Source organism: Arachis hypogaea, chromosome 15, assembly GCF_003086295.3.
Source record: "Arachis hypogaea cultivar Tifrunner chromosome 15, arahy.Tifrunner.gnm2.J5K5, whole genome shotgun sequence".
Classification (NCBI taxonomy): domain Eukaryota; kingdom Viridiplantae; phylum Streptophyta; class Magnoliopsida; order Fabales; family Fabaceae; genus Arachis; species Arachis hypogaea.
Window position 1 is genome coordinate 6,694,897 of NC_092050.1, and position 142,670 is coordinate 6,837,566.

Sequence of the window (142,670 nt, forward strand, 5' to 3'; positions counted from 1 at the left end):
CGACCCAACAAGTAATGCCACCACTTTTGGACAGCGAAGACAATGGCCATCAACTCCCTCTCATATGCAGATTTTTGGCGGGCCCTTGGAGATAGTGCTTGGCTTAGGAATGCTATTGGCCTGCCTTGCTGGGACAGCACCGCACCCAACCCCTCACTCGATGCATCCGTTTCCAAAACAAAGTCTTGATTGAAATCCGGAACTGCTAGAGTCAGTAGGTATGCCATCAGCCTCTTCAATCTCTCGAAAGCCTCCTGTGCCTTGTCATTCCATTCAAACGCATTTCACTTTGTCAACTCTGTTAACGGCTTGGCGATTACCCCATATCCTTGCACAAACCGCCTATAATAGCCGATAAGGCCCAAGAATCCCCGTAAAGCTCGCTGGTCCGTAGGCACTGGCCACTCTAGCATCGCTGTGGTTTTGTTAGGATCCGCCGAGACCCCTTGTGCCGAGATAATGTGGCCCAAGTACTCCACCGAGCTCACTGCGAACGTGTATTTCTTCTCATTCAACACCAGTTGGTTCTCCACTAAAATCTGGAAAACTTGTTGGAGATGAAGGGCATGGCTATCCATATCCTGACTGTAGATGAGGATATCATCAAAAAAGACTAAGACAAATTTCCGCAATAGAGGCTTAAGAATGTCATTCATCAAGGCTTGGAAGGAGCTAGGGGCGTTGGTCAAGCCGAAGGGCATGACTAGAAACTCATAATGGCCCTCATGAGTGCGGAAGGCGGTCTTGTGGATGTCTTGATCTCTTATCCGAATTTGGTGGTACTCCGATTTTAAATCCAGCTTAGAGAAGACTGCAGCTCCAGCCAATTCATCGAGTAGCTCATCAATGATGGGAATAGGAAATTTATCCGGCACCGTAATACCATTTAATGCCTTATAATCGACACAAAATCTCCAGCTGCCGTCCTTTTTCTTCACCAGCAATATCGGACTCGCATAGGGGCTGAAGCTTGGTCGAATTATCCCTGAGGCCATCATTTCTCGTACCATTAGTTCAATTACTGCTTTCTGATGGTGCGGGTAACGATAAGGTCTTATATTCGGAACTGAAGCTCCTTCTATCAGTGGAATGGCATGATCATGGCAACGATGTGGTGGCAGCCCTGGTAGTGTCTGAAACACCTTAGCATGAGAAGCTAACACCGAATCGATTACCTGCGGCACCTGCGATACTGTAGCCGCTTGCAAAGTCATGGGCCACAGCTGGACCATAAATCCTTCTCCCCCTTCTTGAATGGACAAAACTGCAGATTGAAGGTGCATACCTCCATAGCACAACTCCGGGTCCCCCTGCAATGTAACCATGCTGTCCCCATTCTGAAATCGAAGGCGTGATTTTCTGAAGTTTGCGAGAACGTCTCCCAACTTATCTAGCCACGCCAGTCCCAGGACAAATTCTGCTTCGTCAGTTGGGAAGATGAAGAAGTCTTCCTTGATTGCCACTTCCTTGAATTGGAGCGTGACACCCAAACACCTTCCCTGTCCCCCTTTGTTGGTACTGTCCGCTACCCTGACCTGGAACTTAGGGGTGTTGTTAATTCTCAGGCCTAACTCGGCGATAATCTCTGGTGTCGCGAAGTTGTCCGAAGCTCCACAATCTATGAGAACGCGTACACGGCGGCCATTTACCTCTGCCCAGGCTTTGATTGACTTGTGATGTCCACTCAAGCTCATGAATTTGAGCTCCAATTGTCCCTGTTCCCCTGTTTCCGGAACTGCCTCATGCTGTAACCAATCCGCTTCAAAGTCTGTCTCCATGATTAAAAGCTTGAACTCTCTATTCTTGCAACTGTGATCTGCAGTGTATGGTTCGTCACAGAGGAAGCATTCCCCCTTGGCCGCTTAGCTCTATATTCCTCGTTGCTGAGATGTCTCAATCTGCGCCGTTGCAAGGGATCCGTCGTCGACTCCACACTGTTGTTTGCTGCAGAGTTGGACGCTATAGCAGGGTGCACCGCTTTGGTGGCAGTTGAATTGGCAACGGCGAAGTTAGGAGCCAGTGGTTTACCGCATCCCGATACCCCCCGCAAGGCAGCGTTGTGGTTTTCGACCTTCTGTGCCAGTTCCATTAACTCGTCCACTGACTGGTATGGGAACAGTTTACATTCTTCCCCCACCTCTGGTTTCAGCCCATTCAAGAAGAGATCCATCAGCAATTCTGGCGCAATTCCACGGAGGGGCCGCGCGTGAAGCACGAACTGGTCAACGTAGCCTTGCACTGAGTTCGTCTGTTTCAGCTTCAGCAGCGCTTGATAAGGGCTCTGTAGCTGTTCCGGTTGAAAATGGCGTAGCAGCGCCGCACTGAAAAACCGCCACTGCAGCACCGGCGCCGTCCTCCCACCACCTGAACCACGTGAATGTCCTTCCTTCCATTGCAAAGGTAGCGACTGTGAGCCATTCCTCCTCTGGCACTGTGCGCAGCAAGAAGAATTGCTCCATGCGTTCAACCCAAACCACCGCGTCGTCTCCGCGGAAGATCGGGAGTTCCAGCTTTCGCCATTGCTCCAACGTGCCTCGGCTTCCGGCCGATGAGCCTACTGCCAGGTGCGATCCCGGTGAACCCCGCTCATTCCGATTAGGTGCGCGATTTTCGAACGCATCTATTCGGGAATCGAAGCGCTATAGCGTCTCCTGCACCGATCGGAACATCTCCTCCATGCGCGATTCAATTGTGTCAAATCGTGACTCCAATTTCCTCGATCTCGATTGTACCATTTAGCGTTGGGATCCTCAAGCTCCTGATACCAGTTGATAGGACCAGCAATAGCAGAATGATCAAGCTTTATTGATACACCGGGATGGCCAATTAGCTCTCCCTAGAAGGTTCTACACAGCTGGAACTACCAACTCGGAGAGAGAGAGATTCTCTCCAACCTCTAACAGAATTCACAACAGAAAAACTATCCTCCCTCAACTAACTATAACCTAGCTATTTATAACAACCTATCAGCCAGCTGGATATCGTAACAACTCCTAAAACACTTCTACTTGACCTCTACTTACCTCTCCTTTTGTAACACAGTCCAAACCTATTAGTAGTGGGCGCCTCTCTATCAGAGTAATATATGACTTCATCATATATGACTCCTCCTTGGCAGATGGCACACACTCTGGTGATGTTTGTTGCCGAGGTAAACCAAATAGGCCTTTTTTATTCGGTATCAATGTATCATCTTTCAACAACACATGATTTCACAATTTAAAACCTTATTCACCAACTACAAGCTAATAATTACATTGGGTATGCTTTTGAAGTTAAACAAGTTGAAGTTCGATCTTGCATTCTTAAGCTGAGGAGTAATACAACCAGGAAAAGAAATGATTAGGAGTAATCTGCAGGATTATTATTACGGTGAAGAACTCGGTTATGAAGCTTTGAGACAATTCAAATTGCCAGGATACGAGAATGAGGCATGGCTCTTACATGGAGAGTGAAACAAAAATACTGGAATTTGTGGCTCCTGCTAAGCTGTATGGAATTGGTTCACAAAAACTATTCAATATTGTTGAGTGTTTGCTTTCCCAAGCTGTGTTCGAAGCACTTCTATTTTTGTTTTTTTATGTTATCTGATAAACAATGGGCACTTATGCTCCTGAATCCTGAGCTGTTGATTTCACAATATTTGTATCATTAAGAAGTATAACTAATTTATATGCTTTATATATTTTATTTTTACTTTATCTTTATCATCATCAAATACAAATTGGATTAGCTAATGGTCGTTTGTAACAAATGAATACAAGAAAAGGATCAAGTCTTTTGAGGTCTTGTAGCCAATAAAGAAACCATCATGAGTGCAAAAAATTATAGCAGCACCTAGGTTTCGATAGCATCTGATTAATTAATTGATCTGAATAGGCTTACTATCAATATAAAATCAAAAAAAGAAGAGAGAACAAGGAGGAGTCATATATGACTTCATGTAAGCATCATGATTGAATTCACTGGTTTGGGAACTAAATTGCCTGTATTTATTTTATGCGAAACATATAATAAATTTTACAATCATGCACATGGAAGATATCACAATAATCTCATATCATCTAAGCTAAACAGCTTTAAACACCAGGTAGAACACCTTCTATTTTGGCTCAGGTAAATGAATGTCCATGGTAGGTGTATCATGAATCAGAGATTCAAGTTGTTGGTGATAATTTCTCAAATGAGAAACATGTGAAGTTTGCCAGGGGCTAACCTTTACATCTTTGCTCTGTTCTAAAGCTTCTTTTGCTTTGATGTCTTCATGAAAGAATCTAAGGACATCTGCTGTTGACACAGAATGCACAGATTCATGCATCCCATGGAGTTCATTACGTTTTTCTAGCTTTTCAACTAGCTTCTCTTTTAACTCATCTGGAAGATGCGCAAATGCACTTCACAGTGTCCAAATAAGCAAAAGAAATATTTTAAAAAATAAATTAATGGGGAAGAAACATTATTGAACTCAATTTTACACATAATATAAATCATCTCATTCTGAAAGAACAGAACGCATACCTCGTAACACCTCTTACAGCACCCCAGCTATAACCAGCAAGGACTGATTGTTTAAAACCAATATTGAACCCCTCCTGAGATGAAGCTTCCTTTCCTGCTATAAGACCTTCCCGATACCCGGTCTATTAAAAGTAAGCCAGAGAATGAAAAAGGGCAGCTGATCACTTTATAGAGTTAAGAAAATAGGAACAAAATAAGCAGAGTTTACTCAAGTTGTCAAAATACCGTGTGGAATTCATCATGCCTCCTTTGCCACTCTCTGTCCAAATCTGATGATTTATCCAACTTGTCATCAGAATCACCCCAAAAATCATCATCATCACATTCTAAAAGCATAATAGATAATTAGTACAAAGCACCAGCACCATGAGTTTATGCACAAACAAAATAACTTCTATGCCATAGAAAACAGATAAGCCAATATCAATAATTTATATGATATCGACACTTCTATTGAAAAAAGCCATTGCCTATCGGACAATATCCTTCACTCATTACCATGATTGAGATGTGGAAGTTAGGATAATACAATGCACTGGCTAAACAAGAAATTCATACGAAATCATAGAATGGCATGAGTCATGGAGTGAAGTCAAGTCTAAAGCAAACTATTTTTTGCATTTAGTAATAGAGTTTCCATGTCAACTCATCCACACTAAACCTTACCATGTAACTTATTTTCTTGATCATGAGCACTAGTAGATTTTAGTTCTGATTTTGAAAGTTCTAAGCTTTCAGCATAAAGTTCTTCAGCAAATTTACCCTCCATCTGCAAATAGAGAACAAAAAATAAAAAAGTAAATAAATAATTAGATAAAGTTAACACCAGAATATGATGGTTCTCCATTATATATATCAAATCACCAAACAACCCTTAACATTAGAATTTTTTTCCAATTCAGTATATAATAAATATTAAGGAAATGAACCACTCCTAAAACTTAATCATGATCGGAACCATCGGCTACAACTCAACAAAGACCAAAAAAATAGTCCTGCTTTAGAACCATAATTTTGATGGCAAAAATTTTTTATTGGGATGTCCAAGGAAGAAAATATACCTATGACTGTAAAAGCATGGGACATCAAAGTTGGACAAACCAAAGAAATAACACTGAAATCAAGATGGTGTCAGTAAAAGAAAAACAGCAGACACATGAAACTGAAATGGCGGAAAGGAAATACTTAAAAATATGTTTTAAGCTGAAATACTTTTGTTTTAAATGTATTGATAACATATTATCCTAGGTTCTTTTGGATCTATCTCTATGTAGAGTCCTAGATTGATCACACAATAATACGCTTAAGCTTCACACTGCCACTGCATTAAATCTAACATGCTTGAAAAAGAAAACAGAATTCAAATTTCCCTCCTACTTTGCTTCGGATATTTACTATATATTTAGACCCTTCCTATAGCAGACCCTCACTTCATATTAACTCCTACCAGTTGCCTCTAAACCACTTCATTTTCAGAACCACTGCATTTTCCTTCCCTGTTCCTTTTTCCTCTCAAAAATAGCCGAGAAAATCAATTTCCTAGGAGTCAATGCAAAGAAGCTAGATTGATCTTTCAAGGTGTGGGTTGTGAAGGTTTGAGAGGTGCCTATGAAGGAGAAGTGAACAATAGTGGAATCAACACAATACTACAATAGAGATGGTCCTTCATGATTCCCAGGTATGTTTTGAGAGGTTTCTGAGTCTAAATTAACTCTCAATTAAATTATGCAATGTCAAGAACAAGACAATGTTCTGTATGCAATGTAACTAACGAAATGTATCATTTATGTATAAATGCAAGGTCATAGAATACATGAGTCAATCCGATAAAAACAGATTGACTAAGCAATTGAATTACTCCTAAGTTACCTATCCCTTTCTACATCAATATACCTTAATAGCTTATCAAATGTGACCCAGTCAATATCTAATCACACAAGGCAACTGCTGTGTACACAAACTCTACTTATTGCTTAGTATAAATTAATTGCTTTAAAGGACAAGGATTCATTTACACACCATAATTTATCTAATCACAGAAACAGCATCATGGACTCCAAGGTCTGAGCATCAGCTAAGTCTTGGAAATATAGTACAAGAACAGCTAACAACTTAGCAGACCTTAAAAAATATGGAACCCTGTTAAGAAATGCTAACCTGAGCAACTCCAGATTAATACCCAAAATCATGCTCATAAAATTAGATTACCAACTGCATAATATGAAGAATCTAGCCACCAAATAACTGGCAGTCATATTAAACACAAATGTTGGTACAATCTCAAATATATAACACAACAATTAAACAGCATGGTTGATTCTCAGACCAATTTATAACACTTTTGCAATCTAAACTTTGAAAAAATAACTTAAAGAGCAGTTCTTTTGCGGTGATGATTCAGGTTCTGGTGAATTCGTTCAGTACAAAAATTGGTAACAATATTATGGAAATTAAATAAAATTGGAGTGAAGTATGACACCAAATCATAAAATTGGATGGATAAAATAGAAAAATAGACAGAGAAGGGAAGAGAAAAAACTTGATTGGTGAGTGAAAGAGGATGGTATTGCATTCTTGGGCTGCGTCCAATGTCACCTAAAACCACCGCACATGCCCTCCCTCTTCTTCCGCCTTCTTCTCTTTGCTTCTCCCTTCAATTTTCATATCCCAAAGTTAAAATAAAAATTCAATTAAAAAAAAAAAGAAACAAAGGGCCAATTCAGAACAAATTCACATAAAACTCTATTTTCCCCAAGGAAAATTGAAGATGAGATGAAAGAAAATTTCACCTTCCATTGCTCCCTTCACTATGCGGAAAATGAAAAAATAAATCAAAATTTCACAATTGGTATTTTGATTAGGAGTCCACTGGAAGAATCGAAGATGAAGAAGCACCTCACAAGCAACTGAGCAAGGTTGTCAGAAACTAGTGCCTATACAGGCACAGAAGGTTAGTACAGGAACAGAAAAAATGTAAAAATGCATCACGAAACATAAGTGCCTACAAAAAATCTTATTACTGCAAGTAACGTAGAAACGTAGGCTCAAATAGATATACATGCTGTACTTTATAATGGCAAACAGGAAAAAGATAAACACCAATCTAATATAATAACCCAGAGAAAATAAGTACAAATACCATAATTATATTACGTCATAGTAGCTCAAAATGCATAACAATTTATAGCTTATTAACGATTTATACCTAAACAAATAATCCATCATACAATAATTTGAAGTTGGAACTAATTACAATAAAAAAGTTTGAGTCAAAAGTAGTAACAAATTTATGGATTATTAACAATCTTGCCATCACCTTCATTTCCAGCAACACCTCCTCCAAGTGAAGACATTTTACTCCTCAATACTTGTTAACAATCCATTAATCGCATAAACATCACTAAAAAATTAGAACAATACAACAACAATCCACAATTAAAATAAAAAGCTATTAAAAATCAGTAAATCACAAAAGAAAGCCCTATAGTTATTTTTGCTAATATTATATATAGTGTAAGGGACTAAGGGTACATGATTACAGGGGTAAAAAACAAACCTGAGGCTGAAAGCACAGCAGAGGCGTGGCGGTGGAGAGCTTCGGACAGAGGTGAAGGGAGAACAGCGACCAGACCAGTGGCGGACAGTAGCGCCCAGCGACAGGCGACCACTGAGAGACTGTGACCAGGGAGAGACCGCCACCGGAAGACAGCGAGAAAGGCAGAGGAACAGAGAGCAGAGTGTGCGAGTACGACTGCGTTGTACTTCACTGCTGCCACTGCTAGGGTTCAAATGAAATTGGGCGTGTCTGAGATTAATCAGAAGGACCATCAGAATTTTTTATGGTCTCCTAACATTTTTCATGTAGGAAATTGTTACTCTTTTTTTTTTTAGAAAAAACACTAAACTTCTTTCGATCTCAAAAGATATTGAGACCACAATTAAAAAAAAGAGATTCTGTTAAAGTGATTCTGTTAAATCTGACGAAAAAGTCTAACGTGGCACTGATCTGACCGTTACGAGAGTCCACATGGCATGTAGCTTTTAAAAACAATACATATTAGTCTTCCGACACTAAAACGATATCGTTTCACCAAGGACTCTTCAGACACACTTTAATCCCCTTATGCAATACCCATAACACCCATATCTGAGTTAAAGAATTGACTAGGTTATGGTGAAAAACCCAAACCCCTAAAATAGTAAAACCTGCTTCCGTTGTCTAGTGTCTCAACTAGTTTCATCCTCCGCCACTGATGGCCGAGCTCAGCACTGTTACACTCGGCGGCAAGGGCTCCTCTTTCTCCTCCTCCACCATTTCCACCGTCGCCGCCAGCCTCGCCCATGTCCGCATCGACACATCCGCCTTCGACAGGCTCTCCGCCTTATCGTCCTCGCAACGCCGTCGTTGAAGCACACCATCGCAATCCCCTAGCTTCCTCTCCCTCTCGGAAACCAGAGCCTTCCTCCTCATACTTCTCAACAAGCTCCTCCTCACTTTGTCCTCTTTCATTCGCGCCGACCTTCTTTTTCTCATTTCCGAATCCCTCAATTCCAATCCCAACACCTTCTTATTCGAAAACCTCCAAGTCACATAAGACAAGTTGCTCGTTCTCAACAACGCTTCTTCGGCATTGCTTGGAATTTCAGCTATTTTGGACCGCCAATCCGCCGCATTGACGTCCTTCTCCGATGTAGCCGCCGCACTGTCCTGTGAGGCCTCGAAAGTCAACGTGACCGCCTTCAATTTGATGGATTCCGGTGATGGTCATACCTCCAAGGATGAAGTCGGAGTCGCTAGTGATATGAGGGTTCTGCTTAGCGGATCCAACCTGGTGGGAAAGGATAAGATTAGATCGGTTGCCAAGGTTCCAAAGATTCATGGAACTTTGAGGGAGCAGGTTAATTGGGTGTTATGGGTATTGCATAAGGGGATTAAAGTGTGTTTGGAGGGTCCTTAGTGAAACAACATCATTTTGGTGTCAGAGGACTAATATGTCTTGTTTTCAAAAGCTACATGCCACGTGGCTCCCGTAACGGCCAGGTCAGCGCCATGGGAGCCACATCAGATTTTTTCGTCGGATCCAACAGAGTCACTTCAACGGAGGAGTAAATTTGTCCACGTTACATGAATGTATTTTTTAATCTTTAGGGACACAAATGTCTGCAGAAAAAAAGGTCAGGGACCTATTTATCCTTTTCTAAAAAAAATTATCATTTTCGATTTTTTATTTTTATTTTTATGAGGTTGATTCTTCCGTTTATATTTTGAGATCTGCTACACATACAAATCTTTTTAGTATATAAGTTCATACAAGTTGGCCCAAATCCAACAAAAACGACATTTAGTTTAGATTGCGTGTAAACACGCACTCCCCTAACTCTTGAATAACGCAAACGATTCTTTTTTCTCAATCAAAATCGCAACGCTCAAAATTCAAATAAGGATTAAAATCTCTCAAAAATCTCTTAAAATCATCGCGAAAAGTGAAGAAAGTTGCGAAGCTGAATTCGAAAAGAATTGTAACTCCTCTGATGGGGCAAGGCGCGACGGAGGTGGCTTTGTTGTATTGGAAAGTGAAGCCTTGCAGTCACTATTTATATTTGGGTGTGGCGTTCTTGGTCATAGGATTATTAAAAAAGACATTAATAATGGTTTTCATTGGATGAAAATTAATAGATCTCATTTATTAAATTATATATATAGATGGTGCATATAGAGATATGACCATTGAACTGACTCACTTTGAGAATTTCTAATGGTTATAATTACCGTATATTTGTCAATAGGATATTCTCAAGATGAACATAGTAATAGAGTTTTCTTTGACCTGCGACTGCCATAGTAATTAACAATGTATTTATTATATTTTGATTCCGGACACCTAATATCCTAGGGTGCTAGTTGAATGGATATTGGATATGATTTAAATACTTGTAGAATTAATGATTAGTCAATAAAAAATCCGTCAACTCTCGGTAAAGAATTTGAGCTCTATGATTATAATGACTAAGATGAATAAAACATTGGCCAAGGGGATTGAATGAATGAAGAAATGAGTTTCTTAGGTCATTCACAGTTTATTATAATAATGGTAACACGTTAGAGTTTGACAATTAAACCATACTCTAAGGGTTAACCAAGAGCTGGAAAAATGGAAGGAATTATACTTTGTTATTTTGAGGTTCTTAGTAAAAATATATTATTTCATACTATCGGGTCGTTGAGGAGTGTTGCTAGACGCCAACCTTGATTAGTAAATTTAGTATGACTAATTTACTACCCACTTAGTATTGAACCTATGGGGTCACACACTAACAAGTGTTCTAATCTTTGTTGTAGAATTATTTAATTATTATTTTAATTTGATCAAATAAATCATTATATTAATTCAAATGAAATATTATTATATTCTTTTCTAACACCAAGAATATAATAATAATATAATAATTGAGAATATTAAATGAGATTTGAGAATAATTAGTTATTCTATTTCTAAATTTGAATCCTAAATTTGGATAAGATCCTAACTGATTCTGTTTCAAAATGAGTTATGATATGATTCATAAATTTGAAAGATTCAAGTTTAAAATAATAAGATATGATTCAAATTTGAATTGAGATTCAAATTTAAAATCAGTAACAAATCTCATACTATATATATGTATGCCAAGAGTAGAGGAATAACATGAGAGAATAATAAAAGTTTTATTCCTTTACCTCTACACACATAAATGTATGTGAGCCTAATTTTTGGAGAAGAATTTATGGTGTGCAAAAAGTTGCCAAGAGGTTCTCAATTTAGATCAGATATCAGTTGATCAAAGTGTTGACAGCAAAGGTTGGTCTCAGTGTGGATACGTATAGCGCCTTCGTACTATCGAAGGAAAAAGTGATTTTTACTAAAGCGTCTAAAGGTATTTAGATCTGATCTATGTATTATTTCTAAAATAAAATTTAAACACAAAATAGATCTTTAGGATTACTTTTTTTTCTTCCACTGCATGTTATGAACACATGGTAATCCTTCAGTGGTGTTAGAGCTTTGACTTTTTTGTATTTAAATTTTATTCCTATTTTTTTAGATTTGTGAATTAATAGGATTAATTCAAATTTTTTTAAGCATGCGATGCAGTTATTTTCATTGAGATGATTTTTTAATAAATTAATAGTTAATTTATTTCAATGTTAATTATTTAAGTGTGATTAAATTATTATTTTTTATGGTTATGATTTAATCAAATTTTATTTGATTTTTTTATCATGACTTTGAAACATCACTTTAAAGGAATATAAATAATTGTTTTTATATATAAGTGTATATATTTCAAATTTGATTTGACAGTTCTATAAAGATAAACGTTAGTCTATTAAAAATCAAATTTTGATTTGATTAATGTGTTTTGAATACTATAATTTTAGAAATTAATTTTTTCTAATATTCTTGATTATAAAGAGCGGCATGACAACCAGAAGTTTTATTTTCAAAATAATAATCAATATATACATTTGATGTATTAAGGATTTAATTTTATATTTTTACCTAGACAACCTGGGTGTATAAAATTTAATCTATAAATACTGGTAGAAATTCTCTAATAATTGAGATAAATCTTAAAAGTTAGGAGTTTGCCAAAAATAAATTTATCTCTTGTTTACAAGGAGCAACCTTCACCAGGAGACTTGTATTCAAAGATAGAATTTATTTATGCATATGATGATGTATAAGGAGAATTAATTTTATACTTGAATCTAGACAATCTAGGGGTATAAAATATAATTCAGTTAAATAATTGTCTGACAACCAGATAATTATTTGAGATTATAATTTTATGTGATACAATTTAATCATATTTATTTGGAATAGGTATGAGTAACAACTTGACAACCAAGGTACTCATTCGTGATTTTAAATAACTTTTTTTCAGAAATATAGATTTCTTGATTTACTTTCGTATTTTAAATTTTTAAATATGTCCATATTTCGTATGACATATTTGAAAGTAATATATTGACATTTGAGAATTGTTCTCATGTATGAAAGGGTTATCATGAAGATGATAATTCTATTAAAATAATATCTTACAATAAAATTGTTTTTGAAATGGTCAGAACTTTTGAAATATTTATAATATTATTTTACATGGGTTGTTTGGACAGTCATAAATTCTAATTTTAAAGGCATCTCCCCACTATTTATTACTGAACATCTTGAGAAGATGTGGTGCCCAAAGTAAAATAGTATGACTATCAAAAATTTTATTTAAACTAGTGGGAGTATTGAGAAATATATTTTGAATTAAGCAACTTTAAAAGTTGAAATGCCATTAGGCAAATGGCTTTTGCGAGAATTGTTCTTACAAGCATTTTTGGAGATTTATTTTGTTACAAACAATTTATAATTAGTTTTAATATGATTAAAATTTGTGATCTTCTTGGCAAAACTCAATATAAGTACTGAGGATGCAAATCAAAATTGCTCTTAAGGGTTTGTTTGATCAATAATAAAGATATTGAGTATTTTTATTATAAGAGTTTAAAGTAAAATCTCTAATATCTAATTGATATTTTATTGAATAGAGAATGAGATTTTCTCAATGCATAAATACTAGTACTCTATGTACTTTAGTTGAGTATTATTGTTTGTTAAATATTTGGACTACATTTTAGAAATGTTGCTAAATTAACAAATTTCTCACTAAATCAATTTTTTACCCATATGAGATATGGAAAAGGAATAAGCTGAAACTCAAAAATATTAAAGTTTGGAGATGTCTTATTATGTGTTAAGAGATTGCACAACAATAAAATTGATATTAGGTCCAATAAATGAGATTTACCCTAAAAAAATAATGAGATTATTTTTATCACTCTTATGACAAAGTGTCTGTGATAAGAGGTTAAACTCTTTTTTAGAAAAGGAATTCCATCTTAAAGAAAGAGTGGGAGTACAATTACTTTTATTAGAATTGTATACCACTCAATAGAGGATATACTTTATCCTGAAAGTATAAAAGGTTTGATAGTCAAACTAACTCTTCGAAAAAGTAGCCTATTTGTATAATGATACAATTTTATAAAGATAGATCTAATAGTTACTTAGATTTTTTTTTATAATCATGTTCAATAAGGATTGTCTTTAAAATAAAATTATGCACTATTGTAGTGGGAGATTTCATGTTTTGAGAAAATGTGATATTTATTATGTACTAGGTATATTTTACAAAAGGTCAAGCAAACATGCTCAAGAGCAAATGTGTTTAAGGTCAAAAGAGTTTTGACAAACACAAATGTGGATTAAAAAATTATACACATGATTGATTGGCTCTAGTGCAAGTGAGAGATTATTGTGATAATAGTATGCCCAAAATCCAATCTATCATGATTGGCTCTTGTGCAAGTGGAAGATTGTTGGGAATAAGTAGTATGACCACAATCCAATCAATCATGTGTCAAATAATTTGTTATTGTTATTATTTTAAAATATTAATATAATAAGGTCCTTGATTAAATTTAGAGATTTATCATTGTAATAGTGATCATAATATTGAGAGATAAATCTTTTATAATTTAATCTAAATTGTTCTTGGTCATAGGATTATTAAAAAGGACATTAATAATTCGGAAAGACCAATATATATATATAATGGTCTTCATTGGATGAAGATTAATAGATATTGGGTATGATTTAAATACTTGTAGAATTAATGATTAGTCAATAAGAAATCCGTCAACTCTCGGTAAAGAGTTTGAGCTCTATGATTATAATGACTGAGATGAATAAAACCTTGACCAAGGGGATTGAATGAATAAAGAAATGAGTTTCTTAGGTCATTCACAGTTCATTATAATAATGGTAACAAGTTAGAGTTTGATAATTAAATCATACTCTAAGGGTTAACCAAGAGCTGAAAAGATGGAAGGAATTATACTTTGTTCTTCTGAGGTTCTTAGTAAAAATATATTACTTCATACTATTAGGTCGTTGAGGAGTGTTGCTAAACGCCAACCTTGATTAGTAAATTTAGTATGATTAATTTACTACCCGCTTAAAATTGAACCTATGGGGTCACACACTAACGAATGTTCTATTCTTTGTTATAGAATTATTTAATTATTATTTTGATTTGATCAAATAAATAATTATATTAATTCAAATGGAATATTATTATATTCTTTGCTAGCACCAAGAATATAATAATAAAATGATAATTGAGAATATTAAATGAGATTTGAGAATAATTAGTTATTCTATTTCTAAATTTGAATCCTAAATTTGGATGAGATCCTAACTGATTCTGTTTCAAATTGAGTTATGATATGATTTATAAATTTGAAAGATTCAAGTTTAAAATAGGGGTAAGTATTGTTTTGGTCCCTAACGTTGAGGGTCAGAATCAAAACCACCCCCAACGTAATTTTCGATTTAGAATCATCCTTAACATTTTTTTTTGTATTAAAATCATCTTTTTAATTTTTTCGGACAAAATTACCCTCACCCCTACCAGCACCTTTACCACCAGCACCACCACCACCAGCACCACCACCACCAACACCACTACCAACACCAACACCAATACCACCACCACCACCACCACCAACAACAACAACAACAACAACAAACCAAGAAGAAGAAACAGATGCAAAAACTCAAACACAACCAAGAAGCAGAAGCAAAAAGCAAGAAGAAGAAACAAGAAGCAAAATCAGGAAAGCAAGAAAGCAGAAGCAAGATGCAGAAGAAGAAATCGAGGTGCAAATGAAGCACCGAGGTGGCGAGGGGGCGAGGCGGCGAGGTTGCGAGGCGGCAGTGGCTTGCGTCTCCTCTCTCCCTCGCGATTCTCAACGGCGACGGCGGCTTCAAGCTTCGCCGCCGCCGTCCCCCTCCCCCTCTCCCCTTCCCCCCACCCTCTTGTCCTTTCCTCTTACCCCCCCAACACCGCCGCGTCCTTTCCCCTTCCCCCCAACACACCGCGTGTTTTATTTTATTTTTTAAAAATTTTATAATTTTTTATTAAAGTAGGGAGGAATAAAATTAAAAATTTTATTAAAAAGGACGATTTTAATGCGAAAAAAAACGTTAAGAATGATTCTAAATCGAAAATTACGTTGGGGACGATTTCGATTCTGACCCTCAACGTTAGGGACCAAAACAATACTTACCCCTTTAAAATAATAAGATATGATTCAAATTTGAATTGAGATTCAAATTTAAAACCAGTAACAAATCTCATATTATATATATGTATGCCAAGAGTAGAGGAATAACAGGAGAGAATAACAAGAGTTTTATTCCTTTACCTCTACACCCATAAATGTATGTGAGTCTAATTCTTGGAGAAGAATTTATGGTGTGCAAAAAGTTGCAAAGAGGTTCTCAATTTAGATCAGATATCCATTAGTCAAAGTGTTGACAGCAAATGTTGGTCTCGATGTGGATACGCATAGCGCCTTCGCACCATCGAAGGAGAAAGTAATTTTTACTAAAGCGTCTAAAGGTATTTAGATATGATCTATATTTTATTTTAGAGTAAAATTTAAGCACAAAATAGATTTTTAGGATTACTTTCTTTTCTTTCGTTGCATGTTATGAATACATGGTAATCCTTCATATTCACGTACAATAACAACTTTGTATAATTAATTTATAGAGTTAACTTATATTTTTTTTATCAAAGATAAAATATTTTATTCTAACAATAAAAAAATACAAATAATATAAATTTAGGACAAAAACAAAAAGAGTATACGAGGGTATCTCAAAAAAATTACATAAGTGATAGTTTATTAAACACAAACTTGCTAATAAGAAAATAAAAAAGTGCCAAAAAATTAGGATAGTGTGTTTGTTCCATTTTGTCTAAAAGAGTAGAAAAGCTTCAAGCTGCCTACAAGGTCTCTTCTAGTGCCACCTTCTGTTCAAATATCTAAAGATTTTTAGCCAACCAATTTTGCCAACAAATAATAGCCGCGAATCTGAGTTTGTTTTCTCTATCTCTTTGTTGCGCCACATTTTCCTTCCATCTCAACTATTATTGATGAAACTAAGTGCATGATTAAAAATGGAAGACTGAATAGAGAGCTTTTTTCTCACTTTCTTGCCTCTGAACAAGATATCAGATAATGATTGATTGATTCACAATCATTACAGCAGTGAAAACATTCTAGGTTTGTGGAAGAAAACCTTGCATTGAGATTGATCATTACCGGTAGAGCTCCATGGAACAATTTCCAGAAAAAAAGTGGGTTTTAGGGAGATTACAAATTTTCAAATGTGAGACCAGAGTTTGGAGTTTCTCATTACGTTTGGACAATAATCGTCTGCAACATGGTAGAAATGGTAAGAAATATTATATTTCGATGCTACATCATATTTGTTTGTCTTATTGAGAGACCATTGTAATTCATCTTCTCCACCTATAGGATTAATAGCCGGTATTCTATTTGTAATTTCAGGGAAAAAAGGCTATGAATCAAGTTCTGATGCCATGTTCGTGGACTAAGCATGAGGCCTTTCACCCAAAAGATTGAATGATTATGAGGCTGGATAGATTGAGTCCAATTAATTGGTGCGGTGTTTACAACCACAAACTAACCGGCAAGTGTACCGGGTCGTACCAAGTAATATCTCAGGTGAGTTAGGGTCGATCCCACGAGAATTGATGGATCAAGCAACAATGATTGATTGATTGGCTTAGTTAGACAAACAGAAAATAGTGTTTGAGAGTTTAAAAAAAAAGCATTAAACAGAAGACAGGGAAATGATTAATTTGGGAATAGAATATGGAGAAGGCAGTTAAGGTTTCAGAGGTATCTATTTTTCCGGATTAACTTTTCTTACTAACTATTTTAATCATGTAGGATTTAATTTATGGCAAACTATATGTGACTAAACCCTAATTCCTTAGACCTTTCTAGTTTCCTCTAATTTTCATCAACTGCCAATTCCTTGGACAATTAATTCCAATTAGAGGGTGATGATCAAATTCCAGTTTATATGCCACAAAAACTCTAATTACCCAAAAATAAAAGGATTATATGTCACGTATCCCGTTAAATCCAGATAATTAAAATTTAGGAGAATATATTTTCAAGCTATTGTTCAAATAAAGAGCTTTTCCAAGTTATACAAGAACACAATTAGAAAGAGGATCATACTTCCGTTCCACCCAAATTCATAAGATAAAGAATGAAAACAATTCTTAAATTATAAATCCATACATGAATTAAAATAGAAAAAGCAATAAAATCAATTCATACAAATAGACAGAGCTCCTAACCTTAACAGTGGAGGTTTAGTTGCTCATGGTAAAGAGAAAATAAGGATTGTCAATTGAATTGGAATAATGTTGTGTTGGAATCCCTCCAGGTTGAATGAAAAGTTAACTAATGTTCCCTTTTTATATCTAATCCTAATAAATTTAAAATATAATTTTAAAAACTAAATAATATCTTTTCCTATTTTAAAATAATATTTAAAATTAAATCAGAATTAATTATGGCAATCAGCAAGCCTTCAATTGATGGATGTGAACCACTTGATTCCTTCACTCTGCAGCCTCTGATCTGTGTTTTCTGGGCTGAAAACTAGGTCAAAACTCAGTCTGAAATCACTTCCAGCGTTTTCTGCAGATTCTGCATGTCGTGCATGTCACGCGTACGCGTCGATGGCCTTTTTCGCGTGTCACGCGTACGCGTCAGTTACGCGCATGCGTCGCTGAGCAACTTCGCTTTTCACGCGTACGCGTCAGGCACGCGCACACGTCGCTTCTTGCTGGTCAGCTCCTTGGTTTCTTCTCTTTCTCTGCAGAAACTCCATCAAATCCAACCAAATGCTACCTAAAATAAACAAAATTGCACAAGACTTAAAGTAGTATTCATAGTGGCTAAAAGATAATTAATTATTGATAAAAGTTAACAAATTAAATGCAAATTCACTAGGAAAAGGTAAGAAAGATGTTCACGCATCATTAATACAAAAAGGGAACGATGGAGGCAGCCAGAAATCCCCAAAAATTTTGATATCATAGCCAGCACCTACTTTTCAGTTCAAACCTTTCTCTACAACTCGACGGCCTTCCAGAATACTAAGCTATCCCCAAGAAGGTAAGCTTTCAACTTCAGCTGTTAGTGCATTTTCATACCTCAAGTATTTGCCCATTAACATTCCGGTCAGTAGAAAATTAGGTTGCATAACTAGTTTCTAAAACTATTTTTCCAATAGCGCTAGGTTCTGAGCACGTAGATCTTTCAAACCAAGTCCCCCTTCTTTTTTGCTTCGGATCATCTTATCCCAACTAACCCAGACTATACGTCTCTCCGTCTCCTACTGCTCCCACCAAAACTGAGTGAACATGCTATGAATTTCAGATAATAGAGTATCTAAAAGTTTAAAACAGAACAGTATATAAATAGGAACAACTTCGCCAACCGTTCTTATGAGAACATGTTTTTCTGCGTTAGATAGAATATTGTGTTTCCAGCCCATAAGATTCTTTTGTACCCTTTCTTTGATTGAGTTGAAAGTAGTTTTTTTTTTTGGATTTATTGACGATAGAAAGGAGGCCTAAGTACTTATCCTACGCGCCAATATGTGATATATTTAGTCGAGTTGCCAGTGAAGTCTTAACTGTGTTGGGAGTATTATTGCTAAAGAAGATTGCTGATTTTTCATGTTTAACTTTTAACCACTAAATCTTTCATATGTAGACAATAGGCTGAGAATTATGTAGCATGATTCACCAGAGACTTTGCAAAAAAGAATGGAGTCGTCAGCAAAAAGGAGGTGATTGATAGCAGAGCATCTTCTGTTAATCTGTAATTCTTGAATCTGCCTGTTTTATTCCGTCTTGTATAGCAAGAAGAAAAGACTTTTTGCACAAAAAATTAAAGGAAATATATGGAAATAGAGGGTCTCATTGTGTGATAGTTGGTTTGAAAAAACTATATGATTAACCTTCTACAACAATAAAATAAGATACCATTGTGACGAATTCTCGCATCCAGTTAATTCATCTAGTCCTAAAACCAAACTTCTCCAAAATGAAGCACATAACTTTCATTCTACTTGATCATAAATCTTGCTCATGTATAATTTATATAATACAAAAAAATATAAAAAAAATATAATATGCTGAAAAGAAAATAGAACATAATTCAAGAGAAAAATTATTTATATAATCAAAGAAATGTCCAAAAAAAAAAATATTGACTATATCTATCTATCTTCAATTTCCAAAATTTTAACAATGTCAATTTAAGTTTATCTTCAAGATCTTGTTCTTTGTTATGTCATGTTATGATAATCTGCCTCTTCATAAACATCTTTTCTTTTTCTCTTTTCAAGTAAACTATCGTCAAAAAAGACATATCTCCTTCCGGCTTCTTATGCACAAAACTCAAATTATGCAACTAAATGATTTAACAAACGAGAGCTAATGGAGCAATTCGTCTCTCTTTGAATAGAAGGAAATCAAAATTTATAAGGTAGGAATTAACATTAAAGAAGTGTATCTGTTCAAATTGCCCAATAATATAGAGAAACAAGTCAAATTGTTGGAGTGAAAAATCCTTATAAATACTCACTTCATATCTATCTATAAATACACTAAAAATAATGTACACGGTATCTAAATAGTAAGCATATAACCCATAGTCTCAAAGGTAAACATGCACCTTGCTTGTGTAGATATACATAACATGATGTATGTATAGCAAGTTAGCAACAATATAATGATTAAACACAACTTACTAAGCCTATAATCAAAGTAAGAAAAAAAAGGGGATATATTCTATGATGTTGGTGATATAAAAAAAAGTCAATAACCATTGTGTGACTTAAAAACTTTTTCAAATCTAATTTCATTTTAATATCAAACTATTTTATATTTAGTATTTTTTATCTGATATATTTGATCGGGTCGATTTAAAATAAACACGTAAATAAAATACACATAATTTTATTTTTTTATATATTTCATAATATGTACTGCAATAAATTGAATTGAGCTGATTTAATTTATTATGTGTATCTTATATAAGTGAATCGAATTAGGTTTATTAAATTTAGTAAAGGATTTAGTCAAAATTTTAGAAATCATACAATATCTCTCTGGATCAAGTATATTGAATTCAATTTATCTAAATGCCTACTAAATCGAATTGAATGAATTCGATTTACATATAAATATTTAAATCAATTTTATCTAATTCAATTTATATAAATTTATTGATGTGTAATTAATTTTTATTCAAGATATCTATGTAAAATTGATATCTAGTTAAATTATTGATTTCAATTATCCTAGTACAATACAATATAATGTAATATAATAATTTTTAATTCGACAAATTTGATGACATCATTGACATGCTCCTATATCGAACAATAAACTGAGTTTGCAACTAATTTCTTGTTTAATAATTGGGTTAGTTGTCTTTATGAAGTTTTCTTGATCAACTTATAGAATATTATTGACACTTATATTATTATAGGGTTAATGATAAAATTAGTTTTAAAAAATAATTTTTTTTAAATTTGTTTCTTAAAAATTTATAATCAAATTAATTTTTTAAAATTATAAATTAATATTTTTTATCCTTCCGTTATTCTATTAATAATTTACATCAACTATTAACTTATAATTTAAAAAAAATAATAAAATTTTTTAAATATAATTTAAAAAATTATTTATTTTAAAAAAAATTAATTTGACCCTTAACCCAATATTATATACTCTTGTAGACGTAGCCTAATTTCCTGTTAACCTATTATCATAAGTTTTTATTGAAAATGGCATTTAGTAATCATTAACAAGAGTCCGATATACCTAGCTACCTAAACATGTTCTTGACAGTAAGTAACATATGCTATATATACTTCATAATATAATGATTAGGAGTGTTTTAAAAAATTAATTTACTCCAAATTAAAGTATTAAACTGAAATTATATCAAATGACATAATTTTTTCATACTCACTTAAAAGTTGTGGATTCGAATTTTTTTATTTTTGATAAAAAAGAAAACTGAAATTACATCAAACCGATTTAAATAAATAATCAATCAATTGAACACTGCCTGACGAAGCCTAGGTCGACCAAGAGCTCCATCATTTCCAGTCTTGGAGACCTGGAAATAATGTAGGCCCAATCTACTCTTTTTGCGGATGATTTTTTTTAGACATTTGGATTTTTTTTTGTTGCAGCGGATGTTATTTTAAGTATTTAAATATTTTTTCTGTATTAGTAGATATTTCTTTTATGACTGTGGAGAAAAACAGTAACACAACGGAAGCTGCGGCGGTCTACAATGACGATGGGATGCATGAACTCCGGTCGGTGCTGCGATGGCGTGATGGAAGCGTGACGAAGCGGCGCGGCGTGTTTAGGAGCGACAGCGGAACTAGTAAAAAGGGATTAAGATTTGTATGGAGGTTATTTATCTAAGAGAAAAGGATAAATCGATTCTTGACTTTTTAGTCTGCAGATATTTAAGTTTTTGAAGATTTAAAAATATTTTAAGTCACTGACCTCTTCAAAATCTATACATATCGATTCATGAATCTAATTTGTTCAATTTTAAAAACTCTCTCACGTGTGCATCCGTATCAACCAGGTCAGTACAATGGAAGTCATGTTTGATTTTTCTGTTGAATCTGACATGCTCAAGTGAATATGAGAAATCAATATGTCTAGATTTTGAAAAAGTTAGGACTTAAATGTATTTTCAAATTTTCGAAGACTTAAATGCCTGCGAATAAAAAAAGTCAAAAACCTATTTATCTTTTTTTTTATCTAATTTTAATTATTCAAAACTTAAATAATTTTAATTATTTAAATTCTAAATTTTAAAAAATTTTAAAATTAATTATTAAATAAAGTTGTTTAAATAGTCACAAAAAAAAAATAAAGTTGTTTAAATCGGCTAATTTAGGTGTTGGCCCTTAAAAGTTAAAACAACTCCAACCATGCAAAAGAAGAAATATGAATTTGAGGCGAATTTGAGGCAAATTCATATGAATTTCTTCACGTGCACGAAGGAGGAGAGTCCTCTTCAGACCAACTTTCACATTCCAATAAATATTTGACAGGTGACAAATTCATTAAAAAATAAATTAAATATATATTAATATATTACATGTATTCGTATATGAATATGAATATGACAGTTGCATTTGTATGTTACATATATATTATATATTTGTTAATTAATTATATAAAAGAGACACTTGTTTTAAGGTCTAGAATATAGAATATGACGATTTCAAAAATGATTTATCACAGTTTCAATTGAAAGAGGACAATTTTGTATTATACTATCAATTTTTTTAAAAAAAATGTTCAACTTTTGAATAGACAGCAGCATCGACAATTGAAAGATAACTTGATTAAACACATATTGTTCACTATAGAGTTTAGTTATATTTTTTTTATGTTAAGTAATTTTATAAATTAGTTTAATTTTGAATTATATATTGTATATTATTGTTATTTATGAAGTTATTAATTTTTTTTCAAATATTAATATTTTTTTAATAGTAAATTATTTTTAAATTTATAGATTTTAATAATATTATTGTAAAAAAAATAGCAACATTAATTTAATTATTTAATTAAATAGAACCACAATAGAGACTAAATATAGTTCCTCCTAATGAAAAAGAGAGAGATGTTTTGAGTTTCTATTTACTATTTATGACGTAAAAACTGATATGTAGTTACTTTTTATGACAAAAGACAAATGAACCATAAATAGAAACTGAGATTAGGGGTGGCAATGGGTAGGTAGGGTAGGGTTTGGATCCAACCCTAACCCTACCCGCGGGTTGAGAATATCTCAACCCTAACCCTACCCGCTCTTAACCCGTGGGTACCCGACCCTACCCGCGGGTTATAGAAAATATACACTATTATTATATAACTTGATGATAATCCAAAATATAACTGACTTTTATGTAAAAAAAAAAATATTAAATTAGCAATTAATGATTTTTTTTAGTGGCTAAGGATCTTTTGCATTTAGTGAGAGGTCTTTGGTTCAACATCCACTTAAAACATATTTTTATATAAGTATATAATATATACATATATAGAGTGCGGGTTGGTCGGATAGAGTTGAGGCTCAACCCGCACCCTATCTTACCCGCACGAGAACCCTACCCGCACCCTACCTTACCCACTGCGGATCGGGTTGACAACCCTACCCAGTCGGGTAGGGGTCGGATTGGGTACCCGTAGGTAGGGTACATATTGCCACCCCTAACTGAGATGAGTTTTCTATCGAAGATACTCTTATATTTCCTCTGTAAAATTCGTGTAATTAGTAATTAATTAACTAATAAATTAATTATTATTTAAAAAAATTAGAAAATTAAATTTCACAGCTTAAATAAGTAGAACTAATTAAAATATGAATTTTGACACTAATTTTAAAGAATTTGGCCAAAAAGTATACCAAACAGATCAAATTGAACAAACCGAGCCCATATTGGCCCAAGGCCAGTATATATAACCTTGTCCGCCACTTCTTCCCCATTAAGCACAAGAAATCACGCTAGAAGTCACAAAATCTAACCCTTGTCCAACTTCAAATTTAATTATCTTTCAATCCGGAGCTCCGATCGCCGCACCGTTTGTGGCCACGCGTTTATCTCGACGAGCTCTACAAGACTCATCCAAAAATTTCATAGATAAGCCTCATTTTCACTCCATGCAGATCAGCCCTTATTTTCGAAAATTAATTGGATTTAGTGTTGAGAAATTGTGTAATTTCGGTGTTTTGGACCGAATTGGCTTCGTGGACTTGCTGGATCTTGTCCTAATTTCGCGTCGGTAAGGTGAGACCACCCTAACCCTTGTCAAATTACTGAATTTGTGAACCCTAAATAATCCTAGTGTTGTTGTATAAAATTTAGATTGAATTGTATGTGTACTTGGAAACAATTTGGTGATATTAGAGGCAAATTGGCAAAGTTGAGAGATTTAGCATGAACTTTGGGGATGTGGATAATTGTTAACGGTGGAATCTTGAGATTTTTGGGATTCACAAAAAATCGGCCAAGGTATGGTTTTGGTTTCTCGTATTCAATATAATATCTTGTGAAAACTTAGATTAGGTGACTATGTGATAGATGTGAGTGCATGAGTATGTCAATTGCTTAGTACCTTTGATGAAAGTTGTTGATTTAGATTGAGTATTTTTTTGTGATTATTGTTTATGATGGAAATAAAAGGATAAATGATGGTTTAATGATGATTGATAAGTTGATAATAATGATTATGTATAGATGATAAATTATTGATGATCTTGTTGGTTAATTGAGGAATTTATGTATGAGGTTATGTAAAATTGAGGTATGATTGATTATGATAGGGTGTGGGTCTGTGTTGTTATGATTTTGGTATGTTTTGGTGCAGGGTATTGTTGAGTGGATATGGTTAGTGATTTATGTTTTGTGAAAATAGAGGTTTGGAAGATTTTGTGAAAAACTAGTTTTTTGGTAAAATTTCAGCGAGCCATAATTCAATTTTCGGACCCCCCAAATTCTTTAAAATTTATTTCATATGAAAATTGGGTCCGTGAAGTTCATGCTGTTTGAAAAATAGATGAAAAATATTTTAAAACGAAAAAGTTATGCGCGTAGAAAGTTTGGAGTACAAAACTGAAATTCTACAGCATTTAAGCATTTTGGCCACTCTGCATATCTTGCGTACGCGACCACTACACGCGACGCGACCAACCCTTTCGGGTTGGGCATCTCGCGTATGCGAGCAAGGAAAAACTCACCCACATGTACGCGTGATCCCTGTTTTCAGCAAAGTGGATTTTATGTTTCAAAACCTAATTTTGAACTTCTAAAACCTATATTTTAATTCTTTTAGTCCCTAAACCTTAGTTGAATACTTAATGATGAGACGAAATTAGGAAGGAGTAGTAACTTGAGAGTGAAGCAAGTTGTGTGGTAATGAATTATGGGAAGTAGTGATTTTGAGCTTGAGAAGTGTTAAATGAACTGATATAATTATGAAGATGATAATAATGAATTTCAATGAGATAGAAATGGGTTGACGAGGATTATGACATTAAGGTATAATGGTGATTGAATTTGAATGAATTGAATGAGATAGAGGTGCCCGAATAAGAGGCAGTGACAATGACCACTCGCTCTGGGTATATGTTAAAGAAGTGTAGAGATGTTGAGAATTTATGGAAAATGAATTAATGAATTAATGATTATGACTGAATTGGAATAATAATGAAAATGAACTTGAATTTGATTGTGATATGCCTTCGGGGAAGATGCAGTGGTGTTATCCACTTGCTTCGGGTAAGAGGCGAGATTGTCGTGTAAGATGTAGTGGTGTTATCCACTTGTTCCGGTTAAGAGTTCAAAGCTCCGAGTATGAATTGAGAATGAATGGAGAGTTAAGCCCCATTTTGGCCCCTAGATTGGCGAGTTGCATTGATTTAGTCCTCCAGAGTACTAAATTAGTCCCCCAGATTCGAAAAAATGCACCACGTTAGTCCTTATCCTATTTTCTGTCACCGGAGCACTGACGCCGTTCGTGACGTGGCCAAATTTGCCACGTTGGACACTATGAAATGGCGTCGTTTCTGTTTTGGCGCTAAAAAATCCCTTTGAGCGACGTCATTTGTATGTGATGGAAAATAACACGTTTACATATCCCTCTTTTGTCTCCACTCTTCGTCTTCAACTTCTCCATGAGCGACAGAGTGAAAAAACGTTTCTCTTCTATGAGTGACGCAAAATAGGAATGGGTAACTGCAATAAGATTTCTGGAGACTGTTGGAACACGAGTGAACACTGTACGGTTGTCTGAAGAGTTGGTTTGCCGCTACAAGGAGCTTCTGTTCCGTCACCGAGGTTAGTGAAGAGGTTAAAATTTATTTTTTTCAAATTTTAGGGAATGCTTTGATGGTTGTTGATCATGGTTTATTGCTTTGTATATTGTTATTCCCTAAGGTTTGTAGTGGATTTTGTGCTAGGATTTTATTTCGATGTTGTGTGGGACTGTTTTTAGGGGTTTGTCTTCATGCTCTGTTTCGATGGTGGATAATTGTGTTTTATTTGGTATTTCTCTCTGCCATGTATGAATGTAGTTGATGAAAACTATCTTAAAGTGATCATTGTGTGGAACTGGTGATGAAAATAAATTTTTTTGAATCATGCAGATGGATGTGCAATTAGATATTATGTTCCACCATGGGAAAAAGTTTCAGAAAGATGAAAAAGGGATGACTGTATATTCTCCTGATAAGAAGGCATGCATTGGTGACATTAATGTAGATACTTTAGATGTATTTTAGGTGAGAAATTATTATAAAGAACTGATAAGCTAGGAGAATGTTGGTGGCATGTTCCCGGGAGGAGTTTAGACAGTGGTTTAAGAGCTCTGAATTCTGATGATGAGTTGAGAGAGATGTGTTTCATGGCTGAGAAGAATGATGGACTAGTTGATGTTTACTTTGAGCGTGCAGTTTCATCATCAGAAATTCTTGAAAGGAATGAGATTGTTGTTTATGTTGAGGGTGACCATGATGAGCTCAGAGTGGTTAGTGATGAACCCGACAATGAACCCTTACCAGACAAGTTCCCAAACCAAACTAATATACCCATTGTCCCTGCTGATGAGACTCCATTCTCCAACAACAATGAACCAATGCATAATACCTCACCACCCAAGAGTACAGAACCAACAGATCTTGGTGCTAATGACCCAACACCCCAAAAAAATAATCCCACTACCACATCCAACTCTAATCCTAGCCAAGCTACTATTGCTAAGCCTATTAGCAAGACTTCTCCAGTTACCCCAAAATCTAAACTCAATTCAAAGGCCAAACCAAATCCGAAATCCAATACTACATCCTCCTTCAAGCCCAAGGCCAACCCGAAGAATGCCTCCAAGCCCAAGCCCAACCCGAATTCTGTGTCCAAGTCCAAAGTAAATCCAAAGCCCAAAACCACTACTAAAGCCTATTGCACAATGTCTACTTCAAGAGTGAGTAAGGTACAACAACATCACAAGAAAAAACAAGTTTTGATATTGTCTTCTTTTGAAGATGAACACACCACGAAGGACAGTTCATATGAACTTGGGAGAGATGATAGCTCAAGTGATGATGATGTAGTTGGAAAAATGTGAAGCCAAGAAAAGAGACTCTAAGTTGAAGCATGCACCTGTTGAGGCACTTGCAAAGTCTAAGAGAAAGTTTATTAACAATGATGATGCATTGGTGGTGGATGATGAAGAGTGTGAGGTGGACTTAAGTTTCTTAGAAGTCCCTGTCACAGGAGATGAAGACATGGACAATGCTTTGGATCATGGAGCAGAGTCTGATGGAGCCAACTCTTGGCACTCCGAGAAAATGAAGACTCTTCCTCCTTCGGAAGATGAATTTTATGAAGAAGATCCAAATGATTTATTCCAGGTATTTAGAGATAGTATTCAGTTTGGTGATTTAAAACTTGAGGTGTGGATGAACTATTATGTATCATGACATATATTGTGTTCACATGCAGGGCCTGCTTTCTGCAGTCCAGGAGGTTATGCCTTATGTCCACCATAGTTTCTGTGTGTGGCACTTATGGAGGAACTTTAACAAGTAGTGAAAAGATTTAGAGTTAAGGGGGTTACTCTGGGAATGTGCAAGATCAACCACTTATCAAGATTTATCTGACAACATGAAGAAGATTAAGAAAATTAATGAAGATGTTTGGAATTACCTGAACAAGTGGCCTAGAGACTCGTGGACAAAGTCAGCATTTAGTCATGCTCCAAAACTTGATAATATCTGCAATAACACATGCGAGGTCTTTAATGCAAGAATTAAAGAAGCAAGGGCCAAGCCAATCATCACTCTACTTGAGGAGGTCAGAATGTTTGTCATGAGAACAATCGCTAAAAACAAAGTTAAGCTAGCCAACCATGTGGGGAAGCTACCACCAGTGGTTCAAAGTAGGTTGGACAAGATTAGGAAGGAGTCTAAAAGTTGGATGCCAATCTGGACTGGAGATAATGAGTATGAGAAGTTTGAAGTGCATGGTCATCCAACAAACATGGTAGTGGATTTGGGCAAGCGACTGTGCACATGTCAATTTTAGATGTTAACAGGTAATTAACCAGCCTTTAGATCCTCTTTATTTGCGAATAATTGAATACTTTAATAACACATTACTTTGTTAAGTACTTCAGGAATGCCCTGTGTGCATGCGTATGCGGCTCTCGCAAGGGTGAATAAGAGACCTAAAGATTTCTGCCATAAGTGGCTCACCATGGACGCATATGGAGACACTTATGCACATTATATAAATCCATTGCCTGGACAATCTCTGTGGGAGAAATCTGAGCAGAATAGGCCACAAGCTCCAAAGACCAAGAAGAAGACCGAACCACTCATAAAGAAAAGGAGAAAGGATGCAAATGAGAGCAATGGAAGAAGCAAGAAATCTAAGATGACTGGAACTCTAAAGAGACAACTTAAACCATTTACTTGCAGATACTGCCTAGAGAAGGGGCACACAAAGAGGGGTTGTCCAAAAAAGAGAGCAGCTGATGTTGCTCAAGCTCTTGCTGCTGCAGCTGCAGCTGTCGCTGCTGCTAAGACAAAACCCAATGCACAAGGAAATGTTGTTCATGCACCTACTCAAGCTCCTCCAGATGCACCTGCTTATGCTCCTCCAGAAGCACCTGCTCAAGCTCCTCCAGAAGCCCCTGCTCAGACACCTGCACCAATTGATGCCCAGGTGGTTGAGATCGACCTCTCCCAACCAAACTACTCGGATGCACAACAGTCACAACATAGTCAATAGTTAGTTGCATTTAGTTTCACAAACCATAGTTAATATTGATGTGCACATTTAACTAAATTTATGTCTTATTTAAATGAAACAGGATCCACCTGCGAGGCCATCAAGTTGCAGACCAGAAGGAGGTTATCACCACCACCATCAGGACCGGTCACTATGGATCCACTACAAGGAGCAAGCTCAACCACATCTTTCAGATTGGCCAACTTTCTGAAATTTGTCCCAACACCTGACTTCAAGCCACCAAGAAAGAAGAAATGAAGATGTACTTGATCTGTGCAGCCTATTTTGGATGATACTGTGAATCTTTTTGGGAATCATACTTTTTGTTTTGTGGCCTAAATTTATGGCAGTAGACTGTTTATATATTTGGATACAATATAACAATGATGGCACTCTCTATCCTTTAGCATGGGTGTATTTTGGATTTAGGACTAGTCTTTACTTTTCTGAGAGAATTGTCATTAATATGGCAGGGGTATTGTTACTTTTATTGAAACTTATATATATGGTAACATATTATTATTATTATGACAATTTGTTCCAGCTTTAATTATGCTACTTCAGATTTTTTTTTTGTAATTTTTTTCAACAATTTCATTGGATGACAGAAAACAACTTGCTTCACGTTTATGCAATGACTAACAACTTGAAAATTTGACAAGGATACTTTTTCTTTCTTCTACTATACATTAACCCTGACCACAATAAAATAAAATCATCTTCAAGCTTTAACTACCAACATGAAACCAGCAACAAACACTATAAACAAATCCAAAAATAAAATGTACACTTTTTGTATTCTAACTTCAGCCTCTAATTTTCCAATTCTCCAAGCCAAATTCACCCTAACTTGGTCACCATCCACATTAGAAATTACCATTTCTCTGAGGTCTTCTTCTCCAATGTCAGCCCAGACAAACAAATCACATGACTTCTTACCATTAACATTGTAGTTAGGACACCCAAAGAATGGTTTGTTAGGGTTAGCCTCTGATGTAGACCACCAAAGAACAGGGTGACACCCACACCCACACCACTGTGGAACATTCGATGCTCTACTTTGACTGGAACTCCTTGTGTTGGACCGCATGAAACTCTGGCTCCCAGTTGCAATCATGATGCTAAACTCGGAAGGGAGTAGGAGAAGAAGAACCAGAAAGAAATGGGAAGAAGAAGAAGATGATGAGGTCACATGATGAATTTAGGTTTTAAAAAGGGGATATGGACTAAATTGGAGCTAATCAAATTTTAAGCCATGTCATCTAACCGTTAGTGTGTCCAGCGTGGCAACATTTGGCTACGTCACTAACGGCGTCAGTCCTTCGGTGACGGAAAATAGGATAAGGACTAACGTGGTGCATTTTTTCGAATCTGGGGGACTAATTTAGTGCAATCAGGATCTGGAGGACTAAATCAGTGCAACTCGCCAATCTCAGGGACCAATTTGGGGCTTAACTCAATGAATGGATGAAAGAATGAATTGTAATAATAATAAAAATGTGTTTCTGTATGTGACTCCAGGTAAGAGTCAATAAGCCGAGTAAGATGCAGTGGTGTTATCCACTTGCTCCGGGAAGGTTCAAGGCTTCGGGTAAGACGCAAGGGCTGTATTCTGTCACCGCTTGCTTCGGGTCAAGAACTGTAACACCATCTGGGTAAGAGGCAGTGGTGAGGTTGTCCCCTGCTTCAGGTACGCAGGTAAGATGCAAGGGTTGCGGCGTTGTCCCACTTGCTCCGTGTTTGGTGTTCTGTCTAGGGTTAGCTACCAGACATGTCGAATTTGGCTTTTTAACCGACAGATGAGACTCATCAGCCATAGGACAGGCATGCATCATATGCATATGTTTGATTTTCTTGTTTGTGCATTAATTAGGAGTGGCTATGTGAATTAATATGTCTAATTATTATACTTGCTACTTGCATTACTTGCATTCTAATTGTGTTTGCCTTTGTTTATTTATTTGTCTGTGTGGTTCCACTAGATTTGGGAGGACTGGAGGAAGGTGAAGGATTAAGGATTTTGGTTAGAGTTTAGTTAAGTTTAAGAACCTTAGAGAACTATCCCCTGTTTATGGTTTCCGTCTTAAGTCTTTAAGTTTAATAATTTGAGTGTCAGAGTTCTAGGATTGCATCTGGCTTTTCCAGACCTTATATATTATGTATGTGGGCACCACTACCATGCTGAGAACCTCTGGTTCTTATTCCATACATGTTGTTATTTTTCAGATGCATGTTAAGAAGAACCACACTGTATATTCTGGAGATTCTGAGGAAGCGAAGAACTCTTGGGACTCAGAGTTGTATTTTATTTATATTTATATTTACATATGTATATAGATTCTCCACCTTGAATCCTATGTTTGTCCTTCTTAGAATTTGACTTGGAGAAACAGGTAGTTGATTTTTTGTTTTGGGTTATTTTGGAGTGTATACTCTGGTCGGTCTTTGCTTCGTAAGCCGAGCCCAGAGGTTGTTAATTGCATTTTGGAACTCTGATCTTATACATATATTATCATTTCTATTCAATCTTGTCTACCTTTCTACTTTTATTCGATCGTGAGTGTTGCGTTGTTCTACTTTTATTTCGTTTAATAACTTTTCTTCAAAAGGCTCTTAGATAAAAATATCCTTGTTATATTATATAAATATTTTTTTCTTTTAGAAGTTGTAGCGCATCGCCACCTCTGTTTTACATCTTAGGTGTAAAGCTCTGTATGGTAGAGTATTATATCCTCCTTATTTAATAATTGAATTAGTTGTCTTTATGAAGTTTTCATGATCTAACTTATATAGAATATCATTGACACTTATAATATTATAAGGGTTAATCTTAAATTATATATTATGTATTATTGTTATTTATAAAGTTATTACTTTTTTTTGAATATTTATAGAATGTTATTGACACTTATAATATTATATGGGTTAATGATAAAATTAGCCTTGAAGAATGAATATTTTTTAAATTTATTTTTGAAAAATTTTATCAATCAAATTAAAAATTTAATTTTGATATACTGTTAGTATAAAATAATTTTACACATACATCTAATTACGTAACACCACATCAGTAAAAATAATAATCTTTTACATTGACCCATAAATGGTCATCCAAAAGAACAGATGTGATTGCACGACAATATAAAATGCTTTACACTGTTAGTGCATCAAAATTAAACTCCCAAATTAATCCTTTAAAAATTATAAATTAATTATTTTTATCCTTTCGTGATTCCATGAACAATTTACATTAACAATTAATTTGTAATTTTTTAAAAAACGAATTTAGTTGATAAAAGTTTTTAGGTACGATTTTAAAAAATTACCTACTTTTAAAGGACTTGTTTCACTAGTATTAACTACTCTTGAAGAGGTAGCTTAATTTTCGGTTCTTAACATATTATCATGTTTTATTGGAAATGGCATTTAGCAATCATTAACAAGAGTCCGATATACCTAACTAGTAGCTACCTAAACATGTTTTTGACAGTAACATGGCCATAGATTAGATGGTCTCTGATGGTTTCAGTGGCTAAGAGAAGGGGGGTTGAATCTTAGCCCCCTTTTTGCTTGCTAATACTTGCTGGATTCAGAGGAGACTTTTCTGTTTTTAGCTCGTCCCTAGCCACGAGACATTTTCATTTTGTCTCGTCACTTGGCACGAGACATTTTTGGTTTTTGCTCCTGTGCAGTAGAAAACAGAGATGGAGTAGGAAAGGAAGAAAATTACACCAAGATATATCCTGGTTCGGCTGCTAAGTGCAGTGCAGCCTACATCCAGTCTCCATCACAACAATGATGGAATTTCACTATAATCAAACAGATTACAACTTGTAAAGTGCTAACCCAACTTACAAGGGGATTCCCACAGAATCATGAAACACAACATAGATGAACAAAGGAACTCTAAGACATCTATGGCTTTTTCTTTTAATTTTGCACTCTCTGCCTTTTTCCGCTCTATGGCTTTTTCATTACAAACCTCACTGTTTGCCTTTTTCCATGAGACTCAAGACATGACAAAATTAAACAGAAAAATACAAAACAGAATACATTGAAGGAGAAGAGAAAACTGTTAGCTCAGGTAGCTCTGAGAACACTGTGCCTTGCACTCTCAATTTTTCTCCTTGCTTCAAACAGTGGCTGTCCACCCTTAATATAGAAGAGGGGAGCCTCCACTTATTGAAGCCAAAACTGAACCAACTTCTTCCTCCTTCAACAAAACCGGTTCGGCCACATAGAGAGAGAAGAGATAACCATGCATTAACCAACATGCAATTACCTCTAGTCCTTTCTTGATCATCACCCTTCATCAATCCGAGCTCTCCATCCTTGGCTTGCTCTCCAAGATGAAATTCTGGCCCTTGATGCTTCATGATGATGATGACTTCATCTGCTTCAATCTCTGCCTTCAACCATCACTTCGCCACTCTAGCTACTTCCTGTGGTGGTTGAGCAGAATCGAAGACAAGCCATGCTTCAAGAATCTCCTCCAGCTGGCCGAATCTTCTTCTTCCTTTTTGAGCATGGAGAAGCCAAGATTACCTCACCAAATCTGTCCATAAATGGTGACAATCTCAGCCACAGCTCATTTTTATTTTAGTATGTTTTCTTGCCATCATTGTGATGGTCTTTAGGCTTGCTTTCTCTTCCTTTCGGTAGCTCATTTTTGCTTCCATGGCTACCAATGTTTCCTGTGTAATAACCGAAGAGAGAAAGAAGTGAGAGAGAAGAAAGAGTCTGAGAAAAGCAATAGTGGTTAAACTAATTAATTGAAGAATATCTTGCTTTTGCTTCCCTTAGTTGGCGTGTAGCAATGATGCCCTTTAGTCAAATCAATCTTCTCTCTCTTGCTTATATTCCCAATGTTTAAATTGGCTTTGAAATCCTTTCAGGAAGAGTAATGGAATCCGTTGGAAGCATTTGAGGATTTGTTATTCTTTGCTTCATGGATTCGGACAAAGCATGAGTAACACTCATGGAATTGGGCTTGTTTGCTATAATCAATTAAGTTTCTTGACCCATTGATAACATTTGCTTTCTTGATAAAATTTGGAACATGCATAAAGCAAATGGAGAGCATGTAACACACTTGGGCTTAGAGCAATAAAAATCATTTTGGCCCAAGTAACATAAAAATTAAATCAGCCATATTCAACATATATTTTTAAAACCAAAGGCTGAGAGTAGTTGGGCTTGCTCCAGAAATTTGTTTTCGGCCCAAACTGAACCTGCATTGCAAAAATTAATTTAATCAATTTAAGTTTAATATCAATAATTTTTGCAACTGGTTTTATTAATAATGTTTGATCATCACTTAATTGGAGGTAGAGTTTTCCAAACTCATCAGTCTCAGAACGTTTAAATGGTTCCATAATAAAATATGTTTTTTAAGTTTTTTAATAATTGTTAAATAGTATTTTTCTAATTTTAATTATAAATTAATTTTATATATTTTATTTAATTATAAAAACTATTTTTTATTTTATAAATTATTATTTTATCATTCATCTATTATGTTTATTAACAATAAAAAATAAAAATAATAACGAATTAGATTTTTCCATTGATCGTAATAACTTTTTGGCAATCCCAATTGATTAAAAGTTTATCTTTGATCCGTTACATTCGTCGAGGGTTGTGAAATCGTGTTTCTTAAAAAATCAATCGATTGGATTAACAAAACAATCGATTGAATTTCAGGTTTCTCAAAACTCAATCGATTGGACTTCAGGTTATCACAAAATAATCGATTGAAAATTACAAGGCAGTATGGTTCGCCCAAAAATCAATCGATTGGTCTTATTACCCAATCGATTGGTCTTATTACTTTCAAGTTACAACCTATTATGTTATTGATCCACGATACTTGATAGAAGTAAGTTACCGATCGGAATTTGGGAATAATCTAAAAATCTGAGTATATTAATATAAGATACATTCAGCAAAAGCAATTGATTTTTGTACATTACACAGTGTGTGATGGGATATTATATTTACATTTTACATTCTAAGAAAGTTCCTTACTTCAAACAAAGGAATCCTTGGTCAATCCTTATATATATCAACAAAATTCAATGGTAAATGTTAGCTGCATAACAAAACTGGAAGTATTTATCCAACATTAGGATTGGCTGCTCAAAGAATGACCACAAAACAGGATATCAGAATTGTTCGTTTTTGGCTGGCTGGCTGCAATGACACGAAAGTAATACACAAGAACACATCTAATTCAATTGTTCTCAAAATGCTTTTTACATTCGAAAGTACTTTACAAGAAACATGATTCAGACTCACCAGACCAAGGAAATCTTTGAGACGAGCTCCCTGAATACTATAGTTACATATTCACAGAGCACAATATTAAAGAGGATATCGCAGAGAGCAACAATCTATATGGTTACCTAGCATCTTTCAAAAATCTTGTACAGTTTTTCCAATGAAGCTACCTGCATAAAGTTTAAAGACACAAAATATCAATAAACGAAATAGATAATGGCAGTAGTCAAATTTCTTTTCTAAGATTGAATTGTACGTATCTTCACATCACAAAGATCATCTATCAATAATTAGTTCTTGGCTCATTCAACCGATAGGAAAATTAGGCCACACAACAACAATTATAACGTTATATTTTCAATTCTAAAACATGAATTTATCATTAAAAATAACAAAATTATTAATACTATACAAATCTGTTGTTCAGTTAATAAAAAATATCATCGTGTGGCTCTTTAAAATAAAAAAAAGGAAATACTTCTTGCAGTAGTGACCTATGGAGGATGAAATTTGCATGGCGTAAATGCTAACGATGATCAATAGATATCATTTATTGAATTATTAAATAAAAAAAGTATGTACATTACCCGAACAAAGGTTCCATCTGTAGCCTTAGAGACATGTGGTTTTAGAAAGAGTCTCATGGAAGGAAAAAGCACATGTTGTATTGATCATTCACGCTATGTCCATGCAGTCTCAGCTTCAGAAAGTAGTTTTTGCTCAACTTTATCATTAATAATATGTATGTAGTTTAGATTGGATGTTGGTGAGATTGGAAAAGAAAAAGAGAGAAGTTTTTTTGGATTTAGAGAGAGGAGAGAGGTTAGCAGAAATGGTGTTCTTATGTTTAAAAAGGGGAGGGAGGCTGAATACGCATGGTTACCAGGATTAATATATAGCGTGTTTCAAATTTCAATCGATTGGATGCAATAAAAATTTATTTACGTCACATTTCAATTGATTGAATTCTCATACCAATCGATTGAACTGGAATATAGCATTAGTCACGGACAAACTTCAAAACATAACCAATCGATTGAATTAATTAAACTCGGATTGCTTTGATGAGTTCAATCGATTAGGTAATATGACCAATCGATTGATTTTTGGACAAGCCATACTACTTTGCAACTTTCAATCGATTGTTTTGTGATAACCTAAAGTCCAATCGATTGAGTTATAGGAAACCTGAAATTCAATCAATTGTTTTGTTAATCCAATCGATTGATTTTCTAAGAAACACGATTTCACAACCCTCGACGGATGTAACGGATCAAAGATAAACTTTTAATCGATTGGGATTGCCAAAAAATTATTATGATCAATGGAAGATCTAATTCGTTATTGTTTTTATTTTTAATTGTTAATAAACATAATAGATGAATGATAAAATAATAATTTATAAAATAAAAAATAATTTTTATAATTAAATAAAATATATAAGGTTAATTTATAATTAAAATTAAAAAAAGACTATTTAACAGTTATTAAAAAACTTAAAAAACATGTTTTGTTATGGGACCATTTAATGGTCCAAACGTTCTGGGACCATCGAATCCGCCATATACTATATATGCTTCATAATATAATAATTAGGAGTGTTTTTAAAAATTAATTTACTCCAAATTAAACTGAAATTACATCAAACCAGTTTAAATAAATAAATCAATTAATTGAACACTGCCTGACGAAGCCTGGGTCGACCAAGAGCTCCATCATTTCCAGTCTTGGAGACCTGGAAATAATGTAGGCCCAATCTACTCTTATTCATCGGTGGAAATTGTATAAACCTCTTCCCCTGCCATGGACCATATTATAACTTTCTGCACCTCGTGATGAGCACATTCATTGGTATTTAGTAGGAAGCATAGAGAAAATGATGGCTAATGCACTTGGAGGCTTAGGTTAATTCGAGGCAAGTGATTTGTTATGATTATTGATGAAAACTGGAAGCATGATTCATGAATACTGCTAAAGTGATACATCATTCATTCAACTGAATTACTAGTGTAATTAAGAATCCTCACCCAAAGAAAGTAATTAGTAATTCTTTTTTCATATTCAAAAAAATATATAATATATGAGAGTAAATTAGAGTGTTTCAACTTCCAATTCAAAGCAAGTCACATGGGGTTTTATTTTCTGAGAGGCGTGTAGATCCAGCAAAGCAGGTAGTTATGCAGATCTATCCTGAAAGTAGATGGTTTCCACTTTCCACTCTCTCTAGTCCCTTCTATTCATTCATTCATTGATTCCATGTCCTTTCTCTGAGAGTACGTGAACATTACACTGTAACAATACTCGATTCAATTACATTTACCAACATCTCAGTCATCTTATTAGTTCCACTACTAAATTAGTTATTATTAATTCACTCACACAAGTCACAAACAATAGTATATATTCATTGGTTACCACTAACTGTGGTGTTTGTGACTCACACATATACATCTTGAATTCATACATGAGGAAGTAGAAGCACATACACTTGGCGTGCGTCAGTGAACTTAGAACATATATAGTTGGCTTTCATTTAAGAGAAAAACAACAAAAAGCCAAATCCACATCTCTTTCTCTCCATCGTCACATTGCGTCACCATCTCCACCTTCCAAATTCAATGTCAAAATACGCTCCTCAGATTGCGTCATCATCTCAATCCTCCGTATGATCCAAATCAAAACCTTATGAGTTATTACAACGTGAGGCTATAGCAACATCTAATAAGCTATAAGCCTTGCATTGTGGTGGTAGTTTCATAACAAGAATTTAGGATCGGATGGGAAACTGTCAGGCGGCAGAAGCAGCCACCGTGGTGATCCAGCATCCAGGGAACAAGATCGAGAGGATTTACTGGTCTGTTAGTGCTCGCCAGGTGATGGACTCCAACCCTGGTCACTACGTTGCGCATGTCATTCACTCTTCCAACCACTTCAAGCTTCTTCGTCCCAATGATACGTTGCTTATTGGCCAGCTTTACCGCTTAATCAGTTTTCAAGGTACCTACCTTATACCTATAATAGCTCACTACTATTATTCCGCTTAATCTTTTCTTGATGACAGATGTGTTAAAGGAGTTTGCTGCCAAGAAATCCGTTAAACTTGGCAAGCTGCTCAAGGACAGACCTGCTCTAGGGGTTGAAATGAAGCACAAAGATCTCACTAATCCCAATCCTTCTACTGCTAAGGTGAATAGTGCACATACATGCATACAATCTATTGCCATGAAGCAATGTTTGATTATTGATTGGGGAGTGTATAGCGAGCAGTGTGGCTTTTGGTTTTTACGTATTTCACTATTTGACCGCAAGAGGGAAAACAGAGGGACAAAGGAGAAAGAAGGAAATGGATCTTCCTTTCTCTGTCCGTTTCCATTTTGAGGCTATCAGATGCCTTTTTCTCCCTGGATCTGTTTGCATCGGTAAAGTTTAAAAGTTTATAGGACAAAAACCTCACGTTTTGACAATAAAAATCATGAGATGATTATTTAACTCTATCAATTTAGACAACTACACGTTAGTTTTTATCCTATTATGGATGGTTAGTGATTCAAGTTGGAATAGATTAGGCGCGTGCCTGTGCTAACTAATTTTCATATATACTAAAACACTGGGAGTAGTAGTTCACAGTTTTAAGCACGCATTGTTACTATGTGTCAGGTGGAACCGGGGGGAGAGGTTCATGGAATGAGAAGCAGCAGCAGCAGCAAGAAGAAGAAGAAAGGAAGTGGCGGTGGGGGTCAACAATGGAGGCCAGCCTTACAGAGCATTGCAGAATTTGGAACTTGAACAAAAAAGCAAGTACAAGTGTAGCACCAAGTCACCAAACCTAAATATCTTGTGTTTTCACTTTTCCTTGTTCCATCTTGTCCGTGTTCTCCAGTAATAGTATGTGTGCTGTTGGAAGAACTATACTAATGAAATCATGAGCTCATCATAATTAATAACCCTCTTATCCTTATCTTTATTCGTTGTATTTGGTGAAAACTAAGGTGCAGTCGACTTCACGTAAAGTTGATAGTCGAGAGCCCGTTTGATGAAAATTTAGTCAAATCAGTCAAATTATCTAACGGCTCTTAATTATCAACTTCACGTCTCCACCGTTGTATTTATGTCTTTTCTTTGTTGGCGTAATTTTGTCTTTTAACAGTTTTTGTTTCGGATATATATATTAGTTTTTAATTAAGAAAAATTAGTAAATAATCTATCATATTTTAGAAAGAAAACATTAATCTTTAATAAGATAAAAAATAAAGAATCCTTTTATTTCGTAAAAAGTTAGACAAATTAATTTTTAATTATATTATCTTTTAGAAAAATCAAGAATTAATTTGTCTAAGTTTAAATTTTTGCCGCTTAGAAAAATTAAGAATTACTTCTATTAGTTTGGTTTAACCAAGAGCTTTTGTTTCTATCTTTACTTTAGAGACAAATTTGATTCTTTCTATTGGTTTGGTTTAACCTGCATCTTTATTTTTCTCTTTTTCTTTCAATTAAATTTGCCTTTTTTTGTCCCGTCAAAGACAAATATATCTCTTCTATCACTGTTATTATTCAAGAATTTATTTAAGAGTAGAATTTTATAAAGACTGAAGATTTTTACTAAATTTAAAATGAACATGTATAATAGATTTTTATTGTTTAATTTTTTCTATTCTAAAAATAACAATTTTTCACTCGTCACCAAAACTTATTTTTCAGTTTAGTATTATCTTTATTATTCATGAATTTTTCAGTTTAGTATGACCTTTATTATTCATGCAATTAGGAGATACCAGTATACTACTTCACATTCACTAAATTAAGTCCTATGTCTATGTAACATCTGGTACGTAGAAAAAGAATTCACACACACAGAACCAAATAGAAAGAAAAACTACAGAAAAACAAGAATAATATAGAGGTGTTTGGCTGAGATTTAGAGAGCAGTCTCTCTCTTAAACCTTCCTATTCTCTCTTCTTAGTTCCTACCTCTCTCATTCATTCTCTCACTACTAAAGTACTAATAATATCTCCTACACCCACAAGTCCACAACCAATTCAGTTAGAAACTTCGGATCACTCCCTTGACATTATTTCACGCTCTTTTCACTATTAGTGCTAAGTGACAACACGTTAATTACAAGAATATATCTTTTTTATTATTCTCCTTTTTATCTTGTACGTTCCTCTTATTGCTGTAACGAAGAAGTAATGGCAGAATCTTCCCTCTCTTAGTCTTAGAAGAGTTTACTCTCATCCCTACAGCTATATTTGAGTATGCAGGGATGGAGCTAGATAAAATATTAGAAAAAAACCAAAAATATTTATACAATAAAATAAGACTAAAATAAAATTTTAAAGAGATTAAACTAAAATTTACATATAATTTACATATAAAAAATTAAAATTAGGGGGGTTATTAGTCATTACCCCCCTTTCCTACCATCTGGCTCCGCTCCTATGAATATGTAACGGTCTATTATAATATACCTAGACTAAATGTAATTACAATAATTACTACACCACAATATATACAAAGATTTTTCGTTCAAATAAGTTATCTAGACTGTAGAGTATTTAGTTTTCGAATGAAACTAAATGATAATTACAATTATTACTATACCACAATTATTACCACTATTTCTTCTGATAATTTGTTCTTCTAACAAGCTCTTTTCCTTTAGTATAAAAAATGTTTAAGAAAACTTTTAGGATACTATATCGTTACTTTAATTCTGGGAACAATTAGCAAGTCACTTGAGCTAAGCAAGTATTTTAAAGCATTATGTTATTTCAAAGATTTATTATGGTGTTTGTTGACCAAGCAAAAATTACATGCTGACTGTTGTATTAGCTAATATCACAGGATGTATTTTTTACTGATATTACTACACTATCATAATGATGAATTGGTCTGCATTCCAATCTTAAATGATAGCTTATTAACTCACCAAGGAGAAAAATAATGTTGTCATTGACTCCGGAATCTACAACAGAGCAGACAATCAAGATTTTGGAGTCAGAATAAACTAAAAATCCTCCACTAATGTTCACAATCCGACACTTATTTTCTGGTAGTGCTTGCTCCGTTGTGCACCATATTCTCCAATTCAATTTTGCACGTACCTATGGTTTTGCTTTAATTTGTTTTTGCTTGAATCGAGGGTCAATGATGCAATCACTTTATCCCCCGCTTTTAGGACATTCTTGTCTTTCCCATCAAAAGCTTGATGAAACATTTTCTATACCTATGTTTGTTCTGTTTTATGTTAGTTCTTTCGATGTACACATGCATGCCTTTCTTTTGCTGATTCAAAAGACGGGTATATATATGACCTCCAGCTAAGGAAAGTGATTTGATTTTCGATCTTCTTTTTCTTACCAAACAGAAAACCAAACAAGCATGTGAGTAATAAATATTGCAATCGGACAAGATCTTAAGTTGATAAATATACGTATTGTTTTAAGCATGTCACTAATACATGTTACAACATATTATAGATCTAAAATAAAAGTTATAGACTATGGGTGGATTTGGTATTATTGTTCCCTTTAAAACTTGTATATCGTTTTTAGTTTTTTTTTTTTTTTAAATGTAACAATTATATTTGATATAAATTAAAAGTTATATTCAATAAGTATAAGTTATAATAATCATATTTAATAAAATTGCTTCTAAAATTTAAAATAAATATAATAAATAATAGTTCTTAAACATGAATATACATTAATAATTTTAAAATACAAATTACTTTTGAAAAAAATTATCCTCTAAAATAAAAAAGTTGATAAAAAATTAAGATAGTAGGACATGCACTTTATAAAAATAATGGTGATTAATTTCTCACTTTATTATTTTACTGACTTTTTTTAATTTATTTTAGAGGATCTAAGATATTGTTTGTTTTGAGTGACTAAATTGGGAATCGAGACTATAATGACCAGAGATTGAAACTAAAATTTTAGTCTCAAAATATAAAATTTTAGTCTTTTCAATACCTTAAAACACAAAAAAATAAAATTTATACAGATAAAAACTGAAATTTTAATAATATTTTTTAATAACTAAAATATTTTAATAAATATTTTTATTTAATTTTTATATTTATTTTAAATTAAACAAAATATTAAAACATAAATCAGTTACCAAACATAATATTAAAACTTAATTAAACTCATATATTTAAGTTTTAGTCTCAATCTCTCAATGTAGTACTCAGCATCTTTAGTTTGGGTTAGTGTTAGACCGGTTTCAGCCCCAACAGAAATGGATATTGGACTGAAGACACTTGGTAGAGGCCCAAAAATTTTGGTTTTTGCAGAATTACCCTCAGCTTTTAGCGGATTTTGAACGCGCGCCTCTTCTTCCTCTTTCGGATTTCCAAGCTCAGCCATAGCGATGGCGGGTACTCGTGCTCAACATGCTGCTCCTTTTGCTTTCCTTCTTCTTCTGTTATGTCTTTGGGCTTCTGCGGTTCTGGTATTGGCTGATGAACATTCTTTATGTACGCATTCTTTATCCCTATCTCATCGTTCTTAAAATTTTTTAATCAAAATTTCAAGTATAGGGTTTTACTATATTTGCTGTTATTGTTGTATCTACCTATAAGCATGGTTATGTGCTTACTTGTTACATGATGCAGACAGAGATACCGTAAATTTCTTTAGTAATGTCCTTATTATAACATTTGTAGTGGTGGATGTGCTCTTAGTTATGTTGACATTCCTTTGTATAAATTGTTTCTTCAAGTGAATATCATATTGTTGGGATGTTTGGCTTAGTTATACATAAGTTTCTTGGCTCTAGTGGATAAGTGTGATTTATCAATTATCTATCACAGTATCACATGCAGATATGTAAATCTGGTGCTTTATGGAGGTTGAAATTTGGCTTATTCTTTTTGCAGGTCTTAACCAGAATTCGACACTGCAGCTATCACGTGGCTTTCCTGTGGGGAAATCTCCTGGTTCTAAGCCTGGTGTTAGTGTGGTTGTCGAAAGAGTTAGGATACGCGGACTGTCAAGGTTTAGAAACCTGAGTAAATTCGCGCACTCCATGAAAGTGAAGGTGTTGCCTGCAGATCCAAATGTTCGCATTCCACACATAGAGATCTGTTTCCATAGGTGTGTATTTGTGTAGCCTATCTGCTTTTGAAGAATCTTTTTGTGCTCGGTATGAATATGTATTTGATCAATGAGGTTGGTTCTAGTGATTTGTTGTCTTGGTGAGTGAACATGGTGAACACCATTTTCTCTAGGACTAGGCTTATACCTCAAGTCTCAATTTGATTATGCAATATTATTCCCTTTGTAACTCATAGTTTTCGTTTATTAAATTGAACTAGGATTTGTAAAATGGTATATCTAATTTATTAGGGCAATTTTGTGCATCTTGTTCAGGAATGCATCTCTTGCTGTAGGAATGTGCTCACAAGGCCAGTGGGAAAAAGTTACCAAGGGTTCTTGGGTTCGATCAATGTCTCCTTTTGACCACAAGCTCTTAGATATAAGGACTGCTAGCTCAACACTGGAAAATTTTGAGGTGTCTGTCGAAGAAGGTTAATGGTCTTAGTTGTGTTTGTCAAATTGATGTGTTATAGCTTCTTGTTGTGCTATTGATCCATCTTAAGAACACTGTCAACCGGCTCTAATGCTGTTCTCTCTATCTCTCTCTCTCTTGCAGAATTTTTTGCATATCGTGTTGTATTGTTAATATTGGGTATTACTCTAATGAGCTTGGCATCCTTCTTAAGCAAATCGTTAGCATTTTATTATAGCAGCGCAATGGCAGTTGGGGTCATTCTTGTGATACTTATGATTCTTTACCAGGTAACTTGTTACTGTTCCTCGATGTTTAGAACTTTAGATAGTTTGACTGTACTCTCATATGATGTTTAGGATGAGGAGTCTTGTTGAGAAATTGACCAAGACTTCATCAATTCTTCCTCTCAAGAAAATGTCAGCTCTTGTAGGCTTATCTTGTCTGATCCAAATTTTTCTTGCAATATCTTTGATGGTCTTGGTCATTAAGGCAAAAATGCAAAACAGTTACTATTCATGGCTGAAATTGTATCACATAATTCATTGGGCTGTAATTTATTTTATAGTTTAAATCAGTCCGGGTAGTTTGGAATGAATTTTTGTTGAATATGATGCTAGAGCATAGATTATAAAAGCTGATATATCTAACTTGTGTATAACATGGTTGCTAGATGTTGACACTAAAATCCAGTTTCCTCTAATTAATACTTTGTTGATCTTAGCATGGAATTTGTCTCTTCTAATTGACAGGGAATGAAACTGCTTCCAACTGGTCGGAAGAGTTCCCTTGGTATATTTATATATTCATCTGCTGTAAGTGTAACCTCAATACAATTCACTTCCATTTCACATAATATCTTTGATGAATGTGGATCTTATAATTCCAACCATCATTTTACAGATTGGTTTTGGGACCTTCCTCCTCCGCTATGTGCCAGGCTTAATTCGTGCAATGCTTACAGAGTTAGGAATTGATGAAGACATGTATAATCCTGTATGTAAGTTATCTAAGCTTTCTGAAAATTAGCTTTAGTATTTTCTAGAGTATTTCACTCTATTCATTTGTTTTCTGAATTATGATTGTGATGGTTAACTTCTTTCCTCTGTAAATTTAATTTGAACCATTGGCCATCAAAGGCCATATCTCTTTGAAGCAACAGCCTGTCAAAAAATGACACACATGAGCTTTCTAAGTTTCTGCAACTTTCTCGGTTAATATTCGAAACAAGAAGGTTTAACTTCTCTTAGCTGGTCCCAGGCTTTGGTTAGGTTGGAGAGTTGGCATTTGGTTAAAATCCATCTTCAAACCTGTTGCGATCTAATCCAGCAGTGTCCTATGAATTGGCGTGTTGGATTTCTGCATTACAAAGAAAACAAGGTTTGTTGTGTTCAAGGTCCATATGAGGATGTGCACTACATGGTCTGAGTGTAGTGAAAATGAGAGCTGCTATGTCTAGGTGGAGAGGTGGTGGCTGTTAAAATTGCAAGACATCACAGGTCTGAAAGGAGTAGGTAGGTGAGAAATGTAAGAATGTTAAAGATCAGAAATGGGAATTTGGAAATACTATATGTAACATCACAGGTCCTGAAGGAGTAGGGAGCAGGAGGGTGAGAAACGTAAGAATGCTAAGATCAGTGTTGGGAACTCAGACTATATTGTTTCCACAAGATGTGTGTGCGTGCGCTTTTGTGTATTTGACAAATCATCTATTATATTGTCATTTGTCATTTCATTTCTGGTTACTACAGAATGTACTATGGACTGCTTTGTTTATCTGCCTTTCTTTTTGTATCATGTGTGTATCAAATTACGTATGTCTTCGAGGATCTCTGAATGCTTTACTCATGAAATTTCAACTACAGTTGGCAATATTTTCGCTTGCCTTTGTCACGATACTTGGAGCCTGGTTGGGGTTCTGGGTGGTCCGCAAACTTGTCCTGACTGAAGATGGATCTGTGGACATAAGCACTGCTCAATTTGTTGTATGGGCCATTCGCATTTTGGCTGCTGTTATGATCCTTCAGGTTTTTCTTTCATTTATCCTTACTTTCCCATTATTTCACATATCATACATATGATCACAGCTTTGATAAGATTATGTTGCATGCAGAGTTCAATGGATCCTCTGTTGGGAGCATTGGCCTTGTTATGTGGATCACTGGTCAACGTGATGAAGAGAGTGCTTAGATCGAGATTCCTTCGTCGCTTGCGCAGGTTAGTCCACTTTCATGAACTCTGAATCCTACTTTGTAATCTTTTTCAGTACTGGGGTTCTACTTTTCAATATCATCAATAAATAGGAGACCACCTAATGTAAATCATATTATGTGGATTGTTTTTTATGATTTGCAATTTCCTAGTTTTGACGCTCAAGCTATTAAACTGTGGGCACTTTGTAGTCATGAGGGGTTTTCTGAAAACTATTTGTCCTGTATATTCTTATTGTGAAATAATTTTGCAGGAGTATGTTCAAATCACCTAAAAAGAACAGGAGGAGATCCCAGGATCCTGATTCATCACCTTTTGATAATTCAAATGATGGACATGTGTACAATATGCAAAGCAAAGAGGATTCTACATTTCTTCAACCTCCACTAAAAAGTTTCACCCTGTCACCTTGTAAATCTTCTGAACGAGGTTTGCTCATCTCAATATACTTATCTTTGCATTGGAAATGTCACCTCTTATCTAGTTCTCCTGATGATTAGGGGAGAAAGGAAAGCACTGAATAAGTTTTGCTTAACACACTAAGTTTGTTCCTGGTCAGTTTTCACTAGAACACCACCCAAGAAGCTAACAGAGGATTTATTCCCATCCATCATACACAACACACCTGAGAGAAGAAAATATTCAGCAGCAGAATGGGATGCGTTCACTAAGGAGTCCACTGAAAAAGCCTTGGAAGAACTTGTTTCATCTCCTGATTTCAGTAAATGGCTGTCCACTAATGCAGATAGGATAACTGTAACACCCAACTCCAGAAATGACGAGCAGCGTACGTGGCAGTTTTGGTCTTGAGCTCCCTCGGCATGGACTCTTCACAAACTCATGGTAGCTTGAAGTAGGTGACATAACCTAAGGTACGTGATTGTCAGATGTAATTGTTGATTCCACCTATACAGAAGCGAAAACAGAAGGGCAATGTTGTAGATTAGATATTAGAGGATTTTAAATGGTGTGAAATTTGTATGACAATTAATTTTCTAGGCTGTAGATATTTGTGCCCACTAGTAGTTTCATTTGTATGATCCGTCAGTTCATTATACTGTTGTTACTATCTTAGGAGTTAACCCCCCCTCCCCTTTCTTTTCCTTCCCGAAACCCCAAAAAAAGAAGGAAAAAAAAAACACTTTATTCATTTATTTTCAATAGACGAAGCATTTGCGTCTCTACAATTGTGTTAACACTTGAGTCTTATTTCTTAGTCTTGTAACTATGGTGATTGTTATCTGAGTTTAATTGTTGTTGAAGTACTATTTGCACTATCGTCACCACAACAGCACTGCTAAATTTATGAGTTTGTTTTCCTTGTGATTTTCTATGGAGTCTCGTGTTGATAAAATTATGTAGCGATTCTTGAGCTCTATTGTTGGTTCTGTAATTTTCCTTCTTTTTTTTTTTTTAAATCAGAAGTTAGAAACCCAATGGCCAGGTAGGTAGTTTTCAATCTTCAATCTTGATTTGATATTTTATTTTCAATCTTTTCAAGCTTCTAAGGAGGTTACCTATATATCTCGTTCTCTCGCGGCCGTTCGCTTTACTGGGTCCTCATTCGATCAATATCTATCTTTATCACATCAAGTTCTCGAACTCCACTAAGGCTTTGGCAAAAACTCCGAAAAAGACTAGAACATCGAGATGAAATATTACGTAAAATCACTACCAATTACCAACGGCATCCGTCTCGATCTTGTTCTCTTTTTTTCCATTGCGTCTCGCCTTTCTTCAAATCTTTGCCTATTGCTCTGAAAACACATCATAAATATTCGGATTCTTACGTGCAATTTTGTACCATATTTTAAGCTTTTGTTCAGTTTTCTTTTTCTGTTTGAAGTACTGATAAGATGACTGCATTATTGGGGGATATTTTAGCCCCTAATTTGTTGTATATTGCCTTGAGTCTCATCATTATTTGGGCACATCTCCATTGACGTAATTTTTTTTTTAAAAGAAAAAAAAAACACTGTTATCTTCTTTCGTTATTGCACTGCTGAATCTTAAACATGGTGCCAGCTGATATATTGTAGTTTTGACTATTTTTTATAGTATTTACACTTTAAAAAATTAACGGTAAAGTACTAAATTGGTACCCTGTGTTCGGGCATAATTCTCTTTTGATCCTTAATGTTTAAAATGTCCTATTTGAATACAAAAAAGTTTCATTTAGTTTCAATGTAGTCCTACCATGAGGTCAAAGTTAAATAATTAACGAAATGTCTTACATGACAGTAGTACAAGAACAAGGTCGTACAAGCTCCAGAGGCACAAAATTAACTATGGATGCATTAATACATTTTCTTACAATTTAAATGAAATATTTTCTATAGAACTAAGGAGAATGGTAAATAAATGTATTGATGCATCCACGGTTGATTTTGTGTCTCTGAAACTTGTACTTATTCTCTAGATTATCGACCTTGTTATTGTATTGTTGTCATGTAGCACATTTCGTTAATTATTTAACTTTGACCTCACGGTGGGACTACATTGAAGCTAAATGAAACTTTTTTGGATTCAAATATAACACTTTAAACTTTAAGGACCAAAACAAGATTACGCCCAAACCCAAGGGACCAATTTAGTACTTTACCCAAAAATTAATGTATCTAGATCTATTTTACATCTAAATACATTAAGCTTTTATTCTTTTAATATATCAAAAAAGATTACTATTTCAATTGTGACATCTTGGTGTGATGATGATATTATAAACTATTAAATAAGGCCAATTTTATGGTGTTTATAAATTTTTGTCTAAATTTTGCTTAACTTACTTTTTGTAGTAAGTTTTGATTTTTTAAAAATTATTTATTTTTATATCTTTTAAATTAAATAATAACTTTTAACCATTTTTAGTAAATAGATACTACTTTTTAGACACCATAATATTCACCATTAAATAATTTGAAATAGTTGGTTAAACATATTTGTATTTGCATGTAGATGTCATCATTGAAATTAAAAAAAAAAAAGAGTTATTTTGAAAACAAGAGAGTACACTGAAAACTGAAAAGTAATCTCAAGTTCAGTCCAGACCATCAGTTCAAGAATTGAAACTGTAGTTGTTAGATGTGATCATCTGAGACTATACTATAGTGGAGAACATGACATAGTTGCCTTAGTTTATTGGCCATGTCTCCGTCAAGTTTTAGGATCTACGGTCGGAGAGCACTGCGATGATGTATTGAGATATTGCACTAGAGCGTGGTACTGATTGTTTGGTAGTTGCTTATTTGAATCTTTAGTTACTGCAAGGACCGTGACAACCTAAGCATTTAGTTCCTCCTTTCATATCAATATAAGCATATACCAGTCGTGCCCTTTAGCTTGAGCTATTCTTTTTTTTTTTTTTTCTGTGGTCCTCTCTTAATTTTGGGAAAGTTGAGTGGACGTTCCCACCTATCAATATTCACGTCTGATTGCATTGACGATCCCACCTATCAATTTCTATGTTTGATTCCAATCCTATGCTCCAATAATGCTACAAATATCACGATTGTGTTGAAGCATGTCTCTAACTTGAACCGGTGGCTAACCATGCCTCAAACTTAGCCTATGACTCTTTTGAGGAATCCTTTTTCAAATAGGCAAAGAAATGAAAGAAGGATAAACCATTTTTTCGTTAAATACATTGTAGTTTGGCTTCTTCTAGTGATATCCTTTTCAAATAGAGTGAGTCCTCTTTACAAAAAAGTTATTTTATTATTCTTAGATTTTGATGTGATATACGTTTTCAAAAAATAACCTTTTTATCTAAATTTTTTACTCGTAGATTGTTTGAAGTATTCAAATAACACTCATTTTTAAATATATATAAATAAATAGTATATTTTTCGGTCTTCAATTTCTTAAATGAAAATAAAACGTTAAATTTTCTTTGAGAGAAAGGGTAAATAAGATCTTGACCTTTTGACTTATGGACATTTAAATACCTGAGGATTTGAAAATATATTTAAGTCATTAACCTTCTCAAAATTTGGATATATCGATCATTGGATCTAATTTGTCTAATTTTAAAAATTTTTCTACGTGTGCATCCGTATATCGGCCAGCTCAATACAACGGAAGCCATGTTTAATTTTTCCGTTGGGTTTGAGAGACCTAAGTAAACAAAATGATCGATTTGTCTAGATATTAAGAATGCCAGATACTTAAATGTATTTTTAAATTTTCAGAACTTAAATATTTGTAGACCAAAAAGTTAAAGACCTATTTATCATTTTTTTTTTAATTCTTACTAAATACCAAAACAAAAAAATATCATATGGCTCCTCTAGTTGTTTACATTTTTTTACTGTGTTCCTGCTTCTGTAGTTTCTCACCAACCACGGTAAGACACCACCCCCAGCAACTACCAAGTAGTGATTTCAAGAACGGGTTCCTATGACATGACTAGGATGCAGACAACACAGCAAAACAAGATAAAAGTACAACACAGAATCACGCAAATATACAACAAACGGACAAACGGTGCACTTTGGTGGCGCCCACCACTGCCACTGCTCCCGTTAAAAACATCAATTTTGCCATAGCGTTAAGCCTTAGTGTAACTTAATTTAAGACTGTTTTTGAGGGAGAGGTCGAGATTGAGACTGGATGGCAGAGATTAGGGTTATCGAATATAAATATTAAATACTAACAGGAAATATCAATGGAAAACTAAGGGATACATGGAGAAGACCTGTTACATATACTGAATTTCCATCTACCATACCATATAGATTATTACTATTATTATTATTATCTAGTAAGTGCAGGAAAAGAAAGTGGGCTAATTTGAAGTAATTTTTCCTACAGTTATTCCGCTTGTATTTGGTAGAAGCTTCTTCATATAATACTTAGAATTGCGAGATAGATTGATCATTTTCCTTCGCCTTTCGGGAATAGCATCGATTGAACACTCTGAAAATCCACGCCTCACAAACCTGTCAGTAAGTTGGGAATACTGTTATTAAAAAATATTACAACAATACCCTATTAATTTTTATAGGAATTGATATGTGATTATCTTCGTATAAAATTAATAATTAAATATTATTAAATAATTTAATATATTTAATTAAATTATTATCTAATATTTTTTAGTTATTAATTTTATGTAAAATAATTACATATGATTTTTTACAATTAATTTTGAGCCTAGATCAATTTATGTAGTATTTATATTTATGAATTCAATTTTTATGAATTATCAAAATAAATATTTCTATATTACTGTTTAATTTTTTTTTTAAATTACTATTTTTTTAATTTTTAAATTTATTAAAATATTAATGTATTTAGACTAAATACATTAATTTTTAATAAATTTTAATTTTTGTTGTAGAAAGAAGAGGTAAAATACTATATGACAAAAGAATATTTATTTTTTATTTATGTTGCTCTATTTATTTTTTATGTAATATCATATATGCATTGAACGACTCTGTTCTTATTATTAATTTCAAATTACTATGCTCATATAAAATATTAATTATGATATATTTGTAATTTTGTATATAAATATTTATATAATTTAGAAGAATGCTATAGGCGAGTAATTTTGATGTTTTGTAACCATCAATTAGTCATTAATAATATTTTTAATGATGTGAAATTACATCTAATAGTGGGAGATCACTCACTTTTGTTTTGATGATTAAGTGCTGGCTAAAAAATACAAAAATTGCTGGTCCCTAGACTTTTTCTATATTTTATATAGATTGTTGATTTTTTTTTAAAAGCTTGCCATTTGTTAGTAATATTATTTATATGTGAGGGCAATAAATAGTAATTATTAACGTCTACATCGAATGCTAGCGTTTCGCCGCGTAAGTGGTGAATTGCCGGCGGCATCCCTGGTCCTATAAAAGGCCTCCTCGTAGCTACAAATCTCAGTTTTATATATAAAATTACATATACATGCATATCGCTCCTAAAATCACCGTAGATATAGAGAGATCCGTTAAATAAGCCATTCACCTAACACATACATATATCTATGGCTGCGCCTAGAACTTCGAAACCACCCATCTCTGTTCGATTGTGGCAGCCACCGGAAACATGGTCGTCATCAGTGTCACGTGTCCCCACGTGCTACCGCTTCTGGAATCCGGGTTCAACAAGGTTGGGGTTGGGGTGCGGCTGTAGGTACATGCTGGAGAAGAGGAAAAAGAAGGCAGAGTGGTTTGTGAGAGGGTGCGGAAGAAGAAGAGAGGAGAAAGAAGAAGAAGTAGGAGACGAACAGTTCGTGAAGGTTCTCCGTGAAGCACAGCCTTACATATCTGTTCATAGGGACAGCGTCTTCGTTCTTGTCATCTCCGCAGAAATTGTTGATAGTCCATACTTGGACCCCATTCTCAAGGTACACACTACACTACACTCTCTGTTTTTCATTATTTTTTATTGTATTGTTTTCTAGAATATCTGGACTCTTCTTTCTTCCGCAAATTTAAATTTTAACCCAGAAATTTCAAGCTCCATTTTTGTGTGTGTGTTTTTTTAAAAAATAAAAAAAAAATTATGAAAGTAGAAGCCAGAATCGTGGGACTATTGGGACTTGGGAGTTGCGGACGGAGCATATTTCGATAGGAACATAGTAGATACCAAATGGTTTGATGTAGGTGAGTAGTTGAAGTTCCTAAAATACATATTTTAAGGGAAAAAAAAAATAATGAAGAACCAATTTGTTTGGAAAAACCTTATGCTTTTCCACTACCATAAAGAAAAATAAATAAATAAATAAGAAGATTGGTTTGATCTTACAATTATGGTGGTTACTGGAGTCCTGATGGGAAAAAAAGGAATGATTTGATGAAGGGAGGGGGAACCGGGGAAGGTTGTTTTTTGTGGAGGCCATTGGTAATGCCACCTGGGCAATGACTGTATTCGGATTATTCATTTGTATTGAATTGATGATTGATGAAGCCATGAGCCTCATCATCAATTCCTCATATAGTGACAGTCGCAGCCTATGATTTCTTCTTAATTTGATAGATGTCATATTATTTCATACTTTTAATTATAGTAGTTTATACTTTATTATAATGCTTATACTAATATTTTAAGTTTAGGTTTACCACGTTTCTTTCTTTGTTTAAAACTCACATTTTATAACAGTATTTGTGGGTTTTATAAATGTTACGTATCTCCATATCATAATTGTGGCTTCGTAAGTTTTCGAAATTGTCGCGTATTTGTGTTTGTATTATATAGCATTCGTGCTATGTGTATGGCTGGATTTCATAGTTCTAGTAAAATTTTAGGCCAATTGTGCTTAACTTATTTTTTTTATAGTAATTTTTAAATATTTTAAAAATTTTCACTTTTTTATATTTTAAAATTTAAAATCAATTATTTAATTTTTTAATAATTAGACAATAATTTTTAGAGACCACAGCAAACACCAAAATTTTATCTTCATAAATTAAAACCAATTTCTTTCCCAGCCATTTTTGTTTCTGACTCAGCTTACGCCGTTAAACTTTGCTCCACGATGATGATAAAGATGAGGGAAGAAATCAGAATTGACTAATTGAGGGAGACAGGGAAACATGTGTCGCTCGTAATTTCATGCTCTCATTAATATTTGTCTGTATGCGGGACGCACAAAAATTGTAGAGTTGCAAGAATTCGTAGTAGAAGGGAACAAGGGTCTATTTGGATTTATTTTGAGTGTTTCTAACTTATAATTTTACAAGAAAAAATGAAGAAATTATAAAAACAAAAACAGCATTTGTTATTTTTTATCATTAAAAAGAAATGGTGAAAAAGCGCTAAATTTTTTTAATACAGGAAGAAACCTTGGTGTTCTTTTATCAATATCTACAAAAAATAAACAGTGAAAAAGATGATAAATTGTGATCTGATTAATTTCTGAGATTTCTTAGAGTTTAAATATTTTTATTTATAAGAGAAAATCTCTTGGTCTCTTACCAACTTTCTTCCTACCTTTTTAAGCTAAAAAAAGTCAAACACAAATTATTCGGAGAGAATGACTGAATGAGTACTATAATGGTTAAAATACCTTTTCTATCCCCAGTTTTTATGATTATTACAGATTAACCCTTTCTTCGTTCACCGTTCTGCGTTCCAAACCAACGGTGGCTCTCAACCTGTTTCCCCAACTGCAAAGTACAATTTGGTGTTTGAATCTCTTCAATGGCGGCTTCCTTGTACAACTCCACCTGCTGCATATCCCTTCCAAACCCTACCAAACACACACGCTCTTTCTATCACCACTTCTCTTTCATTTCCCACCCACACCCAAACCTCACAAATCCTCTCTCCTTGGTGGCCAGTAACCGAGAGAGAGGAATAACAATCTCACCGAAATGCAGTGTGCTCAAAGACGAAGGAGTGAATGGGAGTGCGGAGGAGGAGAGCTACAACTATGAGGAGGACAAGCAATTCGTGCGGTGGTTCCGGGAAGCATGGCCTTACTTGTGGGCATATCGCGGTGGCACATTTGTTGTCATTATTTCCGGCGAAATCGTTGATAGTCCTTTCCTGGATCCCGTTCTCAAGGCACGATGAGTTTTTCTTTGTGTGTGTTCTGGTGGTGTTAACTCATGCACATGAGATGTTTGTTTTTTTGCCGTGATCATGTTTGGGTCAATGAATTGAAGCTGGGCATCATTTAAACATTGTGTGTCTGTTTGCAGGATATAGCTTTTCTTCATCACCTTGGAATCCGGTTTGTTCTTGTACCAGGGACCCATGCTCAAATTGATCAACTTTTGTATGAGAGAGGTTAGTCACAATATAATTATTTGGTTAAAGCACATGTTATCTAAATGCACGCATAATAATCATGGGATACTGTGAAAATATATGTTACTTGCCAAAACCCTCTCTTGTTTTTTCCTCAATAAGCAAAATAGGTAAAAAAAAAAGTTGTTATTTTGAGCATGGTTCCACGGCTACTGAATACTGATCTTCTTGTGTTTGTAGGGAGTGAGCCTAAGTACGTTGGTAGGTATAGAATAACTGATGATGAATCTCTAGCTGCTGCAATGGAGGCGGCTGGGAAAATAAGGCTGCTGTTAGAAGCAAAGCTTTCACCTGGACCCGCCATCTGCAACATCCGCAGGCATGGTGACAATAGTCGTTGGCACGAAGTTGGTGTCAGTGTTGCCAGTGGTAACTTTCTTGCAGCCAAGGTTTGAATTTTGTGGCTTACTTTTCAAAGTAGCAATGATTATTTGAAATTGATCCTCTCTTTCTGTTATCACTATGTTAGAGAGTCTTGTTATTTTTGTATTTATTCCTTTTGGCAGAGAAGAGGGGTTGTCAATGGAATTGATTTTGGGGCAACCGGGGAAGTTAAAAAGGTAGATGCATCTCGCATGCGTGAGAGGCTTGATGGTGGTTGTGTAGTTATTTTAAGCAACTTGGGCTACTCCAGCTCTGGAGAAGTACTAAATTGCAAGTATGCTTTAGAGTTTCTGATGATTACTTTCTTCAACTGGCTTTTGACAATTGCATGCTAATATATATGCCGTCTTTATAACAGTTTTTTTTCTGGGTAATTTATGGTTTTTCATGTTTTTTTGAGTATCAATCTTATGCTATATTATGCGTACTTGTTGCAGAGACTGATGCTCAATGTTTTATGCCTTTATTTTATACGTTCAACCAGACTTCTTTTATCAATATTGTGCAAAACATTTTTTTACGGTTATCTTTTAACAATTGGACATAGGAATAGATCTGAACAAACGGGCTCATCAGAGTATAGAACTAAAAGAATTTGCAATAATCTGCTGCTTAGGAGAAAGAATAAGATATATTGTCATTCAGTTCATTAGTTGGTGAAATAGTTTGATTGGTAGTACCTCGTTACTTGAGACTTGTGAAAGAAAAAAAATATTGATTATGTACCAGTACATAGATTTTAGTGATGCCATTTCTTTTGGACTTCCACCTGTGCCAATGTGTTCTTCTTTCTTTTTGTTGGATTTGATCCAATCATCCTATAGAGAAAGAAAACATAAAGAGAAGTGGGTAACAGAATCCATGTGTAAATCACCTGCTTCTATTTCTTGTATGAATATTAGAGCTGCTGGACTTATTATGTTGCCCTTTTATTCAATTATGAGTCTGACAAATGCTTATATTTATTAACTTTTTTTTTCTCTCTCTTTTATTGTCTATAGCACCTACGAAGTTGCAACAGCGTGTGCCTTGGCTATTGGAGCAGACAAGCTAATATGCATTATAGATGGTCCAATACTCGATGAGAGTGGACGCCTAATTCGTTTCTTGCCTCTTCAAGAAGCAGACATGTTAATTCGTAAACGGGCAGAGCAAAGTGAAATAGCTGCTAACTATGTGAAAGCTGTTGACGTTGAAGGTTTCAACTCTTTCGAGCATAGCAATATTAATGGGACTGCCCAATCTTCAACCAATGGCAAACCTTTTACTGGGTTGAATAATGCAACCTTTCATAATGGTGTTGGTTTTGACAATGGAAATGGTCTAGGGTTTGGGGAGCAAGGTTTTGCTATTGGAGGTCAAGAGCGACTTAGTCGAATGAATGGTTACCTGTCAGAATTGGCTGCTGCAGCTTTTGTTTGCAGAGTGAGTCCATAATGCACCTCTGTCTTTCTATATCGAGCACAGTAGTTGTGCTTATTTAAGTCTATATTACATTACATCTTGAGTAACCTAAGGTCTGAATGTTTTAGTTTATTTCAAGCATTGTTTGACACAAATGTTCATCTCTCCCTCTCTCTCCTAAAATCTACACTCTATATAGCCTTTGAATATTTGCAAAATGACTAATTTCTCAATATATGGGCTTAAGTGACTATTTCCAACAATTGACTGTTTCCAAGTATAATTTCTCGAGTGACATAATTTGGTGTTAACATCATATTTCTGAAACATTCTCTAAAAAATGTCATTATCTTTACGAGATATTTGATTTTACAATTGTTATTCGTGAGCATTTGTGAGAACAAAAGCATTTTCAAAATCCTGACAAGACCAACATACAGATGGTCTTCATCTGTTTCTTCTACCATACTGTCATGAAGAACCGTATAGCTTTTTATCTACAAATATTTTTATCATGTAGTGGATAGAATAACTGGAATTTGAATTTCCTTGAGAAGTTTCTGGTTGAAATAATGGCTATGCTTTCAAACCTCATTTGATACATGTTTCAGAAGTATGTTGCTTATAGTAGTGTCTGCCATTTTTCAGGGTGGTGTTCAAAGAGTTCACTTGTTGGATGGCACTATTGGTGGAGTTTTGTTGTTGGAATTGTTTAAAAGAGATGGCATGGGAACAATGGTAGCTAGGTAAGCAGTTTTTGCTGTTCTTTCCAGAAAACAGTTTGCTATGATTGTGAACTTTGTAGAATATTTGGTTACCGAAATTGACTTTCGGTTTTGGTGCTTTTAAATTCAATTATATCCTTGAGTTATATTTCAACTGTTATAGCCATGGTTCAAGAATAGTTGGCATACCAGTTGATTTCTTACTGCTGTCTGCATAGGGTCAAATTGGTAAGATAGAGGCTTTTTCTAATAACATGGTCAGCATAGGGTTTTAGGGTTTGTTGAGATTCTTGTTGTCCAAGGCAGTAAGGCTGTAAATATGTGGGCTGGATTTGAACTCCATCTGTCGACAATCTTATGCAACCATTGGCTATAAAAAAATGACTGAATGATTAATTAAAACAAGTTAACAAATTGACCTCATCAGTGTAAAGACTAGAGCACCTGCTTGTTGTGTTTCGTAAGTTACAGACCATACCACTAGGAAAACATTACATGTTTGAAGTATATTTTCTTTTCATTTGTGTCTAAACCCAAAATTCAATGAATGCCAAATTCTGACATTCATGGAATTTCCTACATTCCTTGCAGTTGCAATATACTATCTGCATCAGAGCGGCAGATTATTCGTGCTGTTTTACTTGAAAGACGTTTTTCATTTTCCTATCCGTCATTTACAATTTGCAGTGACCTATACGAAGGCACTCGGATGGCACAGATAACAGATCTTGCTGGAATAAAACAAATCATTCAGCCTTTGGAGGCATCTGGCATATTAGTGAAGCGGACTGATGAAGAGGTTTACATAGTTGCACTTGTGTCATTTGTGGTGATCATAGTTTACATGGTCTAGTAGTAATTTTATATGAAAGCCTCATTTTTACTATTTCCTGGTTCTAGCTACTAAAAGCGCTGGATTCCTTCGTTGTCGTTGAAAGAGAAGGTCAAATAATTGCTTGTGCTGCACTTTTTCCTTACTTTGAGGAGAAGTGTGGCGAGGTTGCAGCTATTGCAGTATCTCCTGATTGTCGAGGCCAAGGACAAGGAGACAAAGTGCTTGGTATGCTATTTCTTCTATGGTTGATGATTTAGCTTGAAGCTTGATAGATGTCCATTCACTATATAAAGATCATATTTGATATCATAATAATAATAAACTTAAATTAGGACTACGACTATATATTATATATATTCATGATTATTTCACATTTGATGTTTGGCTGGAAAACTCCATACTGATTGTACTATCAATATTAGTGATAGACTGATAGGTACAGGTAATTAACTCCTTCAGATACAATATTTTTATTAAGTATAACCAAGTTTTAAACGTTTGTGTTAAGAAGATGCTTTTGAGCAACTGTTCTTAGTTGATGGTCGTTGAAGGCAAAGTAGGAGTTGAGTACGTGTTGTTTGAGTTCTTTTCTTTGTTTCTTTAGCTAGTTGTATGCTCCATTTTGTTGTGTTGAATTCTTTCCTTAAAAAAAGAACTATGTATTTTGATTACATGATGAAATACATGCAGATTATATCGAGAAGAAAGCATCATCGCTTGGATTGAATAAGCTTTTCCTACTTACTACTCGGACGGCAGATTGGTAAGTACCTACCTTCCCCAATAGAGTTCCTAAATTGATTATTGTGTATAGTAGTTGTTTTGGTTTATTGCTGTACAATTTTCATGGCAGCCTTTCTAAATAACAGTATTCCCAACTTACTGACAGGTTTGTGAGGCGTGGATTTTCAGAGTGTTCAATCGATGCTATTCCCGAAAGGCGAAGGAAAATGATCAATCTGTCTCGCAATTCTAAGTATTATATGAAGAAGCTTCTACCAAATACAAGCGGAATAACTGTAGGAAAAATAACAAAAATTACTTCAAATTAGCCCACTTTCTTTTCCTGCAAGATGTTAGGCACTTGCTAGATAATAATAATAGTAATAATCTATATCGTATGGTAGATGGAAATTCCGTATATGTAACAGGTCTTCTCCATGTATCCCTTAGTTTTCCATTGATATTTACTGTTAGTATTTAATATTTATATTCGATAACCCTAATTTAGCTTTAAATCCCCTATTACCCAGAAGCCAGAATTCAACTAAACGCAATTACTATCAGCCTTCCAGCGTGGTTTAGTTTTGCTTACGTAAACGTATGCGGTTATTGGGTAAAACCGTTTCTAAGGTCGCGATCCAATTTGGAAGATGTTTTGATTCTTCGACCAAATATATTGTCATACGTTTTCTCTCAGGAAAAAGAAATTAAATCAATGCATATGTAATGACCAATGGATCAATTAAATACAAAATTGGGCAAAATTTGAAAGGATAGTGCAATTAGATTATCATGATCAACTGAATATCACGAGCAAATATATAAAAACTAGAAGCATGGATGAATACGCTCCTTCTGCACGATTCATAACGAGTACTTGTAAACTTTGAATTTCGGAGACATTGACTGTGAACCCTAGCAATGGCGGATGGTATTCCAGTTCCAGTATCAAATGATGTCAAGAGGAAGTTAATGGGGATCACTACGAATGACAACAACAATCAGTTCCAGATTGCGACATTAGTTCATTACAGCATCGAGGGAGGCAAATCAGAGAGGCAAGCTAAAGTAATGGAAGACCAGTCATTTATTTTTATAAGGAATTCATGTTTGAAATTTCTTTTCCAAGAAAATATGCGAGAGAGAAAACATCTTGCTTGACATGGGAGCTCGTCAACAGAGAACCCGTAAATAGCAACAGGACTAGGCACGAACAAGAGCCAATAAATTACTGCTCCGAATCAGGTTTGGTGGGTAGACCTTTCCACTTAAAATTGTCTGCATATGCTTTAACCTGCAAGCACCAGTAAGACCGTTAAAAGAGCTGTTTTATGTAGTGCACATGCATTTTCCAATAAATTTTACCACATTATAAATGAAAGACCTCTCTTCAAAAAGAAGCACCTCTTGCTACATTTTTTCTTCGAATTTTTGTAAGGAAGATCAACTTGTTTGCCTTAGGAAATATGTTATTTTTTAAAAATTATAATTTATAACTTACTTTTGGTAAACACTAAAAGGCTAAAAGGTACTGCGCTTAACAGGACTATTTTGAAGTTCTTCGCATATCAACCCAACACATTCATTTACTAGTGCTGGTATGTTGAAGAAAACCAAGGAGAATAGTTGATGATAATCAGATAGTAAAATTAGCAGGAACCACCAACGTGACAAACACCAAGCACAAGTAAAAGCAGTGAAAGGAACTAAATGAAAATTGGTAGTCATAAACACAAATGGTCAAAGAAGCTCAAACCTTCAACAATGGTGTGTGTGGCTTCTTGACCTGCATCAAGTACATAGCTTTTGTTAATTACAATTTCTTTTTGAAGGGAAAAAAGGAGCACAGCTCAAGGAATAACCAACGCATCAAATATTAAACAGGTGGATTTACCTGATTAGTAACACAATTCTTGAAATAACATAAATATCAAAAGATCTTATTCTAATGGAATTATGTAAATGTATGCCATCTATTAAATAACAAAATTACAATCATCTGAAAAACAAGAGATACTAGTTCTTCTGACTTAAAAATTAAAATGCATTAGTAAGAATTTATGAATTAATATTTCATACACAATATGATGGCGTATCTTGATAATCACATGTATAAAACCATAACAAGTAACATCCTGAAGGCAAAACTCAGAAGCCAAAGATACGAAAGTCACCCAAAAATTGTACATTTACACATACCACATACTCCCAGCCATGTCTCTCAGCAAATTCCTTGGCTGATTCTTCATTATCAAAATACAGGGCAGAATCGCCAACATGGGCATAGGGGTCTCCAGTTGATGTCCAGCCCATCAACGGATTCTCCCACCTATAAACACATTATTGATAATGACCGGTCTATGAGACATCATTAGTAATTAGGAAAGGACCATTGATTAATCAAGTGATAAGATCAGTTGGAAAGGTTTATATTCAGCATCATATGGCAAGATTGGTAGTAATCCATCAAACTTAAAGTTAATCAATAACTAGTGTTATTCAAGGATGTCCAACAAAATCAGTGAACTGAAATACGTTTCATATGAACATCTTTGCAAATTGCCATGGGGAAGGAAATGCCAATGACAACATAAGCTTTATCAGAAATTTATGAAAATATTTGAAGGATAGATATCTGATGAGTATTCAGAAATCAAAATCCAGGCTTGCTACCAAACTGACAGACTATGTTGAAGGAAAGTTAAAGAAGAAAAATAAAGATATGACCCAGGTTGCGATGTTTTGAAAAATAATAAATAGTGAACAAGCAATGAGATAAAAAGAAAACGCACTTTTGGGTTGACAAAAAGTTAATCTTCCACCTTCCAACCTTTCCAGATCCTTGTTGAGTAGCAGTTCTAGCAGGAGAGTAAATTACAACCTGCACCACATTACAGCTATAAGGCATGTGACTAATTGAATTTCAGTTGCTTGCAAGAAACACAGAGAGAAGGAATATCTATTGATATTTCCATATTTTTAAAACTTTCAAGTTCGACATTCGCCTCACAAATATGGCCTCAAGCAAATTAAGCTAAAAGCCAATACACTATCATGCAAATATTATGCAAGTGAAAACGCCACTATATCGTAAGCTAAAATTAAAATCTTTGTTCAACCTAGGATCATTTAGTAGACAACCACCATCAATTACAATGCGGTGATCCAATGACAGCTGAAATAAGGCACCTATGAACCTTGGCGAGATAACCAAGAATCCCTAGGTTAAATTTGCATAGCATAAAACGGGGGAAGAAAGAAAATAAAGAGGGTATTCATCTTGGTACATGAATCATTGCATCCAATAAGATAAGATTAGGTTAAGAATTGGAATAGAGAAGAATACCCTACGACGAAGGTGATCGTCGGGAATACCGGAAACCAATCCGATCTCGCCTGGTTTGGGCTTCTCCACCAACGCGTCGGAGGAGAATGGACGCAAGGCGCCTCCCAAAACGGTGCGTAGGCCACGGCCATGGCTCGCCGCACGTTGCACAGAGTATGCCATTCTTCGGTGCTGTCTCCTCAGTTACTTCGATTTTTGTTTGATTCTCTGCGAAAAAGAGAGAGTTAAGAAATGAACACAAAATTCGCACTCGTGTGGGATTTACTGTTTGGCGTGAATTTACGTATTCTAGCCCTCGCACTTCTTCATATTTGAAGAATGGACCCTCCAATGTTGGGTTAGCCTCATTTCCTGGTTCCCCGCCCGGGGTAATGGAAGCTTCTAGAAACCAGGTTCCTGTACCACTAAATAATTTAATCGAACTTTAAAAATTCAATCAAATTCATAAATAATATCGGGTGAAGACTCATGACTGGATATCCAATAAGAGTTAAGAATTATTAGATAATTTGATAAATTTAATTAAATTATTATTTAATTATTTTTAATTATTAATTTTATATAAATATAATTGTACATCTGACTTTTTATCTTAATATAATAATTTATAAAATACAGATATTTTATTGTGTGTTTATGTGATATTCATTAATATTCGTCCTACATACATATCTTCTTATTCAATAATGTCTTAATAAAAAATAAAAAAATTATATTTTTGATACGACACTAATCAATAAAATACGTGTATTTTTTTGTTTAATCATACTTTAATAAAAATAAAAAATTTTCACAGAACACATTTAAAAATATCATTATGTATTAAATGTGTTCAACTTTTTTTTTGGCATGTATTTTTAAAATAAATTTAAAAATAGTATATAATTTTATTTATTAAGATAAAAAATATTTTAAATATTTTATATAATTAAAAAATATTAAAATATTATTATAATTTATTTAAAAAATATTTTATATTACACATACATGTCTGCATCATAAATAGTAACTAAATTTCATTCTTATTTATGTTTAAATTATGAATAAATAATAATAACGGATTCTTTTATTCATGAGACATTAAATTATATTATTATGAAAGAAATTTGATTGCTATATCATAAAACTTTAATTATTTTATTATAAAAAATATTTGATTAATATAATGTCTGATTAATTTTTAAAAAAAATATAAAACAATATTTTTAAGAATTTATCTATTTTATATTTTAAGAGAGTATTAATATTATAAATTTAAAATATAAAAAAATTAAATTTTTAATATATTTATTTTGTATTTATTAATTTGTTTATTAATTTTCTAATATTTATGAAGCTATTTTCTTGTACAATATATAAAAATAATAACTATTATAAAGTTATTTTATATACTAAAAAAGTTTTAAACTCGACCATTTATTTTAAACATTCTTTGATTCATTGAAGAATCAAGAATTATCGCCCTGTCTTAAATGGATACATAATAATTAATATAATTAAAAATAATTTCTAATTTGTTCATATAAAAAGGTATATTTCGTTTTAATTAAAAGAGTTTTTTTTTTGTTCACTTTCAAAATTCAAATCGCTCTTAATACGATAAATATTTGTCAAGTATTTTTTTGTTCTGCTTTCGCATTGGACTCCAATCCCATAATGGAATTTCACAAAGTGAAAGGACTATTTGAGCAATTCCAAAAATATTGAGCTCTAAGTCTTTTTCTTGTTCTGTTTTTGTTTATTCTTTTCCCTCTCTGAAAAGAACACACAAAATATAAAGGGTATTTCTTTTTTTTTTTCTGGTACATCTCGTTCTTCTCAACTTCGTCTTGAAACATTTGGTGTCAAATTCGATTCTTTGCACGTAAAAACATTTGATTTTTTCCCCAAATCTCACAAGCGCCCGGTGATTCTCTCGTGCGTTGCACCTTTGTTCACCGATTCTTCCTTCAATTTCGTCCCAATTTTTCTCAATTAAAGTTGTTAAATTTAATGCTATTTTTCTTGCAAGGTCAGTGAACTTTATGCTAGTTATGTATCGGTGATTTACTGATTATTTTCCTCTTTTATAATTTTTTTCTTGAAATTTTACTAAATGTGCACATATTTATGTGTTTATGCATGTTTGAGCTGAAAGGCATTTTTTTATGGTGGTTCTTCTTTTCTTTTCTTGATACATCGTTGTCATTGTGCTTTTTTTAATTCAAACTGCCAAAATTGAACATTTGTCTGCATAATGAATTTTAGAAATGAGAAGATAGCATCATGTGGTTTCAATTTGAGATGATACAGTATTCTTCTGATAATTCCACACTGATAATATGAGTTGTAATTGATTATTTATCATCAAGGTTATCAATTGGCATGTAGTTATAACAATTTGTGTGTCCATATTTGTAGTTTTATGTTACCATTTTAAAGGCCTAATCTATTGAGTTATTTGAAGGATCATGTGCTTATTACTTGTCTTATAACGTTGTTTGTAGGTCCATAACTATCAGATTTTTCTTGTTTGAGGATGGACATGCTGAAAACAGCTGCACCCAATTTTGATTTCTTCCTTCAGAGTTAAAATCAAAGATTACACTTTTCGGAAAGTGCTGTTGAGTTCTTGTAATGGGTGCGCCTAAGCAGAAATGGACTGCAGAAGAAGAAGCAGCGCTCAAAGCTGGAGTAGTCAAACATGGGGCTGGAAAATGGCGCACAATACTTACAGACCCAGAGTTTAGTGCCATTCTGCGCATGCGATCAAATGTAGATCTCAAGGTACATTATGTCAAGGGCCAAGCATGTTGTGGGAAGTGTTAAATAGGGAGTCTTATTATTATGTCTGATTTGAAAGGTTACAAAGGCACTTGTCAATGACCATAAGTCTATTGAATCATAAGAAATAATTTCAGTGTCATTTACTTTGCTAAAATTGTCTAATCTGAGGCATGCTCAGGTGTATTTTTATGGATGCTTTGAACTGTGAACAGGACAAATGGAGGAATATAAATGTGACAGCAATATGGGGATCCAGGCAGAAAGCAAAGCTTGCCCTAAAAAAGAACCTACCAATTCCCAAAATTGACTGTAACCACATGGCCATAAGTACTGTAGTTCAACGGGATGAAGTTGCTGATTATAAGCCTCTGGCAATTTCTGGCGGAGCATCACAATCTGCTAATTCAAAAGAACACATATCAAGGTTACAGAACTTCTTATTAAATTTCTCTGGCATTTACACTTAAAAGAAGATGATGCTTGGTTGCTTTGGATTTGATCTTGTTATTTAATTGCATATGGATAAACATATTATAATTGTAAAATAAGGTCCCTTGCAGATGATTAATTACTTCTAGAATTTCATAAGTAATGTGCTGGTATACTAAGAATTTAAATGGATAAAAAGAAGACCAAGTTGCAAGCAGTTGCTGCTATTTTCATGTAGCTGGGTATCCAATACTTTGATTCATCATTACTTTATTGAATTTTATGTTGTCTCTTATTTAAGCATGGCAATGATAAATTATATGATTTAATTGTCAGATGTTCCAATTGCAATTTGACATAGCTGATTAATCTTTATATTCTGATGATAACCACTGATTATGTTTGTGGTGATTTTGCTAATATGTTGAAAGTGCTGAAACATAATGTAATGTGATATACTTTTTAATGACAGCAGCAATATGCGTTTTGACAGTGGCAGGTTGGATACTCTCATACTAGAGTCCATTATCAAGTTAAAAGAGCCGAAAGGTTCTGACCGGGCTGCCATTGCTGCTTACATAGAGGTATAATTGTACTTCCATTTATCATTGTAGAATCTAACTTTTCAAGAAACATGTGGCTTCAAAATGTTAGTGCTTGTGAACTTGAACACCACAAAGTTAACCTAATTGCTGATTTAGTAGACCTTTCTTTTTCAGATTATTTTCTCATGAATTGGTTTACATCTAGAAGTATACCATATTTTATTCTCGTTTATTCCACTTCAATCAAATAATATCCCTTGAAATTTATTCATTTTATATCAAATGATATATGATCAATATGTAATAGATATGTACGCGCATACCAATATGCTTTGGTGATGATTTTCTAAAATTCCATGTTTGGTGATGTTTCTCTGATAGTTCCATAATATATTGTTATTAATTACCTGCAGCTCCTAAATTCCTGTCTGCTGAGTTTCTCCCAACCTTTTTCTTTTCCATTAAAACATTTGATTGCTAAGCCTTAACGAGCTGTTAATTTGGTAATCTATAACCTTTATGGTTCCCAAAGTTTAGTTAACTAATCATAATATACTATCTATTGTTTTTTCTTGTCTGTACCATTTCATTCAAAAGTAATTCTGGAAAATTTCGCATCTTAGGATCAATACTCATGTCCTCCGAACCTCAGAAAGTTACTGTCAGCAAAACTGAAGCATATGGTAGCAAGTGGAAAGTTAATGAAGGTAACTTCACTCTTAGTTCATGTAGTAGCTAGGTGCATTCAGCTTGGCATTGGAACAAAGGTGGCCAAGAAGCAGCATCCCTGCTTGTGCAGACCTTTGTAATAACAAATAAGGCAGTATTAATCTGGATGATTCTTGGATCATTTATTTGACCATGTTATGCTAATAACATGTTTTTTTGTTAATGCAATTAATAACTAAGAATAATTTGCACAGAGAAATTAATTCATTATATGTACAGATGCAAGCAGAGACATATTCTCTTGTGACAGTTGAGCTACATAGTGAAAATTCTATTTCAGTTCATATTTCTTGTCTAATAAACCAATATTTTGTAAGATGAATAATGGGCATGTAATTAAATCTAATACTTGATCAGTTGGAATAGACTACCTTGGACATCCTTTGTTAAAGTATCTATTAAAGCTCAAAGGAAAATTTTACTTTATAGATCAGAGCCTATGTTGTATGAGACTGAATGTTGGACAGTAAAAACTAACCAGACAATATGATTAATATTGTTGAGATGAGAATATTACAATAAATGAGTGATCAACAAAATAAGATATAATTAGAAATGAATACAGTAGAAAGTTGAAGTTGCACTTATTGTTGGTTTAGTCATGTGATGAGAAGACCTGTCCAAGCTCCAATTAGGATACTAGATCTAATGGAAGGTAAGTCAGTAGGTAGGGTAATGGAAGATGAAGAAAATTCATTGATGAAACTATTAAATTGTACTTAAATTTTAATGTCTTTATAGATATGATTGATGGTAGGATGCAATGGGATTTTGATCCATGTAGCCAACCCCACTTTGTGGGAAAAGAATTGTTGTATCAGATCCTGAATATAGTATGATCACAGGTAAAGCATAAGTACAGAATTACAGGAAATTCAACAATCTCTGAGAAGAGAAGAGGCTCTTCCTTGTTACTTTTGGAAGGAAGGCCAAAAGATTCCCCCAAATCAGAGAAGACTGATGTCAGCCTCCTTTCAAAATCCCAAATTGATGCAGAGCTATCAAAAATGAAAGGTGTGACAGCTCAAGAGGCAGCGGCTGCAGCTGCAAAAGCAGTTGCAGAAGCTGAAGTTGCCATTGCTGAGGCTGAGGCAGCAGCTAGGGAGGCAGAAGCTGCAGAAGCGGAAGCAGAGGCTGCACGGGTATTTGCAAAAGCAGCAATGAAAGCACTAAAATGCAAAGCGCTTCATATCTGGTATCTCTCTTTCCAATAATTGATGTCAGCAACTGTGATGTTTGTTGATTACTTTGTTGGACTATAAGCAAATCTCTAGTCTGCTGCTTTTTTTCCGCAGAAAAACATGGGTCTAAGTCTTTGATAAAATTCTTTTCAACTCTGTAATGAAACTCGACACACCCTCACTTGTCTCATTGATATACTCAACACTGTTCACCGTGTAACTGCATGCCAAACCCATTCTCTTGTAAAAAAAGACACAAGTTTTGCTGATTAATGCTACTGAAGGGTTGTCACAAGATCAAATTAGTTGCATGTTGTTCTGATGCCTCCATTAAATTGGCTTGTGTTAGTCTTTTTAGCTAACCAGATTTTATATTTGCCAATGTATGCAGATGGTGATAACTCCGACATGGTTGAAATGAGCAGTATATTGGCTTGAAATCATGGTTACAGCTTCCTGCATGTATCTAATTCCTCCTGTACACAAGTTTATTGTTTATTATAATTATTATTTTCCCTGGATAATGATTAATGAGGGTAGGTACAGAGGGAGGAATGCGATAAAATGGTAGTTATTGAGTGTGTGTAAGGCCATGATTGACATCTTCATATGGTAAATGAAAGAATACATGTTTTACAGTTTTACTAGTATAATTCCAGTGACATACTTACGCGGATCCTTGTTGTAAGTTGTTGCTACATTTGATTATTATGTTCACATATTTTTTAGGTTAGTCAAAATTATACATCAGTTAATGATGATGTTGAGAGAGCTTCTTTTTTTGGAAGTAGATAATGCGAATGCAACTTGCTGGTTAGATCGGTGGGCATGGTGCACCATTTCAGCCAGCTATATATGTAAGTCTGAAAAAAGATCTTCTAAAGTGACAAAATTATAAAGAGATAAAATAAAATGTTAACCACTATTAAATTTATAATTTTATTATGTGTGATTTTATTATTTTAATTCAAGAGATTAGATTATTATTTTTTTATTTTACTAATTTTTTTACTTTAGAGAATTTTGATAAACAAGAAAAAGTTATTGAAAACATGTAAAAAGAAAATTATTTAAATGATAATATAATTAAAATTAAATAAATGAGTATATGACATATTATAACGCAAAACGTATCGAATAAAACAAAATAATGATGTATACTTTCTGTAATATTGATAAATTAGTTACATTATATGTAGATTATCATATACATATATACGTTATGATGGGTGAACAAGTCATTGACAAAAATAAAAGAATTGACTTTTGAAATTTTATTAATAAATCATTTTAAAGTAAAATATGATCATCAAATATGAAAAAAAATGTACATAGTTAATGGAGGTGTGTTGCCATTAGAGCATTGGAAGTATGTACTAGTGTTGAATGATGACGGTCAAAAATTATGTTTTGAAGAGAATATACAAGTATATATCTTGAGGAAAAATTAAGATTAAATGAAGATGACAAAGAGCTATAGTTCAAATAATCAAATGACATAGTCTCTCCATCCTCACTTAGAAGTTTTGGATTCGAGTCTCATTTCTAACTTTAGAAAAAAAAAATGATGATAATCAAAGATTAGGATTTATATTTCACAGAGAATAAATAAAATATATATGTGAAGAAAAAATAGGATTTGGAGTCAAAATAATATACATTTTTCTCCATAGCTTTAAAGCTATACATTCTAAAACGCCTAGCTTTTATTAACGTCTGAAAATATGCGAGCAATCAATTTTCAATAAGAAACAAGAGAGAAAAAAATAACAAATAATCACATTTCCTTTCCTTTTGTTTTTTCTTTTTTTTTTTTTTTTTTGTGTACACCAAACAAACTCAAACACTAACTTTCCAGTAAATGTTCCAACTAGAATCGTAGGAATAAGCCAAAATGACAGCAGAGTGTATGCGTGTTTAACGAACTCAGGAATTAACAGGACTCCGCGTTGCTACAATACTAATTAGAAAGAATCTGATCTAATTTACAAATTCAAATGCATTGATTTCACTCGGAAAAGCAGTTCTGTGAACTTAGTGATACAGCTACATCAACAATGACATGATTTACTCATAAAGTAACCCTTGAAATGTATATCAACCAGGTTGAATTCCCTATAGGACAAGAATATTACATTACAAAGCAACTGAGACCAAAAAAGGGGAGAATAAATTAATCAGCAACCAAGTTAGACATGAGATGCATCCAGTGAACCGGAGAGCGTCACCACCGAGAAATTACATTAGAATTCAAAAGGTTCTCAGCTCTTTGACTTGGAATGCTTCACAAGCCAATCAATAACAGAATCAATGTTCGTCGAGTTTTTGCATGAGATCATGAAGCAGCAAACTTCTCTGTCAGTAATCGACTTCAGATCCCTGCATACCAGAGAACACTTTTCAGCACCAAACTAATATATAAAGGCAAAAGAATGTAAAATTGAAGAACATCTAATACTCAAGTAATTTAACTATGTAAACACCCCGGGATTTGTTTACAAATTACACCGTTACTACCCTCAAAATAAACAGAGTAAAAGAGACATATAACTTACATCTGATCAGTCAAAGCTTGCTTAGACAGAGCCCCTGCTTTGTCGATCTTATTCCCCAACACCAACAGAGGGATGCCATTCAATGATGGCTTACTCAGCAAATCATGAAGTTCGCTTCTTGATATGCTAAGGTTATCTGGATCAGCAGCATCAACAACATAACTGCAGGAAAAATCAGATTATTGGAGCTAAGTTTACAAAGTCAACTAATGATTGCAATTCTAGAGCTAGATGTAATTGTAAAGTAGCAAAAACCTTCAATTCGGAGAAATTTGAATAGCAAGATCCAATTACACTAGTAACTAAGAGGTCTCAGCAACATCACAATTTTAATATATACAATTAAAGTTATATTGAACTATAACCAAGTTTTAACATTTCTAGGACATGGAAACACACAACATATGTGTTGCAGGGTAATCAAGTTTGCAGGAGATTTCAAGAGAGAATATCCAGAGTTTTCTTTCCTTTACACAAGTACACAGTTCCTTTTTGTATGAACTCCAGCATATTTAATAATCATTAGCATTATTAACTAGAAACCATTATCTACGACATAATGATTGCACTACTAACAAATTCAACTTGTAGAGAAATTTTGCTGTGTTTTTCAGGAACAGGCAACAATCTTTTTCAACTAATACACCAGGGAAATACTCTTTAAACAGGTATCTAAATGGATTATGGTTTTGTATGATTAAAAATAAGCTTGTTTAGTTAACTGTAGAAAAAAAAAACTTATTTACCGGCTATTATTAAACAGGACTAATCCGGTGGTAACCGAACTTCTACAATAAAAACAAACACCATGCAATTTGTTGAGCAGAAACATTGGGCCTTTGATTTGACCTCAGCTCTAACACGACATCCAAAATATATTATGGGCTATAAAATGTGCATCAGTGTATGAATTCATTATGCACCAATCAAGTGTGTGCGTGGGACAGAAACTGAACACACACAGAAACTGCATGACATACACACAGAATTTTTCATTGTTATAAGGTAGTAACTGGAAAGGAGTATGTTCCATACACAATAGCAGAAACTGCACGACAGTAACGTTCCCACATGCTGCGGAACCTAGGTTGCCCTCCAAGATCCCATAGCTTTATTGTAACATTGCCTTTTGTTACCTTCCTCATATTGAATCCCACCTGCAATCAGATAAGAACAGAATGATTGGAATATTATTCAGCTTAATAGAAAGAAAACTTGATAAAAAGCCAGTAAGTAGAGGAGAAATTAACAATTAAAAGCATTTGATGAACAGAACTTACAGTGGGAATCATGTCCTCACTATATCCGCCAGTCTAGAAACAATGTAGAGAAAATTTCTGTAAGTCAATTTGCTGCAATTGAACGATAAATTGCCAACTGCCAAAAGATTGTTCACATGATTAATATACTTACAGCAACAACATTTACAAGGGAAGTCTTTCCAGCATTCTGGAGTCCTATCAGAGATAGCTCCATTTCCTGCTTGAAGAATAGGCTGCAATCATATTCATAATAACATAGTAAGCTCAAGCATTTCAGATAAAGTGATCCACTATCAGAGTTCAAATTAGATGATGCATCATATTAAAATATGAATCAACTTAAACAGGTTTATTGAAAACAAAAGACATTGCAACAATAACATGCGAATAAATTGACTCTTTAAAACTAATCTCGATAACTAAGTTGAATTGAACACTTTCTAACAAAAGAAGTAAATAATAAATAATATAAATGCACGGAGAGCACGGCAATCCAATTGTTCAACAATCAAGAATTTCCTGGTCGCATTACCGATATAGAATTCCTCAAAGCAATTTCATGTAACCTAACTGCTCCTAATGAAAAAGAAAAAGAGAAGTTATGGAACCAACCTGCGTAGCCAATTGAGAAAAGCTTCCCACAGCCCCATTGCTATGATTTCTGCTTCTCAATTCTGATCACAAAAGTATACAAACAAAAATGAAAAACCAGATCTACGATTTCCCTCTCCAACACGGAGAGAGAGAAAGAGAATATGCGAGAGAGAGAGAGAGAGGGGAAAAGAATACAGGAAAAAATGACCTAGAGGCTTCGTATCCAAATTCACCTTTCTTTCACAGAAAACCTCTTCCCTTCTCTCTTCCCTCGCTCCCCACTGATTATCGCATTCATTCATATCATACCATACCATACCATACCATACACAACCAAAAAATAATTTTGGACTTTAGCTAAGATCCAACGGTTATGGACAATCTAATTAATCCGGTTCGTTGAATATGGCGGGTCCCATTATGGGAACGAAACTTCGCAATGGTGGCGAAGCAGGGGATCGGGGTCGCTCCTGAGCTTTATTTTTAGTCCTGTGGTGAGTTGCCACGGATGCCAAACTAAGGATGGACTGGAATAGGTGGAGTCCTTTCCCACTCTCTAATGTTGGCGCGTGAGAATACCGAACAGTTGGAAACTGCAGAATGAGATTTTGGTCTTGTGAGGGAGAGCGTGTTATACACTTGGCTGCTGTGAGGTGAAGACAGATGGCGCCAGCAGACAAGCAGATTTATGAATATCTTAAGTTATCATCACCAATCAAAGGAAAGCTAGTAGTGGTAGGCATGGCATGCCAATTGCCAACTGTAACTTATACACTGGTTAAATATAAAAAATATATATTTTCTCAATTTTTTGTACTTGTTATACGATGATTTATCTTTTGAAAAATATCCTTACTAAATATTTATCATTATGGAAATTCATTGATTTGTAATAATATTCACCTATTCAACATATCGGATAGATGCGGTATTCCATTGACACTTGTTGAATTTAATATACTAGTCTTTTGCATGATTGTATTTTGATAAAAATAAAAAATATTTTTGTAGATATATTTAAGTACACTTAAATATAAGGGCAATTTACGCATCTAAATTGTTTGATCCCCAATATTACGCAAATACATTGTTTCAGTTTTCAATACGCAAATGCATTGTTTCACTATTTTATGTAAACCGCTACTGGCAGTAGTGGTTTATAGGTGTGCATAAACCGCTATTACCTGACGCGGTTTATGTGTGAGTGTGTGTGTAAACCGCTGCTGGCAGCAGCGGTTTATGTGCGTGTGTGTGTGAGTGTAAACCGCTACTGGCAGTAGCGGTTTACGTGTGTGTGTGCGTGTGTGTAAACCGCTACCGCCAATAGCGGTTTACGTGTGTGGGGCTGAATGGGGCTGCCTATATAAACCATAGAGGGGCCAAATGTGGAGAAGTAGAGTGTTATTCACAAATGGAGGGGGAGGATAATTTTGTGGCTCTGGTTCACTGCTCTGGAAAAATTCAAAAGAGCAAAAGGCATGGTGTAAAATTCACAGATAGAGAACCGCTTAGTGTTTTTATCCGATCTTCGAATACGTTGGCGGAGATTAAGCAAAGCATATTACGGAAGCTCGGTGTGTGTGGGACGAAGTGGGTAAAAAAATTATTTTACAAGATTCTCATTGATGTTGTCTCAACTGGTGTGAGATATGAGACCTTCGTGATCGGGTCGGATGAAGACTTGCAGGTCTTGTTTCACTGCAGGCGTAGTTTTCCGGAGGTGAGGGTAACTGAGCTGTTTGCGAAGTTGGAAGATAGTGTGGATAGCTCAGGGGCATCGGCCCCTAATCCTCAGTCGACCCCAGCCGGTGGTACCTCAACATCGATGCCTGTGGTAGCAGTGGCAGTTCCGAACTCGGAGCCCGAACGTGCTGGGGCTGTTCATGCATATGTTGGTCCTGTTGTTCCTGATTTTGAATGTGATGCCGGACCGGATCGGGTTGAGAATGCACTGTTTGACGATGATTCAGATGAAGAGCCTGTCGATATTGGTGGGGACAGTGATGATGATATTCCAAGAGGTGGACGTTCAGCCCATGGATGTTCCGGTCCTGCAACACAGGAGTACCTCCCCCCCCCCCACCTCTCTTCTTTGAACTTGGAAGCCATCGGCCAACAGCAGAATGCTGATGCAACATTCGATGGGCAGGGGATGCATGATGGGACATCTATGTCTGAATTTCAGATTGGCCAATCCTTCCAGAGTAAAGAGGAAGCCGTGTTGAGTGTGAAGGATTACAGTATTCGGCGTGGAGTTGAGTACAAGGTTATGGAGTCCGACAACCTTAAATACCAAGGGAGATGCAAGGAGTTTGGTAACGGGTGCACGTGGTTGATTCGGATAGTCATGCGGAAAAGGAAGAGCACATGGGAGGTTAGGAGGTACAACGGTCCGCACACGTGTATGGCCACATCGATATCAAGCGACCACAAGCAGCTTGATTATCATGTTATCTGTGCGAGAATCTATCCATTGGTTCGAGGTGATGCGTCGGTGTCTATTAAGGTGTTGCAAGAGGCAACAGAGGCGACTTATGGATTCAGGCCTAGTTATCGGAAGGTGTGGTTGGCGAAGCAGAAGGCAGTAGCACAAATATATGGCGATTGGGAGGAGTCATATGCTGATCTGCCTCAGTGGATCCTTGGGGTCACATGCACGATGCAAGGTTCGATTGCTCTACTGAAGACGTCCCCGGTTAGGGTGGGTGACCAAGTTGACGAAGATAGAGTCTTCTTTCATCGGATGTTCTGGATGTTTCCTCCGTGTATTGAGGCTTTCCGCCACTGTAAGCCGCTGGTAAGCATCGACGGCACACACCTGTATGGCAAATATGGCGGGACGTTGTTGTTGGCGATCGCACAGGATGGTAACTCGAATATTTTGCCTGTTGCGTTTGCACTCGTGGAGGGAGAGAACGCAGAGTCTTGGTCGTACTTTCTTTCGAACCTTAGAAGGCATGTCACTCCACAGCAAGGTATTCTCGTGATCTCTGACAGACACAACGGCATCAAGGCTGCATTAGAGAGCCCCGATAGTGGTTGGCAACCCCCATGCTTATCGGGCATTTTGTATTCGGCATGTTGCTGCAAATTTTGTCCTCACTTTCAAGGGGCAGGATGCGCGGAGGTGGTTGGTAAATGCCGCGTATGCGAAGACGGAAGCAGAATTTGACTATTGGTTTGATATAATGAGGACGGAGAACCCGGCCATGTGCGAATGGGCAAACAGAATGGAGTATGAGAGGTGGACACAGCACAAGGATGGGGGGAGAAGATACGGTCACATGACGACCAACATCTCTGAGTGTGTGAACTCTGTCTTGAAGGGCACAAGAAACCTACCGGTGACGTCTCTGGTTAAGTCGACATATCTCCGGCTGGCCGAGTTGTTTGTTGTCCGGGGGCAGACGGCAGAGGCACAGTTAGGGTCCGGGCACCGGTTTTCACAGGCAGTAGTTAAGGCCATTGAGCGTAATCTGAAGGAATCGAGGTGCTTCACGGTGACAGTGTTTGATAGGCATCACCTTGACTATACTGTGGCTGACACGACGCCCACCGGCAAATTCTCTTTGGGTAGCTATCGGGTTTCTCTGAGGGATCGCACATGCGATTGTGGATACTTCCAGGCGCTGCACTACCCCTGCTGCCATGCCCTCGCATGCTGTGCGCAGTCACGGCTAGATTGGGCAACTTATGTGGATGAGGTGTACATCATGTCTGAGGTCTTTAAGGTGTATGAGATGTCCTTTTCACCATGTATTCCAGAGGGGCTTTGGCCACCATATGACGGGCCGACGGTTATACCCGACCCGGGCATGAGAAGGGCAAGAGAAGGACGACCACGGTCCACCCGCATCCGCAACAACATGGACGAAGCCGACACCAGCCGACCTAAGAGGTGTGGTCTGTGCAGGCAGCCCGGTCATACCCGACGGGTTTGCCCTCAGCGAGGTTCTACTAGTGGGATGTAGATTTATCTTTACTTATTTCGTTTGTCGTAGTGTCCGTGATAACAAACGTGTCTGCTTGTATCAGTTATGAGTTTTAAGTCTTTTTGTTTTCTGGTGTTAATGATAATATCAGTAGTTATCTTTCACTTTTCTAGAGTTATTGTGCTTAATTTCCATCTTACCGATACGATCGATAAACAATAGAGTCCATCAACATAATCATAAAGTAAAAACTAAACAAAATAAAAGTCCTCCAACAAGACTAAACATAAGGTCCAACGGGCATAAAACATAAAGTAACAAGTACCCAAAATAACAGTCATCCAATTAAAATAAACATAAAAGTCCGTAACCGGAAAATAAACTACATAACGAGAAATGAAAAACAACAACACATGGTGCTAACCATCGGGATCATCTCTCGTAGCATCATGAAAGTCACCAAGAAGATGAGATCCTGTCCCACATCGAGCAGGACGTCTGACTCGAGTCGGTCGGGCTGCCTCCTGTCCAACGTCATCACCTGGATGGTCTAACCCGAACGCGGACTGGGGGGTGCCCCCCATAGTGAACCAAGTATCCAACGGACTACCTGGAGGCACGTTCAGATCTACCCCATACTGACCCTGATAATCAGGTGGCTGGGAATGCATCTCCGTCATATGTGGCTGGTAAGCTGCGGTCTCCATCTGCACATCTGGCATCTGCTGCTGGTAAGACTGGCCACCAAACTGCACATTCGACGTGCCAGCATCATCCCTAATCAACTCAGCAAAGTCTGCATAAAACCGTGGACTGACCAGCTGATCATTTAAATCCATAGTCATGGTCGGCGTCAACTCCGGCATCTGAGAATAAGCTCTGCTAGTGAATGTATCCCCTCCAGCCTCAGTCGCTGCGGTCCCACTAACTCCGCCTGCGTGCTGTGTATCATCCGGAGTTCTCCCACGTCTGGCATTACACCGACGAACACGGTGATCGACCTCAGCTCTAGCATCTTCGCCTGCATCATCCTGCTGCATCGCATCATGTAACCACCTCCACTCTCGACCGGTGTCCCTAGTGCCAACACGACGGCGTCGCTCAACACGACGGTTGTCCGGCATATCAGGTAGTTGTGATATGCGTGGGACCTGGGAGGATCCTCTCTGATATGCCTCTGGAGGTATCTGGGTGCCTCTAGGATCGGCGAATGCAGCCCCCGGGCTAAGGAACCGCTGAGCCTCACGGTACCACCAATCTAGGTAATCTGCAGATGGGCCAGGATCTGCCACTCGCTCAATGGAAATGACGGCATCAACTCGGTTCTCCCAGTGCTCATGCCATGCCCGATAGTAGTGGGGAAACCACCTATCGCCTCCCCTACCGTCCTTAGCATGCAGCCAGTCTACGTTCAAAGCATCCTCGGGGATATGCTGTACTCCACCCAGCTGTGGAACAACCCTGTCAACCTGATGCCACTCGATGACCGCAAAGTATATCAAGGCAGTCACGGCTCGCCACATGCGACTGTGCTGCTCTGTAAGTATCTCTGGATGGACCACGGCAAGTACATCAAGCGCGGAGTAGGGCTCCCACATAATCTGAAATTTAAGAACTCATCAAGGACTACAATAACAAGTATATATCTAGTCACGAATACAGAGCAAACAAAAAATGAAACTCTTACTGCTATAAAACTTACATCACGAGCGGTCAGTCGATCCAATGCAAGCCGATACCTAATGACCCTCTGCTCCTTTCCATCATTAGGAGGTAAGTAGGTAGACCACCTAAATTTAAGTCATATGAGACACAAAATTTAAAATATTCCCAAGAAATTTGTTAAACAAAAAAAAGCATAACCCATACCTTGATGCCAGCGGGAAAGAGAAAACCTCAAACCCGGCCGGCCTAAGAGACGGAAACCGCCAGAATATCCAACTCTGTAGTAACTGGAGCGGGCCCGCAAGATTAGTCACATTTCTGTTCGCTACCCGACACATGCATCGGTACAGCCACGCCAAAGCGGCCGAACCCCAGCTATACCTCCCCATGCCATCAAGGTTTGCCACAAATGGCAACCATCGTATATGAACCCGGTTCGCACTCTTGTCCCCAAATAACTGAGTCGATAACAGCATCATGATGTAGGCCCGTGCGTAGATGCGGACAGTCTCCTCGCTCGCATCTGGTGGTAGCACCCTAAACCTCTCGTGGAACCATATAAAGTGTACTGTCATCTGCTTGACCTTATTCGGTGGGGGCCGCTCACCGAATAGGTCCTCAAACCACTCCCAAGCTGGTCGGCCACCCTCCATGTATGTCTCAAACTCACCAAGGCAACCACTCACAGCCTCCCCATCCACAGGCAGCCCTAGCTGAAATGCCACGTCCTGCAATGTCACTGTGCATTCTCCGAAAGGCATGTGGAACGTATGCGTCTCAGGACGCCACCTCTCAACGAACGCACTAACGAGTGGCTCATCCAACCAGAACCATTGGCTATTTAGCCTAGCCAAATGGTACAATCCAACCCTCTCTAAATACGGGATGATCCTTTCATGCATGGGCATATTCTGTTGCCGCCTCACACTGTATATACACCTATTGGGCTGCATAGAACAACAAACAAAAACAGAGTCCAATTAAATTCTCATATCCTTAAACAAATTTCCATATCTAACCGTATACGAATACCTTAAACCATCAACAAATTCTCCTATATAATATTTAAAAAAAAAAATTCCCTACTCACGATAGGGAAAATAACAACACAAATAATTTACTTATTAACATCCAGAAATTTTAAAATATTATAAAGATTTAAAATTTAAAACTTCATACCATACAAATATCCTAAACAAACTATAATAATTCACTAATGTCAACTATCCCATTCCCTAAACTAAACCAACATTAATTAGCATAACATTCATTGAATGGAATTGAATTTAATGTAACTAGGCATATCTATAACTAACCAAGAAAAACTAAAAACACTAAACCAAGATTAGTGAACTAACATCCTAGCATGTGAACCCTAAATTCAAACTACAAGGATTAATCTATAAATTCTAATTCGTCTACCTAACCTACCATTTTTCTGACTAAGATATGCAAAGACTAGAAAGAAATAAATATTAACTAACCTCGTCACCAATAGAACCGGCAATATGCGCAACACCGTTCAGTCGGTACAGGTTCCTGCCTGCCATGATAACTCGCCAGAAGTCGCCGCTGAGGAACCTCGGGCCCGCTCACAACTTGCTCTGACCTCTCTCTAGAATTTCCTCTCTCTAGAAAACTCCTCAAACCTTCTAAACACATAATCCGTGGCTACAACCACGGTTTATATAGGCAAAGCATCACACGTAAACCGCTACTGGCGGTAGCGGTTTACACACACGCACACACACACGTAAACCGCTACTGGCAGTAGCGGTTTACACTCACACACACACGCACGTAAACCGCTGCTGCCAGCAGCGGTTTACACACACACACTCACACATAAACCGCGTCAGGTAGTAGCGGTTTATGCACACCTATAAACCGCTACTGCCAGTAGCGGTTTACATAAAATAGTGAAACAATGCATTTGCGTATTGAAAACTAAAACAATGTATTTACGTAATATTGGGGATCAAACAATTTAGATGCGTAAATTGCCCTAAATATAATTATATATCAATATTATTATCAATTATATTAATGTATACAAAAGTTAATAATTTAAAATATATTTAAATATAATATATATTAAAAATAAATTAAATAGTATATATATATAATAGTTGATTTATAAAAAAATATTTTATATTGATAATATTAAAATTGAATTATTAACTAAATTATTAATATAAAATATATGTTATAATATAAAATATATATTAAAAATTAGGTAAGAAAATAACACAAGCCGTTTGGACTTATATTGATGTGGGCCAAAGGGGAGCTTCCAAGTTCCAAGTGCCAACTCTTAAAGATAGGCAACGTTAGATTTGTCATTGGAAAATGACAATCTTTTATATAGATTTATGCCACATAAAAGAATAACACCAGGCTTAGCTCATCGATCTATATTATATTATTATCATATCATTTAATAATAAGACAAATAGCATTTATTCCGCTTTTTAAGAGGGAAAAAACCACTCGGTTAACATTTTTTTTTTTGTACGAATACTCCTTTTAACTTTTTGAAAAGAAAAAAAATACTAAAGACAGTAAAATTTATTATTTTTTATTAGTAGTTAATTATTAATATTTAAAAATATAAGTTAAATGTATATTATTCAATTATTAAATTTAAAAATTAGGTTAATAATTAAAATAATAAATTTTAATGGTATTTGAGTTTTTTTTTTTTTTTGAAAAATAATAGTTGATTCTAAATCTCTCAAAAAATTAATTAATTAACAGAATCTAACTAATTTAAATTAATTTAATGATTAACTCATTAATCTGTTTAAGAAAGCATTAAGTATTTGAATATTGTTTTATTTATATATAAAATAAAAATGGAATCTATGTCATATATAAAAAGTTATAATAATATAAAGGTATATGGTATTATTTGAGCCCACATCTTATAATATTAATTAATTAAATGATTTTTACACCACCGCGCAATCAATATAAATTTTGCTAGCTGAGTTGGTTGGAGCTTGTACCATTATTATGGCTGAGTTCAGTGAGTTGTGCCCTGCGAAGAATGCACCATGGATTATGACTCTCAATCTCAGCATATGTATGGGCTTCACAAATGCTAAGTGCCTAAGTGGCATTAAATCTAAGCATGCAAAATGGGTTGTGGGAAGGGAAACAAGGCCTAAATAACAATGCAGCAGAAGGGTTGTGGATCTAACGGGCTTTATCTTCTTTTTCGGTTAACAAGCTATCCCTCAAGTAGACAAAAACTAAAAAAGTAATAACCTCGGAGCTATACATGACCCAAAAACAAAAAAGATTAAGAGATTGATTTATGACCCACAAAGAAAGAGAGTTTGATTATGACCAAAGAGGCAAAGGTAGATCAGCAATTCTCAACTCTCTTTTCTTTCTGGATAATATTTTCGACCTTTTAGAAATCTTTGTTTTATTATTGGATGTCTCCGAAGTTAGAAAAAGGACAAGTCCAAAAAAAAAAAAAAAAGAAAAAGGAAAAAAAAAAAAAACCAATGAATTATATATAATTTAAATGATATAATCTTTTCATACTTATTTAGAGATCATGGGTTAGAATCTTTCTATTTTTGATTAAAAAAAAAGTTTCATTGTTAGAAGTTATCATAATTTTTTTCTCTAAAAAGTGGAAACAATACAGGCATATCACGGTACTCACTTACTCTAACTAATAATTTTCAGACCAAAAAAGTAATTTTAGACAGAAATAATGATTCTGTAACGTTTCTTGTTTCTTAATATATAATATGGAAAAGTATATGGAACCAAGAGGTGATCAGCCAAAAAGTAAACAAAACCGTTTAATTAGAATCACTTTTTGAATAATATGTTTGAAAACTGCTCCTGGGATCACGGAGCACAAACCAAAACCCAATTTTTCATGGAGCCCAAACACATTTTGGCTGGTTTTTAGCTAATATGCTTTTGGTTCCCTAGTTGTTCTCATATAATATTGAATTTAAATATTGGGTATAGTGATTAAAAATTGAACTGTTACATTATATTTTATAAAGTCATTTTCAGCCTACCCAAAAAAAAAAAAAAAGAAAACCAATGCTACCTGAAATGGAATTTTGAACTTTGAAAGGCAAGAGAAGAAAAACAAGAAAAAGGATGATGGGAGCAGCTACAGATTAAAGAAAGACATGGATGCTAAGATAGAGGCATTAAAATTTAATAAAAGTTAACATTCCTTGCATGCTAATAAACAACGAAGAATATCGGCTTCTGATTCGTTACCTCCATCTCTAACAATACTTATATGATATCCTTCCATGAACATAATACAAATATTATTATCCGCAAAACCATGGCACAAGCTATTCTTATCTTACCCCGTAAGTCAAACGTAAATCCCCCTTACTGAAAAAAGTTCACATTATTTTGAGACAGCAAATAATGTTGTCTCTTCCACTTTGCTCAACATGCTCAACTCAACCCAGCGCCTCTTGCTTCTTGCAATATTGTTTTTGCCATTCATTTCTGATCCCTTCTTGTTCCAAAATAAATGCTCAGTGTCGGGGTCACCTATTCAAGGAAGAACCATCAACAGACCCGATCCTTTAAGACACTTCAAACGTTACAATGGAGGTTTCGATGTTCGAAACAAACATTACCTCGCTGTGAGTCTTTAATCAGTTTCATTCAATTTGAACAAAGTGATACGTTGAAATATTGATTACGCGTATTGCTTCTTCTGATCCTTTTCAGTCTGCGGCATTTACAGGAGTCCATGGATACACATTTGCCGGAGTGTGGTTGTTATGTGGCCTAGCCTTCACCATTTTCATCTTAGCCAACAAGTTCCTAAGAGGTGGCTTAAGCTCACCACCATGTTTGCACCATTATTATCTCCATGTTTTCCTCTTGCTTCTATTCTTCACCTCTCTCGCCATGTAAGATATATAATAATTCATGTACCTCTGCCTAATAGTTTAAACTTTTGGGATAAGTAGCTTCGTTACATATGCATGCATTGCATTGCAGAGTTGCTTCCAGTTTGGTCCTCGTGGTGAGTCAGAAGACCCTTCGGAGGACAGAAAAACTGAAAGAAACTGTGGTTGGCATAGGCAAAGATGCTCTAGAGACCATAGGCAGAGTGATGAAGACAACGAAACAAATGCAGTTCCTTTTGATTCCATACAATCCAGAGATTTGTGATCGATTGAATTCCACTACTCAAGATCTCCGAAGCAATTCGCGCGTCATCCGTCGTTTTATCGATACAACTGGCCAATCCTTTCACAAAGCCACTCATACTTCGTAAAACTACTACACACTATTTCTCATCACTTCACTAATTATTTATTTGTGTACATTTAATTTCATTCTTATAATGTATGTGTCTTAGGTATGTAGCACATTTGATTATTGTGGTCGTCAACTTAGCCACTCTGGTTGGAGCGCTTGGTGAGCAAAGCGTTACTATTTTACATTCATAGCTAATTCTCTTCACTAATACGAGAAATATTAGAAAAAATTTATTGTTTTTGGTTATCATTTAGCCGTCAACTTAATTTTTTTAGTCTAGTAATCCAACAACATACTTTATCTCATACTTTTAAACATTGATAAATAACCGACTAAAAATAATAAATTCCGATGACTCTCTGCCATTCTTTCATTGATATTGATGATTTTTTTTTCTCACTTTGCCGTTTTTGGTTCAGTTTGGCCGCTGTTGCTGCATTCGCGCCCTGGATTTATAATGTAAGACTAAGACACAGTAGAATTTTCAATATTAATTTAACTAGATTATAGGTTTATTATACACTGCATTTTGCTACAAATAATTTGATTTTGCATTTGTTTCAGCGTAATTTCCTGCTTTTGGATCTTGACAAGCCTGTGCTGGTTCTTGACGGGTTTTGATTTTTTCCTTCACACGTGAGTATAACAAGTTGTCATACCTTTCGTTACGTGCGGGATTGAACTGAACCATCCTTTTTTTTTACTAGATTCACAATGTTGAATGCAGTTTTGCTGATGATGCATGCTCTGCCTTTGAGGATTTCGAACAAAATCCACAGAACAGTAGCCTTGGCTCCATGTTGCCGTGCGTTAATGCATCATTCTCCGGCAAATTGATTACTGAAATAGGATACACCATCCACAGTTTCATAGTTGAGGTAGAAAATTTGGTTGATTCCTTCTGCATCAGCTACATAGTAATGAATATATTAGTACTATAGGTTCTGATGATACAATGGTTTTCTTTTTCATAGTTGAATTCCAATATGTCAGTGGCTTATCGGCTGCTAGGAGTAGTAGGTGAACAAAGTGAAGAAATAATGGGAGTAATCAAGATTTGTGACCCTTTCTCTGCAGCTCCAAACTATACCTACATTCCACAAAGCTGCTCCCAAGGTGCCATCCCAATTGGCGAAACATCAAAAGTAAGTATTCACATATCTCTATGTTAAATACCTTATTGGACCAACATAGTGCTAGCTATTTCATAGAACAAAGTTTATTTGGGCATAGATACTTGCAAAGTTTACATGCCACAAAGAGAAGACAAGAGAGGAATGCAGAAAAGAGGGAAGATTTATAACAGAATCGTCGTACAACATGGCTCATGCCTATAGCAGATCCATTCAGGACTTGTTGGACATATATCCAGACTTGCAAAGGCTGTCAAATTGCACCTTGGTAAAGAACAAAGTTACTGAAATTGTGGAGCATCAGTGCAGGCCAATAAGAACTTCAACAACATTGTTGTGGTCTTCTATGATATCTCTCTCCATCATCATGGTTATCTTGGTCTTAGCATGGGTAGCGGAGGCTTTTCTCTGCTGGGACAAACCCCTCTCTATATACTCTCACATCTAGATACGATTTTTTTTATTTTATTTTTAATTTATGTACAAGTTGAGGAAGGTAAATATATAAATCAAGGAGGTATGGGGGTCTGGGGTTGTGTATACTACTTTTCCCTTTTTTTTTTTTTTTTTTTTCTGTTTTGTTATGAGAAATTTTCAAATATGTAAATGGTACTCCATGCAGGTCGCAAGACAAAAATTGGAGAACAGTGTAAAAAAATAAAGAGAATATATTTTTACCTATTTTTAAGCGTAAATATTTCTATATTTTCGCGAAGAAAATTAGGAGAATTTGTATTTCTATTAATAAAAAATGTTTTTTTATTTTATTTTCTATCTGCTATTTTTTCTCTTTCCTCTTTTTCTTTAAAAGAATTGAATGGCCTAAACTACTAGATGGAATGGATGGAAGAATGTCTCAAAAATTAAGTATAATACAGCTAGTTAATAATTGCCTAAACTACTCAATAATGATTGCATAATGACAACGGTTCATGTTAACAATTAATTGTAGTATTTTAATGTCAAAAGTGTTTTTAATAATGCCACTAAGGACCAAGAGTTCATTTATTTCGCATGTTCCCCCAAAGAAAGAAAGAACTAAAAGAAAGGAGGTATCAAGTATCAACTATAAAGCATAGTTATAAGAATTAGACCGAATGGATTAGTATGACCAAAAAATTAGTGAATTGGATATAAGGTCGGTCTAATTGAACTATTCGACCATATAAAAAAAAGAATCGGTGAGAATCAGCTGATTTTAATAAAAATCGATGAATTGATGGTTTAAGTGAGATTAAGTCACTGGTTTAACTAGTGATCCACAGATTAAACTAATAAACTAATAAATTAGTAGTCTGATTGATTCGATTTTGATAATTATGCTACAAAGAGGCATGCGTTGCAGAACTAAAATTAGAGAAAAATTTATTACTAACTTTTAGCTATTAATCCATTATTATATATAAAAGTTTGTCATTAAAGCATGCCGTAGGAGCATGCAAATTTCTCCATTTATTACCGTTAGTTTGGTTCAAATTATCTATTATAAAACTTAGTATTGTGGTGGATTAATTTTTAGCCTATTAAATTGAAGAAAACCGTAAAAAATAAAAAAAAAATTGATTTAAATCATCTAAAATTATTTTATTAATTATCATTATAATTATATAATTTTAAATATAATAAATATATAATTATAAATATTATATACATAAAATTATAATTTTTATACTAAATAAAATAAATTTAATTATTTTTTTTAATATTACTAGTATTACTCGAATTTAACTAGCACAAGATATATTAGTTGTTAAAAAAGACTAACTATACGTTATCAAGTTTTAGTTTGTAAGTGTTAATAAATTATAGTTTAAATGACAGTCTTTTTCTTTTCAATTAAAGATTTTAAATTTAAATCTTATTCTTAATTTAAAAAAAAATTAGTTTGTAAGTATTTTTTTTTAAGAATCTTTTTCCAAAAATTTAATAGCAAGAAAGTATATACTTCTAGTGATTATATTAACAAAATTATATCTTTATTTTCCTGAATTGAGTATTGGTACTAAGTTGTGAAAATTAAGATTTTACATAAAATTAAAAAATATATTAAATATATAAAATTATAACATAATTTAAATCGTAAAATTATTATATTTAATATAAATTTTCAAAATCAATTAACCTTATTTATGATTATAATATAAAAAAATTTTAGTTATTTGAACTACAAACTCATTAGAAGTAAAAGTATAACAACACTGAATTTCAATGGCAATACAATTCATTATTATTTCTTCTCCTGTTGCTACAATAATATAATTATAAAAAACACAAAGATAATAAACAAAAATTATTGTTTTTTATTAGTATTTTTAATTATTAATTTATTTTTTTAATTTAATAATTTAATATCATATTTTTAATTCATATTTTTTAAATATTACTTGTTACAAACAATAAATTCTACTCATTTTATACTCCTTTTTATTTGAGCATCAGAATATTTTTGTAGGTGTCTACCGCCGTTAGTTCTCTGAGAACTGACGTATATCCTTTTTACTTCAGGCGAAGAAGAGCTCAATCTCTAAATAAGACGAGTTATATCTATCGCCAGACTTACTACACAAGAATATTTAGTGTCCACGTGGGATACGAGTTTAAATCTAATCCCATTATCATTTTCTCTTCTCGATTTGTTACCTTCTTTTGTAAGTTATAATTAATGGCGAAAAAACAAAGCAATCCACTTTCTTCTCCTACTGAGGCCGAATTATTGGCTATCAATTATTTGCTGAGAGTTGAAGTTCAGCAGGTGACCAAGTTATTTGATGATGTTTTTTAATGATACTTTTGAATTAATATTATGTCATTTTTTTTCTACATTCTTAGATGGTGCTACTTTATTCTGATTTTCATCTTTACTTGCAAGTTCTATTTTTACTTTTTAAAAACTGGCTGGCTTTTTCACCAACAATTTTGCAGCATTCAAGATCTATGTCCATGATTCCAGCAACTAGCTTAACATAATCAAATAAGGTCAACATGAAAGTCTCCCTGACTACATGACAAAGTTCAATAAAATAGTAATGGAGATTCTCAACCTCAATCCGGACGTCCACCTCCATGTCCTTAGGGTGTGTGTGGTTGGAAGAATTATAAATAATTCTTAGGAATTTTAAGATGGAAATATCATATTCCCATGTTTGGTTCAAAGTTTGAAAAACTATTCCTAAGCAAGTTTGATTCTAGGCAAAATACCATCATTTCAATTCCCACCTTCTCCTTAGGTATCTTTAATTCCCATGGGAATGGAATCTTTATAACAATGTAATACTTGAACCACACACACCCAAGAGTGGTCATTGTCTTGGCAAGTTCCAAGAGACTATTGATATCGCCAAGCCGAAGATTTTAGCAAAATTTTGAGAAAAGCAGTTGGACTGATAGAAATCGAAGAACTTAGACAAACTCAGCAAATTGATAAACCAACTTAATCAAAAGAGGACGACCAGAAAGACCTTTTTGAATATGCAAAGTGATCGGTAAAGAGACTTATACCCTTTAAATACTACTATGCAAAGAACTACCTGATACTTGGAGTACAACATCTCTAAAACTAAGCACAACTAAGATGTAAGTCATAACTCGAAGATGTATTATTTTTTTCATTCACAAGATTTTTTTCACACCGAATTTTGCTTAGAGGAACGAGGTACTTCATCTTGTACCTTTTTTGTTAAGATAGTAAATCTCAATAAATATAAATTATTTTTAGATTTATCATTCTTTATTTTTTGTTATTACTCGTGTCTTTGGTTTGGTTACTATTTTTCCTACATACTATACATATTACAACAAACCAATATTAAAGTTCGTATACAAAAATAAATTGACAGTTATAAGTCGGACTCAATCTAAACAAGTCGACATCTATAAGTCGGAATCATTTCAAACAAATCAACAATTATAAGTCAGGATTAATTCTAACAAACCGGTAATTATAAGTTGAAATCAATCTAAATAAGCCGACACCTATAAATCAAAATCATTTCAAATAAATCGGCAATTATAAGTCGGAATCACTCCAAACAAATCGGCATTTATAAGTCAAAATCAGTTAAAGCAACCCAACACCTATTAGTCCAGGTCAATTCAACAACCAATCAACCATGAGCTCGTCCAAAAATACACTGATATAAGCAACACATTTTTCAATGACAAGTTTAAACAATTTTATTTTTAAGATTATCAAGTTGATTTTGAAAGGTAATCCTCAATTCTTATATCTTCGAATTATAACACGAACTACATCTCTTTCATATCTTACTGAGTTATAACTCGATTTTCATAAAGGCTCAACATATTTCTCTTAAAAAAAAAAAAACAAGTTAAACCTGGAGCTCACCATATTATTATTATTTATAATAACTCTTAGTTTTTTTTTTTATTGAATTTAAACACCTTTCTCTAACATGCTTATTATTTTTCAAGTATAATAAGTTGAACTTGAGGGACTACCACTTATTATTACAATGTCAATTTATAAGTTAAAAAATTATTTAAGTTCTACCTGTCTTATTGCAAAATATCATAGATTAAACTTGGACCATGACTCGTTACTAATACATGGACCTACATTACTTATAATTCGGAACTATATAAATAAAACGTGTTAGATCAAAAGTACGTATTTTTCCTTTTTAGTATGTATTTTCTCTTTTTAGCAGACTTTTTAATATAAGCTCAAATAATGTTCAAGAGTGGTTATAAAAAAAACTAGACTAACATCCCCAATAGTTCTGTAATAATAGATCAACTTAGTAACTAAAATATAGCACTATCAAAGTCAAACACAACAAGAAAAAATTAAAACAAGAAAAGTACATTCTGAATACACATTATACTCATTACACACTCTTTTTACTTGAACGTCGGAGTGTTTTTGTAGGTGTCTACCGCTATCAATTTTTTGAGAGCCAACGTATACATCTTCTACTTCAGATAAAGAAAAGTTCAACCTCTGAATAAAACGAATTATATCTACCGCTAGACTTACTACACAAAAATAGATATTATTACTCCTATAATCTAAAAAAAATAATGTGTAAAGGGATATTATTAAAAAAAAAGTAATAATATAATTTCTCTAATATTTAGGATATTGTTATTTAAAACTAACACGTAATATTTTTTGTGTAATAAATAAAAATATTTAATAAGAAAAGGAAATAAATAACTTATCATGACCAAAGTAACTAAGAGAGAAAATATAAAATTAATCAATTATGTTATGTGTATGTTAAAATTAGCTATTAAGATTAATTATTAGTATAAAATACATGTTAAAATATAAATACACATTAAAAATAAATTAAATTATACATATATTTATATACAAGTATATTCATGGTTAATTTTAGTGACTAATTTTGATGTACAAATAACATTTTTAAAAATTAATTAGATAAATATTCCACTTAACTACTTAAGTATTATTTATTTATTTTTGTTAATAGTAATACCAAGAGACGGTATACATTTTTGCGCATTTAAAAAGTGAGACATGGTGGGTGGAAGTCAACATTCCAATCAATTATGATGATTGATGCACACAATAATAGTTGAACAAATAATCTCCTACTCCATGTGAATAGTACAGTACTTTATCGTCGCTAACTGTCACATTGTTACTGGATAACCAACAGTAAATGAATGCACAGTAAAAGTGTCTTTCTATCTATGTGAATGCTCATGTGAATTGAGAAACACGACCAACGAACTAACACTGTTACTACGTTTGACTGCCGAATATAATGCTTGAATTGAAGGCAAAGAAAAAATGAAACAAACCTCTTTGTTCTAGGCCTGTCTGTGTCCGTGGTGGGTACCAAAAGGCATCCAGTGAGTGAGTCAGTTGCAGAGATTAAGAAACAACTTCTTTGGTTGCAAAATCAGTATCATATTTCACAAATCTCACACATCCCCAGATCCAAAACTGCTGAGAAACCACCACCAACAGAACCGCATGTCGGAAACTTGTGCTCATTTCATAGCTCCAGGTCAGCTCACTCTTCTTCCTAATTAGTTGCTTTCTATCATTGATGCCTTTCTCAGTGACTGGATCTAAAATATGAGGTGCAATTGCAAATTTTGCAGTACAACTCTGATTTCCCATATTTAGGCATCGACTAGGGTAATGAAATAGTAGCATAGTGCTTTCAATTTTCCTGACATGTAGTTTAAATGTTGGTGTGTTGTACTTGGTTACTGTTATCAGGTTTCCATAGGTTGCATTTTGTTAATTGCAGCATAATCCCCAAGATTAAGAGGAAGAGAAAATGAGGACAAGGAGTAAATACAGGAAATCAACAAACCTGTGCTGTAATTCTTGGAGCAGGTGTTCTACGCCTGCTGTGTTATGGAGTTTGATAGGATGCCTTCTTTTGCTTCATTTGTATTCTTATATTCTTCATGAAGATAGAGATGGCAGATTGTCTCAATTGCATGTGACTCATCATCCCCAATTCCGGGAACTTCAACAATTGGAAGATGAAGATGTTCAGATTCCCCCACCAAGGGGAAAGAGGTCCCCTCGGGCGGCGAAGCGCAGACCTAAACGGAAAACCACATTGGTTGATGAATTCTTGGATGAAAATTCCCAACTTAGACACGTATTTTTTCCGGGTCATAAGATAGCTCTAGATCCAAATCAGGCTGCTGGGAATGATAGTAATTACTACTACCCTGGGAGAATTTGGTTGGATACTGATGGAAATCCTATCCAAGCCCATGGAGGGGGCATTCTTTATGATAAAGGATCAAGGACATATTATTGGTATGGTGAATATAAAGATGGGCCCACCTACCATGTTCACAAGGAAGGACCTGCTCGGGTAATTTAGTGAACTTCTGTTTTAATCAAAGTTAATGGTTGCCCTTGTGGTTCAATTTCTTTATGGTAGTTGAAGTGGCTAGCATTTTTCTACAAATTGCAATGTTAACTTGGTTTCCTCTTTAGTATTTTTTTTTTGGCAAAAAGATAAATGACAAGATTTCCAAATAAGCAGAAAATGACTGCTGCTTCATATACATGCATATATAACTTGTTAGATTATTGTCTGAGGGCTGTATTCTAAATCCATTCCAAGTAACTTTTGCATCTTAGGTTCTGGACATTCTCATACAGTATTATCAATAAATGAGTAGACATGGTACTTGTTTCAATGGTCTTATTTGGTACTTGATATGCTTATTTTGGCATAAGACTTCTGTTTTGTTGTTAATCTACCAAAAGTGGATGATGCCCTTTCAATTTTGTCAACTGACAATATTAGCAAATGTAAGAGACCATTCCATTTCGATGCAAATATTAACATATTAAGCATTTAGTTAAAAACAATGTCATCACAAGAGATAGAAGCCTAACAGACTTTGATCCCTTTTAAGTATGGTGACAGAACTTAGATGGTCCCTTTTCCGAGATGTTGAAGCCTTCTGTCACAACTGAGATTGCATAGGTTCTATGCCTAGCCCTTTTCACTGACTATTAGTTTGTAATACTGAACAAGAAGTTTTTACTTCCAATTGATATAAGGGCCTCTGCTATGATGATCATCCTAGAAAATTTCTTCACCTAAGTTGTCCAATGTCTGAGGTTTACATGGTCTTATATTTCACACACACAAAAGACAAAAAGAGGCCAGACTTGTTGCCTTCAGCATGGTGTTATTACTTATTACCTTCTAGGGAAAAATATGCTTTTTGTCCTTAAAATTTGGCAAAAATTTTAAAAGTATCTCTTAAGTTTTATTGTTTCAAAAAATTTAGAACCAATTCTATAACAATTACACAAGAACAACCTTCAATATAAGCAAATCAAACAAAATTGTCATACATTATTGTTGAATTGGTCTTAAATTTTTTGAAACTTTAGCTGTCGAGAATATATTTGATACAAATCGAAAACTTTTGAGACAAAATTGGAACAAAATAAAACTTAAAAATATTTTAAAACTTTTGCCAAATTTCGGGAAAAAAAAATATACTTTACCCTACCTTCTTTTAACCAGCAGAGGCTTTATTGGTAGTAGAAGTCAAGGAAAATATTTTGCATCTCTCAAAATCTGCCCTACTAATTGACAGACACGTCTTCTCAACTAGTTAGTTCTGAAGTGGTATAGCGCTGTGGCTGAGGAAAAACTTGTGCCTGAATTCAATTAGTTTGTTTGATTTTCTTATTATTAACATGAACTAAGGTGCAAACAATAGCCAATATGTTTTGAATATGCTCAAGTAGATATCAATATAGATCATATTTTTTGCATCAAGAGGAGTTTGCTTTCCCTTTTTTCTCCTTCTATTATGGACATGTAGTGAACTTTTCTTACATCACCATGCTCTGCCATCTATGGGTGCATTTAGATGTAAAAAGTAAAAACTATTTATCATGTGGTTATAGTATTAGTTTACTGACCTTCCAGTTGTCAGAGGAGAGGTACTTGTCTTCAGTCAATGTTGCATATTTACTACTATTTGATTTACATGACTCTAGCCCTTATCTCTATCTCTATCAGGTGGACATCATTGGAGTTGGTTGTTATTCTTCAAAGGATTTATGGACCTGGAAACATGAAGGAATTGTATTGGCAGCAGAGGAAACAGATGAGACCCATGATCTGCACAAGTCTAATGTGCTTGAGAGGCCGAAAGTAATCTATAATGAGAAGACCAGAAAATATGTGATGTGGATGCATGTTGATGATGGCAACTACACCAAAGCAGCTGTTGGTGTAGCCATCAGCGATACACCTGATGGTCCTTTTGATTATCTTGGTAGCCAAAGGCCCCATGGATGTGAAAGCAGGGATATGACAGTATTCAAAGATGAAGATGGTGTGGCATATCTAATCTACTCCTCTGAAGACAATAGTGAACTGCACATTGGTCCCCTAACCGAAGATTATCTCAATGTGACACCTACCATGAGAAGGATTCTCGTGGGACAGCACCGAGAAGCACCAGCTCTATTCAAGCATCGGGGCACATACTACATGATCACATCAGGCTGCACAGGTTGGGCCCCTAACGAGGCACTGGCTCATGCAGCTGATTCAGTATTGGGGCCTTGGGAAACAATAGGAAATCCATGCATTGTGGGAAACAACATGTTTCGGCTTACAACATTCTTTGCTCAGAGCACTTTTGTGCTTCCTCAACCCGGGTTCCAAGGTTTATTTATATTCATGGCCGATCGATGGAACCCGGCTGACTTAAGGGATTCAAGATATGTGTGGCTGCCTTTGGTGGTAGCAGGACCTGTTGATCAGCCTCTGGAGTACACTTTTGAGTTCCCATTGTGGTCAAGAGTGTCTATTTACTGGCATAGAAAATGGAGACTGCCTCAGGGTTGGACCGGACTCAAATTATTTATGTAGCTTTGTACATTTCCAGTCATATATATAGTCTCAAATCTCAATACATATATATATCTTACGAAGTTGCATGTCAAGTTGACACACCAATTCCCAAGAATCGGACACAGATACTTCAACCTGCATAACACAGTCTTAGTTTAGGGTATGTTGAGTTTAATCTGAGGGAGCATATTTGTATATTGAGAAAGATTATCCAGTTGATTGGTATTTTTCTTTACTAATAACCCGTCATTGTTGATCGATTTGTGCCATGGCATTGTGTAATACTTTGTGCAAATTATTCTTTTATGTGTATAGTATACTTTATGCTGACTTTTTCTTGTCCAATCTTTTGTGCTAAATTGGTTTAACATAAGTGTGTTATGAATATTAGGGTAAGAAAAGAGAAAAAGAGGAGACTAGAGATAAAGCTTTAATCAATTGAGGGGTGTGAAGTAGAGTTATCCATAGACTAGAGATAAAGCTTTAATCAATTGAGGGGTGTGAAGTAGAGTTATCCATAAAATGAAATTCGAAATTCCGACACTTACTTAAGCTGACTACTGAAATAACCACTAGACCAGTTCAAATTGGTTAAATTCGAGACATTACTATTTACTACTTACTAGCTAGCTAAAAGTAATATTGAGCCCATTTTCTTAGCCCACATAATGTGGGCTCTTCAATTGCATAATGCTTACAGCCACCACGATAGGCCCAATGCAAGACCCCAAGACATCACAAAACCATTTATCAATAGCAACTAGCAAGCTTGATCCTTATTTTATTTCTTGATCATTCAATCCTGTTAGAATTAGCAAACTATAATATTTTAATTAAATGAAATTGGAAAGAGGAATTCTTTTTTCTCTCTTTCCTTTCTAAAACGTATTATTAAACAATACAAGAGGGAGGTAGAGGCAAAGATGCTGAAGTATAGAATTGGTTGGAAATGAATGAAATTATACATTGGAGTTAGCTTTGTTTGTTGTCCCTGGTCCCATAAAAATATAAAGGCATAAGCTGGTCGTTGTCACTGATATAGAAAAGGATACTAAAGCTTAAACCAGCAGAAGAAGGTATGGGCCAGCATCAAACTCCCTTTTAAAAACACCAAAAGAAAGCAACTATAAATGTTTAAAAATCAGGAGGTGGAAAAGTTGTAAAAGAGTGCAAGAGTGGATGTGTTAACGTGGAGGGGGCAAGTCTCATCAGAACTTCAAGATATGCAACCCTAAAAAGATGAACCCACTATTCATATTATTTCCTTTTCATTGTTTATGTACTTACAATTTATTAGCTTTCATGGGAAAAAGGAGCCTCTTATATGAGCCCCCCCTCTCCCCTTATCTTTACCCCTCCATCAAAGACCTCAGGGTCTTGTGGGGCCCTAATCAAGCTAAAGCTAAAACGTGTGTCATATAAAAAAGCACGCAATTCTTCATATATTCCTTTTTATTTTATTAATTTAACAAGTATTTAAATTGACATTTATTTGAAAGGATACAAACATGACTATTCTGTTTCTATACAACAATGATATAAAATGAGGATACATCATGGGAGGAAATTATATATAAAAGAAAGAGAGATGAAATAGAAGAAGACCATTTCAAAGACAGCGTGCTGGCCACTAAAATAAAACCCCTTAACCCGCTAATGACTTTACACCTTTTAATGAGATTCCACAACCATTAACCCAACTTGGTGGCCGTCCTAAGATTCTATTGCCCATAAACTAGATAAAGACCTTCTTTTATGCACTTCTTTGGTTTCATTTTTTTTTTTTTTTATACATCCTTTTATGGATGACCAGATGAACATTTACTTAGTCATTAAATCCCATGATGATCTTTATTATTTATTAAACTATATAAATGAATGAATATGCTTAAAGGTGATATCATCTCCATACGCCAAAAATACCAAACCCTATTTCTTTTTGGAACCATTTGTGTTGGGCATATAAAAGATTATTTGATAGGGTAAGGCTAACTACTATTAATGATCTTATATAATTTTAATATTAGATACAAGATTATCGATCAGATCATTGTCCATCTTAATTAGGTGTAGCTTGATGGTTACTTTATAATGATAAAAACAAAACAATTATGCAAATGAAGCTCGCCTCCGGTCAAATCTGATTGGATAATATATTTTCCAACGATCAACTACCACCCTACATGAACTTAGTCAATATGCTTGAGCTTCATTCTAAATTGTTGAATTGTGATGACGTCTAATAATTATTTTGGCATGCGAAAACTAAGTTACTGTTTTTACAGTAACGTTAGAGAAATAAAAAAAAATTATATATAAATTTATTTTATTTAATATTTACTAATTATTATAATAATTAATAAATAATAAATAAGATGATTTTTGACTGTTTTTAGTTAATTTTTTTGTTATCAAAGATTTCTATGTTTTTAATTATGACAAAACAAATGATTTTTTAAATAAATAAAAAATATTTTATTTATCAAAATATACCATTTGTAGCATTTTTACCAAAATCTATCGTATCTCTTATCTGGTTTACAACGTAAACGAAATAAGAATACTTGTATCTCGTTTACACTATAAATAAGATAAGACTCAACAGAGTAGATATATATATTTCGTTTAGATTGTAAATGATATACATGAATATATATGACGTTTACAATGTAAACAAGATACGTTCCGACAACTTTTTAGTAGCTATAAAAAGATGTGCAAGCCTTTATGTTCTTCACAAATATTTTACTTCTTCTCTTTCGTTTTTCTTCCAAAAAATAAGCCAAAATGTCTAGTAATAGTGGATATGTGGTTGTAAGTGTATATCCCAATTGCCATATGAGAAACAGTGATACTGATGTGATATTTGAGTGAAAAAATTCCATTCTGTTGCGTACATGGCAAGTAAGTTCTTTGTCAGAGCTGAAAAGTCTGATATTGGGTAGCATTGGTGGTAGCGGGAGAAAAGAGATCGGAATGGTGGGGCATCGATTGCTAGTACCGATAGAAAATGGAGTTTTTTGGTTTCGTCTAATTTGATTCTATGGCAATGAGCATGTGCGCATCATGTTTGACATCCACAGGAGAATCTTGGTGGAACAAGTGATGGAGCTTTCTGCGGAAGTAGGTGATGTCGGAGGCGGTGGATCTGGCCAGTTGGATTTTGTGCAGGACGACCCTCATCTCGCACCACCACCGCCACACATTACTAGTCCAACGGAAGACATGGACATTGATGGTGAGGACTCCGATGAGGAGTATTGCGCATAACAACGACAGTGGTTCTTCCAAAGATGATGAGGAGGAGGAATTTGTATCAGAGACGCCGATTGAGCCATCAGTTCAGTATCTTATGCCCGTCCCACACCCAATTCCGGCCTTATCAGTTGTACTCGGTCATTATCAGGCATTGGATCTGGACGCGATGCACAAGAAAACTCCATTTTTCAATACGGGTGAAGACGATTACAACTTAGACGGTGGTATGGAGTTTCGGTTGGCCACAGGTTCAGAAGCAGAGATGCAATAATGCAGGGTGTGAAGAATCATAGCATTCGCAGAAGTGTTGAGTATCGAGTTGTGGAGTCGGATCGATTAAAGTACTATGTGCACTGCCGGCAATATGCAACAGCCTACCCTTGAAGTCTCCATGTTGTCCTCTGACAGAATCTCAGATATTGGTGAGTTGAAGTTTAACCGTGGTGTAATTTCTCATTTTTTTATTGTTATATTTGGATTAAATGCCAACCATGTATGTGTTATTTCGTTAGGGAGGTGCGTAGGGTTAGAGGAGTGCACAAATATTTAACACCCACCATGTCCCAAGATCATCTGCAATATCATCCTGTTGTTGATACAAACCAACCCATTCGTCAGCATCCATGTTCTACAAGGTGCAGTTAGAAAAATCTATCACTTCAAACTCTCGTACAGAAAGATCTGGATTGCGAAGCAAAAAGCTATTGCACAGATATATGGTAATTGGGAGGAGTCATACAATAAGGTGTTAAGGTTATTGCAAGCACTGTAGAGTTGTTGTCCCAGAACGATATGTGAGTTCAGAATTGTATCGTACTATGATGATCACCTTATGGTGCGTGACTGTAGCATATTTGATAAAGTATTTTGGGCCTTCCTTGCCTGTGTGGAGTATTTCAAGCATTGCAAGCCGTTTCTCTGTCAATGGTACGCATTTGTATAGTAAATAAGATGGTGTTTTGCTCATTGTAGTGGCACAATACGATAACAGCAATATCCTTTCTCTGTCATTTGCAATTGTTGAGTTTGAGAACACAAAGTCCATGTCTTTTTTCCTTACCAATATTAGACGATATGTGATCCCACAAGATGGCATGTTAACTATTTTTGATAGATTCCAGGCTTTCAAGGCTGCATTGAGAGCCGATAATAGTGGTTGAGAGCCGATAATAGCGTGTTTATTATGTCAGATACATGACTGTGAACTTCATGTCTCATTTTAAGTCTGTCGAGGAAAAGCGATATCTCATAAATGCTGCTTATAGTCCAAACCAGGCTGGGTACAAGTAGTACATGGATGCCCTGAGAGATTTGTCGCGAGAAATGACAGACTAGGCTGGTAGGTTTAACAAAAAGATCTGGCTACAACACTATGATGGCAATCATCGATTTGGATACATGACAACGAACTTCTCCAAATGTATGAATGCAGTTTTTAAGGGTACACGTTATTTACTGATTCCAGCAATTGTGCGATGCACCTACGAGAGGCTGCAGCATTTGTTCGTTAGAAAGAAAAATGAGGCACAGACACAACTTAATTAATTAATAACTAAATTAATAAACATATAGTTAATCAATTGATTTAAATAAAAATATTGACTTAAATAATTAATACTAAATTAATAAATATTTAATTAATAAATTAACAAAAATAAAAATATTTACTTAAATAATTAATAACTTAATCACCTAATATCTACCTAACAACTTACTTTAAATAAAAACAAAATGAATAATATTTACTTAAAAACTTAATTTAACTAATACCTAAAATTATATCATATCAACCTTTCGTAACAATATATTCATCTACCAAATGTGTTGTTAATTAATTCTATAAAAGTACCCTAAGTACGGTTACACATATATGTTCTAACATATACAGAAAAAAAAAAGACACTAACCTCAAAGTTAGCTGCCTCCGCGTGTGTCATGTCGCGTTCAGTCGGTTAATGTTCGGATCATGTGCATCTGCACGTGCCATACTCGTCGAGTAAGTCGATAATATGGTTAGAAGAGGGTAGAAATTAGAGGAAAGTTGAAGAAATGAATGAAAAATCTATCCAAAGAACGCTGTAAACAAATTGTATATATAGGTCGCGTTTAGTCTTATCTCATTTACAGTGTCAACGAAATAAAATTGTACGTATCTCTTTTACACTGTAAACGAGATAAAACCGTTACATACTACGTGTATAAATATGATAAAGCCATATCGTATTGTGCCTTATCTCCTTTACAGTGTAAATGAGATATGTGCAATTTTATTTCGTCTACATTATAAACGAGATAAGAGATATAATGAATTTTGGTAAAAATGTTATAAATTGTATATTTTAGTAAATAAAATATTTATTTTATTTATTTAAAAAAAATTCTAAAACAAAAACTAAATAAATAATATAAACTAAAAACAATAAACCGACAACAGTTGGGAGGTCATTATTATTTTAATTAATTATTTTGGTCTCAATAGTCACCAAAAAATAAATTTATTTTGGTCTCAAGTTTAACAAAGAGGATTAGAGAAGAGAATCGAGTAAAGGACCAAGACTTTAGAATAAATTAAAAGGTGATGATGTTTGAGAAATTGTTTTATGACAATATTTGAAATAAATAATAAAGTTAGGAATTATTTTTGGTGAGTATTATAAAAGAAGGACAACTGAACAGTATAGGACTTCAAATTTAACTGAAAATACAAAAAGACTAAAACCTAAACTGTAACTCAACTGCAATTAACAAGATATTTTGGATGAAAGGAACAAAGTGATTCGGATATATTTAAAAAGTTCAATCAAATGATATTATGGAACTTTTCTGGAGCCCGAAAACATTTTTAATAGATCATATGCTCCTTATGAAATTGTGAGTGAGTGCTGTATCAGTTAAATGAGGATACGCATACCTGCGAGAACGAGATGAGCATATAACTTTGAACAATTGATTCATACACATATATATGCAGAGACCAGTGGCGGAGCTTAGTTCAGACAAGGGGGGGCCATGGCCCCCCCAAACTTTTTATAAAAAATTTAGTAGTACTTTTTCAGAAGATAAAAAATAGTTCAATTGACTTAAATACTTTACTATGACTTAAAGTATCTAATAAATTCAATAAACAACACTCTCTCTATCTTTAAGTTCAAATATAAAAAATAGATATTTTTATTTATTTAATTTAATATTATTTTATATTTTACTATTTATTTAATTTAATTTTTTATATAATAAAAAATAATAGAATATTCAATAAGTATTAATATTATTGTATTTGTATAAATTGATAAAAAAAATTCAATAAATATTATAAATTTTAATATTTGTCCTTCTAACTTCTTCTTTACATATTTTACAAATTTTTATATAAAATAATAATGAAAAATCAAAGAATTGATACATTTTTTAAGAGAAAGACTAATATTTAAGAAGGAGAACATATAACTTTTACAATATCAACACCTGTAGATAGTTCTTCTACTTTAATAAATCACAAAGAAAGTGAGATATAACTTTCAAAAGTTCAAAAAATTACATCTGATGACTTTAACTGACGCATGAGCAAGTAGAGTTAGTAGGTTAATTATATTAGTTAATTGTAATAAGGGAATATAAGTCCCATATTGTTTAGGATAGTGAACTTTGTGTTATATTTTAGTCCCACATCGTCCGAGTCATGAAGGCTTTTCCTTCCCCTACTAGTATAAATAACTCATGTACCTTTTATTTATGAAATTGAGTTGAAGTTGATTTTCGAATATGAAATAAGCTGTGTGTTTATTTTTCTCTAGACTCTTTGAGAGTAAGAGGTGCATCCTTGGCTTGGCCGACCAATGTGAGTTTATGGCTATTTTCACCATAGTGGGGTTACTAACCTCGCCAAGATTGGTGAATGTAAACTATGTCACCATAGTGGGGTTGTTAACCTCGCTAAGATTGGTATTCCAAGCGACGTTAACCTCGCCAAGATTGGTATCCCAAGCAACGTCCCGGCGTCAGTTTGGTATCAGAGCAAGGTCGGTCCTTGTGGCCTTCACCTTGCTTTAGTGGAATTTTATTTGATTTGTGGGTGTAGGTTTTTGGCATGGATTCGCCAATGAAATCTTTTTGGTGTGGATAGTAGAGTTAGTAGGTTAATTATATTAGTTAATTGTAATAAGGGAATACAAGTCCCATATTGTTTAAGATAGTGAATTTTGTGTTATGAATTAGTCCCACATCGTCCAAGTTATGAAGGCTTTTCCTTCTCCCACTAGTATAAATAACTCATGTACCTTTTATTTATGAAATAGAGTTGAAGTTGATTTTTGAATATGAAATAAGTTGTGTGCTTATTTTCCTCTAGGCTCTTTGAGAGTAAGAGGTGCATCCTTGGCTTGGCCAACTAAGATGGGTTTATGGCTATTTTCACCATAGTGGGGTTGCTAACCTCGCCAAGATTGGTGAATCTAAACTATGTCACCATAGTGGGGTTGTTAACCTCGCCAAGATTGGTGATCCAAGCGACGTCCTGGCGTCATTAACCTTAACTTTTTGAAACGAGATCTTGAAAAAACGGCTTTAAATTTGGCAATATCACCCAAACCAGAGAGATGAGATTAGACGAGCTTATCTTAAATGGGGTTCATATTAAAAATATTTTGACAATTATTTTCTATCTGGCCCCCCCAAAATTTTGTTTCAAGTTCCGCCACTGGCAGAGACCATAAACTTTCCTTCATAATAGTTTAACTAAAGAAAACAAAAAATAATCACAAAAAGTTAATAATGAAAATCAATTTGCTTCATTCTTTTTTTTTTTAATACAAGCAAACTCCCCCGTTGATCCCACCAGCGTACCCCAGCTTTTTGCTAACTAATCCTATTGCATGTCTTACTTACCAAACTCAAAAAGAAAAGAAAATAAAATCCATCACTGAAAGAACGCTCTAACCTCCCAATCCAACCCAACGGAGCCTAACCGAACCGAACCGAACCAGAAAGCTGAAGCCACGTGCCAAAAGAAGAGAGTGATGATCGATCAGCACTACGTGAAGCTGGGCCTCCATGCACTGGCCCACACCACCGCCTGCTCCTTCCACCACAGCATCATTCCGCCGTGATCCGAGCACTGTACCATTGACCACCCTTCCTTGTACCTCCTCAGCAGCGCCCTAACGTCATCGCACACTTCCTCGCTAAATGACGCCGTATTGAACCCCGATCCATGCATCCTCTGCGACCATCTCGCCGCCGTCTCCCTCCTCTCCGACGATTCCTCCGCCGAGCACGCGACCAAGTCCACCATCGCCCTCCCCGCCGCCCTCTCCAGCATCAGCCTCTCGTTACTCGTCCTCGGAAAACTCTCCTCCAGCGCCTCAAAGTAAACCCTAAACCACCTCAAGCATTCTTGGAACCCTTTCACGAATTCGAATCCTTCCAAACCAACGTCCAAATCGGCTTCTTCCTCCACCACCGTCACGATCCTGGGCTGAAGCCTTCTCAGCGACGATATCACCGCGTCGCGGCGGTTCCCAACCGCGGCGATCGAGTGCAACGAGTTGACGCAGTTAACGGCCAGCGCCTCGTCGTCCCTGATGTCCAATTCCCCGAAATCGAACTGGGAGAGATCGCCGGAATGGTGAACGACGTTGAACTTGAACGGAACTCCCATGAGCCTGGCGAACTTCTCCATCCTGGCACCTATCTCCTTCATGACCCTCTGCGCCGCCGGGACAGATCCGCCGTGAGCAGTTGTTACGACGACGGTTGTGAGCCTGAGGTGCGGGGTGTCGTCGGAGCGAGTGGCCAAGGCCTCAAATAGCGTTGGCCATTGAGTGCAATAGGTGTTGCTGATATCAACTATGTGCAACTTTGTTTCACCTTCCAAAGCTTCCAAGATTGCGCCATTGGCTGCCACGTGTCCGAAGGTCGTCCACGGAGACACCTCTTGGAACTTGAGCACCGTCTTTCTGGTTGATTCGAAGGAGCAGGTCTTATCGGAGGCGGAGGTTAAGGTTCGGAAGGTTCGATCACCGGCATGCGTCATGCGGCTGAAGAGCGCTTGAAGGAAGTAGGCGGCGAGCTTCTGTTCGGTGTCGCCGTAAGGGGAGCTGAGCTCGTTGAGCATCCACATGAGGTGCTGGAGACGGGCGGTGTTCTTGTCGGCAAGAGCACGGGCGGCGTCGAGGAGGATGTCGGTGGCCCACTTGGTGTTTGATGAGAATTGGAGGTTGAAGTCGAAGGAGTGGGAGAAGTCGTTGGGCGTGAGGATGGTGGCGGGAGGAGTGGAAGTGTGGGGATGGGATTGAGAGTGATAGGGATAGTAGTGGTGCTTGGAAGAAGACGAGGAGAGGTCTTCTTCATCCATGAAAAAGTTGAAGCATTCTTCGTCTTGTTGTTGTTGTTGGTAGTGGTGATAGTTGTGTCGGGAGGATCTAGAGCTGCTGGAAGTAGTGGTAGTGGTGGTGGAGTTGAGGGACTGATCTAACTCAACTTGTTGCTGTTGTTGGTATTGTTCAAAACTCACTACTCTAAACAATGTATCCATGACCCACCCCACATCAATATATTTTTGAGCGCTTTCTGTTTGGTTTGTTGCGTCTCACTGCGCAAGCTATACTATCCTCCTTTTAACTAACACTACTCTCTGCACTACTTTGCCTATTCATTCATATCATACAACTACTTGTTTCGATTTGGATTTGGATTCGGATTCTAGCTACTTATTTACCCCCTTTGCTCTTCTATCTCTTTATTTCAGGTGGGGGAAAAAGGGGTTATACATAGAACCTACTTGTAGTAGAATTCAAGGGTGAAACAAAATATAATGGACTCGTTTAAACTTTAAATTCTTCTCTTTTTTGCGCAATCGATGCGCGGGGGGCGGAAACGGAAGTGGGGTTGCTTTGCTTTTCTTTTCTTTTCTAAAATATCATATATTTATACTCATATCCATAATTTTTCAAATTATTTTTAATCAAAAAAATATATATATACAATAATAGACACATAATATTTTTCTCTTTTTATTGGGACGAAGACACTGGATTCTCTTTTCAAAAGCAAAATACTAATATGTATATGCCCATCGAAAGAAGGGATTGACTCAGAAATATGAGACGTCAAGGGGAGACTTTGTAAGCAGGTGTTATATATTGCTTTGTGGGACATTATAACTAATTAAGTTATTATATCCATAAAATAACCTCATTAAGTTGATCAGGTATTCAATACTTAGAATGTATAAAATTTTACGATGAGTTATAGTTCAAATAGCATAGTCTCTCCATACTCATTTAAGAGGTCGCGAGTTCGAGCCTCTCTAGCTATTTTAATAAAAAAAAAAATGTATAAAATTTTCAAGTGATTCATGAAGATAGTGAAAATGGTTTTTATCTTAATATCTCAAATTATTTAATAATTTTATATAAAAATAACTAGATATAAATTTTTACCTAACATTTAAGTTACATTTAAAGTTTTAATTGCAATCATGTTATAATTTTAAAGGAATATTATAGCACTATATATGTGTGTGCGCGGCACTCTTTTTTTTTTTTTATATCTTTTTACTTTTGATATTAAAAATAATTAATAAAAAATAATTTTATATTATGAAATGATTTACAAGAACACCATATAGAAAATTAATATAAAATCATTTATTTGTAATTTAACTCCAGTGGGGAGGCTCGTGGCCCAGCTGATGCTTAGAATAGAATTCTGACTGACAAAAGATAAGAAATAAGAAAGTGTGACTGTGAGCAAAGGTAGCAAGAGAAGAGGGAGCTTTTACTTTTATCTTCTTTTTTTTATTTCTTTATTATTGATATTTAAATATATTTTTATCTACTCACTTGATACTTATCATTTTACTATCACAAGATTAAAAGTCATATTTTAAATAAACAATCACATTACATAAATATATAAAACACTTGATTAATTATACTATTATAAAAAAATTTAATTATTCTATTATAACATATTTAATTACTCTGTTATATTAGAGTGAATGAGAATATGTTTAAAATGTTGTGCATTATATTAGTACTCTTAAATGAAACATCTAATTTGATTAATATTTATTATAAAGACATAAATTAAAATTATTATTTAAATTTTAAAAAAAATATAAATATGAAATTTTTAATATATTAATTGTGTATTTATTAAAATCAAATATTTAAGAATTTCTATCGGTGGTAATCTCACGTAATAGTATACTGATAATAATAATAATTAGACAAATAATTACTTATACTTCACAAACTTCTTAATTTAAAAATAAAAATAAATAAAAATCAAGTGAAACTTACAATTAATCTTTTGGCATAAATTAAAGTATATATATCTTTAAATATGTATAAATATTGTTTCTTTATAAAAAAAAATGAAGTCAGAATAAATATAAGAAAAAAATGATCACACATATTTGAAGATTATTTTATTTAAATTAAATAAATATATAATTTACGAAAATACATAAAATATAGAGTAATTACTTAAATATTTCACGTACCATATTGCAGATACTGAATGGAGAATCTAAAAATTAGCATATCTCGAGTATTTAGACTCCGATCTATGGCGTAATGACGACTGACGTATCTTAGGTGTATTCGAAATACGTGTAACGTGAATAAACAAATAATTCGAAATGTATTCAAACGCTGATTAGACTCAGTATTCAAGATATTAATATTTCAATGTGGGTCACAACACTTGAAATATAGTCAAAGTCATAATTAAGGCCATAACAATTGAATGGTGAGTTTGCCAGTGATAAAAGTTATCCATTATGATGGTGGAGCCGATGGAAGGATGGTGTCAAACTTCATATCGCGTTTGACTTAATGCGCGTATATACGACTGTGGATTATTTCAGTCTTTGCATTATCTTTGTCGTCATACACCTGCGGTATGTGCAGCTGCAAGCATCGAGTGGAGGCACCTGGTCGACCCCATGTATAAGATGGTTTCTATTATCAAGTTTTATGAGATGGAGTTTCTGCTGATACCGGACGAGAAGATATAGCCTACATGGTATGGTGCACGGCTGAAGCCTAACCCCTCCATGCAACGGAAGGCAATAGAAAAGCCAATATCTACTTGGTTGCGGAATGAGATGGATGCTGTAGAACGTACAAAGAAGAAGAGATGTAGTCTTTGTCGAAGAGAGGGGTACACTAGACGAAGATGTCCCAATGTTTCAAAGTTGGACCCGAGATAAGCTATGATTTGTAGTTTAGGTTTAGGTATGCTTAGTTTAAATTAGTGTAAATTGACTCCAGTGAATGTATGTTTTATATATTATCAAATATGGTTTATCATTATATATCAAATCTTTTTACAATTATTTGCAATGATTAAAATTTATCAGCAATGGTAACCATCTTAAAGAAACAAGTGTAGCTGACTTGTCCATGAAAAGAAAGTCTCTAATAAACATCATCAAGTAGCCCTAGCGTATTTATGGAGTGTTTTCATATCTGCCCCAGCTGAAATGTGCGAAACTATGTTCCTCAACCAGGTCATTCTCAAACTGAAAATCTGCTTCTCTAGCGCCAAGTAAATCCTCAACCCACTCCCACATGGGGTGTCTTTGGTATTTCTGGAAGTCTCTGATACAACCTTTAATGCCCAGATAAAAGATGTTAGGCATGCAACATCTTAAAGCGTAATGCTGACCTCACCCCATGGAAGGTGGAAGCTGTGGGTCTCAGGCCTCCACCACTCGACAAATACAGAGATCAAGAAATTGTCAAACATGAAATCCCTCAACTCTACTGCATGTCCAAATCCCGCCTCCCTGATATAAGACAATATGATATCCAGCAGGAGACCTAAGGTCACACAGCCTGACAACAGTAACCAACGTCCCTGCAATAGTCGCAACATTTACTTTTGCAAATTAATCTCTTCTAAACCATTAATTATATTTAATAATTATTAAATATTGTAAATCTAATAGATAAATATCCTTAAAAAAATATTATATTCCAGACAACATTGATATTCATTACTAATATTCATAATATTAAATAATTATAAGAAAAATAAAGCAAGATTTAAAAAATAAATCATTCATGTTGCACTATTTTAAATTAACTGGTAATAAATTTTGAACTGGGCACTGAGGGTAAGGAATAATATATTTATTTAATTTAACTAATATATTAATTTACGTTTAACTATTATATTTATTTAACTTAAATTAAAATTATTTATATAAAATATTAAAACATACTATACCTACTTAGTTAATAGAACTTCTAACTAACAAAATCAAAATACCTAATACATTAACTAAATTAATAAAGTCTAAATACTTAAACTAATTATTTACCGAAAATAAAAAAGGAAGAAAAAAACTAACCTTAAAATCTAAAACTCCAACTATGTGCCAAGTCGCATTCAATCAACTGATATCTTTGTCGCAAACATATTGTCGGAGCCATATGTACTTCATAAACTCAAATTTAAGATGTTATAAAATTACAAAATTTTTAAAAACCATTTAAATACATGAAAATCTCAATTGCTGTGGCCTTATATATGCCTCTGGCCAGGTTTTGTGACCCACATTACGCTTTTGAGCATATTTCGGATTAGCATTTGAATGCATCTTGAATGCTCAATATCCGTTTCTTCACCTTATACGTATCTTGGGTGCACTCAAAATACGTCAGCCGTGATTACATCATAAATTGAGATCTGAATATCCGAAATATGCTTTTTTTTTTTTTAATTTTTATCCGAAATATAATTACTCTATATTTTATATATTTTAGTAAATTTTATATTTATTTAATTTAAATAAAAAATTCCCATATTTGATGGTTATAGAAATAAAAATTGGAAGAATTTGATGAGTGGGAGCAGGCGTGCGAAAGTGCCAATTGGGATGAGAGAGAGAAAAGCTGCCGGCGTGAATGATCCTCATCAAACCCACTTATCATCTCTCATCACCACGTTCCTTGCCTCCTAATCCCTCTCCAAACACTGCCAAAATTCCCACCAACTTTATTTCTGCCCCCTTTTCTTTCTATACTATTTACATTTACATTTACATAATCCCATACCACATCATTGTGTCACTCTTATAATAATGTTGTACTCTAATACCAAAATGCACTCCTTCTCCAAGTTCTAGGGCATGCCTTCTTACTTTATCTGCACTACTACTACTACTACTCTTCTAAGAGTATTTCTATTTCATTCATTCTTTTATAACCACGCACTAATCCACCCTACCTACCTTACCTACATACCCCACTTCCTTCCTTCAAATTTTATTTCATGACCAAACCAACCCAACTATTCCTCTCATCCTCTACTTTACTCTTTGCTTTGTTTTCAGTCTATTCCCCCCTTAACACTTGTTACTTGTTAACATTATAATAAAAGTTACTTCATCCTTTGTGGCCCAGACTAGCCTCATCACAAATTGACATCCCATTTCTTTTTTTAAGAAAAGAAAAAACATCACGTCTCTGCTCTTATTGTATGACCTATATATTGTTCTTGAGGGGGGTTTCGGTGTGTCCACGTCTGCTTTTTTCTTTGGTTAGACATTATTGTTATTAATATTATTAGACAGCGCGTTCGGTATAAACAACTTATCTTATTTTATTATTATGTTATGCCAATTGGTTATTAAGTAATTAATTAAGTTGAGGTGTGATCTTTTCTGGAAACTTGCAATGCGCCTTCTTTGGTTTTTCTTCATCAATCATTAGGGAAAATCCATGTTTGAACCCTTTGTTCCCCTGATTTTAAGTGGGCCTTCAAGTTCTTCTAGGCAATTGTTTTTGTCTTGAGAATTGCTACGCTTCTTATTAGATTGAATATAAATTTCTTTATGATTAAAGTTCATGTCCCATTCAATAATAACAGAACAATATAATAATAATAATAATAATAACAATAATAATGACTATACTCAAATAACATACTATTCTTTTTCCCTTATATACCCTCGGCCATTAATCTCGGACAGGATCAGACAGGTTATTGCACATACTGAAATCCATGGTCATACATATATAAATGGGAAAAAGGGTGCTTTCAGAAGCTTTTGCTTTTTTCCCTTTTCTTTTCTTGCCCCCTTACTAGTGAGTAGTGAGGGTGGGGTTAAGTGGGAACGGGTCCATTGTTTTGCTTTCCTACTCAACCAATTAAGCTAACAGTGTGCGAGGAGGACCTCCCTCCCAATTAAACCACAATCAATAGAACTATATTAATTAGATTAAATTATTTCATGAAATTAACCACAAACATTGCTACTAGTTAAACACCCTTATCTTTAATTCCCAGTCAACGGATAAAAAAAAAAACAGACGAGACACACTTACCGCTTAACTTGGCCACTTTTTCTTCTTTTTTTTTTTCCTTTGTTGAGCGGAACCAATACATATCCCATTTCTTTATATTGAAAGCTATATAACATTTAAAGGATATCATATGGTTGATATGTCACTTCCTCAATTATGCCACTAAACTACTAATTAGTTGTGGTTTGGACTGTAGAAGGGATTGAAGAACAAACATTATTTATAATTTTGGTACAGTATGTCACTTTCATAATTTACTACTTTAATCTTAAATACCACGAAGATAAGTTTCACAACTAATATTAAAATCATGGAAGCAAACCATTATTTGTTTATGAATTGGCATACTACTAATCACATCTACATAAAATTTCCCGGATATATGTTATAACATATTTAGCAGCCAGTTATTTTATCATTTTTTGAAAGATATACTTTACGGTGTAATGATATTGCTCCATTGTTATAACATACGATAAATAATATGATATCGTTTAACTGATAGAAGAATTAATTTGACTTACAATTATATCTTCCATGAACTAATATAACTAAAAAATTTTAAAAACTATTTTAAAAAACAGATTATCCTTAAAATACAAATTTGAATATTAACCCTTACAGTAAGTCTAGTCTCTTCTTCGTTCTCCACTGTATCAGTATGGCACTGGCCTAGGCATAATCATAATTTTGTAAAATGTTCTCCATATTGTAATAATGATTTATGAACAGTTTGCCCCCTAAATATGAAGATGACAAATGTGGCATCCTTGAGTCTATGACACAAGTCAATGAAAAAGATGATTATATTCTGTTACACACACAAGGAAAACTGGCAAGGCTAGGTCATAGGTGACTAGATAGTTGTGAAGGACAACCTTAGCTGAATTTAGCACTCACGCCAGACAAGAATAGAAGAAATTCCCTGAACCCTGTAACCAAAAGTCGATCGGATCGTATTGATAACGCCCAACAGAGAGCAACAGTGTGGTTAAACCATTTACATAGTGGGGAAATTCGCATATCTGCCATGGAATAAAGTCGTCAATAAATTTTCTAATATACTCTTCTCTACTTATTCATACTGTTTGGTAAGCCAGCCAGTTGCGTCAATCAATCAAATCCAGATGCAACAGATCATGATTGCAACCTGCGATTTCCAATGAAGAGACAGAGGGAAACACAAACTGGACAAAATGATTCTATTCTTGTAACTGATACACCTATTGTTATTGTACAAATCCTCAATTGGGACGCTTTTTATTTTTAATATGGGGGAAGGGTTGGGGTGTAACAGCATTATGGAGAATAGGGGTGCTTTTCATGCATGTGGTGTCAGGAGGCTGAAATCGGACCGAACGATTTGGAATAAGGAACTCGGACGGTCCGATTAGAGGAGATCTACAAAAAAATAATTTTTTTATAAAATTCGGACGGTCCGTTTTGATTTTTTAAAAAAAAAAAAAAAAAAAAAACTAAAAACGGAGGGTCCGTTTTGTTTTAAAGGAAAAATTAAAAAAAACACAAATGGAAAACTGAGGGTCCGTTTTCAGTTTTTTTTTTTTTTAAAAAAAAAAAACTGTAAACGAAGGGTCCGATTTCATGTTAAATAAATAAAAAAAAAAACAAAAACTAATCGGACGGTCCGATTTGTGATTAACGAATTTTTTTACAAAGAATTCGGACGGTCCGATTTCTCCCTGTCCCACATTTGTGTCTAACACTTGTATACACCATAACCAAGCACAACTCACACACTCTTCCAATATCAAAAAAAATTAGCCCAATTGGGATGCAATTAATATTTTTCTCTCACTCTCGTGTCAATTTTCCCATATGCAAAGATAATTGCTATAATAAATGATACCAGTTTCTTTTTTCTTTACAAATGGTACAAGCTTTGGATTGTTACCATGCAGAAAAATCTTTAAATTCACCAGTGGCAGCTCCGGCTTTTCTTTTCTTGCCTACAACGGCTGTACTGGTTGTTGACTCAGGCTGTTGACCAGTTCTGGCTTTTAAGTACTTGCCAACACCACCACCAACCGTACCTCCAGATTCTAATGTTCCAGCTCCAGGATTGCTATACCATGATCCCACCTTACTCTAAATTATAAACAAGAAAAGAAACAAGTCCATGGGATTAGTCAACAAAAAACCTTAAAGAAATGAGAAAACACAACCAGTAAAAGGAACAAACATTATCTTCATCCTCGATCTTCTCTTTTTCTTTATCCTGCTCATCTTCCTCATCTGGTTCTGTATAAGGATTCACAAAAATTGTGACACTCGTTATCTTGATTTCTTCCTGAAAGACCCAAACAAAAAGTATTTAGAGCATTATGAATTAAATGTATCACTTAGACGTTGCTCTGTAAGCTCAACTATTTAAACCATTGAGTGCTTGGCACCGTTTAACAAACAAGTTCTTGAGTCATGATGAGAGACAGCATTGTATTAATGAGATAGTAAAAGTATAAACCTCTCATAAAGGGGCAGAATATTGTAATCCCACGTGACTTTAAGTTACAATGATATTTAGTACCCACTTTACAGCAAAAATTCAATGCATGAAATCAAAGATGAATAGCTAAAAACATATATGTACACAGCAGAAGAACATGCTTATTTTAAAGCTTATTCATATTTCTTGACCGTGTACTTTAGTTGAACAGGAATGCAGTTGATAAAATTAAAATTGAACCCAAGTAAAAAGCATCGATACTGATAAGAATACATGACTCACCAGGGGCCGATCATTATCATCAACGGGAACCTTTTCCATTGCTGCTAATGTAGTCAAGCCACCAACTACTGCTCCAAATACTGTGTGTTTAAAGTTTAAATGTTTTGCGGACTTGTACAAGATGAAAAACTGGGAACCATTCGTGTGTGGGCCACTATTTGCCATGCTAACCACACCTCTTCCAGAATGAACTAATTTAGAGTTAAGCTCGTCTTTAAAAGGCTGTCCCCATATTGATTCACCACCTTTTCCAGTACCAGTAGGATCACCGCCTTGTATCATAAAATTCCTGCATATACAGGATAGTAAGACATCATCATACTATGTGAGCCTTGATTTGGTCCAGCTAGAAAGAGAAATTCAAACAGAAAGGTTCTCGTCCTACCGAATGTTTCGATGAAAAGCAACTCCATTGTAATATCCACGTTCACAAAGAGTGATAAAGTTCTCACATGTCCTTGGTGTTATATCACAGTGCAGCTCAATGTTCAAATCTCCGTGTGTTGTATGCAGTTGTACATATCCTTTCTTCTTTGGATTCTTCTCAACTTTCACATATTCAAAGTCATTTTTGGTAACCGGATCAAATGATGTTGAAGTGAATGACCGGGAAGCAGCTCCAGTAGTGTAACGGCTTTTCACCTAAAATAGAAAAATTGCAATTAAACGATGTTAACAATAGAGCAGTGGTTAGACGCCCACTGGTCAGGTCCTTTCATCATGTAGTACACAGAAATGATCATTAGATTATTCCTATGACCTCCCTAAATCTAGTAAGTGGTTATAAGGAGGTTCCATTTTGTAACTTACCAGCTTTGCATTCACTGCCTGCCTATCACCAGCCATGTGCATAGCTATTCTAGCAGCTGTTTTATCACTAGAAGAGGCTTTAGCAGCAGCTGCACTTCTTCCATGTACAGCAGCAGATGCAGCATCTACAATACTAAAAGCCTGAGGAGCTTTAGTCTCTCCATTTTGATCTGATTTGGAATCTTCTTTAACACGGGATCTTGCAGCTAAGATGGCAGCAAGTGCAGCAGCTCTTTCTTGTTGTGCCTTGCCACCACCTCCCCCATGCATTGCAGTTTCCTTTCCTTTCTCAGTTCCAAGCTCTAGAAGCATTTGCTTGACATCGCCCGACACATTTATGTTATAGGTTGGATCTGATCTCATTTTCTGTATTTCTAAGAAAATAAAATTGAAGGTATCAGACCTGCTAGTAATTACAATGAAAGCAGTGACATCATCATCAAATGATTTATAGTAGCTCACAAAAGATGAAGCTTCAGGCTGTAGCATACCTTCGTCATCAATTTTCAAACTATTTTTTACATGATCAAAATCCAGGAGAACCTTCTTGTCAAGTGCATTAGGATTCTACAAAGATACACAAGAATTAACAAGATTTAAAAACAAGCCAATGAAAGACAAAAAAATGGATAAAGCAGTTGCATCCAAAACAACTAACCTGAATAGTTATAAGATCATCCTTCGTGAATGGCTCATCAGTGAGCAGCTCTTTCCAGTTTTTTGTTTTGATGTTTAATTCTTTAACAGCCTATTTTCCATAATTTACACCAATATAAAAACTATTTACGCAAGTAAACTAGCATTATCAACAACAAGGATCATATAAAAACAAACCTCATAGCAAAACACATTTCCTGTAGTCTTCACTGCGACAATATGTGTAAATTCAGTGAAAACTTTGTTTAGCACAGGACATTGATATTCTCCTGCAGAATAACAAAGAAATGTTAGTCAATAGTAACATATACGAAACCCAACCAGGAAAACATGATATAGCCTACACCCCTTACCCACTCCTTCCCCAAACAACAGAAACCATATTATCATGGGAGACTGCTTCAGCAATACAAAAGATCCACAAAAATACTAGCAAAATTATCTCAAAGAAAAATTCTGCCAGAGCTTAGTTGAATTTGCAAAAGCATTCACTTAGAAAACATTACTAATGTAACATAACAACAATATCCACAAAGAGCGGAATGCACATACAAGTTTCTAATAATGATCAAACAATTAGAAGGAAACAGTCATTGTCATTTCCTACGTTCAACACCTCTCCAACAATGACGAACCAATGGGAACTTATTATATTTCAATTTGCAGGTTGAGTAACATACTTAGTATAAGAAGCAAGCAGATAAACCAAAATATTAATCTAAAGAAGAATCCAAAACTGTAAATCAATCATCCCAACGAAATAAATCAACACAATTTGAAGAACGAACGAAAAGGAGAAGCAAACTAAATCCTATGAAACACTGAACCACAGCAGAGAAAGACAAAAAACCTTCAGAATTCTTGTGGAAAGTTAGTGGAATGAGATCTTCCTGCTTGAGGGGAGCTCCAGTGACGGGGTGTTTCCCATATTTAACAATATACGGGGTGATGTTCCTGCAACCAAATTGCAAACCCAATTTATTAGATTACAGCCAATTAAGTTCAAATTTTTTAAAAAAACAAGGAAGTAAAAACGCTTGCAATGGATTGCAGAAACTCACATAACATCAAAAACACTCCCATCAGCTGTGCACACCGGATATTCAAACGGAGTAAACGTAAGCCTGAATCGTTAAAAAAGTAAAAGGTGAAGAGATAATCATCGTGAAAGGAGGAAACTAAGAGTGAGAGGGAGAGTAGTTACGCGCAGCAATAGAAAGGAAGGCGTTTGAAGGGGGTGCGAATCTCTTTGGATTTGGCACCACCCCATTCGGTGGCCCACTCCGTTTTGGTGATGAACATCCTATCCTTGCTATGCTGCTTCTTCCCCATTGCGTCGTTTCTGAAATCACCTGCTACCTGCCTACCTAGGGTTTCTTAAATTTACCACCCTGTTTCCTTACTTTGCAGCTAGGAATGCATGCACAGGAAGGTTGCGAGAACCGAACCGGTCAATGAACCGGTAAGATAACTGGTCACTGGTTCAATGGTTCAACCGGTTTAATTAAATATTATTAAAAATTCAACATATAATTTCAAATATTTAAATTCAATAATTTCTAACCTAATAAAATTCAAAATTCCACAATTCTACATAATGTTCTACCACCAAAAAAAAACATTAACAACCAAATTTTTAACTAAACACAAGCACTAATCATCACTAATCAGTAATCATCAGAAAATCAGCAATCCAGAATAAGCAAATATCAACAAAATCAATATTATTAACTCAGCAACTCGGAGTTAAACCCAGCGGCTCACAATTAAGCCCAACTCCAACTCAGAATTGAACAAGCAAAAATAAATTGAAGATACCCCAATTCCAAACAAAACACAATAATTTATATCAGATGCAAGGAAATGCATTGATGCCACAAAGATATCCCATATAAACCTTTAAGAATTATAGGAAAATTTCCTTAAAGCAGGTACAAATAGCTCTTGAGAATGATATCTTACAACTTCTAGCAGAAAACACATATTTAAACAAAATATATGGACTAAACTTTCAGTATGAGAAATAAATCATTATAAAATGCAGCAGAAACCATATCATTAAGTTGACTGTAGTAGAACCTTGTTTGCAAAAAGCAAAGGTGTAATAATGGTGCTTATTATCAACATAAATAGCACCAACTAAGATGAATCAAATGTGGCCACAACTTTCAAAGCAACTGAAACTTCGACCAAAGATTGTAATTTTGAAGCTGCTTGGATCGTGCTAGTAATGATGGCAGGAAAGAAAAGTACTGAAATTGCCAATTTAATTATTTTGATTTATTACAACCAAATCATGAAAATATTCAGAAATGCATGTAAGAACTGGAAATCAAAGCATACAGAAAACAGAGGACCTATACCGAGACATCGAAGTGTGAAATAAATGTTTTCAAAGTACATAACATCATAGACATCTCCTAACAGATAAAACATAAGAAAAAGTGGGTGCATACATGTGCTATAGATGTAAAGCATTCAGCAGAGAGAGAGCACGAAGAGACGACGACCGGCAAGCCTTCGCGACGGCGACGCCACAGCGCGACTTTCGTGCGACGGCGAGGAGGGGGGTTTCGGGTTTCGGCGGTGAATTTGAGGCTTTGAGCTCGACCTTGACGCCGAGAGAAGAGGAACGATGAGAAGAATCCGCAACAAGCGACTACGGAACTAGGGTTCTTTACTTCTTCAATTTCCAGTTTCCAGAGAGAAAGAGAGGAGTGGGACCGGGGCGTTTGGGGGATAACTTCAGGTTTTTCTTTTCCCCCCCTTCTTTAAAGGTGAAAACGGCGTCGTTTTAGAATGGTTTACCGAACCGAAAACCTTCAAAAACCGATCGGTCTGGCGGTTTAATGATTAACTGCCGGTTCAACCGATTTTTCAAAGAGTATAAAACTAACCGAACCAATTTAGTGACCAATTTTCGGTTAAACCAGTTGAACCGACAAATTTGGTTCAGTTTTTAGAACTATGAGTCACAACACACAACAGCATACAGATATAAAACCGATAAAAAATATCAAAAAAATTAAACGATTAAAAAATAACATTATAATTTAATGCCATATTTTTTTTAGTAATTATCTATCTAAAAATGATTTTAATTAATATTATATAAATAATATTTATTTTATCAAAATCAATTTTGGTATAGAATTGCCAAATATCAATCATATTGACCATAATTATCAGAATCAAACTGGTAATCAATCCGATCATACGATCAGATCACTAGTTCAACCAGTAAATTACTGGTTCATCCGATTGATCCGGTCATAATTAAATAAAAATATAAAATTATAAAAATAAAAGCAAAGTAAAGCTTCTTGGTAGAATATATGCATTCAAGTTGATGTACATTTTGCATAAATAAATAATGAGCTTATCCCATACAACATTTTAAGTATATTTATCATTTTAAAATGAAACATTCAAATATTTTTAAAGCAACACAACCAATCAAATGGAGGTAAAATCAATAGAGGACTTGAAACAATTCATTTAAACATCCTTCTAATTTTACGTTGGTGCCTATTAGATCTTGAGTTGCAGGCTCAAAATGCAATTTTTTCATGTTGCTTAATTCCAAATTTTACTTAATTCTAAATTTTATACTAGAACAATGTTTAATAATGAAGTGCAATATGTAATCACAGAACCCTCATTTTGTTTATATTCAAGTCTAAAAAATCTTTCATATGCAATAGAATCCACCAAGGATTTTGCATAGTATATTTCCTCTATTATCTAACAAATTTAATAACAAATTTAACTATTAAAGTATTTAACTCTGTTATCTAGCAACAAAATTCAACTCAACGATGTTATCGAGCAACAAAAAAATGTGCTCAAGTTCAGTAACAATTCTAAAAAATCAAATACAATAGCAACAACTACCAGATTCAACAACAATTCTAATTAAAATTTGCTCAGGTTCAACAATAATTTTAATTTTACCGAAATCACTGAACCAGTGAAAGAACAGGGTCGAAAATTCGAAGATAGCTCACCTGGTTAACTGGTTCTAAGACCGCGATGAAACAAAAAGACGACCACCACCGCTCAAGGGAGCAGATGCTGCTTGACTGGTTCCGTCTGCTTTTGCCACCGACGAAGTAAACGTAGGGGCATAAGACCGCGACGACGACCTTTAGTCTCAGATGAGTGCGAGGCCGAGAGAGTGATGAGGTGAGGCCGTGAGAGATTGAGAGTGACGATTGACGAGGTGAGGGTGAGGCCGTGAATGTGAGACTATCAAGAGAGAAGAGAGACGAGGCTGGGGTTTCGGGGGGTTCCTTCAGATTAGGGTTTCATTCAACCGGCCAGGGGGCTGAAACGACCCCGTTTTTCAGGTTTTTTAAAAAAAGAAGACACATATCGGGTTAAACTAACTAGCTGGGTCAGCGGTTTTACTGAAAACTAACTCGGTCAAACCGATTTCCAATAGATCCAGTGATTGTCCGGTTCGACGAGTGACTCGGTCCAGCCATGTGACTAGGTGACCGGGTTTTGGGTCGAACCGATCAGGTTGAACCGAATTTGATAACTATAAACTCACTTCTATAGTTATCATAATCAAATCAGTAATTAATCCGATCATACGACTGGGTCACCGAATTACTGGTTTAACCGATGGATACCCGGTCATAATAAAATAAAGACAAAAATTTATAAAAATAAAATTAAAATTAAAAGTTAAAATACATGTCTTCACAAACATAAAAACAAGTATCAATTCTTATACATAACTATTGATACAAAAAGAGATAATAAATTAATCATTAATATAAAATACTTTCTCAATTTAAATAAACAAGTGAGAATAAAATTTATTTGATAATGCTTGCTCTTGAGATGATGGTATTTCTGACGGTATTTATGACGAAGATATTTTTTAAATTCTAGTAAAAAAAGAGCAAACAAAAAATTTTATCTTAGCAACCATTTTTAACAACAAATTCAGTTCATCAATAATTATCAACAAAAAAATTTTTGTTAAGTGATTATTTCAACACAGAAACAAATTCAAAATTCAGTGATAATAGTTATTAACAAATTCAGATAATTTTTAGGAACAAAAAATTTAACTAATAATTATTCAGCAACACAACAATAAATTCAACAAATTCAAGCCGGTCAGAAATTTATGTAAACAGTATAAGCCGACCATAATCTTCCTTATGAAAACTAGAGGGCTATGTTTATTATGAAAAAGTAGAATGGATGCGTTTGTTTACTCTTGGCGTCATAATTTCATTTCCACTAATATTAAAGACAACAAAGGTAATGCTTGGAATTGTTGCTTCACATATGGGAACCCTATTTTCAAAAACAGAAGGAAGCTATGGAATGTGTTGACTAATAGCATTGATTTAAGGAATGAACCTGGGTGTCTTATGGGTAATTTTAATGAGATCCTAATCCAAGGAAAAAATGGGCAAGCAACTGAAGCCTAAAGTCCAAATTGAAGAGTTCAGAGAATTTGTTCACAAAAATGCACTTATGGATTTGGAGCTAAACGGCAACAAATTCACATGGTTCAGCAACTCAAGAGAAGGTTTTGTCACAAGAGAAAGGCTTGATAGAGCTCTTGTGAATTGAAAATGGAGAGAGATGTTTGAAAGTGCATCTCTAACAGCCTTGTCAGCAATCTCATCTGACCATTTCCCTCTTATTCTCAAGTTGAAGTCGGAACAAAGGAGTAAAAAATTGTCTAGATATGAAAACTTTTGGGAGGACAATGAGGGCTGCAGTGACACCATAAAAAAAGGGTGGGGCTCACAAGATTGCAGTGGAAAAGAATGGGAGGATTTGTCAAAGAGAATAAACAATTGCAAGAAGGAGCTCATGTCATGGAGCAAGGACACGTTCAAAAGGGCAGACAGGAAAATCAACAAATGGAAGATTAAAATCCAAAAACTCTAAAATACTGCGCATACACTTAGAGCAGCAAAAGCAAATTTTGGAAGCCAAACAAGCGATTGCCGCATTATGGAAATAGGAGAAAAAAAAATACTCGGCAGAGAGCAAGAGTTAAGGTAGCCTTAGTTTTGAAATATTGAGATGGAAGTTGGGAGATTGGGATTCAATACTATTTTTTTTGGCTTAGACATTGATATTAAAAATTTAATTTTTGTCTCCAAAATGTTCATATTTCAGTACTTTTAAAAAATAAAAACATAGGGAATTGAAATTTTTAAAGATGAAAACTGAAACTTTAATAACATTTTATACTTAAAATATTCTTATTTCAATTAATTAATTTCAACTTTACTTTTTTGTGTAAATTAAATTAAAATTTTATTCTTATTTCAGTTTGTATCTCTTACTTTATATCAAACTTAATACTAAAACTTATTTTAGTCTTAGTCTCTCAGTCTCGGTCTTCAGCATCTTTTTCTCTTTTAAACACTATCTAAATGGTTGAAGAGGAGAAAAAAAATACAATCTTTTTTATGCTTCAACTATTTAAAGAAGAGACAAAAATAGGATTAATAGAATTAAAGATGCTTCATGCCAATGGATTCAAGAACAAGGGAAGATCTTAAAATCTTATTGAATACCAATACTCAGAATTATTCAAAACCGGGGGAAGAGAAGACATGGGGGGCATCATCAACAAAATTCCAAGGGTTACAGATGATATGAATAGTGTAACGTCCCTTCTAGCTAGAGCTTCTCCAAACAATAAAAAAAGGAACCAAGACAGAGGTTGAAGGCATCTGGCGGAAAATTTTCAACCAAATAAAACCAAATCCTCAAAATATTCTAACATTTGCGAGACTTATAGAAGTAGAATACATAGAAAGCATAGATCAATCAGAGCAATTATAATATCTTATCATACAGAGTTTTACGCTTGAACTGTAAAGTAGAGGTGGCAAGGTGTTACGGCCTCTAAAAGAAAAATACAAATATAAATATAATTGAAGGAAATTGTAACTAAGAGTCTTGAACGAAAAGCTAAACAAGAGCGTAACAGAAAATCACAATTACACACGTTCGAATAAACGTAAAACAGATAAACCAGATCGAAAAAAAGGGTAAAACAGATCAGAGTTCTAAAAGATACACATATCGAGCCATAGGCTCGACCTGCGAAGTTAAGGCTGGTTAGAGTATATATGTATATATATATATATATATATATATATATATACAACCCAAAAGTATCCCAAAAGATAAAAATACAAAATCTGTTTCCCTAAGTCAACTCTAAGAGGGACAAACATACAAGTTATATACAGAGAAAAACATAACTACAAATATACAATTTAAATACAAAAAATAAAGGCCCAAACATAGTTCTTTGTTTCTAAAGGATCTCCAGAATTCTCAGTGAGGTATCTCTCAACCTGCATCTAAAAAACAGCAGAATATATATAGAATGAGAATTGAGAGTTCTCAGTATGGTAAAGTTGCCTATATAGATAATATATAAGGCCCCGGAAAAGTCAGAGGCATTCCTAGAACTCCGACACTCAGAATCAAACTTAAAATTTATTTCTAAAACAGAAATCTCGGGAATCTATCTAAGGGATTCTAGTTCTAATCTAACTATTCACTTTCCGTTTCCTTCACATCTCCTAAACACCGGGTGGAACAACTCTCATCAAGCCTCCACCATATGAGAGATTTCTCAGATACAAACACAAACAAAACAGACAAGAAAAATACATATATAGATAGCAGTTACAGCAAATAGGACAAGTAGTAGTTAATTACAGTTAAATAATTAGGCAAGCCAAAACAAAATATACAAATGCATATGATGTATGCATGTCCTGTAGCTGATAAGTCTCATCTGTCGGTTATATAGCCAAATCCAACATGTCCGGTAGCTACCCTAGACATTGTCTCTTTGTTGCGCATAATTTTCTCAGCACATCGGCTGATAGTTAGAGTGAGAGTACCCTGTCACCATTAGATGAGATATGTACCCTGTCACCATTAAAGGGGACATGTGTCCTGTCACCATTAGAGGAAATATGTGTCCCGTCACCATTAGAGAGAATATGTGTCCTGTCAGCATTTGCAATCAAAGAGAATTTATAGACATATTCATCATCAATCATCCTCACCTCTCATTATCATAATCATTCTCATCATATCTGTTTAGTTTGAAAAACTAATATTAAATTAAAATGATGAACAAACATTATTAAAAAATTATTAAGTGTTTATTAAAATATTACCAATTGGTTGTTTAATATATTTGATCAAGTGTGCAGAAAATAAAAAAAATAAGTTGGCCCAAGGAACAAATGTCTAAAGCCCAAGTCAATACTCTATTTGGTCCATCATAACTAAGTCAAACCCCATAAAAAATATTTGATCCAAAATAAAAGAAAAAAAGGAAATGGCCCAAGTTCTTCAAAGCACTTTTCGGTTACCTACTCCCCTGGTTTAAGAAAATTAATTCCCAAGTTCCAATTCATTTTTAATTTCCTTAAAACTTCTACCAAAAGCCATCACTTCTCTCTTCTCTTTCTTCCTTCTCTTGCATCGGTCACATCAACCAAAGATGAAGAAAGAAGAAAATAGAAAGCACAGAAGGAAGGTTATAAAGAAAGGCAAAAGGGGTATTGCCAAAACCAAGCAAGGAGGAAGGGTTATAACCAAGTAGCTAGTCTCACTCAGTCAAAGCACATCAAAAGTTTCTTTCCTCACTTGTGCTATGCTGAGGAACCAAGAAAAAAGCCACAAGATCTCAAGCACAGAAGAAGCAACAATGGAGGTGAGTTGCATGCAACAGATTCGGTCTTCTCTCTCCCCTCTGATGAAGCCGCTGCTAGTCTCTGAAGATGGAGAAGAAGACAGTGGTAGTGTTGAACTTGTTTCAACCTTGGAAGCTTCACTTTTCTATATTAAGGGTGAACGGCCATGGGTTGAAGATAAGGAGAGTAAGTGAAAAGCACAGAGTTCACTCTCATAGCTACTGATGCCAAGACATCTTGGCTAGTTTGACAAGCCATTTTTAGTTTGTTTTAGAGTAGTTTCATACATTTCTTACGCAATAAGTAAGTATTTGGATGAGAATTTCATGCATGCCTTGATTCAATCAAACATTTTTAATTTTGTGCATTTTCATGATATTTATGCTAGATTTATTGTTTATTATGAATGATGCAAAATCTTGTAGAATTAGCAAGGCTTTGATGCACTTTGTTTGATTGATTTCAGGCCAAATGAAGCAGAGAAGAGCCACGTTAGTGGCTACGTTAGTGCCACTAACGTGGTTATTAACGTGGAAGGGGAGCAAGCTTGCAACGTCAGTGGTGAAGTTAACACCAATAACGTCTTCGAAGGCCAACTTAACCCACGTTAGTCCCACTAACGTAGGCACTAACGTGGAAGAAAGGGAAAGCTCCAACGTTAGTGGTGAAGTTAACGCCACTAACGTTAGAAAGGCCATGAACACCCATGTTAAGAGTCACATTAACGCCACTAACGTGGGCGTTAACGTGGAGCAAAAAGAATCGCCAACGTTAGTGACACTAACTTTGTCACTAACGTTGGAAGGGGTTAAGATGACCCACGTTAGTGCCACTAACGTGGGCATTAACGTGGAGTGCAAAAAGGAGCCAACGCTAGTGACACTAACTTTGTTACTAACGTTGGATGAGGCCAAGATTATCCACGTTAGTGGCCACGTTAACGCCACTAACATGGGTATTAACGTGGAGCAAGGGGATAAGAGCCAACGTTAGTGACACTAACTTTGTCACTAACGTTGAAAATGGCTAATATGCCCACGTTAGTGCCACTAACGTGGGCACTAATGTAGAAGAAAATGAGTTTTGTAACGTTAGCGACAAAGTTAGTGTCACTAACGTGGAAGAAGGATGGATTGTAGTGTTAATGGCAAAGTTAACACCAGTAACGCTATCGAAAGTTAGAAAAGGCTGAGTTAGTGGTCACGTTAGTGGCACTAACGTTGGGATTAACGTGGCTCAAGAGGGTTGGGACGTTCGTGACAAAGTTAGTGTCACTAACGTCTTCGAACCAGAATTTACACTTAGCGTTAACCACACTAACGCCTTGACTAACGTGATTATACCTGACTCAACTTCTTTCATGCAAGCTGAGCTAAGCCCATTGAGATTGTAACTGCTTCAACTATGCTTAAAGGCCCACATCCAGAGACTTGCAGACTCAATTGAAGATAGGAAGAAGAGTATAAATAGAGGAGTTTTTGAAGATTGAAGGGAGCTCTCTGGAGGCCCTGAGGGGACCTCTGGGAGTTCAGAACCCTAATTCCATTTTCTCTGCACTTTTCTTTTAGTGTTATGTACTTTCTTTTTCTTTTTCTTTTCCTTTTCGGGAATTGGGATCTGGGGGATCAAAAAATTGTAAACACTTTGTACATTTACTTTCTCTGCAATTCAGTTTACTTTACAATGCACTTTTCATTTTTGCTTTCTATTCCCAGAGCTATGAACAACTAAATCCCTTTTCGTTGGGTTAGGGAGCTCTGTTGTAATTCAATGGATCAATAATAGTTTTCATCTTCTTCTTTTGTCTTTTCTCTTGATTTACCTAGAAAGATTTCGTTCTTCATTAAATCATTCAATTGTCTTGGGAAAGAAATTGAATGTAATTGGGTTATGTGATAGGCTTGGAAGAGAAATCCCAGAATCATGCTTGAACTCTTTCTCACATTGGATTAGGTTGGGGTTTGGATGGATATTGTGACATGTAATCCTACTAATACTGTGATCTATGAATGTGTGTGGTATAATCAGTGACCATACTTCATCTCTTCCCATGAGCACTTAAATCAAGGAATTGGGCAATTGTTCATGCTTAGAGAGATTGGATTGCCAAGGAATTGGGATCCAATCACCTAAGATTGCTAAGGAGATCAATGAATGCATTGATTGAGGAAGAGATAAAAATGAACTTGATCCGGAGGATTATAACATCTCCTGACCCCAATGAGCTCTCCCACTTCTGATCTTACCCATTCTATTTGATTTCTGCTATTTACTTTAATGTTCATTACCCCAAATCCCATTTAAGTTTCTGCAATTTACCTTCCGCATTTTACATTCCGCCATTTACCTTCAGCCATTTACATTTCTTGTCATTTACTTTCCCGCCATTTACTTTCCTATAATTCTCAACAAAATTCTGCTTAGCTCAACTAGAACACTCCTCTAATTAAAGTTGCTCAACCAATCAATCCTGTGGGATTCGACCTCACTCTATTGTGAGTTTTTACTTGACGACAATCCGGTGCACTTGCCGGTGAAAATTTGTTGAGAGACAAGTTTTTATGTATCAAGTTTATGGCGCCGTTGCCGGAGATTGATTTTGTATTGACAATGATTAAATTAGAGGATAACTAGATTGAACAATTTTCTTTTGCTTTGTTAATTCATTGTTTCTGTTATTTACTTTCAGTCTCAGCACTTTTATTTTGATTTTTTTGTTTAATTTTCTTGCTTAGTTACATTTCTGCATAACTAATCTACTAACTGTTTGTAATATTGCCTCACTAAGAATCCTTCATTTATGACAATGGAGATTCTAATTTCTTTTGGTAATTATTATTTGAGACAGAGCTTTTTGTAGGGAAGAAAGGAGCATCCATCATATTTTGGTCAATCAAATTTCATGGGAAACTTTCCACCACCGCAGAATAATTCACATTATTATGCTCATGGTGGGTGGGAGTATCAAGAACGTAAAATGGGGTACTTTCCAGAGCCACAAAATGGTCCATATTTTGGTGAAATTGATCACTACTCAAGTTGTGGCTGGGAAAATCAAAATCAAAGAGATTTCACTCATTCATACCCCATTCATCAAGAGCCATCACCTCTCAATTATCCAACCTCACCTCCTAGTTTTACATGTCTAAATTCTTCATCATTTGAGTATGCCTCAGCACAAAATTCCATCCCAAATCTATACAATTCATTTTATCATCCACAAAACTCATTCCATTACCCACAAGAGTCATACCACTTTCAGAACATACAACCACAAAACAACCAATTCTATTCACAAGCCAACCCCAACCAACCATCACAACCTACACAACCTCCTTTAGATAGACTTGCTAGGATGGAACTCATCATTGAAGAACTCAAAAAAAGGAGAGAAGAAGATAGACTTGCTAGGATAGAACTCCTCCTTGAAGAAATGATAAAGACAAACGAAGAGGAGAAAACAAAAAGGGAGCATGAAGAAAAATTGAGACAGACAGCATAATCCTATTCTGAAGAACAATTCATTGAAGAGCTGGGATCACAAAGAGAGACCACTTCACTCTCTCCAGAAACAGAGGAGTTTATTCAATGGTCAGGAACAAGGGAGGAATAAGAAGAACAAGAAAAAGAGACACCCATACCAAGTGAGATTCCTATGAAGAAGGAGGAGGTTGTGAGAGTATATAAGCCTAAGGCTCCATACCCACAGAGGCTACTAAGGGTGACAAAGGAACATGCAAACTCACTCCCAAAAGACTCAATGCAACATCATGTTAAGGAAAGGGAGGAAGTCAACCAAGGGAGTCCACACTCCAATGAAATAGAGAGTTGCATAGAGGGTGAGTTTATTGAACCACCAATTCAAGAAGTTCTTAAGGAAGAGGATGCTCCAACTATCCAACAATACCCAAGTCTTGAGATCAAAGATGTGAAGGCAGTAGAAACAAGCACCAAAAGGAGGATTGTGACCAGAAAATAAAGGATCATATTCAGGAAAAAGAGAAGGTCAAAGGGCAATCCAACTCCTGATCCAACAAGCAAGTTCACTCAAGCCAATCACAAAAGAAAGCTTGCTGGAAAGAGACACTCACAACAAAGGGCATTAACTGGCTCCTTTTTCCACTTGAGGTCATTCCTCTTAACAAATTGGAAGAAGAGGAAGAAATTTATGAATAAAATGTCAAGCTAATGACAGTAAAAAAGCGCTTGTTGAGAGGCAACCCAACCAGAGGTAGTTTTCTTTTCCTAGTTAATTCAATAAAAGAGTTAAGTAGATTCTCTATATTGCAAGGAGCTAAGTTTGGTATTGCACACCAAAACAATTCAAAGGGTGAATGTGTGATGCTAAGTTTGGTGTTCCACCACTGATTTCATTTAAAAACAAATTGCAACCCTTCAATGACAAGTCACTGACTCCAAACAATCAGAGAAATTACTTAACATGTGTTTAGTTTCTAATTCTTAGTTTGTTTTTTTGGTTCACAGTTTGTTTTCTTAATAAAAGCACATGAGGTTCTCTGTATGTATTCAATCTGCTGCATTAGGCAAGAAACTAAGTTTGGTGTTCACACACCAACTTAAGTTCATAAAATCACAAGCATACATGCATGCTAACCATCTCTCAAGTGCTTGGGAAACAAGCAAATTCCAATATCTTTGCCGGAAGACACTCAATCTCTTGGAAGGAATGGACACCATCATTTAAGGAGATGAAGAAGGGTACAAAAAGGCTAAGGATGGTGATGACAAGGAAGAAACAAGTGAATTCCAAGAGGTTGTACTGTTACTTGACTATCTTGAGCTTAAATCTGTTAATTGGAAGTGCAAGTGTACCCTTGTTGAATTGTGTGCTGTTTGTTTGTCTTTATGCTATTATGGCTTGCTAGCCTAAGTACTTGCTTCATTTTCATCCTGCTTGAATTATATGCTGTGTCCTTGAGCTTAATAAAAGAATTTATGAGAATTTGCTGTGAAAGACAAGAGTGAAATCCAATGTGCAGAATAAAGTCCTAGTGTTGTGGTGGTAATTGCTAGCTAAGTTGGTTTATCAATAAGGTACAGGGCTAAGATATCTCTTGAATTATGAGCTTGAAGTGTATTCTATGAGACTTAAATGGATCAATAAGATCCTAAAAAGAAAAAAAAAGAGAATGAAAAAGAAAGAAAAGAGCAGCAAATAAAGCTGGGCACCAATAGTTTGAACCTCAAGGCATGTGTCTGTGGTGTTTTTGTGCAAAGATCTGCTTGAATGAGTAAGTTCTTAGGAGTGCTTCATCACTTGACAACTTGGGTTAACTAACCCGAGATTGTCAACTAAAAGTCCACTATCAAGAGCAACCTCGTCACAAAATATTTAGCAACCCAAAGAGGTGCTGGACACCAAGGTCTAATGAATGAATGACAAACTATGTGCCTGTGGTGTGTATGTGTTGAGGAGAGACTTGGGTGATTAAGTCCTTAGGGGTGTTTCAACACCTAGCATCTTGAACCAACTGGTTCGGGAATATTGGCTGAAAGTCTATCCTAAAAAGTTGTCTCAATACAAAACACTTGGCTACAGAAAGCAATAAGCTCCAAAGAAGGAAAGAAAACAAAAATAGAGAAGTTAAGGATCAAGAATAAGAGTCTCATAGAAGGCATTAGAGTAGGAATTCAAGAGCATATGAGAGCCTAGAAACCAGCATGAACATGAACCTAAATTGCCATGCATGAAACTCCATGAACCAAGGATTTGAATTCTCTGAATAAGGACTTATATCTCTTGTATTTTCATTTCATTCTTCTTATGTTCTATCACTTGCTTGAGGACAAACAAGATTTAAGTCTGGTGTTGTGATGCCAAGGTATCTTGGCTAGTTTGACAAGCCATTTTTAGTTTGTTTTAGAGTAGTTTCATGCATTTCTTAGGCAATAAGTAAGTATTTGGATGAGAATTTCGTGCATGCCTTGATTCAATCAAACATCGTTAATTTTGTGCATTTTCATGAGATTTATACTAGATTTATTGTTTATTATGAATGATGCAAAATCTTGTGGAATTAGCAAGGCTTTGATGCACTTTGTTTGGTTGATTTCAGGCCAAATGAAGCAGAGAAGAGCCACGTTAGTGGTGAAGTTAACACTAATAACGTCTTCGAAGGCCAACTTAACCTACGTTAGTTCCCACGTTAGTCCCACTAACGTAGGCACTAACGTGGAAGAAAGGGGAAGCTCCAACTTTAGTGGTGAAGTTAACACCAAGTTAAAAAGGCCATGAACACCTACGTTAAAAGCCACGTTAACGCTACTAACATGGGTGTTAACGTGGAGCAAAAAGAATCACCAACGTTAGTGACACTAACTTTGTCACTAATGTTGGAAGGGGTTAAGATGACCTACGTTAGTGCCACTAACGTGGAGTGTAAAAAGGAGCCAACGTTAATGACACTAACTTTGTCACTAACGTTGGATGAGGCCAAGATTACCCATGTTAGTGGCCACGTTAACATCACTAGTGTGGGTATTAACGTGGAGCAAGGGGATAAGAGCCAACGTTAGTGACACTAACTTTGTCACTAATGTTGGAAATGGCCAATATGCCCACGTTAGTGCCACTAACGTGAGCACTAACATAGAAGAAAAGGAGTTTTGTAACGTTAGCGACAAAGTTAGTGTCACTAAAATGGACCATTAACGTGGAAGAAGGATGGATTGTAGTGTTAATAGCAAAGTTAACACCAATAACGCTATCGAAAGTTAGAAAAGGCTGAGTTAGTGGTCACGTTAGTGGCACTAACGTTGGGATTAGCGTGGCTCAAGAGGGTTGGGACGTTAGTGACAAAGTTAGTGTCACTAACGTCTTCGAACCAGAATTTACACTTAGCGTTAACCACACTAACTCCTTGACTAACATGATTATACCTGACTCAACTTCTTTCATGCAAGCTGAGCTAAGCCCATTGAGATTGTAACTGCTTCAACTATGCTTAAAGGCCCACATCCAGAGACTTGCAAACTCAATTGAAGATAGGAAGAAGAGTATAAATAAAGGAGTCTTTGAAGATTGAAGGGAGCTCTCTGGAGGCCCTGAGGGGACCTCTGGGAGTTCAGAACCCTAATTCCATTTTATCTGCACTTTTCTTTTAGTGTTATGTACTTTTTTTTTCTTTTCCTTTTTCTTTTCGGGAATTGGGATCTGGGGGATCCAAAAATTGTAAACACTTTGTACATTTACTTTCTCTGCAATTCAGTTTACTTTATAATGCACTTTTCATTTTTGCTTTCTATTCCCAGAGCTATGAACAACTAAACCCTTTTCATTGGGTTAGGGAGCTCTGTTGTAATTCAATGGATCAATAATAGTTTTCATCTTCTTCTTTTGTCTTTTCTCTTGATTTACCTAAAAAGATTTCATTCTTCATTAAATCATTCAATTGTCTTGGGAAAGAAATTGAATATAATTGGGTTCTGTGATAGGCTTGGAAGAGAAATCCCAGAATCATGCTTGAACTCTTTCTCACATTGGATTAGGTTGGGGTTTGGATAGATATCGTGACATGTCCTACTAATCTGTGATCTATAAATGTGTGTGGTATAATTAGCGACCATACTTCATCTCTTCCCATGAGCACTTAAATCAAGGAATTGGGCAATTGAACATGCTTAGAGAGATTGGATTGCCAAGGAATTGGGATCCAATCACCTAAGATTTCCAAGGAGATCAATAAATGCATTGATTGAGGAAGAGATGAAAATGAACTTGATCCGGAGGATTATAACTAGGGGTGTCCGCGGATCGGATCGGATCGGATATGGCTAAAATTTTGATCCGATCCGCACTACAATCATCGGATCGGATCGGATCCAATATCCGCAGTTTTTAAGGTTGGATCCGATCCGATCCGATCCGATCCGATCCGCACATTTGCGGATCGGATCGGATCGGATATCGGATATATCCACAAAACACAAAAATATTTTTAAAAGCTTATTTTTATTAAAAAAATATCAATAAAATTTATTTTTTCTATTCTTTTAAATATGTTTACTCTTAAAATAATATTAAACATACTTTTCTTGAATAATAAATTAAAATAATTTAACATATATGATAATTATTAGTTAAAATAAAACATAAAAAGAATATTTTACTTATTTATTTCTTTATTTTTGCGGATACGCGGATATGCGGATCGGATATGCGGATACCAACACAAAATCCGCAATCCGATCCGATCCAATCCGAAAGCCTTGCGGATCAGATCCATATCCGCAATTTTCAGATCGGATTCGGATAAACACCGCGGATATGCGGATCGGATCCGATCCATGGACACCCCTAATTATAACATCTCCTGACCCCAATGAGCTCTCCCACTTCTGATCTTACCCATTCTATTTGATTTCTGCTATTTACTTTAATGTTCATTACCCCTAATCCCATTTAAGTTTCTGCAATTTACCTTTCGCATTTTACATTCTGCCATTTACCTTCAGCCATTTTCAGCCATTTACATTTCTTGTCATTTACTTTCCCGCCATTTACTTTCCTGTAATTCTCAACGAAATTCTGCTTAGCTCAACTAGAACACTCCTCTAATTAAAGTTGCTCAACCAATCAATCCCTGTAGGATTCGACCTCACTCTATTGTGAGTTTTTACTTGACGACAATCTGGTGCACTTGCCGATGGAAATTTGTAGTGATACAAGTTTTCGTGCATCAGCTACCCACGCTGTTTCAGTTATTCTCCTCCATGTAGTTCATTTAGTATTTTCTTTTTCTCAGTTTAATCTGTTTGAGTCTCATTGTAAAAGGCAAACATGGTGAGATTTGTATGAAAAAACCAATGAGAGAAAAAAAGCAGTGAGTTAAATTATGAGAAAAAGTCATAAATGTCTCAGGTTTGCTTTGTACATCTTTCTATTTTGTGTCATGATCCTAAGGGGATTCCTTTGCAAATTAGGTTAGCACTTTGCAGTTAAAAGTTAGGAAGAGTCCTAGTCAAAATTCGGATTGGGTTAGAATCTAGATTTGTCCCAGATAAGATTGGGAAGATCCTAGGGAAGCATTGGTGTTTGTAATCTTGAAAAAGAGATAGTAAAATTTCATCATAGTTGTGATGGAGACTAGATGTAGACTACATTGTACTAAGTAGCTGAATCATGATACATTTGGGTATTATTTCTTCTTCTCTACTTCATTTCTGTTTCTGTTACTTAGGAGACAAAATAAAAAGAGTAAAGTACTAAATTGGTCCCCTACGTTTGGGCATAATCCTGTTTTGGTCTTTAAAGTTTAAAGTGTCCTATTTGAATCCAAAAAAGTTTTATTTAGCTTCAATGTAGTCCTATTGTGAGGTCAAAGTTAAATAATTAACAAAATATCCTACATGACAGTAGTACAAAAATAAGGTCGATAATCTGGAGAATAAGTACAAGCTCTAAAGGTACAAAATCAATCGTGGATGCATCAATACATTTATTTATCATTTTTCTTACAATTTAAATGAAATATTTTCTATAAAACTAAAGAGAATAATAAATAAATGTATTGATGCAACTACGGTTGATTTTGTGCCTTTGAAGCTTGTACTTATTCTCCAGATTATCGACCTTGTTCTTGTGTTGCTATCATGTAACACATTTCGTTAATTATTTAACTTTAACCTTACGGTGGGACTACATTAAAACTAAATGAATCTTTTTTGAATTTAAATAGGACACTTTAAATCTTAAGGACTAAAACAGGATTACGCCTTAACGTAAGGGACCAATTTAGTACTTTACCCAAATAAAAATGTCTCTTAGTTAATCACGAGACAAAAGTAAAAATATCTCCTAAATTTCTTTGAGAAAGCAAAAGCACGTTACAGCAGAAAAAGAAGCTAAGATTCAACCCCCTTTCTCTTAGCCATTGATAACCATCAATATCTTAATCAAACTCACTCATCATGATCTCATAATGTCATAATTATTCTCAATCATGTCTCATTCATCACTTTTAATATCTAGTCAAATCAATCATTCACTTCTCAATTCTCCTTCGATACAAATTCTAACTTCCTCAATAGCCTAAAACCTAGCTATCGGACCTTAAATAGAGTTTATAGAAGTTTGGAAAACTAGAGAAATGGTTGATAGCTCAAAAATTTTGAATTTTCAACAAAACAGTGGTTACAAAGGTTTACAAGCTTGTCGAAAAGGTCAAATAGTTAAAAACAAGGTTTTAGTGCAAAATAAGAGCATCGTGCGTACGCATCATACTGTGCATACGCACGCACCAGACAACTTTTCCAGCGTGTACGTACCCATCATAATATGAGTACACACAACTTTCAAAACTCCCAGAGTGTATAACTTTTTCCTGGTTTCTGCAAATTCTATTTTTAAACCCAATTTTCAAACGTGTATAACTTTTTCGTTAAAAAATTATTTTTCGTCCGTTCTTTGAACGTCATAAACTTCACCCAATTTTCTTTCAAAAAAATTTCACAAAGTTTGGAAATCCAAAAGCCAAGTTATGACGCGTCAAAGTTGGTTAAAATTGTGGTTTTTACCAAAGACACAAACCTCAAGCTTTTTCCAAAGTTTCACATCCTAAAACCAACCAAATCCTAACCAAATCTATCTCAAGCATTACCATTACTCACCTAAAATACCAATACTTCATTATGAATTCAACATCATATTCATCACATAGATATACATATATACAATGATTACCTCAACTCCAACTATTTTACCATCAAATTCAATATCATATTTTATATTCAAGACCAACCACACCACATTCATCTTAACATATAATTTATCAATGCCATTCACTAATTTTTCACTACAATTCACATCAAACTCATTACAGACATACATACACATAATTCCATTTTTACACATACTTCCGTTAACTATACCATTCAATATCAACATCCAACCCTTTTAATTATTCAACATTTTCATACATGATTCCCGACAAACTCAACATATATCACCACTAATCATAAAACATCAACAATTCATATAATTCAACTTATCCTACGGTCAACTAGCCTAAGATTTTACGTAACATTATACATTAACTACGAGAAACCAAAATCATACCTTGGTCGATTTCTCCCAAAGCTCAAAACACTCAACTTCAAGCTTCAAAGACTCTAATTCAATTCCAATAAATTCCAGCCATCCAAAGCTAAGTTCCAAGCATTCCAATTCACCGATTCAACTCCAATTCAACACAATTTCAATATGATCCATACAATTCACCACAATTAACGTCAGAGTTCACAAAATTGGACAAACCACAAGGATTTATAGTTTTCTTACCTTATCCATTGATGATTGGGGTAAAATATAATAATTATCCAATGTTAGATTGTACCTAAACCACCGAAATCATCAAAATCCCTCAATACCCAAACTAAAAATGTGAAAAAGAGAGGAACAGAGAACTGGGTATGAAAATTAAAGGCCCATACCATTTTGTTGGATTAGAATTGAAGAGCTCGATGAGATGGACACGTGGCCGCAAACGGTGCGGCGATCGGAGCTCCACTTTGAAAGTTATGGAAGATTGAAGTTGGAGGTAATTTTCGGGGGTTAGGTTTTCTTTTTCAATCTCTCTTCTCCCCTCCCCCTCATGAGTTATGAAGGGAAGATGGCCTATTTTCAATCTTATATATGCTAGGCTTTGGGCCCAAAACAGGTTCAGTCCAATCGATTTAGTCCGTTTGCCTAATTTTGGACTAAAATCTTTAAAATTATTATTAAAATTCGTATTTTAAATATTTTTACTCTTTTAACTTATCAAATTTAATTTTTTAATTTCTTTGAATAATAATTAATTTATTGATTAATTATCCAGGACTTACAGCAATCACCAATAATTCCAAATAGGAGAAGATGCTTACCAGTTCATTGGAGAGCTCCCTCACCCAGATGGACCAAAATCAATGTTGACGCGGCATTCACCCAGAGCTCCAACTCTGGTACAGTGGCGATGATCATTCGAGACAGTATGGGTGCGATTCAGGGCGGTGTTGCCTCTACAATCAAATCACATTCGAGCATCATGGCAGACAATATGGAGATAGAAAGAGTTCTTATAGAGTCTGATTGTTTACCTTTGGTTGAGGCAATCAAGTCGAGTTCCAACATCTGGAAAATAGACGCCGTGCTTTAGGATATACGAGATTGCAGAACAAAACTCCCCAATTGTAGCATCACATGGACTCCAAAGACAGGGAATGAACTTGCACAGACAATTGAAAAATTTAAGAGTCAAAATCAACTATCCCTCAACTGGACCCTCAATCCCTCACCCCAGGTAGCATAACTCATTAGGAAGGAGAAGATTAGGCTGCGTTTGGTTTGTGTATGTATTAAGACATAGACATTGAGACATAGACACTTGAGACATAGACATAAAATATTTGTGTTTGTGTATAGTGTTTGGATATAATAGACATGACATTAAGATAGTGTCTAATAATGTGTTTGTTATTAAAGAACAAGACACTACATAATTAATAAAAGACCATTTTCTCCTTATAATTTAAATTAAAAATTAAATAATTAAATAATTAAAAAAAACCTACTTCAGGAACTCCAAATTGGCTTCGAGGGTTTCTCCCCCTCACCCCTACCCCCAAAAATCTCTCTTCTGGCCTCCTCCTTGTTCGTCGTTGGGTGGATCTTCTATGGGGCGCATCTCTGTGTAGTTCTATTCCTCCTTCTTTTTCTTCTTCTTCTTTTCCTCCTTCTTTTTCTTCTTTTTCTTCCTCCTCTTAATTGTTGGGCGTGTGTTTGCAGGTCCATTTAGCCAGCGGTACTCACAGAGCATTGCTCATCGATGGAAAGCGCTGTATGTTGATATTTGGTTTTATTCATTACCGTTGAAATACTCCGGAGGTGCCACTCTCTTTCTCTAAATTCATATCAATGTTTTTTTGTTATTTTCTACAGAGCATATGATGAGTTCTTGGTACCATGAAAGTGAATTAGTTACAAAGTTAATAATTTCTCATTGCTTCTCAAAGTGTAATGGATATAAAATTATCCTGACAAGGGTTGAAAACTTAAAATGCTATTACATCTTATATGACCCATTTAGGGTGGATACTACAAAATTCAATAAGATTTTTTTACAATTAGCTGAAATTCATTACAAATAATGTTCAAAATTAATTAACTTCTGTACTCATATGAGTTCTTTAAGCATATAACTCTTATTTTATATATACGTGTGAGTGTGATCCTTGCCACTATCCCATTTTTGAAGATTAATATAGTCCCAGAAGCATTCCAAGGACCATTAACCAATAATCTGGCAAGGTAACCTATTTAATTTCATAGGAGATTACAATCTTCAAACGGTACAATTTTATATATATGGCAAAGTGATCCTTACATCAATAGTAAAAATTAAACTTAACTTCTTACAATCATCTTTGTAACAAGCTAGGTTGATTTTGAATTCAAGGCCCAAGTTATTGTGTACTGCTGGGAGTATCTACAAGGCTCCACCACTAATGGTGAAGACAGTGTTGACATCTGAAGAATCAAAGGGTGACATGAAAAGTGGAAGAGGGAAGAGATTGGATGAAGAGGGAAATTGCAGGCTGGTTGGTGTGGCAAAAGTTGATCTGTTGATGATTTTCTCATGAATTCTTTCATTGCCCTTCCAACTTGAGTGCCTTGCTGCCCTCAATGCTGTGATATCAATTTCTGCCTCATCTTAAAGAAGAGATCATCGTCACACTTTGGACGTTGTTGAAACCTATTTTAATTCATTTCATAATCCAAGTTAAAAATATTGAGTAAAGGCTTCAGTGAATTGATCATACTATTAGTAAAGAAATTGCTTTATCTTTATAAAGTACTAAAGATAATTGAACTTTATCTTTTTCTTTTGTTATTGGATTTTTTAGTTGTGAACTGTTCAATTTGTTGTATTACATTTATATCATTTCAGATAAACATGACTTTAAGAATGCATAAGGAGCAAACAAAGGAAAAAAATCTCAAGGAATAAAGCTACAAGAGGATAAAACAAAGTACTAGTATCTTATGATGGCTGTTGGGATATTAATAGACTTTGAAAGTTGTATTTTTCTTTTGTGATATTTGGCTTTGTATTTTTACAATGAATCATGACAAACAATAGCATAAGACTTATATTGGTATAGCTTTAGTAAATACACAATTGATTGCTGGGTCCTTCATTTGTAATGAAATTATATGAATTGAAAATTCAATGAAAAGTTGTTTCTTTGATGTTTATTTTGGTTTGCTCTGCTTCTTTTTTTAGTTAATAGTATTTGGAGTATATCTTGTATGATTTGCACAAATATGTAAGTGCAGAATTTAAGAATTCAGGTTATAAACATCAACACAGGATTAAGAAAACACAAGTTGTAAGCAAGACTTGATTCCAAATCTGCAGAAGTGCATAAATTTTTGAGACAAAATTATACAATACAATTAATATTCACGTGATAAATAAATTAAGTGCAGAAGATTAACATAAATAATACAGAATTCAATGGAATTTTGCATTTTTGCACAAATATGAGACAAAATTGCACAATACAAATAACACTCACCTAATAAATAATTTAAGTGCAGAAAATTAATATACATAATGAAGAATTCAATAGAATTGGTAGGATTACACAATTTTAAGTGCAAATTGCACAACACAATAAACATTCACCTAATGGATAACTTAGTTGCATAATAGCAGAAAATCAACACAGAAAACTAGACAATATGAATAAAATTCTGGTCATGCATAAAAGAGTTGCAAACTAGTTAGTGTACTTCACTTGATTAGCATCCGAAAAAACAACATAACATTAAAAAGTCTAATAAGTTCTAGCAAAATACACATAATAAGTTAACAACTAAGACCACCAACATCACCAACAATAGCTAAAAATTGTCCATTATATCTCGTGCGAATGCTGCCCTTTCCTCGTCCAAACTCCAAAAGGTTGCCTTCAATTCTGGATTTTGCACGATCTCCATTGTGTCGAAACCAAGACTCTTCAACGTTCGGCCAAGATTCACTTGCTCATTAACCCCAGACATTGCATTGGCTAGTACTGCACATGCTTTCCTTGATCCTCAACCGCAGCCTTAAAAGTTTCAGCCAAGTTTGATAGGATTGCAGCATCGTTGCTTTTTTTAGTTGGAGTTTGACGTACTTGATTTCTCTCACTTTATGAAGCAAAAGAGGTCGAAAAGGTGTTGGGTAGTTCGCTCTCGGCAGCTGCTAAATCTTCTATGTCAATATCGTCTCCGCCTAAACCCAAGCCACCAGATGTGGCCGCAGCAAATGTAGAGCCCGGTGTGACATCTTCTTCAGCATCTTTTCCACTACATGCATCAAGACCGGTAGCTCTATCTTTGCCAAAAATGCTCCCAAGACGTTCAAACAACGGAAATGGCTTGCCTGGAGTGTAAAACGTAACATTGCGACCCTATACAACATAAAACAAAGTATACATTATAAATTCATATACGTACAATTACATGAAAATTAAAAAGTACTTGTAAGAAGAATGATTAAATGTTCAAAAATGCACACATTTTCCCATGCTTCTAATACTTGTTTACTATCCACTTCAACACACATCTTTTCAGAATTCCACCCAAAACCACTACAACTCAACATCTCAGCCACAAACATATATTTTTCTTTGAGGCGCTTGTGTTTATTTCTAATGTGCTTTACAGTGAGACCATATCCAGGAAACTTCTCATTTATTTTGGCCGCCAGCTTTTGAAATGCCACTGGTTTAAATTGACTGGCATCTGCCCTCTTGCTTTCAACAACCAATTCCTCCATGAAAACCACAAATTGTTCAGTTTCTTCTTCAGTCCATTGGCGGGGTATAGAGGGCATTTGCTGCTAGATAATATTTATGCACAATAACAAATAAAGTAAATCATGGCAGCAGAATTACTATCAAAATTAGAGTTCAATGGTAGTAAAATTATCTTGTTTAATTAAAACAAACACTTGTCTAATTATATGCTTAATTAGAATACAAGTTATAAATCCGAATTGGCAAATACATATTGCACAAAGAAAAAAACTCAAATAAATTCAAATACAAATAGTCTAGGACAATTGCATACATAACAAAACTTGTAAAGATAAAAACTCTACACGCCACGTTCTCCTCTCCATATTTGCCACATCTCGGTTGCTAGGTCTTCACGCCATTGAGTCCACTCATGGCTACTTTTCACAACATCAATTGTATCAGCTTCATCAACTATAGTATCATCTCCTACGTGTATATGTTCTGATAAAAGAGTTGCATATTCTTTAGGATCAACATCCATATTCATACGAATAAAATTTTGTAACAAACAACAAGCAATAATAATGTGGCTTTGAATCCTAATAGGATAGAACGAGGGACTTCGTAGAATTGCCCATCTTTTCTTAAGCAACCCAAAACATCGCTCAATCACATTTTTAGCCGAAGAGTGCTTCTTATTAAATAACTCTAGATGATTTTGTGGTGCCCGATGACCTTGAACACACTCATTCACATAATAGCAGACATTTTTATAAGGAGATAAAAGTCCTCTCCCATTAGTATAACTAGCATCCACTAAGTAATAACACCCTAAAATGAAAGGATGGAAAAATATAAGAAATAGATTGTAATTCTCATAATAAATAGTTATTATTCTTTTCAAAAGATTGATTTAGACATACCAACAGGTATTTTCAAGCCATTACGTCGAGTAATAGCATCCCTAAGTATCCGTGAATCAGATGCCAATCCTTCCCAACCGCTAAGGACATAGACGAAATTCATGTTCCGATTGCAAACTCCTAAGACATTGGTGGATATTCTATATTTTTTGTCCGATATCTAAATTTGTCACTCTTCGGGACTGTAACATCTATGTAAGTTCCATCTAATGCTCCTAGACAACTCTATCAAATGTAAAAAAAAAAGTTATTACACGCAGAATTAACTTGACCAATAAAAATTGGAGCTATATACATGACCTACCTTGAACCATTTCCATCTGGGATCTACACAATCTTCTGGTACAGGGTCTGCCTTTGCAAATAAGATACTTTGGACATGCAAAATCGAACACAATACCTTGTGAAAATACCTACTAATAATTTCACCAGACCTATAGAACCTAACTTGTAAGCTGCGATTTTTCGTATGGTGAGCTAATATGATTAAGAAAGTAGCTACTTGCTCGCCTATGCCAACATGACCATCTTCGTCTAATCCACCTTGAATTTGTAGCAATTCACATAAAGTTACAAATGCATTTAAACTCATTCTTAACTCCCATATGCAATTTCTATCTCCACCCTCCCCAATGATATTATCTAATGTATCTCGCCTTAATGGCAGTGTGTTCACTCTTCGACCAATCGAAGAATGACACTGCCTTCTATTCCTAATATACATATATAAAGTAACTAAAAATAGCAGCATTACGTATCAAATTGCATTCTCAAAATCCAATAATATCCAACACATAGATTAATTTGTTCAGAACGATCCATCATCACTTCCTAAAAAACAATAACAAGTAAATACATAAATGAAGAACTCTAATAATTTGTACGAATAGAAAAAACGCTCAATTAAACTAAAAATAAGAAAGACACTCATTACATAAGCATATGTAATTTTATTAAGTAGCAATGAACAAAATAAAAAAAAATATGATTGAAATCTAATTAAATACATATCAATAAAAATATCAGCTAAAAATAATTAAGAGTTTTAATATATAATTTTATTAAGTAAAAGAAAGGAAATAATACTTTGAGATAGGTGATTGATAATTTTCTAAGACAAAATTAACTATGACTACTATCACAATGAAAAAAGATCCAAACTTGTAAATTAACATGTTAATTTCTACAAACAATTATCATCCAACTTATTCAATTTCTACAACACATAATACAAACAATTTGATCAACAACTTAGTAAGCATATTAATAAGTAATTTTATAGACACAATACAAATAAATTGCCCTCTTTAAATTAGACACATGGCTTTTTCCATTATTTTTCCTCTTCGATTAGGGAAAATAACTTATCAAACTTCAAAATGCTTTGAAACAACCACCACCAAAATTATCCATTGTCTATTGAAGAATTCAGATGAAAATAAAATGAGTAATTATAAAGAATTTCTGAGTGTACCTATAATTCGATCAGCCATATACTCAAATACTAGAATAGCACTCAATCAATAATAACACATCTTATCAATAATCAAAATTAAAAAAAATATATATCACAAGAGAAAAATACCAGAGGCAACAAGGCAAAGCACAGCTAGGAGGAGGCTAATGCAACTGCGGGATGGAGGGGCAAAGGCGGTGGAGTAGCAACACAAGCTCACCGCGACCGGAGCACACCACGCAATAATCAGTGAGGAGAGTCGGCGGGAAACGGAGACGATGTGCGGCGGTGGTACAACTTCAATGGTGCAGGACAATTGCAAAAGAAATCACTGGTTAGGGTTTATAACAAAAAAGGGAGATATTTGAAATTTCAGAAAATGAATGAGAATAAAATAGTCTAAAAAAAAGAATACAGATCCGTGTCGATCACTAAAAATCTGTGTCTCACCATTTTACTGAGACATAAAATACATGTATTTTGTGTATATTTGTATGTCGATCACCATACATGTATATTTGTCTATTATTTTGACAAGACACGGACATCAAACAAACGGGGCCTTAGAGTCGTACGATGCAATCATCAGCAACATCCCCCGTTACAGATACTAGTCCAATAGTGCTGGGTTTCACAGCTACCTTGATACATAATGATAACCTCCTATACGGAGAGGCTTTTCAAATTAAGCAGGTGTGGAGGACAAGAATAAGAATTATAGTAATGGGAGAAGCATAGTGGTTAGCCATTGGAGCTTGTCTCAATTTTTGTCGCGGCAGGAACGGGTCTCATTTTGCATTTATCATATCCCTTGCAAGCGTCGAAGAGACTTCCGGTCAAGCAGTTCTGAGTTGTCTAAAGACTTCAACAATGCAGAAAACATTAGCGCATCAAAAATTCTCTCTCAACTCTCTCGTGACAGCTACTTTGTTGAGTTTGTTCTCCATCTTTCCAATGCTTTATTTTGTTTTAATTGCCAGTAGTTGTTGATTAGTGCTATTAGGTGCAGGGAATTAAAACCCATTCTAGTTGTATTCCTTAGCTAAGTTGTTGTCTTTGTGGTGTAGGTTGGGCTTTGTCCTAACCCACAACCAAGTCCAAAAAAAAAGTTCAATCACTAACAAATTCAACAAGAAAAAAATTTAGCTAAATAATTATTTGAGCAACACAGCAATAAATTAAAAATTCAATGATGATAATTAATAACAAATTTATCTCAATAATAATTTTCAACAAAAAAACCTAGCTCAATTATATTTTTAGCTACAAATTTTAGCAACAAATTAGGTAACAGATTTATGTCAATGTTGATTTTCAGCATTAAAAACACTAGTTCAATGATATTTTTAGCAACAAATTTAAGCAATAAATTCAACTTTCAGCAAAAAAATCAAAGTACAGTGATGAATTACAGCAACAAAACAGAAACAAAAGGACAACTTTTCCATCCCTCACAATATCTACCCTCCGGCGCTAATGTATAATGGAAACACTACTTTTCCATCCCTTATAATCATCTGCTATTCTGGTTTGTGGGTTGGGCCGTTGCCGAACGCCCGAACCCATAAAAATGACAAAAAAAAAAGCGTTATTCGAGGTAAGTTGAAGCCTTGAAGGTGTATGCGTCTTCAACTGAGAGAATAGTCAACACACAACAGTTATTACTTATTAGGTGAAATTAACCAAAAATAGATAAAACAATAAGAGACAAATTTATAAATTTGTTTGATAACAAGTAGCCAAGTAGGTGAGCCTCCATGACTGTGCCGGTTTTCAGTTATGATGAGCTGGCATGAACAAATTGTGATGATTATGATTGGCACAACTAATAAGATACTAGCTACAATCACATGCAAAATAAGTACCTTAGACTGACATGATCACTTTACTTCCTACATATTTATAGATTGATCATTTGACCTTAGTCCAACAACAAACGCATTGGACTAAGCAAGTGATGATTCTGGTTATCAATGTGGCCTACGCACTCATCAATTCATGTCTGGATTGCTTTTGTACCTGTACTAAACTCCATCTAACCGA

The 142,670-nt window shown here is 34.9% G+C and overlaps 13 protein-coding genes across 37 annotated transcripts; 7 read left to right on the plus strand and 6 right to left on the minus strand.

Annotated features, from left to right (window-relative positions):
* Positions 1-3,934: 3,934 nt before the first annotated feature.
* Positions 3,935-8,545, minus strand: LOC112748258 (uncharacterized). Of its 7 annotated transcripts, XM_072217584.1 has the most exons (9): positions 8,075-8,545; positions 7,308-7,451; positions 7,058-7,169; positions 6,538-6,639; positions 5,580-5,632; positions 5,185-5,287; positions 4,744-4,844; positions 4,519-4,640; positions 3,935-4,394 (listed from the first exon to the last, which is right to left on the minus strand). In XM_072217584.1, the coding sequence occupies exons 6-9, from the start codon at positions 5,285-5,287 to the stop codon at positions 4,103-4,105; spliced, it is 618 nt and encodes a 205-aa protein (XP_072073685.1). In that variant the 5' UTR covers positions 5,580-5,632; positions 6,538-6,639; positions 7,058-7,169; positions 7,308-7,451; positions 8,075-8,545; the 3' UTR covers positions 3,935-4,102. The 7 variants fall into 7 exon arrangements, with proteins under 7 accessions (XP_072073685.1, XP_072073686.1, XP_072073683.1 ...); XM_072217585.1 differs by lacking the exon at positions 6,538-6,639; XM_072217582.1 differs by lacking the exon at positions 5,580-5,632.
* A 29,517-nt stretch (positions 8,546-38,062) lies between these two features.
* On the plus strand, positions 38,063-39,576 carry LOC112748260 (uncharacterized). The gene is made up of 3 exons (XM_025796473.3): positions 38,063-38,627; positions 38,692-38,816; positions 39,288-39,576. The coding sequence occupies exons 1-3, from the start codon at positions 38,408-38,410 to the stop codon at positions 39,414-39,416; spliced, it is 474 nt and encodes a 157-aa protein (XP_025652258.1). The 5' UTR covers positions 38,063-38,407; the 3' UTR covers positions 39,417-39,576.
* A 3,276-nt stretch (positions 39,577-42,852) lies between these two features.
* LOC112748261 (uncharacterized) lies at positions 42,853-47,546 on the plus strand. The gene is made up of 10 exons (XM_025796475.3): positions 42,853-43,114; positions 43,517-43,733; positions 44,010-44,167; positions 44,293-44,438; positions 44,901-44,963; positions 45,052-45,144; positions 46,014-46,175; positions 46,262-46,365; positions 46,613-46,788; positions 46,919-47,546. The coding sequence occupies exons 1-10, from the start codon at positions 43,009-43,011 to the stop codon at positions 47,167-47,169; spliced, it is 1,476 nt and encodes a 491-aa protein (XP_025652260.1). The 5' UTR covers positions 42,853-43,008; the 3' UTR covers positions 47,170-47,546.
* Positions 47,547-52,084: 4,538 nt separating this feature from the next.
* On the plus strand, positions 52,085-59,708 carry LOC112748268 (probable amino-acid acetyltransferase NAGS2, chloroplastic). 4 transcript variants are annotated; one of them, XM_072218508.1, is made up of 10 exons: positions 52,085-52,714; positions 55,014-55,101; positions 55,303-55,511; positions 55,629-55,780; positions 56,508-56,931; positions 57,559-57,656; positions 58,227-58,434; positions 58,536-58,695; positions 59,161-59,233; positions 59,360-59,708. In XM_072218508.1, the coding sequence occupies exons 1-10, from the start codon at positions 52,352-52,354 to the stop codon at positions 59,520-59,522; spliced, it is 1,938 nt and encodes a 645-aa protein (XP_072074609.1). In that variant the 5' UTR covers positions 52,085-52,351; the 3' UTR covers positions 59,523-59,708. The 4 variants fall into 4 exon arrangements, with proteins under 4 accessions (XP_072074609.1, XP_072074610.1, XP_025652266.1 ...); XM_072218509.1 differs by having other exon boundaries at positions 58,323-58,434; XM_025796481.2 differs by lacking the exon at positions 52,085-52,714 and adding an exon at positions 54,012-54,876.
* A 249-nt stretch (positions 59,709-59,957) lies between these two features.
* LOC112748269 (NADH dehydrogenase [ubiquinone] iron-sulfur protein 4, mitochondrial) lies at positions 59,958-62,960 on the minus strand. Of its 2 annotated transcripts, XM_025796484.2 has the most exons (5): positions 62,540-62,958; positions 61,986-62,074; positions 61,393-61,522; positions 60,950-60,979; positions 59,958-60,487 (listed from the first exon to the last, which is right to left on the minus strand). In XM_025796484.2, exons 1-5 carry the CDS (start codon positions 62,699-62,701, stop codon positions 60,422-60,424), a joined length of 477 nt encoding a protein of 158 aa, XP_025652269.1. In that variant the 5' UTR covers positions 62,702-62,958; the 3' UTR covers positions 59,958-60,421. The 2 variants fall into 2 exon arrangements, with proteins under 2 accessions (XP_025652269.1, XP_072074611.1); XM_072218510.1 differs by lacking the exon at positions 60,950-60,979 and having other exon boundaries at positions 61,368-61,522; positions 62,540-62,960.
* A 1,191-nt stretch (positions 62,961-64,151) lies between these two features.
* LOC112748272 (telomere repeat-binding factor 2) lies at positions 64,152-68,836 on the plus strand. Of its 9 annotated transcripts, none has more exons than XM_025796487.2 (7): positions 64,152-64,550; positions 65,026-65,305; positions 65,518-65,729; positions 66,207-66,318; positions 66,903-66,986; positions 67,854-68,203; positions 68,581-68,836. In XM_025796487.2, coding segments are annotated over exons 2-7 (909 nt in total). In that variant the 5' UTR covers positions 64,152-64,550; positions 65,026-65,155; the 3' UTR covers positions 68,582-68,836. The 9 variants fall into 9 exon arrangements, with proteins under 9 accessions (XP_025652272.1, XP_072073689.1, XP_072073690.1 ...); XM_072217588.1 differs by having other exon boundaries at positions 64,164-64,341; positions 66,210-66,318; XM_072217589.1 differs by having other exon boundaries at positions 64,164-64,320; positions 66,228-66,318.
* A 1,334-nt stretch (positions 68,837-70,170) lies between these two features.
* On the minus strand, positions 70,171-73,504 carry LOC112748274 (ADP-ribosylation factor-like protein 8a). 3 transcript variants are annotated; one of them, XM_025796493.3, is made up of 7 exons: positions 72,834-73,504; positions 72,619-72,680; positions 72,158-72,239; positions 72,025-72,057; positions 71,780-71,901; positions 70,745-70,906; positions 70,171-70,568 (listed from the first exon to the last, which is right to left on the minus strand). In XM_025796493.3, the coding sequence occupies exons 2-7, from the start codon at positions 72,654-72,656 to the stop codon at positions 70,451-70,453; spliced, it is 555 nt and encodes a 184-aa protein (XP_025652278.1). In that variant the 5' UTR covers positions 72,657-72,680; positions 72,834-73,504; the 3' UTR covers positions 70,171-70,450. The 3 variants fall into 3 exon arrangements, with proteins under 3 accessions (XP_025652278.1, XP_025652277.1, XP_029148984.1); XM_025796492.3 differs by having other exon boundaries at positions 72,809-73,405; XM_029293151.2 differs by having other exon boundaries at positions 72,619-73,253.
* A 2,284-nt stretch (positions 73,505-75,788) lies between these two features.
* LOC114925316 (uncharacterized) lies at positions 75,789-76,571 on the plus strand. Its single transcript, XM_029292882.1, has one exon. The coding sequence runs from the start codon at positions 75,789-75,791 to the stop codon at positions 76,569-76,571; it is 783 nt and encodes a 260-aa protein (XP_029148715.1).
* A 5,965-nt stretch (positions 76,572-82,536) lies between these two features.
* Positions 82,537-85,330, plus strand: LOC112748283 (uncharacterized). Its single transcript, XM_025796501.3, has 9 exons — positions 82,537-82,840; positions 82,929-83,113; positions 83,205-83,480; positions 83,569-83,627; positions 83,888-83,927; positions 84,033-84,104; positions 84,196-84,346; positions 84,443-84,613; positions 84,702-85,330. The coding sequence occupies exons 1-9, from the start codon at positions 82,643-82,645 to the stop codon at positions 85,047-85,049; spliced, it is 1,500 nt and encodes a 499-aa protein (XP_025652286.1). The 5' UTR covers positions 82,537-82,642; the 3' UTR covers positions 85,050-85,330.
* Positions 85,331-90,120: 4,790 nt separating this feature from the next.
* On the plus strand, positions 90,121-94,287 carry LOC112748286 (uncharacterized). 2 transcript variants are annotated; one of them, XM_025796504.3, is made up of 3 exons: positions 90,121-90,600; positions 90,819-91,434; positions 93,115-94,287. In XM_025796504.3, exons 2-3 carry the CDS (start codon positions 90,880-90,882, stop codon positions 93,973-93,975), a joined length of 1,416 nt encoding a protein of 471 aa, XP_025652289.1. In that variant the 5' UTR covers positions 90,121-90,600; positions 90,819-90,879; the 3' UTR covers positions 93,976-94,287. The 2 variants fall into 2 exon arrangements, with proteins under 2 accessions (XP_025652289.1, XP_025652290.1); XM_025796505.3 differs by having other exon boundaries at positions 90,293-90,600; positions 90,850-91,434.
* A 7,692-nt stretch (positions 94,288-101,979) lies between these two features.
* LOC112748289 (protein SHORT-ROOT) lies at positions 101,980-104,318 on the minus strand. Its single transcript, XM_025796509.3, has one exon. The coding sequence runs from the start codon at positions 103,745-103,747 to the stop codon at positions 102,245-102,247; it is 1,503 nt and encodes a 500-aa protein (XP_025652294.1). The 5' UTR covers positions 103,748-104,318; the 3' UTR covers positions 101,980-102,244.
* A 5,750-nt stretch (positions 104,319-110,068) lies between these two features.
* LOC112748291 (peptidyl-prolyl cis-trans isomerase CYP65) lies at positions 110,069-116,515 on the minus strand. Of its 4 annotated transcripts, none has more exons than XM_025796515.3 (13): positions 116,205-116,515; positions 114,953-115,226; positions 114,810-114,872; positions 114,599-114,702; positions 113,926-114,017; positions 113,750-113,839; positions 113,583-113,658; positions 113,092-113,465; positions 112,667-112,923; positions 112,282-112,570; positions 111,736-111,843; positions 111,448-111,641; positions 110,069-110,560 (listed from the first exon to the last, which is right to left on the minus strand). In XM_025796515.3, coding segments are annotated over exons 2-13 (1,776 nt in total). In that variant the 5' UTR covers positions 115,081-115,226; positions 116,205-116,515; the 3' UTR covers positions 110,069-110,559. The 4 variants fall into 4 exon arrangements, with proteins under 4 accessions (XP_025652300.1, XP_025652297.1, XP_025652299.1 ...); XM_025796512.3 differs by having other exon boundaries at positions 110,069-110,685; XM_025796514.3 differs by lacking the exon at positions 110,069-110,560 and having other exon boundaries at positions 111,134-111,641.
* Positions 116,516-138,606: 22,091 nt separating this feature from the next.
* On the minus strand, positions 138,607-139,274 carry LOC112748302 (protein ALP1-like). The gene is made up of 2 exons (XM_029292883.1): positions 139,172-139,274; positions 138,607-139,079 (listed from the first exon to the last, which is right to left on the minus strand). Exons 1-2 carry the CDS (start codon positions 139,272-139,274, stop codon positions 138,607-138,609), a joined length of 576 nt encoding a protein of 191 aa, XP_029148716.1.
* Between the last annotated feature and the right edge of the window lie 3,396 nt (positions 139,275-142,670).

What these genes read in the sequence shown, in the direction of transcription:
- LOC112748258 (XM_025796468.3), bottom strand. Translation starts at nt 7,090, where the DNA reads ATGCAATACCATCCTCTTTCACTCACCAATCAA. An exon ending in CTCTTTCACTCACCAATCAA is followed by an intron (nt 5,288 to 7,057) that starts GTTTTTTCTCTT and finishes CTCTATTTGCAG; the next exon opens with ATGGAGGGTAAATTTGCTGA. An exon ending in GCTGTAAGAGGTGTTACGAG is followed by an intron (nt 4,395 to 4,518) that starts GTATGCGTTCTG and finishes GACACTGTGAAG; the next exon opens with TGCATTTGCGCATCTTCCAG.
- LOC112748260 (XM_025796473.3), top strand. Translation starts at nt 38,408, where the DNA reads ATGGGAAACTGTCAGGCGGCAGAAGCAGCCACCGTGGTGATCCAGCAT. An exon ending in CCGCTTAATCAGTTTTCAAG is followed by an intron (nt 38,628 to 38,691) that starts GTACCTACCTTA and finishes TCTTGATGACAG; the next exon opens with ATGTGTTAAAGGAGTTTGCT. An exon ending in CCAATCCTTCTACTGCTAAG is followed by an intron (nt 38,817 to 39,287) that starts GTGAATAGTGCA and finishes ACTATGTGTCAG; the next exon opens with GTGGAACCGGGGGGAGAGGT.
- LOC112748261 (XM_025796475.3), top strand. Translation starts at nt 43,009, where the DNA reads ATGGCGGGTACTCGTGCTCAACATGCTGCTCCTTTTGCTTTCCTTCTT. An exon ending in ATAGAGATCTGTTTCCATAG is followed by an intron (nt 43,734 to 44,009) that starts GTGTGTATTTGT and finishes CATCTTGTTCAG; the next exon opens with GAATGCATCTCTTGCTGTAG. An exon ending in ATGAAGACATGTATAATCCT is followed by an intron (nt 45,145 to 46,013) that starts GTATGTAAGTTA and finishes TTTCAACTACAG; the next exon opens with TTGGCAATATTTTCGCTTGC.
- LOC112748268 (XM_025796481.2), top strand. Translation starts at nt 54,511, where the DNA reads ATGGCGGCTTCCTTGTACAACTCCACCTGCTGCATATCCCTTCCAAAC. An exon ending in TCCTGGATCCCGTTCTCAAG is followed by an intron (nt 54,877 to 55,013) that starts GCACGATGAGTT and finishes GTCTGTTTGCAG; the next exon opens with GATATAGCTTTTCTTCATCA. An exon ending in CTGCAGCTTTTGTTTGCAGA is followed by an intron (nt 56,932 to 57,558) that starts GTGAGTCCATAA and finishes GCCATTTTTCAG; the next exon opens with GGTGGTGTTCAAAGAGTTCA.
- LOC112748269 (XM_025796484.2), bottom strand. Translation starts at nt 62,701, where the DNA reads ATGGCATACTCTGTGCAACGTGCGGCGAGCCATGGCCGTGGCCTACGC. An exon ending in ACGATCACCTTCGTCGTAGG is followed by an intron (nt 62,075 to 62,539) that starts GTATTCTTCTCT and finishes AATGTGGTGCAG; the next exon opens with GTTGTAATTTACTCTCCTGC. An exon ending in GACATGGCTGGGAGTATGTG is followed by an intron (nt 60,980 to 61,392) that starts GTATGTGTAAAT and finishes TACTTGATGCAG; the next exon opens with GTCAAGAAGCCACACACACC.
- LOC112748272 (XM_025796487.2), top strand. Translation starts at nt 65,156, where the DNA reads ATGGGTGCGCCTAAGCAGAAATGGACTGCAGAAGAAGAAGCAGCGCTC. An exon ending in GATCAAATGTAGATCTCAAG is followed by an intron (nt 65,306 to 65,517) that starts GTACATTATGTC and finishes AACTGTGAACAG; the next exon opens with GACAAATGGAGGAATATAAA. An exon ending in CAAGTGGAAAGTTAATGAAG is followed by an intron (nt 66,987 to 67,853) that starts GTAACTTCACTC and finishes GTATGATCACAG; the next exon opens with GTAAAGCATAAGTACAGAAT.
- LOC112748274 (XM_025796493.3), bottom strand. Translation starts at nt 72,656, where the DNA reads ATGGGGCTGTGGGAAGCTTTTCTCAATTGGCTACGCAG. An exon ending in GTGAGGACATGATTCCCACT is followed by an intron (nt 71,902 to 72,024) that starts GTAAGTTCTGTT and finishes ATCTGATTGCAG; the next exon opens with GTGGGATTCAATATGAGGAA. An exon ending in CGTGCAGTTTCTGCTATTGT is followed by an intron (nt 70,907 to 71,779) that starts GTATGGAACATA and finishes TTTTTCCTGCAG; the next exon opens with TTATGTTGTTGATGCTGCTG.
- LOC114925316 (XM_029292882.1), top strand. Translation starts at nt 75,789, where the DNA reads ATGAGGACGGAGAACCCGGCCATGTGCGAATGGGCAAACAGAATGGAG.
- LOC112748283 (XM_025796501.3), top strand. Translation starts at nt 82,643, where the DNA reads ATGCTCAACTCAACCCAGCGCCTCTTGCTTCTTGCAATATTGTTTTTG. An exon ending in TTCTTCACCTCTCTCGCCAT is followed by an intron (nt 83,114 to 83,204) that starts GTAAGATATATA and finishes ATTGCATTGCAG; the next exon opens with AGTTGCTTCCAGTTTGGTCC. An exon ending in CACAAAGCCACTCATACTTC is followed by an intron (nt 83,481 to 83,568) that starts GTAAAACTACTA and finishes TATGTGTCTTAG; the next exon opens with GTATGTAGCACATTTGATTA.
- LOC112748286 (XM_025796504.3), top strand. Translation starts at nt 90,880, where the DNA reads ATGAGGACAAGGAGTAAATACAGGAAATCAACAAACCTGTGCTGTAAT. An exon ending in ACAAGGAAGGACCTGCTCGG is followed by an intron (nt 91,435 to 93,114) that starts GTAATTTAGTGA and finishes TATCTCTATCAG; the next exon opens with GTGGACATCATTGGAGTTGG.
- LOC112748289 (XM_025796509.3), bottom strand. Translation starts at nt 103,747, where the DNA reads ATGGATACATTGTTTAGAGTAGTGAGTTTTGAACAATACCAACAACAG.
- LOC112748291 (XM_025796512.3), bottom strand. Translation starts at nt 115,080, where the DNA reads ATGGGGAAGAAGCAGCATAGCAAGGATAGGATGTTCATCACCAAAACG. An exon ending in CTTCCTTTCTATTGCTGCGC is followed by an intron (nt 114,873 to 114,952) that starts GTAACTACTCTC and finishes TTAACGATTCAG; the next exon opens with GCTTACGTTTACTCCGTTTG. An exon ending in GCTTTTCATCGAAACATTCG is followed by an intron (nt 112,571 to 112,666) that starts GTAGGACGAGAA and finishes CTGTATATGCAG; the next exon opens with GAATTTTATGATACAAGGCG.
- LOC112748302 (XM_029292883.1), bottom strand. Translation starts at nt 139,274, where the DNA reads ATGAATTTCGTCTATGTCCTTAGCGGTTGGGAAGGATTGGCATCTGAT. An exon ending in TGGCTTGAAAATACCTGTTG is followed by an intron (nt 139,080 to 139,171) that starts GTATGTCTAAAT and finishes CTTTCATTTTAG; the next exon opens with GGTGTTATTACTTAGTGGAT.